The sequence below is a fragment of the Dioscorea cayenensis genome, chromosome 4 (assembly GCF_009730915.1).
Source record: "Dioscorea cayenensis subsp. rotundata cultivar TDr96_F1 chromosome 4, TDr96_F1_v2_PseudoChromosome.rev07_lg8_w22 25.fasta, whole genome shotgun sequence".
NCBI classification, from domain to species: Eukaryota; Viridiplantae; Streptophyta; class Magnoliopsida; order Dioscoreales; family Dioscoreaceae; genus Dioscorea; species Dioscorea cayenensis.
Genome location: NC_052474.1, coordinates 3211517 through 3341321, shown reverse-complemented (window position 1 = coordinate 3341321; position 129805 = coordinate 3211517). Strand labels below are relative to the sequence as shown.

The 129805-nt window shown below is 35.5% G+C and overlaps 20 protein-coding genes across 24 annotated transcripts in view; 12 read left to right on the top strand and 8 right to left on the bottom strand.

Annotated features, from left to right (window-relative positions):
• Positions 1–17663: 17663 nt before the first annotated feature.
• Positions 17664–18403, top strand: LOC120258279 (UDP-glycosyltransferase 73B4-like). The gene is made up of 2 exons (XM_039265637.1): positions 17664–17739; positions 17892–18403. The coding sequence occupies exons 1-2, from the start codon at positions 17664–17666 to the stop codon at positions 18401–18403; spliced, it is 588 nt and encodes a 195-aa protein (XP_039121571.1).
• Positions 18404–19193: 790 nt separating this feature from the next.
• Positions 19194–23491, top strand: LOC120259464 (UMP-CMP kinase-like). Its single transcript, XM_039267072.1, has 9 exons — positions 19194–19380; positions 19552–19608; positions 19802–19856; positions 20473–20590; positions 20678–20834; positions 21585–21665; positions 21737–21844; positions 21981–22045; positions 23258–23491. Exons 1-9 carry the CDS (start codon positions 19312–19314, stop codon positions 23277–23279), a joined length of 732 nt encoding a protein of 243 aa, XP_039123006.1. The 5' UTR covers positions 19194–19311; the 3' UTR covers positions 23280–23491.
• Positions 23492–23990: 499 nt separating this feature from the next.
• LOC120258884 (pentatricopeptide repeat-containing protein At4g25270, chloroplastic) lies at positions 23991–25664 on the top strand. The gene has a single exon (XM_039266347.1). The coding sequence runs from the start codon at positions 24084–24086 to the stop codon at positions 25641–25643; it is 1560 nt and encodes a 519-aa protein (XP_039122281.1). The 5' UTR covers positions 23991–24083; the 3' UTR covers positions 25644–25664.
• LOC120258885 (cytochrome P450 90B1-like) lies at positions 25662–27881 on the bottom strand. Its single transcript, XM_039266348.1, has 8 exons — positions 27637–27881; positions 27227–27551; positions 27006–27158; positions 26694–26927; positions 26524–26616; positions 26367–26445; positions 26183–26289; positions 25662–26083 (listed from the first exon to the last, which is right to left on the bottom strand). Exons 1-8 carry the CDS (start codon positions 27828–27830, stop codon positions 25856–25858), a joined length of 1413 nt encoding a protein of 470 aa, XP_039122282.1. The 5' UTR covers positions 27831–27881; the 3' UTR covers positions 25662–25855.
• A 660-nt stretch (positions 27882–28541) lies between these two features.
• LOC120259488 (cytochrome P450 CYP82D47-like) lies at positions 28542–30541 on the top strand. The gene is made up of 2 exons (XM_039267100.1): positions 28542–29598; positions 29712–30541. Exons 1-2 carry the CDS (start codon positions 28636–28638, stop codon positions 30330–30332), a joined length of 1584 nt encoding a protein of 527 aa, XP_039123034.1. The 5' UTR covers positions 28542–28635; the 3' UTR covers positions 30333–30541.
• A 4830-nt stretch (positions 30542–35371) lies between these two features.
• Positions 35372–37375, top strand: LOC120259442 (cytochrome P450 CYP82D47-like). Its single transcript, XM_039267046.1, has 2 exons — positions 35372–36409; positions 36526–37375. Exons 1-2 carry the CDS (start codon positions 35456–35458, stop codon positions 37150–37152), a joined length of 1581 nt encoding a protein of 526 aa, XP_039122980.1. The 5' UTR covers positions 35372–35455; the 3' UTR covers positions 37153–37375.
• Positions 37376–52964: 15589 nt separating this feature from the next.
• LOC120258025 (geraniol 8-hydroxylase) lies at positions 52965–54858 on the bottom strand. Its single transcript, XM_039265364.1, has 2 exons — positions 53909–54858; positions 52965–53803 (listed from the first exon to the last, which is right to left on the bottom strand). The coding sequence occupies exons 1-2, from the start codon at positions 54830–54832 to the stop codon at positions 53156–53158; spliced, it is 1572 nt and encodes a 523-aa protein (XP_039121298.1). The 5' UTR covers positions 54833–54858; the 3' UTR covers positions 52965–53155.
• A 3474-nt stretch (positions 54859–58332) lies between these two features.
• On the bottom strand, positions 58333–62279 carry LOC120259521 (ycf20-like protein). Of its 3 annotated transcripts, XM_039267137.1 has the most exons (5): positions 62178–62269; positions 61713–61757; positions 61044–61100; positions 60020–60212; positions 58333–59014 (listed from the first exon to the last, which is right to left on the bottom strand). In XM_039267137.1, exons 4-5 carry the CDS (start codon positions 60187–60189, stop codon positions 58546–58548), a joined length of 639 nt encoding a protein of 212 aa, XP_039123071.1. In that variant the 5' UTR covers positions 60190–60212; positions 61044–61100; positions 61713–61757; positions 62178–62269; the 3' UTR covers positions 58333–58545. The 3 variants fall into 3 exon arrangements, with proteins under 3 accessions (XP_039123071.1, XP_039123072.1, XP_039123069.1); XM_039267138.1 differs by lacking the exon at positions 61713–61757 and having other exon boundaries at positions 62178–62279; XM_039267135.1 differs by lacking the exons at positions 61044–61100; positions 61713–61757; positions 62178–62269 and adding an exon at positions 60481–60611.
• A 5097-nt stretch (positions 62280–67376) lies between these two features.
• LOC120258943 (protein GRAVITROPIC IN THE LIGHT 1) lies at positions 67377–71060 on the top strand. Its single transcript, XM_039266426.1, has 2 exons — positions 67377–67601; positions 69366–71060. Exon 2 carries the CDS (start codon positions 69408–69410, stop codon positions 70680–70682), a length of 1275 nt encoding a protein of 424 aa, XP_039122360.1. The 5' UTR covers positions 67377–67601; positions 69366–69407; the 3' UTR covers positions 70683–71060.
• A 779-nt stretch (positions 71061–71839) lies between these two features.
• Positions 71840–73379, top strand: LOC120259443 (UNC93-like protein 1). Its single transcript, XM_039267047.1, has 2 exons — positions 71840–73014; positions 73081–73379. The coding sequence occupies exons 1-2, from the start codon at positions 71861–71863 to the stop codon at positions 73352–73354; spliced, it is 1428 nt and encodes a 475-aa protein (XP_039122981.1). The 5' UTR covers positions 71840–71860; the 3' UTR covers positions 73355–73379.
• A 1096-nt stretch (positions 73380–74475) lies between these two features.
• Positions 74476–77132, top strand: LOC120258036. The gene is made up of 2 exons (XM_039265376.1): positions 74476–74767; positions 76704–77132. The coding sequence occupies exons 1-2, from the start codon at positions 74540–74542 to the stop codon at positions 76953–76955; spliced, it is 480 nt and encodes a 159-aa protein (XP_039121310.1). The 5' UTR covers positions 74476–74539; the 3' UTR covers positions 76956–77132.
• Positions 77133–79732: 2600 nt separating this feature from the next.
• On the top strand, positions 79733–90779 carry LOC120258126. 2 transcript variants are annotated; one of them, XM_039265476.1, is made up of 14 exons: positions 79733–80009; positions 80445–80999; positions 81172–82323; positions 82422–82746; positions 83039–83294; positions 83368–83587; positions 83812–84158; positions 84275–84793; positions 85032–86238; positions 86339–86692; positions 86904–87141; positions 87217–89825; positions 89939–90081; positions 90305–90779. In XM_039265476.1, exons 1-14 carry the CDS (start codon positions 79914–79916, stop codon positions 90552–90554), a joined length of 8271 nt encoding a protein of 2756 aa, XP_039121410.1. In that variant the 5' UTR covers positions 79733–79913; the 3' UTR covers positions 90555–90779. The 2 variants fall into 2 exon arrangements, with proteins under 2 accessions (XP_039121410.1, XP_039121411.1); XM_039265477.1 differs by lacking the exon at positions 79733–80009 and having other exon boundaries at positions 80987–81066.
• A 1939-nt stretch (positions 90780–92718) lies between these two features.
• LOC120258127 lies at positions 92719–100675 on the top strand. Its single transcript, XM_039265478.1, is given in 12 exon segments — positions 92719–92837; positions 93096–93629; positions 93808–93975; positions 93977–94927; positions 95010–95334; positions 95577–95832; positions 95933–96149; positions 96551–96897; positions 97647–98156; positions 98511–99723; positions 99808–100161; positions 100329–100675. Coding segments are annotated over 12 exon segments (5232 nt in total). The 5' UTR covers positions 92719–92753; the 3' UTR covers positions 100602–100675.
• Positions 100676–103064: 2389 nt separating this feature from the next.
• On the top strand, positions 103065–104665 carry LOC120258128. Its single transcript, XM_039265479.1, has 3 exons — positions 103065–103573; positions 103673–103809; positions 104097–104665. Exons 1-3 carry the CDS (start codon positions 103103–103105, stop codon positions 104512–104514), a joined length of 1026 nt encoding a protein of 341 aa, XP_039121413.1. The 5' UTR covers positions 103065–103102; the 3' UTR covers positions 104515–104665.
• A 1003-nt stretch (positions 104666–105668) lies between these two features.
• On the bottom strand, positions 105669–106878 carry LOC120258269 (protein SLOW GREEN 1, chloroplastic). The gene is made up of 2 exons (XM_039265624.1): positions 106741–106878; positions 105669–106687 (listed from the first exon to the last, which is right to left on the bottom strand). The coding sequence occupies exons 1-2, from the start codon at positions 106876–106878 to the stop codon at positions 105932–105934; spliced, it is 894 nt and encodes a 297-aa protein (XP_039121558.1). The 3' UTR covers positions 105669–105931.
• Positions 106879–109359: 2481 nt separating this feature from the next.
• LOC120258529 (zinc finger CCCH domain-containing protein 32-like) lies at positions 109360–114285 on the bottom strand. Of its 2 annotated transcripts, none has more exons than XM_039265973.1 (3): positions 113935–114285; positions 111863–111973; positions 109360–111670 (listed from the first exon to the last, which is right to left on the bottom strand). In XM_039265973.1, the coding sequence occupies exons 1-3, from the start codon at positions 114043–114045 to the stop codon at positions 109613–109615; spliced, it is 2280 nt and encodes a 759-aa protein (XP_039121907.1). In that variant the 5' UTR covers positions 114046–114285; the 3' UTR covers positions 109360–109612. The 2 variants fall into 2 exon arrangements, with proteins under 2 accessions (XP_039121907.1, XP_039121908.1); XM_039265974.1 differs by lacking the exon at positions 113935–114285 and adding an exon at positions 113487–113924.
• A 413-nt stretch (positions 114286–114698) lies between these two features.
• Positions 114699–120713, bottom strand: LOC120258467 (translocon-associated protein subunit alpha-like). The gene is made up of 8 exons (XM_039265888.1): positions 120518–120713; positions 119114–119275; positions 118972–119022; positions 117549–117637; positions 117053–117130; positions 116729–116932; positions 115166–115237; positions 114699–115069 (listed from the first exon to the last, which is right to left on the bottom strand). Exons 1-8 carry the CDS (start codon positions 120582–120584, stop codon positions 115019–115021), a joined length of 774 nt encoding a protein of 257 aa, XP_039121822.1. The 5' UTR covers positions 120585–120713; the 3' UTR covers positions 114699–115018.
• Positions 120714–121266: 553 nt separating this feature from the next.
• On the bottom strand, positions 121267–124102 carry LOC120258468 (E3 ubiquitin ligase BIG BROTHER-related-like). The gene is made up of 8 exons (XM_039265889.1): positions 123917–124102; positions 123638–123829; positions 123339–123552; positions 123210–123253; positions 122461–122502; positions 122261–122376; positions 122072–122180; positions 121267–121567 (listed from the first exon to the last, which is right to left on the bottom strand). Exons 1-8 carry the CDS (start codon positions 124100–124102, stop codon positions 121529–121531), a joined length of 942 nt encoding a protein of 313 aa, XP_039121823.1. The 3' UTR covers positions 121267–121528.
• A 1656-nt stretch (positions 124103–125758) lies between these two features.
• On the top strand, positions 125759–127486 carry LOC120258465 (type III polyketide synthase B). Its single transcript, XM_039265887.1, has 2 exons — positions 125759–125995; positions 126357–127486. The coding sequence occupies exons 1-2, from the start codon at positions 125851–125853 to the stop codon at positions 127346–127348; spliced, it is 1137 nt and encodes a 378-aa protein (XP_039121821.1). The 5' UTR covers positions 125759–125850; the 3' UTR covers positions 127349–127486.
• Positions 127487–127772: 286 nt separating this feature from the next.
• The window catches only part of LOC120259031 (transcription initiation factor IIB), a 4648-nt gene continuing 2615 nt past the window's right edge, over positions 127773–129805 (bottom strand). Inside the window, exons 3-7 of the mRNA XM_039266557.1 lie at positions 129668–129797; positions 129451–129581; positions 129174–129262; positions 128399–128475; positions 127773–128322 (exon numbers count right to left, since the gene is read on the bottom strand). Of these exons, the coding sequence (XP_039122491.1) occupies positions 128189–128322; positions 128399–128475; positions 129174–129262; positions 129451–129581; positions 129668–129797 (561 nt within the window). The 3' untranslated portion in view covers positions 127773–128188. The remainder of the gene's footprint in view (positions 128323–128398; positions 128476–129173; positions 129263–129450; positions 129582–129667; positions 129798–129805) is intronic.

Below are 129805 nucleotides of genomic sequence, written 5' to 3'. Positions count from 1 at the left end.
AGGGAGAGGGAGGCGAAGATCTGGGCTGGGCGCCAACTCAGGAATAGAGGAGGAGAGGAGGGAGAACAACGGCTACGGCGGCAGCTGCTGCAAGTGAGAGGGAGTCGAAGATCTTCTCGGGCGTCGACTCGGGAATGGAGGAGGAGAGGGGGAGAGAACAACGGCGGGACCGGTACTGCAACCCTAGAAAAGATTTGGGTGGGCGGTCTCCAAAACAACGAGGGCGGTGGTTGCTGCAAGGGAGAGGGAGGCGAAGATCTGGCTGGGCGCCAACTCAGGAATGGAGGAGGAGAGGAGGGGAGAACAACGGCTACGGCGGCAGCTGCTGCAAGTGAGAGGGAGTCGAAGATCTTCTCGGGCGTCGACTCGGGAATGGAGGAGGAGAGGGGGAGAGAACAACGGCGGGACCGATACTGCAACCCTAGAAAAGATTTGGGTGGGCGGTCTCCAAATATTTTTTAAAGTATACATCAGCCGTTAGATGGCCATCTAACGGCTGATGGGGGACGTCCCTAGAAATCATTTCTAGGGACGTCCCCAGCAGATGAATTCCCGTATATATTCTCTTTCCTCTTCTTTTTCTTTATATTATTATTATTTTTCATTTACACCCCTACTTTTATTTGGAATAGGATAATGCTCCTCATCTCCTCTTTTTGCTCCTATTTGAAGTAGCGGAATATGATTCATCACTACGATTTTTATTTATCTCCTTTTTTGTTTGATATTAATTCAAAACACAATGCTAATTTCCTAATGGGATTTGGAATAAAAATTTTCTATATAAACACCTTCCCTTTGTTAATTTGCTTGTTTGGTTAAAAAAAATTGTCAAGCTTAATTGTTATTACTAAAACACCTTTAACATTAATACATTGTCGGTCACTTATATCCATGAGTAAACATAATCCCCTAGCTTTTTTTTTTCTTAATTATTTTCTCATTTTCTCTTTTTTGCTTGTTATCATCATTTAGGGTGTCAATGTGTTAATATAATATTTGAATATATATTAACTTATATTAAATTTTTATAAGAAATAGTTATAATTTTATACTTTAGGAATTCTGTTTAATTTCTTTTTTAACAAATATTGCTACATTTATACACCCAAAATATTATAAAAAACCATGGAAGCTTAACTCATTATTATTATTATTATTATTATTATTTTCCAAAAAACTGGATAAACCGATAGCATCAAGAAGAAAGGCGAGGGGGAGTCGAAACAAGATAACAATGAGTACCCATAGAAACTAACAAATATAAAATAAAAGCAACAAAATAACACAACAGAAATGAAGCCCAGAGACGACAGGTGTGAGGATTTGCGCATAAGTTTCATTGGAAGTTAACTCACACATCTATTATGATGGACCTAGGGATGGGCCAAGGAAGCCCATGTCCCCTCCTTTTTTCTCCTTCTTTCGTTTTCTTTTAATAATAATTTTTTTTTTCCAAATTAATGCAAAGTATATTTTTATTAAAAAATTATACTTTGAAGAAAAATATTTGTGAAAATTGATTGTTAGGCTTCTCTATATTTTACGAATTTATTTATTATAGTATTGTTTTGTATAAAAAAAATTTAAAGTTTCAAGAAAAATATTTTCAAAATTTTATTATTTGGCCTTTTGCAAAAATTTAGAATTTGACAACTTGGTTTTTATAAATTACTATATGATATATATATATAAACATATTTATTTTGGAAAATATTTATCAATATATTTCTTTTTTTGAATAAATCTGTGATTTATCCACATTTAATTAAAAATAAATAAATTTTTTTATTTGCTCTCTTAAAAATAGCTTCATCCCTGACATTCATCTATGCTATAATAAAATTACTAGTTAAATTCCTTTACTTTATATCAGGGTTTTTCCAAATTGTGACATCATATACTAATGAAAAAATAAGCAAACCAATTTTAGATGAAGCACTAATAACTAAAGATATCTCAAAACTGTAATATGATTTAAACATGATAGGTAGGTTGCGTGTATAGTCTGGATGTATAGATTATATTATATTATCTTTTCTTTAAAAAAAAAAAGAGATAAAAGCCACATATATAACGGTTGAGAGTTTCCTGTTCTGCAACACCTCTTGATCTATCCGCAAACCATAAAGTCAAACAATTTATTTTGAAGCAACTACAACTAGACCAGACCAAACTAGACATTGTTTAATTATTGTATAAGTTTTTATAATTATGTACTTTTTACTAGTTTATACATATTAAGATACTGCCTTTATATTTAATCCAGCTAGCTCATTCTACTCACGACATAGGGGATCGACAAGATAAATTAAAAAGACTTAATTATACCTAAAAATATTATCGAATTGGATCGACCTTTAACTCGACCAAATACGAAATTTAATCAGACTCTCAAAAATATTATTAAAAATACATAAAATACAAAATTATAAAAACCAGATGCATTAAATATATGTCTTTCTACATCGAAAAGGCCGTCATTCAGTAGCTATTAGATTTTGCAGTGAGTAAGCAATTGCACGTAGTTTTGCGAAACACTTTGCACGTGCAATTACTTTTGACCGCAGAGAAATAACATTACAACGCTTTGTTATCCTCAATCAAAATCAGAATTACTTTTGCACGCAAACTTAATTCCCTCACGCTTTCGCAGTATGAACTGCTTTTCAAATGTAAAATTACGCTTTATTCTCATTTTTGCCCTTGACTGTTATAGTTACTAAATTTGGGTTTTATTCAACTCTAATAATATTATTAACTCAGTCCAAATAATAATTAACCTATTCTTCATAAATTATCAAATGGGTTTTTATGTAGTACACTAAAAAATCAAAGTAGTTTTTATTATCTACATCATATCTATTACTCAAGATTTTCTATTACAACAACATAAATCTTACAAAAGGGAGACATATATATGAAGCTTCAATAAACCAATTTTCAAAAGAATGTATGAAATTGCAGTCAAAACCTCAAAATATTGATGAATTACATCGAATTTCATCAACTTTTTAAATATCAAAAGGCATCCTTTTTCTTACTTCATATAAATTTACTCAAGTTAACAAAAATTAGCAAAAATATGGAATTTATGAACATAAGAAAAAGGTTTGCAACATTATATCTCACAATAAAATCCCCATAAAAATAAAAATATATGTTATGCAAAAACATGATAAAAGAGACAAGAAATAATATTGTTAAACTAAGAAAATTAATATTTTGATTTGAATGTTTCTACTTAATATTTATTTATATATCTCATATTTTAAAAACTTTTGATTCACTACAAATATGTAACGATAATTTTCGTGGAATTAAAAAACAATCGTATGCTAAATATATATGCCTCTAAAGCTCTTATCTTTATCATGCTGGATTATTATTTCAACATAGACTGATTTAATCAAAACAAAATTCTCCAATAAAAATTTTATCCAAACAATGGCTTTTAAAATTTATTTATCTGATCCATTTAAATATGAATTTTGGCCGTTAAATTTAATAAAATTAACAAAATAATCTAACAAACTTTCGAGAAAAATATTACTCATTGGACCTGAATATTTATCGCTAAGAAGCCAAAGATAAAACAAACAAAGAAAGAAGCTTTATTTAATAGTGGTGAGTTTGGTAATTTGATTAAATTTACCAAACTTTCCCACATCCAACAAGATAAACACTTTCTCATAACCTCCTAATCACTTTTGCTAGTCAAGTGAAAATGATTAAGCATGGCATCATATTATTTAACCAAACGTCAGATTCACCCTCTTACTGGGTAAGTGAAATGTTTACATCATACCAAATACCCTTATATAAAACTCTACCTGTCCTCACCTTCCATCAGCGCCATGAACACAGCACCAAAGCACCATCTCCTCCGGGTCTCTTTCTCCCTTTAATGGCCCCTGGCCACATATTGATCCTCTCATCAACATCGCTAAGCTCTTCAAGTGTTCTCGCGCTCACCACCATCATTGTCACTCCCGGCAACGGCACCCTCTCCAGTACTCTTACCTTCCATCAACCTCCCTCCCTGCCCTGTCCTCCACCCCATCCTTCCAGTCACTAATTTTACCTCGAGCGCCAACAATTTGGTTGATTGATGATTGATTAATTAAATTAATTCACGTGAAATTTGTGAGCAATTCTTCATGGAATATACCATTATTTCTTACGCTAGTTGGCCATACAATTGTGCCAATGCAGTACTATTATCCTAAAAATAATTTAAGCAATAATGAACAAGAATGGAATTTATCCCTTCCACATGACCACATGATTTCGTGTACATGATAACAAAACATGTGCTAAAAAACTATATATATACATATATAAAAGAATCATGATATGAATTATTCAGCAAAACTATTTTCTAGTTTAAATAATTAATAACATTAATTAAAATAAATCTTTTAGTGCTGGAGTGATTGCACTTTAATGGTGTCTCATTTTGTATTCTCCCTTCCGTTATTGTTGACGTATTATGTGTTGATCTGTATCAGAATCTTTTTCAAGAGCGAGCTTTGATGAGCATGCTTCACAATCCGGTCAGCAATTTGATGTTCTCAAGAAGATGATGATTCCACCGGTGGAGTCAGTTCCCGTGGGACTCGCTCAGGGATTAGTAGCCTCGTGTGTTTTGTAGTTTCTTGTCCAGCTTATTTTAGCTAGATGTGGATTTTGTGCCCATTTAGTGGCTTCATTTTAGGTTTTATTAGTTGTTATCAATTGCCAGTCCCAAGTTTCTAATGATTACCTTCCTATTTTAACGCACGTATTTATCAACTTTTTATAAAATTTGAATATTTAAGTAGGAAGCACTTAATTATAAATATTACGAGTGTCACGATAAACCATAAAGTGATAGATGCTTATCGCATTTCAAAAAAATAATACACAATAAAATAACTGCTCGTAAGCTCACATTAATTTACAAACCTGTTAATTTGTTTTCAATCACAAAATCAAACATGGATAAGTATTTTACCAGTAGTGAAACAGCAATTTAAAAATGTATAAAATGATCAGTTGGTAATGTACGTCCATTTGCAACAGAGGCCAAAGGAAAGAGGCATTGCATTACATGCAGTTGTGAATCAGTGACTTGCTAGTTTCAGTTTACTACTATGGCAACTCAAGAGCATTTGCTTCACTCTCTCAGCCCTCACTCTGGTTCTTGCTGTGGCTCCTCCGGAGTTCTATGGCCAAAGCGATACTCTACCCTGGGGAAACACTCCAGCCCGGGCAATCCCTGACCGTTGGGAATAGAAATTTCACTATGGGTACGGATTTTAGCATGGTGTTGTCGCAAGAATGGCAACCCTCATCTGGGAACCACCAAGTACCTGGACATAAACCGCCACCTCGATGTCCTGCTTCACTGGCAATTCAGTCACTACAGGCCCAGCGGCACAACCCTGTGGCAGACTGACAAAACGGAGCAGAAGGCAACTACATCCCCTCGTCCCCAAGATGACAAGCAAACCTGTTATTTATGCATCTGACCTGTGGACTGCTCTGGAACCAGCGCGTGTTATCCTCTCGTGGTGTCTTCACCGAAACTGTTAATCCAACCACTACCACCTTGCCGCTTTGCCCTGTTAATAAGCTAAAAAAGAAGTTTGCTGTTTTTACGTATTTCCATGGTCATCAGCAACGAGTGATCGATGCCGATTAACGCTTAATTATTAGATGATATATAAGATAAGCGTAGTTGAGCCAGCATGCATGCTGATGTCTGGCGTACGCATGCGCATGCAGTAATGTTAAATAAGCTTGTGCATTTGCATGCGCTTAGTTATGTAATGATTATCCTTGCTACGTGCTATATATGCAAAGCTGGTGTTTAATGTCAATGTTTTTTTTCCCCATAAAACTCATGTTAGACATTCAAAAGAGACTCAACTACACTTCAAAACCTGAGCTCAAAGCTCTACACAACTTTACATGGCCAACAACGAGGAAGTTAATGTCTGTTTAATTTCTAATGTTTTTCATTCCCTTTTTCTTTTTTAATATAAAAAGACTAAACTACACTTAAAACCTGAGCTCAAAGCCAAGGCCAACCTCACTATACGACGAAACAACGAGAAGCTTAGTCGTCTGTTTAATTTCTACTGTTTTTGTTTATTTTGGATAAAACCGAAAAGTTACATGAAAAACCCAGCTACATTTCGTTAAAACCTGAGCTCAGGAGCCCAGTACAACCTCGCAAGCCAAAGCAGCCTAAAATTAAGAGGAAGTGAAACATTGATTAATTTCTGGCGTTTGCTGTGTAGTTTACCTTAGAGCTGCCACCATTAACACTGACAACTGCAGTTTGCATTTGACAATTAATAAAGTAATTAAATTAATTCACCTGAAATTTGTTAAATGATTACCTTGTGGGAATACAATACGTACTATTGTATCATCCGACGAATGTGATTTTTGTGGATGAAAGTTACAATAATTGTGCTGCACACTATTAGTAAAGTAAAATCTGGTGGCCACAATAATTGGAGAATGAAGAAGAACAAGTACATAAACCTACCATTTTGGCTTTTGTATTTTGATTTCAATATACGATAATAAACACGGTATTTCAAGTGAATCAGATTCAGCACCAAGTGCTATATGAATCAGGGCAAATGAAGGCACAAGTATGATAGAATCATATGAATGCCACGGCTACACACAATAAACAAAACACATAATTGATTTCTGAATAAAGTAGGAAATACAGGGATAGAAGAGGAGCCCACAAATAAGTATAATAAAACATTTATCCATTTGGGGATGCGCCGGCCTGGCACGACCCATAGGCAGAAAACTAAGGAGCTGCTACAGAACCAAAAAAAATTCTTATATAAAAGGACAAGTTTTAAAATAATTAATTAATAAAAAAAATTTAAAATTTAAAATTTAATTAATAAAATACATTTAAAATTTTTTATTAAAAAAAATTAAGATAAATAATTAAAATTAAATAATATATCAAAATAAATATTTTTATCAAATTTATATTTCTTAGGAGTCTAACCAGCGACTTAAAAATAGCTGAGAGTCTACATACTTGAAATTTTACAGAATAAATTTTCTAATTTATTTAATATTAAATTTATTTATATTTTATTTTCCAATAAATACTTTATGTGAGATGTTTGTTTATCTTTCTTACAGTATCATTTCTTAAACTCGTGATATACATATTTAAGATTTGTGAATAAAACCCAACAAAGTAAAAAGATTTTACAAAAGTGCAACAATATAAAAACTACAAAAGCTCTTATTTATAATTCCATAAATATTATATTAATGGAGGAAACAAATGCATGTGAAAAAGCTATTATATAATAGAATTTTCGAGAGCTTGGGCTTATACGCGACTAAGCGTTAAAATAAAATATTTAATATCTCACTCAGTACTATTTTAAAATTTAAAAATAACTAAAGATTGAAATTACATTGATTAAATATTAAATTAAAATATTTTTGTATTATGGAAAAATGGCTATATCACAGCTGGCTGGGAGCTCGTATATACGATTCACGATTTTCTAGCTCCCATTTCAGACACATTTCTTTCATTTTAATTTTGCCCTCATACTTTCATTCCCATCTAGTACCATTTAATTAAATTCCAGTACTTTACTGCTGCTTGAAGCAATGATGGGACAAACACATCATCTATAATTTTACTTTTAACCAGTCGAAATCACCATGTGCCTTATCAAACATTTTTGGAATACCTTTTAAAGCCTACGTACTAAGATCTCGAGGTAGGCCAGCGGGTTTTCCGATCATTGGTCATATACTTACATCCGGGCTGCTGGCATTCTTTGGGCTTCGTCTTCCTAGTCTGCATGAGCTGGTCGGGTGGACTCGTACTGACGGCGCTCGAAGAGGAAGAGCATCAAGTGAGGATCGAGATATCGATGGGGATATCTCAGGCTTTGGAGGCACCAAGAAATCTAATGGACGCAAGGAGGACGTGGAGGTGAGAGATATTGGGTGTTTTGTAAGAGAGGGAAGGAAGAGGCTTGAGATGGAGGATCGATTTAGAGACATGTAGATCGCTCGAGATACGAATTAGCACGTGTGTGTCCTGTGTTTTAATTCCTAATACGATCCGGCTTTATGTACATATGTATGGACGACTTTGAAATTGTAGCGAGGTTTATCATGGGGTCGATTAGTTTGGAGCGTGTTGGCTTTAAAACACAAACCCGGATAATTAAAGTGGAAAATAAAGGTAATTTTAAATAAAAATAACTACTGCTAAAGCGTAAACTAAGACTATTAAGCGGACGTAGCCAAACTTTGCTGACAAAGCCTCGGATTGATAAGCGGAAGCAAGAGATAGCTTAAAGCACTATTGTTAAATGTATGCATCTATTCATAAATAGAAACAAAAACTAACAAACACAAACTAGTAGAAACGCAATTGAGATGCGCATTAACGTATAATGTAAAAAGCTAATGAAACCCACACAAATTAAAAGTAGGATTTAACACGCGCTTTTGACGTAATCGAGCAAATATAAGCAAATCTATAGCCCAAATATAATGCTTAGACGCTATACTGAGGAAGCGATGTTAGCTAAATAAAAACCGGGATTGATAAAGTAGAAAACCGTAAGATAACCCAAACAAAGTTAACTATTGTTAAATGCAAAACGTTAAAATTTATCTTTATATATATTTAATGTACTTTTTCAACTTCTAATAACTCATATTCAAATCTACATTTTATTAAATCATATATTTTAAATAAAGATAATTTTGAAACGCCGAGCAAGAATTAATTAAGAATTAGAGAATTTGAGGTACACTCTAAATTAAGAGTTAATATTAATAGAAATCTGCGATAATTTGAGAAATTATGGTAAATAGTGATCCAAAGTTTATAGAATAAGAATTAATTAAGAACGAGAGGAGTTTGATGTGGGTACTTATGCAAATAAAGCGGATAAATTAGATGAGCGTTTAATACTAAAGCGAAAGCCGAAAGAGAGTGCTGCGTAGACGAGGCTGTGTCCCTATCGACTCCTCTACTTCTTCGCCTCCCTTCATCGAGCCATGAATCCCTCGGTATCTGCAAGCTCGGAGGCGAAAAGCGCATCATCTCTCTCGGCCTCCTCATTCGACTCGGAGCCGGAGAGATTGACTGTCATACTATCCATGAAAATTGCGCTCTCTTTATGCTCCGTTCCTTTAAAGAGTTCTTGTTCTTTGCTCTATTTTGGTTTTAATCGGGACGTGAAGCGATGGTTTCGGCATTTGGCTTTGAAGATCGAATCTTTTTGGATCAGTTTTAATGATTTGTTGTGGGTAATTTTTGGTTGTTTGATTTGTGCATTTAGAATCGGTCGGTATGGTTGCATTATTGCTTATCGTGTGATCGCTTTATATGCTGAAACAAGATTCTGATGGATGAGCACAGGTAAGCTTAAACCCAAAGACTGATAAATGTGAAACAAAAGCGTGAGTTTAAGCCCACTAGTATTACACAAGCATCGCTAGCTCAGCAATAAGATAACTGATTAGCAGGCACGAGATAAAGCTTACATATTGTTAAATGTAAAAGCATATTCTAAACAAAAACGAAAACTATTAAACAAAAAGCTATTAAACTTAATCGAGATACTCATTAACATATGATAAAAGCTATAACACAAATTCTAAATGACTTATTATCTCTTTGCGCTCGAGGAATGATCAACATATATAGGTCCTAAAGGAAGCTTACTCTAGAACTATTTTCTCCATGATACAGTATCCTTAGGGATCAAACGCTAGCAAACAAGGGAAAGAAGTGTGGGATCCTCTCTTGCAAGTAGATGAAAGGTCGAAGAGAGAGGAAAAAGTTCCGCCCAATAAAGATGAAGTTCTTCCTCGGGATTACCTAAAAACACGATTTTATCTTTCCGGGTTTTTTCTTTCTTAAAAAGTCAAAGTAGTTACATAATGGGCATGATGGTCATTTCGCATCATGGTGGTTGTCGAGGGTAATATCAGTCTCATGAAAATTTTAGACCCGACTTTGTTTCTATCCATTAGATACGTGATGAGTTGAAAAATCAGTTGAGGAAAAAGGAGGGGTTTTTTGAGAATACTAAAAGTTAAGAAGGTGTAATTGTTTCATAAAAGAAATTGTCGAGGGTTTTAGCGAATTACCACTAAAAATAAAGGGCCTAAAGTAATTCGCTTCATTGGACTTACCCTTGATGTTGTTCTAATTTATAATTGTAAACATATAGATAATATTTTTAAATTATTCTCATTTACAGGACATATATATAATTTAATAATTTATCCGAATTCATTTAAATAATTTTTTAAGAATTTAATTTTTGTAAATTATTTACATTTAAGATCTTAATAATTATAAAATAAATTGATATTTAAATATTTTTGAAAAATAATAACTTTCATTTAAACTTCTATTTAAATTAATCATAAATTTTAAAAAATATTTATTACTAAATCAAAGCTTTAATATTACACAATCTCTAAATCAACACACATTAATCAATCATACATTTACAATACATAAAGAAAATTTAAAGATGATGCTATGGCCTAAAGGTATAACTTTATTTTGCCCCGACATTTTGACCGATATTTAGCCCTAACTAGGAGCATGACCAATGAACCAATACAAGTAACCAGTCCCAATTAAGAAGGCAATATAGTGACATTACTAACAAAAAAAACCACAAAGAAAAACATGCATATACACATAAGCATTAGACAAACTAAGTTTTAAGAAGAGAACAAGGATATGAATATCCTACGAGTGTAATTATTCACACTTATGAGGATAGCAACACATTTAAATACATTTTTGACATAAAACGACTAGTTTTGGTTGGGCCCAAGAGATATGACAATGATTAAAAGAGTTGAGGTAAACATCTTCTTTTATCAACATTTGGCACACTTAGTCGATCAATGATCACATTAAATACTCAAGAGCATTTCATCAAACATCTCACATGCAATGATTAACTTTCCACACATCACTTCTAACAATACACAAGAATACATCCAATTTACAAAAGTCTTTAATCAAGTATTTTTCCTTAGCCCAAAATGGAAAACAATCACCCAATTAGTACAAGAGATCCATAAACTAATCTTGGCATAGATAACAACCAATCTAACTCCCAAAAGCTTTAAACTTAGCAAAAATATAAAGTTGGCAACAAGTAGAGAGTGCATTATATCAACAAAGTGAGTTTAAGACCAATAAATCCACAATGAGATAGAAATAAGAAACAAAACTCTTGATGTTAAAATAAATCAACAATAACATTCAATCCTCCCAATTAAATAAGATATGGATTCCAACAAGACAAAACCCAAGCTTAGAGCATGATCATCCAAATTCACAACAATTCAAGCAAATGAAGCACATAAAAACTTAAAGAGATAATTAAAGGTTGGTTAGCCCACTCACCTTGCCATCTTTTCTTCTTATCCTCTCTACTTCTACTAATCTTTAACCATCAAAAGCAAGAAGAGGAGAAGTAAATGGCTAGGGTTTCCAATAAGCATGAATGAGAAATGGAAGAGAAAGACTGAAGCTTTTAAAAGGGCAGGAAAAAGTGCTACAGTAACGGACCACGATCAGCTGGGTTTTAACACACGACAGCCTCAATTACTCCACAACAACTTTAGAGACGATGTCAACTCTTCTTTCATCGTTCAAGACATACCCGACGTCATCGATATGAAGAGAGCACGAAGTCCCCACCATCTTTGAGGCCTCTACCATCCTCAAAATGGTCGCGACAGCTGAGGAGAAGAGTTACGGTGTGATAGTCAGCGGCTTAATGAGCTCGAGCCGGCTTCTTCCGAGCTTTATCGGAGGAGGAGGCGGCGTGTTATGTTGGTCCCGTGTCGCTCTGTAATGAAGGGCTCGGAAGAGAGGAGGAGAGAGGACAAGTTGAGCCACGGTCGGAGCTAGCTGCATGGCTTGCATGGCTTGATGACAAGCCGGCTAGCTCGGTTCTCAGTCGTGTTTTGTTGGGGTTTTAAAGCGGGTTTTGAAAAGCAGTTGAAAAACTCGCGGAATTCTTTCGTAGCAATATATATTGTATCACTTATTCGCTATTCACATGCGGCTGCGTATGCGAGCGCAAAACTTGCCCGTGAACCTCATGGAAAAATCTACGCGTGAGCTTTGCAAGCCTGTGAGTCTCTCTGCCCTGCACGCACTGTAGCAAAATCACTGTTCACCAAGAAGCGCTGACAGCAGCTGTAGCAAAAACACTTTATTCACATCACGGAGGCATGCGCCCGCATACCCGATGTAAGCTCACTGGAGATTCCGTGCGCCCGTATGCAGCCCGACGCGATAAGCTGCAAAAATGCATTCAAAGTCTTCCTTGAGGCTTGATGCTCCTCCCAAAGGTTCTCTAGGCGCTCGAAGCTTCAAAACAACTCGTAAAAAGCTATTAAACCCCCATTCATGTTAGAATGAGGATGAACAAACATATATCAACACAAGAAAGCGATTTTTAGCGTGGAAACCCTACAAATCGAGGGAAAAACTCACAGGGACTCCTGGAGCCTCTTAAACATGTTTCCACTATGTTGACTTATGAGATAACAACAAGATCTCTCTAGCTCACTGAGGAGTACATGCAAAGAACATGAATTTCGTAAGAAAAAGAGATTCAACACTCATACATCATCCATACACTAGGGATGGTTCACAAAAGGACCTTAAGGAATGAGAGTTGAGGGATCAAAACCATAGGATTAGAGAGATCCGGCGATGAAGCCTTCCAATCTTGCCTTCTCCAAGAACCCTAGCTCCTCCTTCTCTTCCTTAGATTATTCTTCTTTTTCTTCCTAAAAAAAACCATGAATAGTCACCCCCTCATTCTCATCAAAGATGAGAGCATTTACTCCTTGTGAAATTCCCTTTAAGCCCTCCTCCATAAGTCAACATAGCTTCATAAACATGGTCCAACCCAACAAATGGGGATTTTGGACCCAACAAATCTCCCCTCGGCACCATTTGGGGGTTCTAGCAATCCTCGCTCTTTCCGACATGCTTCAAGCTTCTCCTTGGATAATGCCTTGGTGAACATATCGGCCCCATTCTCACTAGTGTGTATCTTCTCCAAGTATAACTCTTTAGATTCAAGAACATCTCGAATCCAATGATATCTAACATCGATATGCTTGGACTTGAATGGAATGTTGAATTTTGGAAAGATGGATGGGCGCTCACGATCATCGCGATAGACAATACACTTCTCTTGTTGCATACCCAATTCTTTCAAGAAACTTCTTCATCCACAAAGCTTCCTTGCAACCCCTCGATGAATTGCAATATACTCGACTACGTGGTGGATAATGCAACACACTTCGCAGCTTTGATGCCCAAGAAACTGACTCCCCTGCAAAAGTCATCATGAACCACAAGCAGTTTTTTCGGGTCCACATCGCTGCCATATCTGAATCAGCATACCCATATAAAATGGGTTCACTTTTACCAAAACACGGACATACCCGGAAGAACCTCTTAGATACCTCGAGTATCCACTTCCAGCTGCAGACCCAAGTACTCTTTCCGGGATTTGAGAGAAATCTGCTCACAACACCAACAGCATGAGCAATATCTGGTCTCGTACACACCATGGCATACATCAAACTGCCAACAACGGATGCATAAGGGACTCGGCTCATCTCCTCCTTCTCTTTGTCACTTGAAGGACATTGACTTGAGCTAAGTTTAAAATGACCTGCAAGTGGAGAACAAACAGCCTTGGCTTCCTTCATGTTGAACCTCTCAAGAACCTTGTCAATGTATTTTTCTTGAGACAACCACAACTTCCCATTCATCCTATCACGGGAGATTTTCATACCAAGAATCTGTTTAGCTGTACCTAAGTCCTTCATAGCAAAGGACTTGTTAGCTGTCTCTTCAGGTCTTCAATCTTGCTTGCATCACGACTAACAATAAGCATGTCATCAACATAGAGTAGAAGAATAATGAAGTCATCATTTGAGTGTTTCTTCACAAACACACAATGATCAAGTCGAACTTCTAGTGTACCCTTGAGTCATCATAAAGGAGTCAAACTTCTTGTACCACTGCCTTGGCGCTTGTTTGAGTCCATACAAACTCTTCTTCAACTCGCACACTAGATTCTCTTTTCCCTTGACTTTGAACCCTTCGGTTTGCTCCATATATATTTCCTCCTCTAGATCACCATGAAGAAAAGTGGTTTTCACATCAAGTTGTTCCCACCTCTAGGTTTAGACTAGCGAGCTAAACCAAGCACAACTCGATGGATGACATCTTCATAGCTGGAGAAAAATATTTCTTCAAAGTCAATACCTTTCTTTTTGATGAACCCCTTCACAACCGACCTTGCCTTGTACTTTGGTTGTGAGCTATTACTTTCGATCTTCAACTTGTACACCCACTTGTTCTTTAAGGCCTTCTTGCCCTTAGGAAGCTTCACCAAGTCATAGGTGTGGTTCTCACACAAGGAACTCATCTCCTCCTGCATGGCTCCAAACCACTCCCCGCTTCTTCTCATGTTGTATAGCTTCCTCATATGTTTTACGCTCTCCTCCATCATCGAGCATAACATATTCATTTGTACTGTATCTACTAGAGGGATGACGATCTCTAGTAGATCTTCTCACTTGGGTCTCAACTGGTGGCGTTGGAGATGCTTCTTCAATTTCTTCAAGTCGGCTCTACACCTTCGATTGGAGGAACTTCACTTCCTAACGATCTCATTACCATTTTCTTGGACATCTCCCCTTGAGTGAACTCTAGTATAGGTGAAGGGACCCGAATCAACACTAACGGGGAATCTCAGTCGAGGAACTAGAGTTCTCACCCACGCTCATCAAGATCGGTCATTTGATCTTCTAGAAACACAACATCTCGCACTCCCGACAACCTTCACTTAGCTGGATCCCACAATGCGTATCCAAACTCCTCATGACCATAACCCAAGAAAAATACATCGCTTTGCTTTGTTATCAAGCTTGGACCTCTCATCTTTGGGAATATGAACAAAAGCCCTACTGACCAAATACTCTCAAGTGAGTATAGGGAGATCTCTTTCCCGATCCACACTGCATTCGGGCACATCACCATCTAGAGCTGCTGCTGGAGAAAGATTTATCATGTCTACTGCAGTCCTCATAGCTTCCCCCCAAAAGGACTTAGGAAGCTTTGCATGAGAGCATGCATCCGATCCTCTCTTCAATTGTTCTGTTCATTCTCTCAGCCACACCATTTAGGGCGAGGGTGTCTTGGTCGGAGTCTTCTCAAGCCCTGATTCCATGAAGTCTACGATTACTCTTCAAACGGCCCTCTGTATTCACCACCATTATCCGCTCTTCATGTCTTCAACTGTTTTTACGTCTCCCTTTCAACCTTAACATGGAGATCCTTGAAGACATCAAGCACTTGATCTTTAGTCTTCAAAACAGTTGCCCAGACCTTCCTTGAATGATCATCAATGAAGGTCACAAAATAATGTCCACCCCCAAGTGTTTTGTCCTGCATAGAACAAACATCAGTATGCACCAAATCAAGAATATTTGATTTCCTAGATGGGGGGTGAGAATGAAATGCCACTCTATGTGTTTTCCCTGCTAAGCAATCCACACATGTTTTGAGAGATGCCCCTTGCATATTCGGTAGAAGATTCTTCTTGGAGAGAAGTTGTAGCTCTTTCTCACTAACATGCCCAAGTCTTATATGCCATAGCTCAATGCTTGCATCTTTCTGAATTGCATTCAATTCCCCTATGTGTAACTTAGCTTGCATAACATAGAGTGTGTTTGCCTTTATTCCCTCTAGCAACCACTAGTGAACCTTTGGTGAGCTTGCACTTACTTTTCACCAAAACCAAGTCGACAAACCCATCATCATCAAGTCTTCCCGTGGATATCAAATTTAGGCGAATGTCTGGAACATGCCTAACATCCTTGAGTACTAGCTTGAGCCCTTGATTGGTCTCCAAGCAAATATCTCCAATACCCACTATCTTCGATGCACCACTGTTACCCATTTTGACATTTCCAAAATCACCACTAGAGTAGGTAGAAAAGAAGTTACCATGGGGAGTGACATGAAATGAAGCTCTCGAATCAAACACCCGATCACTCTCTTGGCTCACAAGATTAATACAAGCATCATCACAAATGACATCTGATGTCACCATCCGTGGCTACTCTGTATTAGTCTCCTTCTCCTCTTTACTTCCACCACTCGCTCTCTTTTTGAGGAGCCTCGCACTCACTCATGTGGCCCATCTTGTTACAATGAAAACACTTGATGTTTTTACGTTCTTTGATCCGCCTCGAATGTGTCTTTGTTGCCAAAAACCTTGAGGATGTCTCGCTCTTGCTTCTACCACGGCCTTACGGCTTTTCCGAAACAAGAACACCCGAGGAAGTTTCACCTTTTTCTTTTCCTCCTAGCCTCTTTCACTCATTAGGGCTCTCCTTAACCATTTCCATGGTTAGCTTTCCACCAGTCTTTGAAGTGCTCAGAGATACCACTAAAGTTTCCCAACTATCTGGCAAGGAACTTAGGAGTAGCAATGCTTGCAACTCATCTTCAAGAGTCATCTTCATAGATGTCAATTGGTTCACTAAGCCCTGGAAGTCACTAGTATGCTCTGTCATACTTCTTCCATCTCTGTACTTCAAATTTACTAGCCTTCGAATGATTGAGGCCTTGTTCCTGGAGGTGCTCTTCTCATACATGCCTTCTAACTTTTTCCAAAGTGCATCGGCATTTACTTCTTCGGAAATGTGATGAAAGATGTTTACATCTACCCATTGCCGAATTGTTGCAGAAGCTTTTAGATGTAAAATTTCCCATTCATCTTCACTCACCTTCTCCGGTTTTTCTTTGCCCATCACCGGCATGTACAAGTCTTTTTCTTTCATTCATCGCTTTCATCTACATCGCTCACATGCGTCGGTATGCAGGGCGCAAGCTTGCCCGTGAGTCTCTCGCTCGCAGCTGCTGTAGCAAAAATCATGCTCACCAAGAACATGCTCACGTGATCGTAGCAAAAACATTGCTCACATACGGGGGCATGCGCTCGCATACACCCCGTGAAGCTCACTGGAGATTCCAGTGCGGCCCGTGTCACGACCCGCATAAGTCGCAAAATGCATTCAAAGTCTTCCTCGAGGCTTCAATGCTCCTCCCAAAGGTTCTACAAGGCTCAAAGCTTCAAAACAACTCATAAAAAAGCTATTAAACCCCCATTCATGTTAGAATGAGATGAACAAACATATATCAACACAAGAAAGCGATTTTTTTAGCGTGGAAACCCTACAAATCGAGGGGAAAAACCACGGGACTCCTTAGGGCCTCTTAAACATGTTTTCCACTATGTTGACTTATGAGATAACAACAAGATCTCTCAGCTCACTAGAGGAGTACATGCAAAGAACATGAATTTCATAAGAAAAGAGATTCAACACTCATACATCATCCATACACTAGGGATGGTTCACAAAAAGGACTTAAGGAATGAGAGTTGAGGGATCAAACCATAGGATTAGGAGAGATCCGGCGATGAAGCGCTTCCAATCTTGCTTTCTCCAAGAACCCTAGCTCCTCCTTCTCTTCCTTAGATTATTCTTCTTTTTCTTCCTTAAAAACCATGAATAGTCACACCCTCATTCTCATCAAAGATGAGAGCATTTACCCTTATGAAATTCCTTTTAAAGCCCTCCTCCGTAAGTCAACATAGCTTCATTTTAAACATGGTCCAACCCAACAAATGGGCTGGACCCAACATGTTTTGGGAGTCACTTTGAGATTTCGAGTGATCAGGTGAAGGAGTTGGCGTTAGGGCTTGAGGCTTCTGGGTGTTGGTTCGTTTGGGCAGTGAGAGGGGACTCGGTGCAGCCGCCGCCGGCGAGGCTTGAAGAGATGGTTGGCATGAAGGTGTTGGTCATCAGAGGGTGGGCTCCGCAGTTGTTGATATTGGGACACGTGGCGATTGGTGGGTTCTTGACGCACTGCGGATGGAACTCCACGTTGGAGGGGATCTCGGCTGGAGTGCCGATGGTGACGTGGCCGCTGACGTATGAGCAGTTCGTGAATGAGAAGTTCTTGAATAAGGTGGTGAGGCTTGGCGTGCGAGTGAGAGGGGAGTTGTGGGATCCAACCGTGTTGGTTGGAGCGGACGAGGTGGCGGTGGCGGTGACGCTGGTGATGAGCGGCGGAGATGAAGCGGAGGAGAGGAGGCGTAGTGCTTATAAGGAGTATGCGAAGATGGCACGTGCCGCGATGAGGAAGGGTGGATCCTCCTATGCAGATCTCAGCCGTCTGATTGATGAGCTTATCACTTGCAGAGCCATGTCTGGCGGAAACGCTCTGGGAAACGAATCCGACTGACAAAGTACTTTTTTTTTTTTTTTAATGTGACATGCCTCAATCATTGTTGTGTGACTCCACCGCCACATGTTGAGGTCAGTCACTATATTAGTGCCTTATTTTTCACACATTAATTGTTGTTTATTCATCTCGATCCATAAATGATGCATAACTATAATTTTAACAAATAATGCTTATTACCTCAAGGTCTATCGACATTAATCAAATAATTATAACAGCTTCCATGTGAATTTCCATATTTATTTCTTTTATATTTTATATTTTCCTATCGAAGAGTATTATTTGTAAATGATAATTATTTTTTATAAAAAAATTAATTCACAAATTTATTAAAAAACAAATATAAATAAATATTAAATAGAAAATATATCCGCAAAGTGCGAAAGCTGAAACATAAAATAAAAACAAAATACAAAAACAAAATACTAATACAGAGACTATCAATAAATAAAAGAGCATGTCGATACATGTAGTCTAATGACTCTTCTACCCAAGTGTACCCACAGGCTTAGTTTACATGTTAGCAATTGATTTTGGCTCTTTCTAACCACTTTTGATTAGTGCTCCAACTCCGGTTTTTTCCCTGCGAGGACTACATCCGCTAAAAAAAAAAAACTAATTTTCCAGATGACTGCTGAAAATGATAATATAATCCATTTGAAAATTTATATTTAACTTTAATTATAAAAGTTTTCAATCCTATTTTAATTTAGAATGAGGGACTGAGCTGAAAAATGAGGAATGTAGATAAATATAATTTTGATGATCAATAGGGGGTGAGAAAGAAAAAAGCCCTTAAAACAGGAGCGCCAGAAAAAACCTGCAAGGAAGAAGAAGAGAGAGGTGCCAGTGGAGATCGAGAAGTGACGATCTGAGAAGCCGAAGAGAAGAGATCACCGGAGGCGGCGATGTGGCGGTGCTCCAGCTTTCTTTTTTCCCTCGTTCGACCATTAAACCGTCGTATCCATCCCCAATTGGTCAGCGTCTCACTCTCAATGCATCTTATGTGATCGAAACTTGTGTTTTTCCCCCTTCATTTTCATGTACTTCTGATTTTTTTTTTTTTAAATCTTTGGTCTATTTCACTAGTCCAAATGTTTTTTTTATATATTATTTTCTTTAATTTGAGTGTTTGATTTGGAATGCAGGCTTTGAACAGGTTTGAATTTGCGCAACATTTCTTCACCACGGAAATCTTGAGGACGGTAAGCTTTTTTGTTGTTATTATTATGTTTTTTTCAATAAATTTATTTGCTTTTTTTGTACTTGGATGTTGAGGTTTTTGATTGTATTTACGGTTGGGATCAGTGTTCTTGTCTGATAATTCTCGGAATACACTGTTGTTGGAGATTATTGAGCTGAATAAGATTTATGACATATGTTGTGATGTTTTTGTAGGCTAATGAGGGTGTCTTTTCTAAGCGCACGAGTCCCTTCATTGCATTTGTCCTGGGTGAGCGTTTTGCTTTTGTTTGTTATAGGTTATATTATCTTGCCTGTTGTTTGTTGTATTCCATGTGTTGTTGAGATAATTATGTTTCTATATCAAGTTATGGTGTGAAATGAGTAACAAGAATGCTATTTTTTTCATGGATCAGTTATGTTATGCTAGGCACTTTGGTATAATACTTTTTGATAATTTGTTTACTTTGTTACATGACATAGAGATTTTCGCATGACAAAACGGAATGGATCCTGTTTCGTATGTCAAAAACCTTGTCTGGATGAGTGTGATTTGTTCTTATGGCCGGTTCATCACTCTGAGTTTATGCGTTCAAATTTTCTTGTACGAATTTCTTTATATTGTGTAGTTATCTCAGTTTTTCCTGTGATAATTGGTCAAATTCTCCTGAATTTGTTGTAGAGTATTGGACTTGGTAGCTGTGCAAATGTTTGAGGTTTTTCCTTGTTTATTTGTTTGTTTCTTGATTTTATTTTCTGGTATTATTGTGAAAGCAGAAGTATGACCCAGCTCTATCCCAACAAAAAAATGGAATGTGCTTCCATGGAAAGTTTGTGTTTTCAGGATCATATGATCTTCTATCATATGCAGAATATTGTGTGTGCAGGGGGACCTGGAAGTGGGAAAGGAACACAATGCATGATGATTGCGGATACCTTTGGATTTACACATCTAAGTGCTGGTGATTTGTTGAGGAAGGAAATGGTTTCTGATGGTGAAAATGGGTATACGGGCAAAATCTATTTCTCTTTGTTCTATTCCTGTATGTTATCAGACATGAAAAATGTGTTGACAAATTGATTAATATTCAGGGTAATGATCCGCAATTCAATTAAGGAAGGGAAAATAGTTCCATCTGAGATAACAATCAGGTTAATCCAAAAAGCTATCGAATCAAGTGAGAACTATAAATTTTTGATTGATGGATTCCCAAGAAGCGATGAAAACCGTATTGCTTTTGAAAGGATAGTGAGTTTTCCTTGCTACCAATTTGAATGATTCATGAATGAAAGTTAATACTTCATTATACTTATCATAAATGATGTGTTTTTTCTCTCCTTATCATGTAAAGTGCCATTGTCATCTTTGATAGCTTATCCTTGTATAATGACAGAAATTTGCACTAATATGTTTTCTGATAATTCTTAGTTTAGCATGTAAACATAACTTAAGTGTTTCACTTGTGGAGTTATATTCTGTCTGGACAACACTAATGATGTGCCCCAAGATCAATGCCTGTTATATGTTTAGTTCAACAAGAAGTGTAAAAAACCTATATCCTTGTCCATCTTGTTCAGTGAAAAATAATTTATGAGTATGTCCGAAGGTCTTCCATTTAATCTGACAAAGTGACAGTGCCAGGCTAGTTTAGTCATCATTTTGTTGCCTCAACCTCCCTGACCTGCCTTTTGTTCCTCTTTTATTGTCAATTGCTTGCAGTAGTAACACTGATATTTTATTCTTTCTAGTCAATTGCCTCCCCTACCCTCGTCTCCCGAAGACTTCAATTACAGCTGTATATGCAGGCAAATAACAATTTTGTATAAACAAATTTCCTTCATACAACATTATTGAAAGAGAACTTAAAAATCCTATATTTGTTGGTTCTATGTTCTCGGATGCCTTTTCATCTACTCAATGGTTATAATTGGTTGTATTTACTTCGGCAAATAGGTCAAAAAGTTGCTTATCTGAATCTTGAGTGGATATGTAATGCAGGTTGGAGTAGAACCTGATCTTGTACTGTTTTTTGAATGTCCTGAAGAGGAGATGATGAAACGTGTTTTAAGCCGTAATCAGGTGACAAAATTAGGTGGATTAATTGATATTATATTTTTTATTTAATCATCCATAACATACGTTTGATTCAGGGAAGAATTGATGATAACATTGAGACGGTGAAGAAACGCCTTCAAGTGTTTCACACGCTAAACCTTCCTGTTGTTAACTACTACTCTAGGAAGGGTAAAGTTCACAAGGTATCCATCATCTGTTCATTTAATTGGCTTCCATATGGATTTCATTCATCCTACCTGTGATGTACTGCTGTTAGTTAGTTAGTTTTTTTTTTTTAAAATGATATGATGGTGCACTAATTGCTACCATTTCTTGAAGATAAATGCAGTGGGGACTCTGGATGAGATCTTTGAAAAAGTTCGCCCTCTATTTGCTGCTTTCAGGTGGTTGCTTGATCTCTTATATTCGTTGCTACCAGGCTGTGTACCATTATTTTCTTGATTTGATCCAATAGCATCCATTTGCAAGTCTTTGTACATGATATATCAGCAGATAGGAAATCAAATTCATAAGATATTGTGTTTGGTCAGTTTTACCTGTAGTCAGTGTCAATAACAACAGTTTGACCCTAGTTTTTTCTTCCTTCCCTGAAAATTTACTCTCGAGTCTCAATAATGCAACTACTTTTTTGTTTGGCTAATCAATATTTTCAACATGTGTTTTTATTTATGCTTTGTACTTTGTGGTATCATCTTTTTTACTTCAAACGTCTAAAATGTTGTTTCAAGAAACTTGGCTTCCTTAACTTATAGTTCTTTTGTTCATTTTAGTGCAAGATGCATGGCTTGTGTGGTAGTTTTATAATCCATTGTCTATAATTTTACTTAGGTTTTCGAGTTCTTTCTGCTTAGTGACACATTTATTTTCTTGATATATATTTTACTGAGTGCATCAAGAAATAGCCGTATCAGTATGTTTTTAAAAGAATTGGCACATGGGCTATATCTTTTACTTGCTTGATATTAATCTTGATACTAACCTACATCAGTACAAAGACAAAAATGTTTAGCTTGATGAGAAGATTATGATTGAGCTAAGAATATTATTTCAAAAGGTTACCTTGATACCATAAAGCATAAATTCAATCTGTGTAGTGTTCTACACACGTTAACATTTTATTAAACTTCCTTCTGGCAAACAAAATTGATTCTGTGTCACAATAACGTTAAGCATGCATGCTCCATGTTCATGAAGGTTTAAAATTTCATAAATCTTCATTACTTGATAAAGTCAAGCTCCTCTGTATTAAGTTGAAATTGTGCTGCATGTTTGAGACAACCAAGCCATTCGAAAGCAAATATGGATGCCTTCTTGCTCTATGCTTGGGATTACCTATTTACTTGTTTGTTTTGCAAATTTTATTTTATTTTATTTTATTTTATTTTATTTTTTTTATTTTTTTTTTATTTTATGCCAAAGGATTACCTATTTACTTCTATCACTAGTCAGAAGAAGAGAACAGAATATCTGGCTTGTCCTCAGTTTTACCTTTATATGCATTTTCAAACTGCATAAATAAAATCTCATTTATGCTCTTGAGTAAAACATTAGCTCCGATTGTTGTGCATTTTAACTTAGTATTACTTCTTGTACAGCAAGGATGGGCCGAGGAATTGACTCAGAACAAGCAAGGGGAGAGTTTTTATCCCAGTTTTGATGTGCAAGAATTAAGGAAGGAGTTCTTCATGCTTTAATGCCTACATTATTGTCTTTTACCATACCTGCCAATACAAATAAGGAACAGCGAGACCATTCAATGTCCAAAAATTCCACAGTTGAATTCTGTGGTTTAAAAAAATGAATCGTGCACAATATTTCATTTTAGTGAATTATTACTCATTTCATATATTGATGAAAATTAAATAATTCTTTTTTTCTTCCGTCAAATGGTTCTTTTATTTTGGAATGGGTTGGTTTTTAATTATTATTATTTTCTTCCATTGTGATTTAACATTAACTTTATCAATATTTAGTAATTCTATTAAATAAACATTTTAAGAATATTTTCTTATTTTATATTTTCAAAATGTAGAATATCCTTTTATTGGTTCTAATGATTAATGATAAAAATATAGTTTTTTAATGTCTATATATATATATATATATTGCAAATAACGTAATCTATATATTTATTATAATTATAATTTATAAATAAATATTAAATAATTAATATTTCCCAAATATATTCTTAATGTAAGCATGTAACAACTAATAAGGGGTGGCCACTGCCAGTGGATTTTTCAATTAAATGTTAACCATAGAAAATGGTAAATTATTTAATATAAATTTATTTAATTCATATTTAATTTTTTGTTTTTCCTAAAGATAAAGATCACAGATAATATTTTCAGAAGCTCTTATAATGGACCCTCCTGCATATGATGTTATCCAGGAGTGAATGGCTCCATTTGGTGGATCGCCATGGAAGCCCCTCCCATTTCACTGCTCCGCATTACGCTCAAAACGAAGCCCAGCTCGAAGAAATCCAAAGAAAAGCACTCCCTGAAACGCCGGAACCTTCACACCCTCTCGTACCCCAAGTCCTCTCCTTCGCCGCTGTTCATCTCTCCAACCCCACTTCGCCTCACCCGCGAACAGGCCCTCGACCACGTCCTTGCCGAGCTCGAGGCCTCCATCGACAATGGCATCAAGGTCGACCCCTCCATCTTCTCCTCCCTCCTTGAGACATGCGCACGCATGCGGTCCCTCTCCCATGGCGTTCGCCTCCACCGTATCATCCCCCGCTCCCTCCTTCGCCGCAACGCTGGCGTCTCCTCCAAACTCCTCCGTCTTTATGCCTCTTGTGGCTTCGTCGATAGAGCCCATCGCATGTTCGACGAAATGCCCGAGAGAAATAAGTCCTCGTTCGTGTGGAACTCGCTCCTCTCCGGGTACGCGGAGCTAGGCCTCTATGAAGACGCCATGGCTTTGTATTATCAGATGGTTGAGGACGGTGTCCAGCCCGATGATTTCACCTTCCCGCGCGTTCTCAAGTCTTGTGCGGGTATTGGGTCGATACAGCACGGCGAAGACGTGCACCGGCACGCTGTTCGCTCTGGGCTTGGCCGTGACGTTTTCGTGCTTAACGCGCTTGTGGATATGTACGCCAAGTGTGGCGACATTGTGAAAGCACGCAAGGTGTTCGACGTTATTCCCGACCGTGACTCTGTGTCTTGGAACTCCATGTTGACGGGTTATGCGCATCACGGGCTGGCGCGTGAGGCGTGGGACGTTTGTAGAGGTATGCTTGCTGCCGGGCTTGAACCAAACTCGATCGCCATCTCCACAATGCTTGCAAAGTTCTCATTCAACAGAAAGCTTGGATATGAGATTCATGGATGGGTTCTCCGACAAGGGATGGAATGGAACTTGTCCATTGCCAATGCACTGATTGCAATGTATGCTGAACACAAACAATTGCGATGTGCTCGAATAGTGTTCGAGTCAATGCCGGAGAAAGACTTGGTTACTTGGAATACAATGATATCAGTTCACCGGAAAGATTGTCGGGCCATTAACATATTCAAGCAAATGGAAGACTCTGGTGTGCAGCCGGACCGGGTGACATTTGTGTCCTTGCTTTCATCATGTGCAAATCTGGGAATGGTGGATTCTGGCCGGAGGTTGTTTAACAAAATGAAGAAGAAATACAGGATAGCCCCAGGGATGGAGCATTATGGGTGCATGGTGAATATGTTGGGTAGAGCAGGGCTTGTTGATGAAGCTTATGAAATGGCAAAAACAATGCCTTTTGATGGAGGGCCGAGGGTTTGGGGAGCTCTGTTGTATGCTTGCTCAGTGCATGGGAATGTAACTATTGGAGAGGTTGCAGCAGAGAGATTGTTTGAGCTGGAGCCTGATAATGAGCACAACTTTGAGTTGCTCATGAGGATATACAGGAATGCTGGAAGACTGGAAGATGTGGAGACGGTGAGAATGATGATGAGAGAAAGAGGATTGGACACTGAATTCAACTTGTGAATATTGATTTACACTGATCCAATTCTCTTCCTTAAAAATTGGAAAGGTCCTTCATGAAAGCAAATTGAAAGCTGATACAAAAGTAATATGATATGATTCAAGCAAAGTATCCTGTTCAACATTTTTTTGTGCATCAAATCCATTTTGTTGGCATTCAAACGAGTTTATTATTTATTAACTGCTGGTGGAAAGATTAGATGCACAAGAAATGCTTATAACTTTGGTGAAATGGCTCTGATTTTGATGGGCAGACAATTGGGGAACTCAAGACGAGGAGTAGCCATTGGGGGGTCATTTTGAGCAAACTCCCACTCATATTTCATAACCAGCTGGTGAATGAATACCATCAGCTCCAGCTTGGCAAGTTCAGCTCCTATACAGTGTCTCGCACCCCCGCTGAAAGGCATGAAACTTCTTGATTTCTTCACACCATTTGGGGTCTACGTGTAAACATAGCGAGATGAATGTATCAACAGTAAAACCATGATAGTTCATTCAATGACAGATGAAGGAATAAACTAATGCATGAAAAGCCTCACCAGCCATCTCCATGGATTGAATGTTTCGGGGTCCTTAAACTCAGTTGGATCCAAATGCATTGCAGAGATATTGGCGATGACCGTGCAACCACGGGGAATGACATATCCTGGTAATTAATTATCACATTGAACTAACTTATAATTTTTACAGTCTAAAAATCAAAGTAGTTAAGCTTGATACCACCTTTATACTGGATATTTGCAGTGGCGACCTTATGTAGAAATCTGGAAACAGTACCTAGTCTCAGCGTCTCATTCACAACCTTCAGAAATCATATTGTAAAAGGTATGATTTACAAATTTTGTTTTATAGGTGTGCACAATAAGAAACCTGAACTTACACATTGAGTAAATTCCATTCCTCGGTAGTCACTCAATGTTAAACTAGAGTCTCCAGATTGTTGCTTGGATTTAATAACTTGGAGACGTTCCTCCTGAATATTTCCAATCATGTTAGCAGTTTGTTCCACACACACACACACAGACACACAACAAAATTAGTTCATTTTACCCGTAGTTGGTCGCACGCTTGAGGACAAGTTCCAAGGTAGTAAATAGCTGCAGCCAAAGTCCTTCCAATCACTTCGTTGCCTCCAAAGATGAAGTTTTGCACCAGATCTCCCATTTCTTCAGTTGAGTATGTGCCGTCCTTAATAAGATAGTTGAGGAAGTCGTCATCCTCCTGGTCCTTTAGCCTTCTTTGTTCCAATTTCTGTCTGATGACCTCTTGAACATAGGCCCTGGACTGCATTCAATAAACCACAATCACAAATCTTGAAAATCCAATCTCCAAACAAGAAACACGACATAATCAACTAGCTACCTGTAAAGCCTTTCGAAATCTGGTTCCGGGGAAATTAACATAAATCAAACCAATCCCCATGTAGATGTCATTGAGAGCCTCCATCAACTTCTCTGTCTCTGGTGATCCTGGTGTCATGCTTAGTGCTTTCTTCGCTATCATGTAGAACGCATACTGGCATAAGACAATCATTAGAGCCTTGAAAGCAAGCATATAAAAAAATTACGGACATAAACACGTACTTTTCGAGTTTCATCAGTAGCAATGACCATGTCCCTGTTCCTCCATGATTCCATGTGAGCTGATGCTATCTGCTCCATGTCTCTGAGGAACGTACTCTCCAGCCTGCTGCCACTGAGGTAGTTCAGCACCTCAGCTCTGCGGCGCTTATGAGCATCCCCTAGAGATATGGTCAGCGCATTGTTACCTATAAGCCTAGAGAGGGACCGTGGCCAACCTTGCTTGAACATTTTCATCTCATTGTTCACAACAAATCGGTTCAGCTCAGGGTCTACCGAGTGTATCAACCATTTTCCAAAGATGTTTGCCCAGAATACCGTCCCATACCTGCATACAATGCAGTTCTCTTGAGCTAATTTCATACATGTTAGTCAATTAAAAGAGAGGATAGTGATGCAGAGGGAGTTTGAACTTTGCTATGTGATGTTGCAGGTAATCCCCTAAGGTGAAAGCTGGGTGAGCCTTCACAAAGGAGAGTGTTTCTCCGATGAGAGGCCAGCCCATGTTTGCCGATGGGATATTGGAATGCCTTATCTTTAGATATTCTTTAAGTGTCTTGGCTGCAACGATGGCCAGGATGGCTGTGATTAGCAATGAGAAAACCATTGCTCTTCTCTGATTCACCGCTGATGTTCCTCTTGTTATTGCAGGCTTATATATGGAGAGTGGATAGATGCACCTTATCAGTTGTGACTCATAACTTGGAAAGCTTTGGAAAGATGAGGATGTTTGGTACTAATCGTTAGGTAGAAGAAACACCAGTAGATGAAGTGGAATTTTGGAATATAATCAAGTATGTGTAGTAGAATTAAATTTCTTGGGAGGGTTTTTGGTTTGGGTAATTAGACATAGCTCTTGACCGATGTTCTTTATGGATCATTATCAGTAATCACACTCTGAGAATCAGCAGTTACTTCCAATATTGTAATTTCAAATCTATTTCAAACTAATCATGTTTTTAAAAAAAAAAAAAGAAAAAAGAAAATGTGTTTTTGTCAGATCAGCACTAGCAAGTGACTTTATCAGGCTCACCACTTTTCTTATTTTAATCTATTGGATAGAGCAACTAGCAAGAACATTTTCTCGTGCGTGACTGTTTAGCAAGCATGCCTGATGTGACTTTATATTATTTCCTTGCTTTTTAGCTTTAAATTGGCCCACAAGGCGTTGAGTGTGTGCGAAATGAGTTCTCTACTAGATAGTGGGGAAAATTCCATGAAAAATGTCAAATTTTTAACATAAAAAAATATATATATTTCTTTATAGTAAAAAAAAAAATTTAATTAAACAAATATCCTGCAAACTCTTCACCGTTCTTTTATTCATCCGTTAGTTACCCTTCTTCCCAAGTATCCTACCTGTTATATATTCCGAACATGTAAAGCCTGAAAGTCATGTAAGTATCAAGAGAATGAAAATGGATTTCCTGCAAATAGCATCATCAATGATAGGAGGCCTGTTCACCATCCTTTTCCTCTGCAAACTCTCATTACTAATATCAAACAAAATATCAAACAAGAAAAAATCACATCTTCAAGAACCTCCACAACCTTCCGGCGCACTACCCATCATCGGCCACCTCCACCTCCTCAAACGCCGCCGCTCTTTAGTCCTTTACCTCGCCGACCTCGCCGACGAGCTCGGCCCCATCTTCACTCTCCGCGTTGGCTCTCGCCGCATCGTCATCCTCAGCAACAGTGAGACCGCCAAAGATTCCTTCACCACCTGCGACAAGGCCCTTTCTAACCGACCCATCAGCACCATCGGCGACCTCATGGGCTACAACCGCAGCATGATCCTCTTCGCCCCTTACGGCCCTTACTGGCGCGCAGTCCGCCGCATCGCCACCACCGAACTCCTCTCCAACTCCCACCTCAATGCTCTCAGCCGCGTCGTCATCAAAGAAGTCTACATTTGTATCAAGGGTCTCTTCTCTCAATACACATCCAATAACATGCAACCCATCAAGGTTGAGATGATGAGCTGGTTGGGAGATATCAATTACAATGTAGTTCTTGATATGATTGTTAGCAAACTATATTTCCGCTCTGGAAATGGCGGCGTCGTCTCTGAGGACTTTTTCAAGTTCCGTAAGGCGCTCAGAGATTTTGTTCGGCTCGTCGGAGCTTTTATCCCCGGTGACATGTTCCCTTTTCTTAAATGGTTTGATTTTGGTGGATATAAGAAGGTAATGAGATCTGCTTTCAAAGACATAGACTCTGTCTTGAGTGCTTTGCTCGAGGATCACAAGCAAAGAAGGCTTTTTAGAAAAGAAAGTGATGATCTTGACTTCATGGACGTCGTGTTAACAGCTATGGATGATCCCGAGTTCTCCGAGTATGATCAAGATACCGTCACCAAAGCTACTTGCCTGGTAATCAATCAATGTTTTTTTTTAATTATTTTCTTTATTCTATATATATATATATATAAATCTTGTTACTAATTAATTATCAAATGCATGCATGCATGCATGCATGCTTATAGAGTATGATAATGGGTGGGACACATACAACAACGTTATACTTGATATGGACGTTGGCGTTGCTGCTGAACAACAGGCCGGTGATGGACAAGGTGAGATCGGAGATAGATGAAAAGGTTGGGAAGGAAAGGCTTGTAGAACAGTCTGACATCAAGAACCTTGTTTACTGGTCGGCGGTAGTTAAAGAGGCGTTCCGGCTTTGCCCTGCTGGAGAACTAATGGTTTCTCGTGAAGCATCTGAGGATTGCCAGATCTCTGGATATCATATCCCCAAAGGATACTATGTTGCAGTGAATGTATGGAAGGTGCAGAGAGATCCAGTTGTATGGCCTGATCCATTGGAGTTCAAGCCTGAGAGGTTCTTGACGACCCATAAAGGCATTGACGTGAGAGGACAGCACTATGAATTGTTGCCATTGAGAGCAGGGAGGAGGGCATGCCCTGGGGGCTCCTTCAGCATTCAAGTGATGGATCTGGTTATGACTCGCCTGATCCAAGCCTTTGATTTGGAGACTCCTGGGAAGGTGCCGGTTGAGATAAACCAGTCTTTGGGTTTGCTGAATGTCAAGTCCATGGAAGTCATGCTCACACCTCGGCTTTCTCCAACGCTTTATGTATTATGAGGAACACAAAGGCCTGCAGTTTAAAATTAACAATGGATATATCATGTGATTGTCCGTGTTAATTAGAAGGACTATAGTGCAAATTGGGAGATGATAATTTCATGTATGATTTTATGTGTTTATGTGCCTTTGATTAATTAGTATATATCTTGTGAGCTCCGGTTCTCTTTGTGAATATATGTTGGCTCTATGAGCTGGCACAAGATGAACTTGTCTAAAGAGTCTTTCAAAGAGTGTGACAATATTCGTTATATATATATATAATACAGTAGCAGTACTGTATAAATAACTAAACGATGAGGTATGACGTGTCACCAATCTATGCTCAAATGTTTATTCTCGGAATCCAGAGATAGGGGTAAATTTTTTGGATGGTCATCTAATTTTTAATTTAATTTATCTCAAATCAGTCATCGAATTTCAATGAATCAATTTAGTCATCTTTCTTTAATTTAGTTACCCCAGCAAGTCCCTATTTAATTTTCTGATCCCTTTATTTATGTGGCAGTCCATTGCCAGCTCAATATTCTTAGTTGGAGTCTCCATGTCAGCAGTAGGTGGACATGTCAACAACTAATGGCACATCTAACACATCAGCTACATCTTCTTCCCCATTTTTGCTCCTCTTCTCCATTTATCTTTTTTTAGGATTTTGCTTCCTTTCTCTATTAATCGATCCGCCATTGTTGTTTCTCCTCTTCCTATGCGGGAATGAAGTTTGGAGAGGCGTTCGCAGACTACCATCAAATCCTTGCTTTGCTTTTGTGATCAGTGATTCAAATCTTTAGATTTTATTCCCTGTTTTTTTGAGTATTTTCAGTTTGATTGGATAAAATATTGCTAGTTAGTTTGAGGATGATTGGGTAATGAATTGTTTGGAGGCATTGGTGAGCCGATGTTCAGATTCTATAGGAGCAATTCAAGAACAGGCATTGACCAACATAGCATAGGTGATTTGTGTGTTCTCCATGGATGCTAATAAGCTTAACAAATTGAAGTGATGGCTTTTTAGCATTCAGGTTTTGTGGAGTTGCTTAGGAGGAGGTGCGTGGATGAGAAAGCTGCTGTGAGGAAGACAACATTGCTTTTGATAACGAAGTCTACAGCTTTGATGACCAGGCTGTGGTTTTCTTTCAAGTTATGTGGTGAAATGGGGAAGAAGATGAGGCTGATGTGGCCCCATTTAAAGTGATGTGGCATTAGTTGTTGGCGTGTCCACCCATTGCTGACGTGGAGAGGATGAATGGACTTCTCCGACTGCCACATAAGCAAAGGGGATTAGGAAATTGGGCAGTGACATGCCGGTATAATTAAATGAAAGAAAGGTGACCAAATTGATTTAAATTAAAATTCGGTGACCGATTTGAGATAAAACTAAAGTCAGATGAACACAAAAAAAATTTACCTCCAGAAATAGTGATATTTATATCTATATTTATATGAGATTAAGTCTTTTTGGACATTCACAAATATGAAAAAGTGAGAGAGTATGAGTTAGAGAGAGACAGAGTACAAAGTGGCCGTAGAGAGAGAAATCATCAGCACTTTAAATAGTAACTCAATCGTTATACCCAATAACAATAGGTTAATAAGTTGCTCTAAGGTTTAGTTTTATTTTTTAATTATAGATGATAGTAGAAATAGAATAAGACAGTTAAAATTGATTAAATTATTGTTATCACTATGGATTTCAATTTGTAGATTTGAATATCTATGAACATCTTTAGCCGCCGCAGCCGCAGCCGCCCCCCGGTATATATATATTGTGTTACATAGTTACAGTAATATGTTTTATTTTAATTATAGATGCTAGTAGAAATAGAATAAGACGGTTAAAATTGATTAGGCTATTATTATCACCATGGATTTTAATTTGTAGATTTGAATATCTATAAACATCCTTAGGGGCTTTTTACCCTTTTATATATATATATATATATATATATATTGTGTTATATAATTACAGTAATATGTATAATTACAAAAGTTAAATGCAACCCTAGCCACATTTAATGTTGACCATTGAAATTTTTTTTCCCCTTAACAAAAAGGATAATTTTCTGTTCAAATTCCTATTGTTAATGCAGTCTTATCCTATTGTGAGCCACGATAGCTGTCAACCTCCAGTCCCTGATTACCTATTTTTATGTCTCGGTATCTTCTCCAAATCCAAATGTGTTCCTGATCCAAATAATTAAACCTATCTGCTAGTGCTGGTTAGTAATGGTGGTGCTTGGTATTGCTGCCTCATTCTTTTTTATTTCTTTTCGTGCTTGATTTGTCTGGTTTGGGGGATGATTATAGCTATGGGTCATGGCATTGCTTTTGATTTGATTCTATTCCTAATCTGTAAGAATTGAAGTTTCCTTGATTTCAGGTTTGTTCGTTCTGGAGTTGCCAAGAATTCTATATATTTTTGGGGTAGATCTGATTGTTTCGAAGTTTCATGTTGCTTTGATTTAGTTCATAGCTTTTTAATTTCTCAATGATATGGCTGTCTTGTTAGCATATGTCTTTTTTTTCTTCTAGTGTTTCCCATTAGTGTGTCCAACCTCATAATTTCATTCTCTGCATCTCAGTATAGATGTGATCACCATATGATAACTTTGTCCCAACCGATAAATACTCGTGCATCTAGTTTATCTTTATAGGTTTAGTTTTTCTTCTCACATCACATGCTATTAAAGTTTAGATGTAGCTGCCTTCCTTTTATTTTGTTTATTGTGTTTCATGCATCATCCAGTCATTTCATTGAATAATTGTACTTGGTAAGTGGGGCAGGTTTTCCATGCTTTTAACACCATATGCACGTTGATTTATAAGTAATGTGCCATGGTTGTAACTCTAGTAAAACTAGTGTCTTATAGGTGGATATTCATTATAACAGGTGGCACCTTTTCACTGTTACAATAATTTGGCTAATGAATTGTTTTTCTATTAGGGGGATTCCTGATAAGCATTCTGTGGACTTAAATTTGGCATAGAAATTCGATGGTATTATACTAGAAAAATTACTGAGTAATTAGAATCTATTTTATATTTTTTTAGGCTAGGTTTGATTTTGGTTACCAAGTGTGAATTAGAATTTGAAAGCTTTGAGGTAAGGAAATCACATATAAATTTAATATATATATATACACTTATAAATTTTTTGTTTTTTGTATTTTTAAATTAACAATGGATATATCATGTGGTTGTCTGTGATAATTAAAAGACTATAATGCAAATTGGGAGATGATAAGATAATTTCATGTATCATTTTGTGTGTTTATGTGCCTTTGATTAATTAGTATTTATATTGCGCTCTTGTTTTCTTTGTGAATATATGTTGGCTCTATGAGCTGGCAAAAAATGAATTTGTATAAAAATTCTTTTTAACAGAGTAATAATTTTGGTTGAACAACATATCTATGTAGATATATATATAATACGGAATGAGGTGTCACCTACAAGAAGATTAATATTAATCAATTTTTCTCCTAATGAATTGGGCAATAACATTAAAGACGTTGTTTTTACAATTTAATAATTTCTAAAAATTATGAACTTGTGTTCGAAGATTTGTAAAATAAATTTGATCTGCAGTCTATCTCAGTTGGTGATTAATTATTTTAATAAATTTTGAATTTTTATTTTAAAATTTAATAAACTGCCAAACGATTTTAAAATAAATTACCGTTTTTCTCATAATTGACCCGTATTTAGACTATAAACAGTACCCATAAACTATATTGGTTCATGTGTATAATATGAATAATATAAAAATAGTCTGCCAAGAAAAATATTTAGACTTTTAACTTTCACCTCGTGCTTTTATGCCATATTATTTAGCTATTCCAATTGTACAACTATCTCTATCAATCTTAGTCAAAAACATGTGGCAAAAATAGCAAGATTGACCATATGTATATAGACCATAGTGAAGTCTGACTCGGATACCAATAATTGAATGATGTAATGATTATTAAGATGCGAAACGGATTTGCCAGTTCTGTGCGCGTGTTAGGTAAACCCATGGTGGCCTTCTACTTTTTTTTTTTTAATAAACAGTGGCCTTCTATGTCATCTTATATATATATATATATATATATATTGATAGTGGAGATGTTGATACAAGTCACATGGATATGCATGTTACATGAGTGTGACAAATCGTTAAATATGTTTTAATTATACTTAGCTTTTTGCGCTCTTTTGTTTTAAATGCATGCTAGCTTCTTCTTAACCTCGTGATGTGTTGTAACAACAGCCTTATTACGGTCAATAATTACAATGCATAACCAAGGGGTGGTTAAAAGACTTGGAAAAAAAATTACAAAATATTTTTTTATAATTTAAAGAACAGTACAAACTAATTTGCTTTTCGTTATGCAAATTTGTATATAAGACTGGCTCTATAGAAATAACATTATACCGCACTTTTTTTTTTCCTTTCATTTATTTATTTATTTTTTAATAAAGTATATAAAATACAGTTTAATGAGTAAAATGACATATGTTAAAATAATAATAGAGAGTAGTCTCTCAAGCATTAGTTACTCACAGATGATTTGGACCAACATGACAAAGGTATACTTCTCAATTATTGATCAGTAAAGAGCCTTGCAAAGTTAAAGTTTTTTTTTTCTTAATTGTCAGTAATGATTTTCATTTATTTCATTTCTAACCAATAGCAATTTTTAAGTGTTTTTTATTTTTTTTATAAATAGAGATAAATCATAAATTCTGATTTTAAAGATATTTAAACCTAACATTTTAAATTAAGAAAAAATTAAATACTATCACACTATTCAAAAGTAATAGGTCAATATATAATATTCCTAATATGTCTTATATATATTAACCTACATCATCATCTTTAGACCATATAAATTGTTCACTAGGATGTTTGCTCATTATTTAATAATTATTATTATTTATATAAACATTGAGTACAGTTAGAATATAATATTATTGTTTTGCACTATTATGCATAAATAAATACATTGTAGCCACATGATGCAAATCCAATATATATAAAAAAAAAAAGCAAAAAAAAACAAAACAAAAAACAAAAACTAACTAGTAGCACCAGTGAACAAAGAAAGAAAAAAAACAATCAAGAGATCTCGAGAGTGTGGAAGATGGACATGGCGGAAATTATGTCGATCTTGGGCTTGTTCATCGTCGCCGTCCTGAGCTACGCTTGGGCCGGCAAACTCCTCAGAACCAAATTAGCATCCAAAAAAGAGCCGCCGGAGCCATCCGGCGCCCTCCCGATCATCGGCCATCTCCATCAAATGATAAAATCCAAGAAACTCCTCTCCATCGTCCTCTCCGAGCTCGCCGACCAACTCGGCCCTGTATTCGCTTTCCGCCTCGGTTCATGCCGCACCGTCGTCGTCAGTAGCTACGACATCGCCAAAGAATGCTACACCACCAACGACAGAGCCCTGTCCTCCAAACCCGCCACCACCGCCGGCCGCCTCCTCGCTTACAACCAAGGCGTCCTCGGTTTCATCTTCTACGGCCCTTACTGGCGCACCATCCGCCGTATAGTCACCACTGAGCTCCTTTCCACCTCCTGCTTGGAAACCCACAAGCAGGCACAGTCCAAAGAGATCGATCTTTGTATTCATGAAATCTTTTCTGAGTTCATAAATATTGGGAGGAGTACTTTGAAGGTGGAGTTGTTGAAGTGGGTGGGGGACTTGAATTATAATGTTGTGTTTCAGATTGTCGCCGGGAAAAGATACTATGGTTCCGGTGGGAACAGCGAGGAGGCATGCAAGTTCCGGCGAGCCATCTCTGGGCTTATAAGTTCACTTGGTGTGTTTGTGCCTTCTGATATGTTTCCTTTTCTTGATTGGTTTGATTTTGGTGGTCATAAGAAGGTAATGAATAATGCTTTCAAGGAGCTGGATTCCTTATTGACCACCTTGTTGGAGGAGCATAAAGCCAGGAGGAGGTTAATGGAGAACAAGCTGGTTGGTACTGTCACTGAGGACCAGGATTTCATGGATATTATGCTATCTATGTCTAAAAATACTAATTTCTTTGAGTTCGATGCTGACACTGCCATCAAAGCTACATGCTTGGTACGTAGGGTATTTAATTAATTACTTGCATGGTTAAAAATATAAATATGTGTTCATATATATATATATATATATATATATGATTTGAATATGAACGTGTATTTATATATATACAGGGAATGGTTCTCGGTGGTACACATACGACAACATTTTATCTAACATGGGCAATAGCTCTGCTACTAAAGCACCGTGAGATATTGAAGAAAGTGCAAGAGGAGATAGATAAAGAGGTAGGGAAAGAGAGAGTGGTGGATCACTCTGATGTGAAGAACCTCCACTACCTGCAAGCAGTGATCAAAGAAGCATTCCGTCTATGCCCAGGGTCATCCAGCTTAATCAAACGTGCCTCTAAAGAAGACTGCCTAATTGGCGGCTACTACATTCCCACCGGTACACACATCACCGTTAACATATGGAAGATACAAAGAGACCCAGCCATTTGGGACGATCCTCTGGTTTTCAAGCCTGAAAGGTTTCTAACTAAGCATGCAGAAGTTGATGTTAGAGGGATGCATTATGAGCTCCTTCCTTTTAGGTCAGGAAGGTTTGGTTGTCCTGGGAATGCATTTGCACTTCAAATGATGCACTTGTTGCTTGCTCGCTTCTTACAAGGGTTTCATTTGGAGACACCGGAGAATAAACCTGTGGAGATTAATGAAGCTCTTGGGATTATTTCTTATAAAACTTTGGATGTTCTGGTAACTCCTAGGTTACCTCCGACGCTTTATGAGTTTAGTCACTGATCCAGTGAGCGAGCGCAGTGATCATGTGAGCTGGGAGTGCATGAGTTTATTTGTCCAATAATTACAAGGTGCATGCTTTTGCCTGTCTACTTTTTATCATGGATGGTATATATATATATATATGCCTGTTTGAACATGTGTTAGCAATCATTGGAACCTCTTCTGTTCTTAACTTGTGGAACGATCAGAGTTTGCTTGGAACTTTGTTTTTTAGTTTTCTCAATTAGATTGAACTATAACAAGAAGCTTTTAACGATTATATATATATATATGGTAAATTAAAACTTAAAGCAAAAGTGTGGGAGCTGATTGTCAGCCGTCAGGTATTACTGAAGCTTCTCAGAAAATTAAGCGTTCGCTTAATTTCTTTAGCGCTAGAACCTCTAATCTCGCTGGAGAGTCGGACCCTGATCATGTGCAGGAGTAGTTGCTCCTTTTGATAGTTTGGGTAGGCCTGAGGGACCAGACGGTGTCTTCTTCCTTCCCAGCTTTTTTTCTCCTTGTATTTTATTTTCCTGTCATTCTTAGTTATCCTCACTTCTGGAGAGAGCTTTTTTCTTATGTTCTCTGTCTTTCATTTTTTAATAAAGTTGTGATTTATCTACATTTATTTCAAAAAAAAAAAGTGTGGGATATGTTTGGATCAAAGGAATCATTACTGATAGCATGATAATTTTTGTATCTTTTATTGTTAGCGTTTACTTGTATCTAGTAAATAAATAAATAATAATTAAATAGTCATATAAATAGTACCATAACCATTGTCCGCGGAGTTTGATTGGGTGATTTATATTTTTTTCTTACTCCAAAGGAATGTAAATAATCTTTCACCCGTTGTAATGTGATCAGAAAGTTTTAATAACATTTTGCATTGTATAACTATTTATAATAATGTCTTATCGTACTTTTCATTGTAGAACGTTTATAAATAATTAATGGCCCCTATATAAATATAATAGATTATAACTATTGAGGCAAAACTTTTTCTGTTGAGTGTTTGGTTTTTGCTACATGAATGTTTGGAATTGTAACGTGAAAGAATTATAGAATATTTTATTTTATTTTATTTTTTATGTTTAATTATGCACGTCGGTAGCGGGATGTTTTGTTCCGCGAGTGAAATTATGAAATTTTTAATAGTAATTAAGAAGAAAAAAATTTATACATATATAAATATAATTTTTCATATTATTTAGTGCATGGATTATTGGTTTGTGAATCGTTTGATGAAACACATACAATTAACGTATCAAAAGCTGGAAATAGAAATCAGTGGTGCCTTAAAGACGGGTCTTTTTTGCATTAGAAGCTGTGCATAAGAGAGAAGATAATGGTAAGATTTAGGTTAATGGCCTTCACATGTCTATCCTCTCCCATGTACGGAAAATTACAATAAAATGAACTGTTGACATGTAATTCTATTTAACAATGTTCGTTAGAAGAAAACAGATTTTTTTTTTTTTTAATTTTATTGCATCTTTTATAAAGAAAAAAAAACATTGTAATAAAAGTCTTTCTAAGATAAAATTTTGATTTTTTTTTTAAGAACATATACCGTCAAGACATGTACAAATTTAAAGTTATTATCTTAATATACATGTGTCCTTACTTTATGTGAAATTAATTTTTAAACTATTTTTTTTTCAAAAAAAAACATAAACATCTTACGTAAGGATTAACTCATATCAACATATCAATAAATTGTTGACAAAGTTACAAACATTTTTATACAAATTTTTCTTTTAAAAACATATTTTTCGAAGAAAAATTGAGTAGGTAAGTAAATATAAAACTTCTTTCTTTCAATTTTATGTGTTGTAACTATCAATATGTGTATATATATACAACTGCTTCTGCTTTCCAATAGACACTTCTAGCTAACTCATACTTTCGCTTCCCCTCAATTGGTTTGATAAATCGGAATATAATTCACATCATTCCAAGTTCTTCTCTAAACATACACAAGGAAACTATTATTATTATTATTGTTATTATTATTATCATTATTATTTCTAAACATAGATAACTTGCTTTACGGGAGAGGAGACTTCAATCTTCTATACATGTTTGAATGCGAGGTACTATGTCTGAACTCTATATCTTGAGATAATTTATAAATAAATAATATTAATATTATTATGTAAAACAAATTGATTCCTAAAAAAAAGAAATAGAAAAAAATTGATTCTGATAGATATTACTGGAAAGCAACAACAAAAAGTACAATAATAGTGGTCTTTGTTCTAATGTAACTCCCCACATTTCACTAAAAAAGTCACATAGGCTTACTTTGATTGCTGGACTTACTTAACCCAACTTATTAAAATAATAAATAGTAAAAAAGTTGGACTAAAGGGCATGTGTTCTTTTCATAACTCAGTTTTGGTGTGCTTTATTCTTCTATTATCTATGGCTATTTTAATCATTTTTACTTTTAAAAAGTTAAATGCTTTCATCCATAAAATCATAACTAATACTATTTGATTTTTAATTAACCAAACAAAAAAGTATAATAATAGTGGTCTTTGTTTTAATGTACTGCCCTCACTTTTCTCTAAAAAAGTCACTTAGGTTCACTTTGCTTGATTGACTTACCTAACCCAACTTATTAAAATAAAAAATATATACAAAGTTGGACTAAAAGGCATGTGTTTTTTTTCTAACTCAGTTTTGGTGTGCTTTATTGTTCTATTATGTATGGATATTTTAATCATATTTACTTTTAAAACTTTAAATACTTTCATTTATAAAATCATGATTAATACTATCTAATTTTTAATAAAATAAAATTATATCAAAAATACAATAAAGCTAAATTCTTCCAAAATATTTCACGTGGTTCAAATATCCTTTTTAGAATTTTAATTTACAAGACATCTTTGATGGAACATGAAATACAATAACAATGTCTAACATATATATGTATATATATATAACGTCACTTGGAGTCATAAATCTAAATGTCACTCGAGAAATCGGATGGCCCATTTCTCCACTATTTTCCCACCTGATCAAACTCAAAAGTCAAAACCAAACACCCTCTTTCTCTTCCCACTCACTCTTTCTTTCTCCCCCCACTCACTTTTTCCTCTTTTATTTTATAAACGGATGTAGACGTCCACATATAACTTATTATGTATATATATATATACACACAATAGGAAGCTTATATTTCCACTGAGCAATTAAACAAATCATTCTTATCACATCGCCATGCGCGCAATCAATATAATCATGCAAGCACCACCATCAAAGATTCCCTTCTTTTAAAATTCTAGCACTTTCCATCAAGTTGCCTTTTCAAAATATAATTCAATGTCCTTGTTCTTATTATTATAATTTAGAATTATAATGTTCATGATGTTCATGATGACCTTGTGTCACTGCTTTTTTACTAGCTGGACCACAAAGCGTGGTGCTATTTTTTATTTATAAAGGCGTGGAGCACCATCTCACAAGAGCTGGTTGTTAAAAACTTAAAACCACAAATTTGTTATATTTTTTTTTACTAATTTTATCCATTTTTTTAAGAGTAAATTTGCTTTGAATGTGAATTTGTGTTCATTCATTTCATTTAAAAATAAGAATGTACAGACTAACGCTTGCATTTATCTTACACTTGTTATTTAGCTTAAGTTCCACTCAACAGTTAATTAAGAATGCATGCATTCAATATAAAAGAATACATTAATTGCATGTGGATTGATAAAATGTGGTCATTATTTGATGTCATTTGGATCATGCCTGACAAAACAACCACTAGCAGCAATTTGGAAGACAAAGTTAAACTAATATAATAAATGATACTCTTCATGCTTGAATCTTTTCAGTTAATCACCTTTGGAATTTATGTTATAGTTTTTGGATCACCATTAACATTAGCTTTTAAAACTTAAATAATCACCTCCCATTACATTTAATACTCATTTGCTCTATTATTTTTTTTTTTATCAATGTGGGACTATATTTTCTTTAGTGTGTTATAATTTTACAATCCTGCCTCTTCTAATTATATCTTATTGTTTCTTTTTTGTGAATGAATGTTATAAATATAAAATTTCATATATTATATAAAATTGTGGACTCAATGAATGCACATTTTAATAGCTATCTTTGTCATTGGTGACTTTTTTTTGTTACACAGTTCCGCATTAATCAAATCAAGGAACTTTTTTTTTGGGTGCTATTAGGACAACTTCCTTGTTAACCAAATGAGGAAGCTTTTTTTTGTGCTATTAGGGCATCTTCAATGAAGACCCAAATCTCAAATTTGATCTCAAATTTAGGGTTTGACATAAGATTACCCCAAATTTGAGATCACACTATTATGACCCCATATTTAGGATCACACATAAATATTATTTTTTAACAATTTATTATTATTATTATTATTAAAATTATAAAATTAATAATTAATTAATATAATTATAAGTAGTCATTATATATATGCAATATTAATTTATGTGTAATTAATCACTCAATTAATAATAAAATTATTAATTAAATTTATGAAACAAGAATAAGAATAGTTAAAATTTTATTGAAAATAAGTTTAATAAAAACTAATACAATGCAAGAATTAATTATATTAAAATTACTATTCTGTTAAATTAGCAGCACTTCTGTTTAGATTTTCGAAATAGTTTTCAAATAGATTCGAGGTTGAAGGAGGTGGTTGTTAAAAATGTAATAATAATAATAATAATAATAATAATAATAATAATAATAATAATAATAATAAAAGAATGTAAAAAGAATATTTTGTGAATATATTTTTTTGAATAGAATTTGGAGTTTGTGGTGAATAACCGAATCTCAAATACTAAAAAAGTTGGTTATTTCACATAATTTAATAAAAAAAAATAGTTATTTTTTTAAAATTACCCCTAATTTATATTTTCTATCTCTCATATTAAATTTCAAAAAAAAAAATTGAATAGAGTGTTAAAGTAATTTTAGAAAAATAATAATAAATATTTCTCGATTTTAAAAAATGATAAATAAAAAAATATAGAGGTTTATGATGGATTAAAAAAAGCGGAGGGAATAATTTATGGTATAAAAACCAAATCTGAGATCTTAGTGACTTTTGCAATAAGGACTCCATCAATGCCCATTTTAGAAAAATATATTTGGTTCTTGAACAACATGATTTGATTAGTCAATCTTGCAAGTTGGGAGACATATACAAACCAAAAGAAATGTGCATTCATGAAGAACAGCACTATAAACTAAAAGCTCAGTGCTGTTGGTGGGCAAAGAGAAGCAACTATGTCCATTACCCATCTTTTTTCTTTTTCTTTTTCTTTTTTTGGGTGCAGGATCAGAATGGCCTCCAACCGACCATCACATTCTATGCCAAATTAGAAATTTGTTAGAGTGACGTGCAACGCGCACATAATTGCGCATGCACAAGTTATTAATTAATTTATTATTATTATTATTTTAATAATTGTTTAATGAAGTTGTTTGATAATTGTTTAATAGTTGCCTGCAAATGTAGTATTTTAAATAGTTATTTAATGAAGTTTACATCATTAATTTACAATTTTTATTTATTTTTAGCCGCATAAATATACATTATTATAAAATTTGTAATATATATAATAAAATATATTTTTTAAATAATATAATATCTAAATTCAATAGTTAAATGTGAAAAAAAATTAAAATTGATTAAATTTATTAACGGTAAGAATATATAAATTGTGAAATGAGAAAAATATTATTAGAATATTCTGTTTTAAAGTTAAAAATAGAGTTGTTGGTTGAAGAAACATTCACTATAGAAACTGTATTTTTGTAGCCTAATAGAGTATTGCTACCCCCACATATATGCATATGAACTTCCCTTATATTAGATAATATTAGATTAAACAGAACTTGTAACACTACTCCCCCAATCAAACTCGACGTCTTTATTGGGTCAAGCACGAACACCAACGATACGCATAGTGAGGGGCCCACACCTCAAAACACCGGATTGGTTGAGTAAAATTGTCCCACATATATGTACATTGATAACTTAAAAGAAGAGATGAGAAAAACTGCACACTTTATTCATAATCATTGAAGCCTTTATAAAGGCAAAATTCTAAAAAGATAATCTCTACTAATTTGAGTTTTAATCAACACACAACTAACTTAAATTTTTAAATCAAAGATATCCTAACCAAACTAAAATAAACATCATTATCTTAACATCGTCCCTTAAACTTATGATTATCTCATAAGTTTAAAGTTATCTCTCTTGCATGAATGCTTTCATACTAGATACACCGATCAATGCCCTAAGCTTCTGAAAAGTAACTATTTTGAGAGGTTTTGTAAATAAATCAGCAATCTTATCTTTGCTTCTACAGTAGATGAGATCAATAATTTTCTCCTTTGTAAGATCTCGCAAGAAATGATATCTTACGTCAATATGTTTGCTTCTTTCATGAAAAACTGAATTCTTAGATAGCTTGATAGTTGAACTGTTATCGCAATATATTGGAGTCGAACCTTCTTGCTTTAATTGAAGTTATTCAAAAATATTTCTTAACCATATTGCTTGAGAGGCACATGCTGTTGCAGCTACAAATTCAGCCTCAGTTGTGGAAAGAGTAATAATATGTTGCTTCTTTGATGACCATGAGATAGCTCCAAAACCCATCATAAATACATAACCGGATGTGCTTTTCCGATCATCTAAATCTCTCCTTTCTTGTACAATATTCCATAATAATCACTATATGTAAATCCAATTAGTTCTGATATCTCTCCTTTCTTGTACAATATTCCATAATCTATTGTTCCTTGTAAGTATCGCAAAATTCGTTTTGCGGCCATGAAATGCACCTCTTTTGGATTTTCCATGAACCTACTAATGAGACTTTCACCAAACATAATGTTGGGCTTTGTTGCAGTTAAATACATCAAACTTCCAACAATTTGCATGTAAAAAGTGTTGTTAACCATGTTTCCTTCTGAATTTTTAACAAGCTTCAAACCCATCTCAACAGGAGTACAAACCGGATTACAATCTTCCACTCGAAACCTGGTCAAGATATTATGCACATATCTTTTTTGAGAAATAAAAATACCTGAAGAAGATTAGATAACTTCTATACCCAGAAAGTAATGCATGAAACCAAGGTCAGACATATCAAATTCAATCATCATGGAAGTCTTAAACTGTTCAATTATCACTTTGTCGTTGCCAGTGTAGATTAAGTCATCCACATATAAGCAAACTATACGTACCTTTCCTTCAGCTTCAAATTTCATAAAGAGTGTATGTTCATAGTGGCACTTCTAAAATCCTTTCTTTAAAAAGTAAGCTTCTATGCGACTATACCATGCCCGTAGAGCTTGCTTTAATCCATAGAAAGCTTTTTTCAATTTATACACTTTATGCCCATCCCCTGCTTTAATAAAACCCAAAGGTTGATCAACAAATATCTGCTCTTCTAATTCTCCATGTAGAAAGTCCGATTTTACATCTACATGAAATGTTAACCATGAATTTTGAGCTGCCAATGCAACCACAAGCCTGATAGTGTCAAGCCTTGAAACTGGAGCAAAGACCTCTTTATAATCTATACCAAATTCTTGCTTATAACCTTTTGCAACCAATCGTGCCTTATACTTGTCAATCTCACCTTTCTCGTTTAATTTTTTTTTGTATACCCACTTTAAACCAATTGTTTTTTGCCCTTTGGGAAGTTTAGTCAATTCCCATGTTTTATTCTTTTCAATGGATGCAATTTCATTATCCATAGATTTTTTCCACTTTGAATGTTGGATAGCTTCCTCAAAAGATAAAGGATCACAATCTGAAAATAAAGCAAAGTGGGTAGCAAGGTCTTCAGATTGGTTGAAATCTGTTACTTCATAATCTGCCATCCAAGCCGGCTTTTTTCGGACATGAGTAATAGGGGATTTAGTTGATGTCTCTGCTGCTGTTTGTGAAAGTTTAGTAGTAATTGAGGATTCATTAGTTGAAATTTCTTGATGTTGGACCTGCTTTCCTTCTTCTTCAGCTTCATCACTAATTATAATTAAAGTAGGTTGCTGCTCACTCCAATTCCAAGTGCTCTCCTCATAAAAAATAACATCCCTACTCATCACAATTTTCTTTGTTAATGGATCATACAATTTAAAAGTTTTGGATATTTCACTAATCCCAAGAAAAACACACGTTTGCCCCTTATCATCAAGCTTCTTTCTTTTCTATGCAATGCAACCAAAAATTCTGAAGTGATCTACTGCTGGTCTTCTTCCACTCCATGCTTCTTCTGGTGTTTTGTTTTGAACAGCAAAAGTAGGACTTCTATTCAAGATATGAATGCTCCAATTCACTGCTTCTGGCCAAAAATTCTTTAGAATTTTGCCCTTTGTTAACAAGGTTCTCACCATATTGAGGATGGTTCGATTTTTTTTTTTTCTGATACACCATTTTGTTGTGGGGAATAGGAAGTTGTGAGCTCTCTTTAGATGCCATGATAATTACAAAAACTTTCAAAGTCTTTCGAGCAGTACTCCTCCACGATCAGTGCGAATTGTTTTAATAGGCTTCCCGATTTCATTTTGAACATATTCCTTGAAGCTTTTAAATGCACTAAAAGCTTCTGATTTCTCCTGTAAAAACTAAGCCAAGTTTTTAGAGAATAATCATCAGTGAAAGTAATAAAATATCTTCCACCTCCATTAGAAGTAGGATTTATTGGTCCACAAATATCCGAGTGAACAAGTTCTAAAACATCTTTTGCTCTCCAAGACTTTCCTTAAGAGAAAGGAGTACGATGTTGTTTTCCAGCAACACACTCTTCACAAACTTGGGAGGGAATAGTGATTTTAGGAAGCCCTACCATCATATCCTTTTCTTGGAGTGTCTTCAATCCACCATAGCTCAAGTGACCATACCGATAATGCCATAGGCATGAAGGGTCTTTTGTTTTAGCCCTCAAACAAGGTTGAGCACATTCAATCTTTAAAGGAAACAACCTATTTGACTTCATCGGCACAATTGCAATTGCACCTCTAGAAGGATCATATATTTCACAAGTACTCTTTTGAATAGTAATTGTATATCCCTTTTCTTACAACTGACCAACACTCAGTAAGTTACTTTTCAAGTCAGGAACATAAAAAACATTAGAATTTTTTTCTATAAAACCATTCTTGGTTTTTATATTAATATCACTTTTTCCCATCACATTCACCATAGAGCAATCTCCAAAACTAACAGTAAAGTGAAAATCTTCATTTAAGTAAGAAAAGAAGGACTTACTTCCACACATATGGTTGCTACAACCAGTGTCAATAAACCAAATATCTGACTTGTGAGATTCTTGACTATCTTAAATTGCCATTAGCAAAGTCTCCACTTCTTTACTTTTTGCACAATTTGACTTTTCTCCTTTGTCTTTGTCATTAGGAAGCTTGGTATAACATTCAGAACGGTAATGACCAAATCGATGACATCTAAAACACTCAATTTTAGATTTATCAAATTGTTGACCTCGTCCTCTTCCTTTACTTTGTAGATAAGCATCATCAGTATTTCTGTTGCCACTTCTGTAGCCTCTATCTGATCTTCCTCTTCCTCTACTTCCACCTCGACCTCTACCTCGTAATATTGAGAAGTTGTTGGTTGTAGAGGGCTTCAAAGCTTTCTCCTCAGCAGTAAAATTACGGTTGATCTTCTATTCATGAACTAATAGAGAGCTTTGAAGTTCATCAATTGAGAGTGCATCTATGTCCTTTGATTCTTCAATTGAGCAAACTATGTAGTCAAATTTTGCTGTCAAAGATCGCAATATCTTTTCAACATTAGTGACATCATCCATCTTCTCCCCATGAAACCGCATATTATTGGCCAATCCCATGATTCTTGCAAAATAATTGTTAACAGATTCTCCATCCTTCATCTGTAGATTTTCAAAATCTCTTCTCAAGGCTTGAAGTTGTGCACGCTTCACACTTAATGAGCTTTGATATTTTTTCTTTATCGAATCCCATATATCCTTGGAGGTTTCTTTGCAAAGAATCGTCTCCAAAATAGATCGATCAATGACATGAAATAAGTAATTCTTTGCCTTCAAGTCTTTCAACTTTGATGCCTCAAGTTCCTTCCGTTGTGCTTCTGTAGGTACCACTCCAACATCAGGTTTTACTACTCCGAATTCAACAATATTCCAATACTCCTTGGATTTTAAAAAATTTTCCATCAACATGCTCCAATGATCGTAGTGACCATCAAAACGTGGAATAGATGGTTGCACAAAGTTGTCTGCAGACATTGTGAATTTCTTCACTACAAAAAAACCCTCCCTTTTGTTGAAGACCTCGGCACTTGATACCACTGATAACTTAAAAGAAGAGATGAGAAAAACTGCACACTTTATTCATAATCATTGAAGCCTTTATAAAGGCAAAATTCTAAAAAGATAATATCTACTAATTTGAGTTTTAATTAACACACAACTAACTTAAATTTTTAAATCAAAGATATCCTAACCAAACTAAAATAAACATCATTATCTTAACATACATGAACTCATTTTCAATTAGGCAATATGGGACTAAATGAGGCTTGCAACATCATGTTTATTATTTGTTGAAAATTTTGATTAGTATAGTTATATATATATATATATATATCCAATAATGTATTTAGTTTAGTGGGAAATTGTGATCCAATTAAGCTTGAGTTTAGATTTTCAAATGTGATCTTAGTTCTAATTATATTTAGAATATACTCCTCTCATTTGATTATAATTGTGATGTTCTGGGAGATTTCGTTTTCCCAAATTATTTATCCACTTAATGTAAGAACTGATTTTTAAATTTACTATTGTCAATTTCTTTAAATGCATATTTTCCACCACTGTCATTTTAAATGTACAATTTTTGTGAAGGGAAAAAAATAGGTAAAATAGGAAAAATAGACTAAAGATTTATAAAATATTTAATTTTAACTCTCTTTATTATTTTATTCGTGAAACAATTAACATGGACATTATAATAGAAAAAAGAGAAAGAAGTATAATATAAGATAAAGCGAAGGAACAGACAGAAGAGTATATATGCAAATAAAGGAGGAGGAATTGTAATTATAACAAACCAAATTAATGGATAAGATTTATGTATTTATACCTCATAATGGTTTTATGAAGTAAAACTATTCTTAAAGATATGAAGTTTTTAATATAATATTAAATCTACAGTCTTAATATTTTTTTTTTTTTAATAAAATCCCATTCAACCTTTAACCACGTAGTTAAGTAGTATTTGGATGGCGAAATGGGGATACGAATAGGAATGATAACTTTAATGAGAATAATATGAATGAAAATTTTTGAGAGTGGGATAGAAACGAAAAGTTTATTTATTTGGATGAAAAATTTATTAGGAATCTAAAAGTTAGAAGAGAATATGTGTGAAGATTACTATTATATTTTTAATTTAAAAATAATATTTATATATAACATATGGGTTAATTATAAAATTTAAATTAACTATAGACACTATAATTATATATTAAATTATGTAATTATCATTCAATATTATTATAATTACTTATTTAAAATAAGTAATATTTTTTTAATGATTCATTTAATAATAATTTTTGTAGTTAATTAATAGGTAATTAATTAATTTTCTTTATTTATAAACATTTTATATATCATTATTAATTATAATTATTTAAATAAATTATATTTAATTTTGTGGCTTGTATTTGAAATAAATATATATTTAATACCATTATTACCTATTTATAATACATTAATTACTTTAATATTAATATTATATATATATATATATGTATATATATATATATATATATATATGGGGAAAAGTAAATTAGGGGGAGCGATGCTCATGGCCACGGGTTGAAGGGTAATTATATCCAGCAATGTACACCCATTTATCAATTCCATTCCAAATAGAGATGACAATTTGTTTCCTAGCCGATGGATATACCTATTTTCATACCCGGTCAAAGAGAATATTACCCTCTTTGAGTACGGGTAAGGACATTACCCGTTATTTTTTGAGTTGGTACGGATCGGATAAGGCTATGCTCCTATCCTACTGATACCTTAACTGTTGAAGAGGATATGGGTAAAATCCGTACCCGTACCAACACCCTCATATATATATATATAATTTTTTATTATTTGTTATATAATTTTGAATTTATGGACATGTGTTTAAACATGGTATTGTAATGAATTATGAATTTTATTTTTATTATTATTAGTATTTGAATTTAATTCTGTAATTTGAACAATGGGTAAATGAGTACCTTATAAATATGGGTATAAAATAAGAGTTTCGAGTACGGGTAAGAGTTTAACATACCTTGCCTATACTCCTATCCGTTATCATCTCTAATTCCAAAGTAGAATGATTGTTGCCATCCAAATGGGTTGTTAGAGTGCTGGAATAAAAAAATTGTGTGTTTTTTATAGTAAATTTTAATTATACATAAAAAACTATTATGTGTCTTTAATATATATGTATATCCAAAGACGACAAGCTTCATGCAAAAAAAATAATAATAATTATAAAAAAAATAAATATATATAATTATGCATTAATTATGATAATTTAATAATTTTTAAAAAATTTATTACGTTTGACAGAAGAATATATAGTTATGTATTAATTATGATTTAATAACTTTTTAAAAATTTATCATGTTTGACATATGGAGAGATATGAGAACTTTCTAGAAATTTATCATGTTTAACAGAAGGAGAGATATGACACTACGGTCACTCCACTTACACCTGCATACTTTTCCACTCTACTAGACAGCAGTATTTGGTTCTGCTTACATTCTGTAAAAGAAAATTTATTATATTCTCGTTCAAAATTAATAATTTTTGGTGGGCACTTCTTAACAGAGCATGGTGATGCTTGGTTAGGTTTAAGAACAAACCAAATTAAAGAGCAAGTGTTTGAAAAATATGCTGTGTGTTGTTTAAAAGCTGGGAAACTGCCTAATGGTGATCCAAGTATCCTTACAATCATTGAAGAGATCAGGCCGGCGATCTTTAAGTAAGATCTTAGCGTACCAGCGGTCAAACCAAAGAGAGATATTAGAGCCATTTTTTATCAATTTCGAGATACAAAAACGGAAGGGAAGGAGAGTGGAGGTCACACCAGCCCAAAAGAAGGATTTATTTCTGGGTGGGATGTGAAATAAGATTTCGTTTATATCTCTAAGAGAGTAATTAGCATGAATAATTTTGGCCCAACCACTAGTTGGTTTGCAAGATAATTTCCACCGCCACTTTCCTACTAAAACGATGTTAAAAGTTTGAAGATTAATTATACCCCAACCGCCCATGTTCCGTGGTCTAGTGATCCTATTCCAGGAAATTAATCTGATTCCTTTGGGTCCCAGATCAGGGCCTCTCCAAAGGAAGTCTCTCCGGATTTTATCAATTTCCTTAATCACCCAGATTGGGAGCTTGAAAACCGACATCTAGTAGACAGGCATGGTGGAGAGGACAGAGTTAACAAGAGTTAAACGGCCACCAAGAGATAAATAGTTTGTTTTCCAAGAAGTGAGCCTAGAGCGAACCATGCCAATGAGTTTTGCCCAGTCAAGTCATCGGGGTCTACGACCAGAGAGGGGAACCCCTAAATAAGTGATTGGGAGACTGGTACGTGAACAGTTAAAGATTCTGGCAGAGGAGTGATGGGGTTGGAAGCCAGATATGTTATCTCCTCTCATAGAAATTATCTCTGAATGTTCTCACGCTCAGAGCGACATTTACACATGGACCCTTGAAAAATGTGGCACTTTCATAGTTAAATCTTTTTATAAATTTCTCATTGATGGTGGAACCCGCAGTCCACTGTACTCCCTATTCTGGAAGAGTCGTACCCCTAGCAAAATCACTCTCTTCTGCTGGCTTGCTAGAGAAGACAAAATTCTCACTTTATCCAACCTATTCAAGAAGTGTTGCAATTTTCAAAACTCCTTAGACACCTGTGTTCTATGTCACAACGCCTCTGAGAATCTTCAACATCTTTTCATTGACTGCGAATTCTCAAAACGAATCTGGGTATTCGTTGTTCATTCCCTATACTCAATTTCACTCCCACAAACCATTCCTCTTTTGTGGACTTCCTGGATCCCGTCCCTTGCTCCTCAACTTCGACCCCTCTGGGACCTTATTTCCCGTGCTATCTTTTGTCATATTTGGCTCAAAAGAAACTCTCGTATCTTTCAACTGACTACGTTGCCTCAGTTAAGTATTATTTTTAAAACTGCTAATACGCTTCACTCTTGGTTTCCAACAGCTGCAAACAGACACCAGCAAACTCTTAACAAAGCATCTCAGAAAATCAAGCGCTCTCTTGACTTCTTCAGCGCAAGGGCCTCAAATCCTACTGGCGAGACAGACCACTATGCTCCACAGGAATAGTCTACCCATCTGCTCTTCTAACCAGGCTTGAGACACCAGACGGTGCCTTCCGCCTGATTAGATTCTTATCTTATTTTATTTATCAGCTTTTATCTTTATTGTACTTTGTACTTCCTCACTTCTAGTGAGAGTATTTGCATCTTTGTCATGTTTTCTCCTTTCTAAATAAATCAGTGGTTTATCCACTTTTTATTTTTTTATTTTTAAAAAAAGCAAGTGTTTGTCCACTAGTTACACGTTTTGTTATATAAAATTTTTTTAATCCAGACAATAAAGTAAGATGCATAGATCATTTTATTAGGCATGTGCAAACGATAGATAATAATTTATTATGCTGAAAATAATTATGAAATATGTATTAGTATAGTAAAAAAGGGAGATTAATAATTTGCTTCTTAAAGAAAAATATATATATATCACGGTTTCCCAGTATGAAACTTTCCTTCATGTGTTACTAAATTGGATTTCGATACTTCTATTTGTATTGATGTAGCTTAGAAAATGAAACATTTTATTTTATGCAACAAATTCGCCTCATGGTGATAATACACACCTACATGGTATATAAATTGTATATTTATTACTATGGTATCTGGTATAAATTCACCAATCACAAGTCTCAGAGGAAGAAACATTTTTATTTTATGTGATAAAGTAATATCACACACAAAAAATTAAATAATTTTATAATAAAAAACTAATTAATTATTAATTAATTGGCATCATATATATGGCTTGGGTAAGCATATTAAACCAAGAGTAAGTTAAGCATAGCTTGTTTTCAATGGGGTATATATCAACTTGAGCTGTCTTAAAATCAAAAGGAAATTGGAGCTTAAAATATAATTCATAAACATCTCAACACAAGGTAACATAGTCTTATCCGAGGATATATGTCTCTTCTCTATTTCTGTATTGTCGTTATTTTTTTTATTTTTTATTTATTCACATCTATTAGATTTTTCAGTTGTATCTCTAATTAAAAGTGGTTTATTTATTAAAAAAAAAACAACATAAAGCCACATTACAACACTGAACATAAACATGCACTTACAAAAAAACAAGAAAAAAACTAAACACAAGGCATCAACAACAACAACAAAAAGCAACAACACAGTTCTCTCCATTACTACCATTAACGCTAAGAGACAAAAGTGGCTTAATTTTATTCCATTTGACGAATAAGATGTTATTTAATTAAATTTTATTTCATCAAATTCTGAATAAGAATGATTTGGATATATTGTATATATTTACTCAAACTATTTTAGATTAATCTTTTATTATTATTATTAAAATCACGAGTTAATGTTATTTTGAATATATTAATCTATTTTAAAATTTAAAATGAAGCTTATTTCATGATGGAAAAATTCTATATAAATCAAGACATTTAATATTTATTCAAATTGTAATCCTCGTTGAATATAATGTTTTGCTCCCATAGATTATCTAATACAAGGATGACATGCGCACATCCATGCATAATAATATGGTACTGGACAAATTAAGTAACCAATTAAAGAAGTAACAAGAGAAGGTTAATTTGTGATCGATGATGAACTATCAATTCATTGATCCCCGGCAACACCAATCGCTTCTTCAGCCTTGTAAGGCACCGGAATGGCGCTCAGCTGCACAGCTTTACGTAGGGTAGTACCAAGCCTCTCTCTCATATCCATGTCCTCTGCTTTAATGCCATTATTAGGCAAAACCCAGTCAAATTTATATAACATAGTTCCCAACACCAATGGCAACATCCTCTGCACCAAAGGAATCCCAGGGCAAATTCGTCGGCCACTACCAAAAGGAATGAAGTGAAAGTGATTGCCCTTATAATCAATCCCACCATCTTTGATAAACCTCTCTGGTTGGAAGTCATCTGGATCATTCCACAGCTTCTCCTGTCTCCCTATCCCCCATGAGTTCACAAGGATTTGAGTATCCTGTGGAATGTGATACCCCATCACTGTGCATGCCTTAGTGGACTTGTGGGGTATCAAGAATGGCACTGGAGGGTGCATTCTCAATGCTTCTTTTATCACTGCATTCAAGTAGGGAAGCTCTACAACGTGTTTCTCTTCAATCTTTTCTCCTGGATGTATATTTCGCCTGAGTTCTTCTTGTACTTTCTTTAAAGTGCTCGGTTTGTGCATGAGCTCTGCCATTGCCCACTCCATCGTTCCTGCACTCGAGTCCGTTCCAGCTATCAGAGTTTCCTGTCATATAATATAATAAGTATTTAATTATTGAATAAATTAAGCAACTAGTTTATATATATATACATATGAAAATAATATTTGTAACATCAAAACTAAATATACCACAATGTTTATGTTAATTGCAGTAGGAGACAACTTAGTGTCTTCATCCACTTGTTGATGAGCAAATTCCAGCAACATATCCAAGAAATCCTTCTCCTTATCATCTCTAACACCTTCAGCAATCCTCTCCATCACAAAACTGGATACTAATTTAAGCAAACTTCCAATATGGAACTCCATCCTTTTTTTTATACCTTGAGGATCCAACCTCCTCAAAGATGGCACATAATCAGCTGAGTTTGGCTTCCCCATGAGCTCCATAATCTGGCTTGCATGGTACAAGAACGCGCCACCAATCTGGTCCCAGTCCGAGTCCAACAACACGTCTCGTGACAGAGCAATACGTCCAATGTGATCAAACATAGTCAAGAACAACAACTTGCTGACATTCACCGGCTGAGTACCTCCACCGCTGGCAGCAGTGATGCGGCGCATGAGTGTGTCGACACAACCAGCACGCACGCCACGCATGGCTTCAAGTCTGGACGACGTGAAGAACATGGTGTTTTGGAGACGGCGCAGCGAGCGCCAGCGAGGGCCGGGTTGAGCCGTGATCACAGAGCCTTCGTTACCGTTCTTGAGGTTTATGGCTTCGTAGACATAGCGTCCGGCGAGGGCGGCATCATGCTGTTTAAACATCTCTTGGGCGGCAGAGGCCGAAGAGATGACGACGGTAGTGACGGCGCCGAGGTGGATGGTCATGATGGGCCCGTATTTGCGGGCGAGCATGGCGCAGGATTGGTGCGGAAGAGTACCGATGTTGAGGAAGTTGCCGATGAGTGGAAGAGGGCGGGGGCCTGGTGGAAGGGATGCCGGCGTGGTGATTGGCCGCCGCCGGAGCCGGCGGTGGAGAATGAAAGACAAAGCTAAGAGGAGTAGAGCTAGTTGAATTATTGTTACTGTTCTTGTTAGTAGGAATTCCATTTTTTTTTTCTCTCTGTTTTTTTCTTTTTCTTTGGCCTTTTTGTTGTTGTATTGAGTTGTTTGTGTGGATATTTATAGATGCACTATGTATGTAGGGATATTAATGTTTGAATAAAGGTCTTGGATATAATCATATAATATAATAACTAATTGCGCCTTTGTGTTATTTTAATTGTTGTTTTGTAATGTGATGAAATTTAATAATGTAAGTTAATATTGTCAGTGAAATACTATTATTGATTAAGGTTTTTATTTGATGTAAAATTGAGAAATTATGTGCCACCAACTTTTTAATTTTTCAGACTTCTAAATTTGAGTTAAATCATATGTGATTAGTTTTTTTTAAGTGGAATTGTTCAAAAAGTTCAAGCAACTTTACCATTTGGTAAAAAAAACAAGATGAAATGGGACTTATTGTAAAAAGGAGGGACTACAAAGAATAATATTTTGTCAGAAGAACTCATGGAAAGAATAAAAAGTTTCAGAGATTGCAGAGTAATTTTTCCTTTTTTAATATATATATATATATATAATGTTTTAATTTTGAAAATATTTATTTAAATTAATATTTATTAAATTTTTATTAGTTACCAAACTCGACAGCATTGTCACTCTCTCAACCAAATCAAGCCGCGTGTTTCACTGTGGCACATAAATTTTTAAATTTTTTTAATCTTTTAATAAATAAAAATATTAATTTTTTAAGTCAATTTTTAAAGGATGGGTTGTGAATCTTGTTTGTCTAACAAAACATTAGTTTGAATAAGAACTCTCAATATTTGAGTTGTTGAAGAATTAAATCTTCAATTTTGGTTTTGGAATGGCTTAAAATACCAACTCTTCTACTTTAAAAGTGATGGAAACATTAGATTTTGGCTTACCTCTGAAGTTTAAAATTTTTTCTTCTCTTGCACACAAAAAAATATGTAATTTATTTTATTTTTTAAAAAAAGGATTGGAAAGCCAAAATAATTAAGTTTTTTAGTTCAAAATCTAATTAATGAAAAATGTTTAATTAATTGAATGACCAATTATTTGCTTACATCTTATTACAAATACTCCCTTCTTCTCATATTGATTGTCACATTCAAACTTTGGATAAATATTAAAATTATTATTAAAACTCATAAAAACTAAAAAATTATGTATATTTTTTACACATCTAGATAAATTATAATGATATAATTACTATTTTAATTTGTAAAAATACCAAAGAAATATTAATTAAATAATTTTATTAATTTTCATTAACTTTTGACATAATTTACAAATAATAAGAAAAACATGGAGAAAAAACATGATACAAAAGGAAGCATAATTTGCTCAGAAATAGCAAATGTGTGAATATTTGAGATTCGAAGTTGGCCGGTGTTGGCTTGGATTATTTATTTGTATGCACACCAATTAATGTTATGACACAATAAGATATATACACACCAATAATTATTATTAGTGCATACATCTTACTTCCCATCTGTTTTAATTTTTATATTGCCTGCTGACATCATTGAACATGGTCCATCAAATGTCAACAAATCATGTAAAAATAATAAAATATCACAGCTCACTAAATGTTGATCATATGGTTCAGAATTATTGGCGTGTACATGCATGTCTTTGAAATACAATGCCATATTTAGTTTTTGATTTTTCTTTATAAACAGACATGGGTGCATTTTGTTGGAATCAAGGAACTCTAAAAAAAGTTAATTGCATGAAATATTCCGGTGGAGTTGTACGGTAATGACCAAAGAATTTATCAAACTTTGATGATGATGGAGCTCCGTCGGATTAAATCAATTAGTCCACAGTACTTCCATTAATTCCATTAATCATCTCTATTTAAGTTCAAGAGTTTATGGCCCTCATGGATTGATTTTTTTTTTTTAATAAAAATCCCAAAAATACTTATTATATATGTAAGTATTTATTTTTGTGTTTGCATTAGTTTTTTTAAGCAGAATGAAAGCCAATTTATTTTATTTTATTTTATTTTTAATAATGTGAACAAGTCTCCATCACAAAACTTTATTTACCACTCAATCAGTATATGGTGTGAGATGAATCTTCGACCATCCATATAAGAGTTGAATCCTTGATCATTTTTTTTATTAAATAAAGTATTTCTACAATTCTCACAAAAAATTATTTGAATTTAACTTTTTAAACTAAAATGTTTTATTATTTTTTCAATGTAAAAATATTTTTCTATAATAACTAGTTAAAATGAAAACCTGTTGACATTTTAATTCAAAACAACTACCATCTATTATTAGATATATTTGTTAAAACCTAATTTACAATGATAATACTAATCACATCCAAAGGTATATATATATATGACAATGTCGATAAATTAATTTATTTCACTCATATAAAAATTAAATGTTTTACCACTTAGTTATTACAACATTGATCACCCACAGGTATTTTTAAAAAAAATACTGTTTAAATTCATTACCATCAAATTGAACATAAAAAATTACAGAGGCATATCAGAGATGCGATAAGTATCCCAAAAGTTTAGATCAATAAACAATTAGACTATTCGATTAGTCACTCAAGTTAAACTTGGTTTAAGTGTGCAATTATCAGATTCCCTTGCATATATAATTAATCTTGAATCTTGACTCAAGTCTCTGGCATATGATAAAAGGACATAGCTGAAGCAGTTCTTTTTTTATTCAATTATGAATGATGACTATTTGTACTTTTATTTTTATTGGGCATATGTTTATTCTTGAATCTTTGCTCAAGTCTATGGCATTTGATAAAGAACATGGCTGAAGCGGGTCCTTTACTATTCAACAATGAATGATTATTATTTATACATTTATTATTATTTATTATTATAATTATTATTTATAAAATAAATAAACCACATCTCAAACATGCCTGCATCATTGAAAATTGATAAATACACTCACCATGTACATATGAGAATTGACCTGCAAGTCTACTTCCACACTAGAGATTCTTTTTTGTGCCACCTTATGTGGCACGTTATGAATCATGGACAATGAAAATCCCTACAAAATACTTTTTTCAGTGAAACAATATCACTAAACTTAAGGGCTCTTGATATTATTTATTTATTTTTAATAAAAACTAAAAAAAATTATAATTAAGATTTACAATTATCGTTAATAATCTAACAAATAAAACACTTGATTCCTATATATGAAATTGAAAATTTGACTTCCTTCCAATATATGATTGAACTACAATACTAAAAATTATATATGTTTTGAGTGATTTGTTCGCATTGTTAAATAAATAAATAATAAAAAACTCCACTTAAGGGTATTGTAAAAAGAGAAACTTCATGAAAATAGACGTGTAATTTGAAGGTTTTTAGGGGGTGTTTATATATATATATATATATGTAAAAAAAAAAAATCTTAAAACAAAAAGATGCTAACAAATTTTCACCTGGAAGTTGTTTGTCCATTAAAAAAAATTTCACCGTGAACCATCAACTAACAAACAGCATACCCATCTAAAGGTTATACTTGGAATTTCACAAACAAACAGCACATCTGTCCAAACATTATACTGGGAAGTGGGAAGTTCTTGTTGTCTGGTGGGCCAAATGCATGTCTGCCAACAAAAACCAAGAAAGAGAGACAAATACATATGATAAAATTTCACAAAACAACAATCATTCTGATACAATGCATTTTTCATCTAAATAAAATAAAAATGTGTACTATCTACCAGAATTTGGATAATATATCAAATTGGATTTGAAATGGGCTGGAAGATTCAAAGAAAGTATCCACTTCATACTTGAACGCATCTAAGAACAACCCCAGGGAAAGCCCGGCCTTCCAATAGTTGAAAAATGTTATGAGGCTTTTGATTTTGTCCAGTATTTGGAAAGAAGCTCTGTACATGAGAGCACCAATGGCCTCGACCACAACGACGGCAACGCCAGCAGAGAGAATGTCCCAGTCACCTGTTTGCCCTATAACTGTTGCAAATGCAGTTGCACAGTAAAAACCTAGTAAGAAGAAAAGAACCTTCATTAGCAGGCCTTTCCTCAGCTCTTGGAGCTTAGAATTCAATTTAATTTGGAAATTCTGGATTGCTCTGACAAGACGAGTTCCATTGTTTGTGTTGCTTCCTGAAGGGTCTGGCCTGCTTCCATCTACCATGCTTCTAATAACCCATTTCATGCGTCTGCAGCCCCGCACAACGAAGATTAGAAAATGTGGATGAAGGATCATTAGTAAGGGTACCTTGATCATTTTCAAGATAGCTGATATGCATGCATTACGTGGTTCTTGCTTACATATATAATGTAAAAGGTAACTGCATCAAAAGTTTTATTCAAGAAAACTCATGTCACAAAACACTAGTTCATGGGTAATCAATCATACTATTATAAATCCTACCATCATCCTCATCATCTACATCCTTTCTGCTGACAACGGGATTAAATGGAAACAAATTTAAATTAAAAAGAGTTACAACAGACTCACAGAGATGAACATAGTCACCAAGCACAAAAAAAAATTCTGATGTGCTGGTATCTTGTTCAGAACCAAACCAACTTTAAACCTATATATCTGTGTGTGTGTAAGAGTGTGCGTGTGTGTGTGTGTGTACAGATATAGATATCACATTGAATTTGTGGGTTAGTTGACATAAAAAAAATAACAATTCATTGGCTCTATGATTTCATTTGACCTCTCAAACAATTTCCTAACATCTTAAGTATGTTTTGGACTAAATAAAAAATGGAAGATTCACCCTTTTTGATGCAACATTTGATTTTGAATTCAGATTTTAGTTTTTTAGTTTTTAGTAAGAATCTTAACTACTACATGATTGTTAGCCTACGCTGCTTCCTTTAATTTTGAGTTTTTGAATAATTTCTTATCTTTCTATTGCATTATCATCTGTTGAAGAACATGATCTCACATCATCTATACGTGGGCATCATATAAACATGAAACCAACCAAAAAGGTATAATCTATATCCAAACACCTTGGATAATATACACACTCACCATTCTGTACTGTATATAACTAGCTACTAGTGCTGATTGCGTATTCAAAATTTTGAATGTCTCACATTTTTACAAAACTTAGAAGATAACAGAAGAGTGAAATCAAATTTTATGTTCAGAAATAATTTATCAGAGGAGTCTAACAATTGAAACATCAAATATTAGAGCCAACCTTGATATATAGAATTGCTTGGATACTCTCAAACTGCAGCAGTGATGGAAAAAGCTTTGGTCAAAACCAAAAGCTGCCTTTTGCAGGTATGCAACCAAAGGAAATCTTGACTGTGAGTATTTTAGTGATGAATGGAAGATAACCTCATTGCAAAATGGTGATGCCAACATTTGCACTCACAACAGTAATTCAGCTGCCCATGGAAAATCAACCAAGGTAAAATTGGGTACAGATACATATACTGGCAATAATACATGCTCATTGAGGAGACAGAAATACTCAGAAAATAGTGAAATCCAAAGCATAATGTACAGAAAATTAGCGTTTGCACTCAATCTAGGTGAAAATTTAGGTTAAAAGGTCATCATATTTCATCCAGTTAACAAAAGGATAAAATGATGTGTTATTGTTGATCCTTTTATCCTATATTTATTAATCTCCTACTCCTATTAAGCATTTACCTGGCGGTTATTTTGATTGTCTCAACTTGAGATAGATGTCATCTGTCAGAAGAACTCAGGTGACCAAGTGGACAAACACCTATGGCCCACTGCTGGTGACAGCAGAAGGGGAGTTGCGCTGAAAACTGTTGATGACAATACTATCAGGTGAATCAGCAGTTGGAAAAAAGGGGAGCATTTGTTGCCTGAACTGGACCAGCTCAAGTCAACATTAAAAACATGATATAGGACCTTCATTTTCAGACAATCAGGCAGGAATCTATTGGAAGAATAGATTTGCACATGTCTTTCGTGGCATTTTCTTTGGATCGAATTCATATTTTTCAAAATATATATTTCATTCAGCAAAAGCTTTATTTCATAAAATATGGAATACTAATAATAAACAAATCCATTTTTGCATGACTAAAACACAACTCCTGTCTAAATTTCACATGCATGGTTCAATATCTAACAATAAACATATCTTTTCAGGATTTAGAAAGGATGAATAAATATAAGTAGGTGGAAAACAAGAAAATATATAGCAGTTTAAAGATAACATTTGGCTATGTTTGAATTGCCTTTATGTTTGAAGTAATCTAGTAGCACTCTCCATCTTCAAAAAGGCCACCGAAAACCTGTGACAAACAAAAACTAATTAATTACAACTTAGCATGCTATAAAAGCAATGCCAGCAAAAGTAATGAAACAACTATTTTCAATCCATAAGTTACAAGCTACCTTCTCACTCAATTTTCTTAATAATTATTAGAAGTGCCTAGTTACTAAATTACCGCCCAAATGGCTTGATTTGCTCTACCAACTCTAATAATTCCATTTCAAGCTTGTACTATAGTTTGGTTAATCTTGCAATTCACGCTTCGCCTAAAATCCTGATACTGATTCTCTCATGCAGAAGACATTCATAATAACACAAGTAAAATACAAGCTGTATAGCTTTAAGGATGTCTTATTCTTCAAATAAGAAACAAATACCAATATAAACCATTAATAAATTCTTTATTTGACATCCTTTGAGAGTGGATTAAAGGATGATTCTGGGTTGGCAGAAACAAAGTAGACAGAAGTACCTAAGAATGCTCAATGGATGTCAAAACCCGCCAGAAAAAAAGAGGAAAAATCATACTTTGAACAAGACATTGAGAAGGCAAACAAATAAAGGATGCATTTATGCAGGCCAACATGCTCTCTACTTCTGGATGCAACTTCGATTGCCATATAGAACCTACTCAAAAAAGCAGCCAGTGCATGGCCCAATATCCCCATCTCGTGCACTGTCAAGAAGCCATTCATATAGTTAAAGAAAATACTCAAAAATTCGAACCAAACCGATGCAACCCAAGGTATTTCCATAAAACCCTAAACCTAATACTGGATTTGCAAAGACACGAACATTCACATTGCTCCCAATTCCCCACCAAACGCAAAAGGAATTACTTGATGATGAGGCCAATAAAAATTATGCAAATTGAAAAACTGATCTCCATAATCCCAATAATGATTTGGAACACATACATCTACAGAAATTCAGCAATTTCTCATTAAATCCTGAGATCAAATCGAAAGATTCCTAAAACCCTACGAGTGGAGAAGACAAATGGATGATTCATGGACCTCGAAAGCAATCGAATTCAACCCATGCTGAGGAGGTTCCAAACCCAATTGTATGAAAACGAGAAGGATCGGGATCTCACCAGGAACGACCAGCGGACGACCAGCGGGCTCTCGAGCTCCGATGAACTCCAGTCCCTTTCGCGCCTTCTCTCGGGGAAGAAGGGGATAAGGTAAAGCCATGTTTGCGTTAAACCCCTTCAGTGAATTTTAATTGCAATTAGGTCCTTAATGTATCAGCTGACGTGAAATTAACAGTTTTCGTTTTCATTGCCCGTGGCATCGTTTTTGACATTCTGTTTTTTTTTTCATTATTATTATTATTATAATATTATTATTATTATTATTATTATTATTATTTGTTTTCAATTAAAAAAACCTATTTAGATACATAAATTATTGTGTGTTTTATAAAATTAAAAATACAAAAACATGTATAATTAACACAAAATTATCATGAAGTTTTCAAAACTGAAAAAAAAATATATATTCAAAATTCAAATTATTAAATATTAAAATTATAGTTAAAGGATGAATTAAAGACTACTTGATTTATGTACCCGCACTAACGCTGCGTGTTAACTATATCTAAAAAGAAGATTGAAAAGATAGTATAAATTTTTTAAAAAAATTATTAATGTCATTTTTTTTTTGTAAATCGTTTTCAGTATGAGAAGTATGTTCGCAAAATCTGAAAAGTGGAGAAATATATTTCTGTAATATATTATATTGTTTATTGAATAATGAAAATGATTTCATTTCAATACTTTGAAAGGAAAAACAATTTTGAGTATTAAGCCTTCTACTTGATTTTTTTCTTCTTTGTTGTAAAAATTGAAATAAGATACATGTCCAATATATATATATATATATATAAGTTTCTCTTAATTTAATTAGAATAGAAATTAAATTCAATAATTTCCAAATATAAGAACATTAAATACATATGTTAATGTGACCCATTAAGTGGTTGTCATCAAATTTTAGTAAGGAAAATATTTTTGGAAACATATAATATTCACAATAATAATAATGAGATAATAATAATAATAACAATAATAATAAGTAACCATCACCACGTTGTATTAAACAAACAATGGAAAAAAATCAAATGGGTTTTTAAATTATTATAAAATTAAAAAGTATAATAAAATAAACATGAAGGATGTCAGTTATTAAAATTAACAAATAAAAAAAATCATAATTAAAAGATTTACCTAATCTTGAATAGCCTCAGCCATGTGTGTGCCAAAAGGGGAAGGTAACTTTGTTACAATGCATTGAGATGGTTTTATAAGCAATGGATGGCAGTTGAGATTTATTTGATCTAATCTAATTAATGTACATGTACTTGAGAAATCAAAGCAATTTTAATGTAATGTCAGGATAAGATCACACTTGCAACTAAATATACACATGTCAAGGAATTGTGTTGATTCCATCTAATGGTGGGACCATGTAAGATTAATTAACATTAGGATTTGCATTTACTACCAATTGAATACTATAGATAAAAAATTATTGGGCTTGTAAAGATAAATGGTCATTCCTATCTAAAATGCACTGAGCTACCAACGTGTCAATTCTATTCAATTCATGCCATTAAACTTATATATGTATTCAGAAGCCAATCCAAATCTAAACAAAGATTTGGATTTTCAAATATATGATTTCATACGAGGAAAGTACAAATTCTATCAATTCATATCAATTCATACTTATCAGACAAAGATTTAAATTTTCAAAATGTTAATGTGTATATCCTATCCAATTCATATATCACCTTGATACTTATACATCCTATCCAATTCATATATCAACTTGATACTTATATATCAGAAGAAATCATAAGCTAAAACAGATGGGAAGCAAACAAAGCATGTAAACAAATTAAAAACCCCCCAATTATATGATATATATATATATGCAGTAAAATAAGGAAAAAAATTAAAGGGAAAAAACAAACGAAGATAAAATTATTGAGCAATTACCCAGATCTAATATTAAAAGGTAAAATAGGAAAATTCAAGAACCACGATCAAACAAATGGAAACTTGGAAAGCGGCCGCAAAAGAAAGAGAAAACAACAACAAAAAATAAAAATGTATTAAAAATAAAAAATGATGAAAAAAACAAAGAACGAACCGAACCAAAGAGAAGCATCTCGGCCAAGATCCGTCAATGATTAAAATACCTAATTAAAAAAACTTAAAATCGCACTCTAATTTCACACCCAAATCAAAAAAGCAAATCAAAATTTCACCAAATTTTAAACCCTAATTTGTAACATAAAGCTTTTTCCATCTTTGCGTATGAGCAGGGGACGCATGGAACTTTGGAGCCATGAAGAAAATTCAAATACTCTTTTCCCACCCCAACTGGCAATATCCTTGCCCGATCGTGGCACGGAGCAGACTTACCAGGTAACATCAAGGCATCTGCATTTGGTCTTACAGCTCGGGAAACATCTGCAACCTTACAATAGAAAAGAAATAAATTTCCCGTCAAATGGAGAAGAAAAATGAGAATAAAATTGGTGCAATAAGCTAGCAAAGTGAAAGTCAGCTGATTCTGAGATGACGCTCCTCTCAAGCCCCTGGTCAAGCATGAGGTTCTCGATATGCAGAAGCAGTAAACCCTAATGCTAGGGCCCGGCCTCACTGCCCCTCTTTCTGATGAGCTCCTCCTCCGCCTTTTCTTCGAGCTCCCGTAGCTGGCCGAAGCTGTGGTTTGCCGACGTTCCTCTCAAGCACCCAGTCAAGCATGAGGTTCTCGGCATGCAAAAGAAGCAAACCCTAATGCTAGGGCCCGACCTCTCTGATGAGCTCCTCCTCCGCCTTCTCTCCGGCCTCCCGGACTTCGTGTTTTTTGCCGCCTCCCTCATCTGCAAACGATGCCTCCGCCTCCTCGACCGCCCACGCCGCCGCCTCATCCTCCTTGACTGGCCTTCTCTAGGGTTAGAGGGGCAAGATCAACAAAACAAAATTCATTAAGATATGCTCACTCACGGGTTTTCTGAAGGTTTAGATATTATTGTGTACCAGCAAAGACAAAATAACTTTAAACATATACCAAAAAAGAGAGTCTTTAATGATCAAAGAGATAACATAACAACAATCAACCAATACCATATGGCCAAATGTACTCACAGAAATCACTTTGGTAAAGAAGATATTTAGGGGATAAGTTTAAGAGTAAGTATAAATGTGTTTAGAATGTCAAGTTGTTAGCTTTATTACTTTAAAATGTTAGACACTTTTTTTTATTGAATTAATTAATATATTTATTTTGAGAAATTAATCCAATATCAAAACTTTATTAATGAAGAGATTATCTTTTCAATTAAAAGCTTGAATGCCATCTAGAGTGAATCAAAGATTTTAAGAACTCTGAATGGATGAAAAAAATTATGGGGAAAAAATCCCTAAAATTTTAATCTGCATTAGTGATTTAGGAGATGGATCTAACGAAGAGAGGAAGATGAGCTGTGTGATTTACAAAGTGAAGAAGAGAAGGGATATATATATATATATTGAAAAAAGAGAAGGGAGATATAGAGTTTACTTGTGAAAATAATAATAAATAAATAAATAAATAACATGATAATATGATATGTCTCTCTCTCGGGAATCAAATGTTATAACTCATTAAAGATCGCTATTCATCCAAGTGTTTAGTGTTGTAAAAATTTTTAAAAAAACTTGAAAATACCATAATATTGTTTTTCTGTTTTTTGGAAATCTAAGGTTTGTTGCCATGATTTTTTTAAACAAAAATATATTGGCAAACATATATATATATATATATATATATATATATATATATTCCAACATATGAAATTGACAATAATACCAAAGGATGACTTTAATAATATGCAAATTCAAGTTTTAATAATAATATTCTCATCACGACTTCATTTATTCATATTTGAAACGAACTTATAATTTGTTTTTAACCAAAATAGAGGTTTTCTTTAAATTATGTTAATCAAACCTTTATTTGGTCATCACTATTTATATTTTAAAATTTATTTATAATAAAAATTTAAATATATTGTATTTTAAAATAATGAATAATTATATATTTAAATAATAGGCTCAAATGACATGGATACTAATAAAGGAGAAGTCTAGAATTTGGAGGAAGGAGCAGAGGCTCCAACAAAAGAGCAAATGAAGTTGAAGGTGGAGTTGGGGCAGTTCTCAACCATGGTTAAAAGAGGGAGCGTAACGAAGTACAAGTAAAAAGGCAGGTTGTGACGAGTGTCCAACATTGTAGTGCCATATAAACTATAATTGCTATTGAGGATACTGATTAAAAGGGATGGAAAATAATGTGAATGCATGATGCCAATTAACATTGTTTTTACAAAGATGGCAATCATCTATTAATATTTCTATCGTGCATGAGTTAATATTTTAAAAAGATGCAATATTATCTGTAAGTTAATTTTTTCAACAAATATTTAAACTCTCGTTACTTTACATGTCACACAAAAAAATTATGTTAGTGCCTCTAACCACTTGAACTAAATGGCTTTGATAATTAACATACAATTCATTCTTATTTTTTTCATGTAAATATATCATTATTTTGAAAAAAAAAATAATGAGTTTTCTCCTAAATCTAATAATAATAATTATTTCAGTTTAAAAAGCCCAAAATTCTAATTATTTTGTACGAATAAGGTTGTGGTAGAAGATGTATCATCTAATTCCCCAACTACTGTCATTATAAAAATCAAACAACCTTGCTCTCTTTACCCACCCTCCACCTAATTTTACTAATAAATAAATAAATAAATAAATTGATACTCTCTCACCATCCACAAAATGCCCCACAAAAAGTTGGACTGTCAAGTTCCAAAGTTCAATTATTCATTGAGTTAATTCATAAAAATTTAAATTCCACTCAAATGTGCACAAGTACACACTTACTCCAATAATATATTATTATTTAAAAAATATCACGATAAACATTAGAAAACGCATGTTTTTAAATTTTTTTTTTAATGGGATTTTCCTAATTATAATTAGTAACCAGTTAATGTTAAAGCGCATAGATTATTTAAATATCTAATTGACTCATTTAATTTTTTTTTTAACATGAAAAAAAAAGAAAAGAAAGGGCAACGCGGCGACAAAAAGGTTCCTTGCTAGTGGAATCCGAAGTATTGCCAAATGAGGGTGGGCCCCACAGATCAATGAACATATACCGTCCATTCTTCATCCTACGGTCAGGATCGAAAGCCGGGCATCCCAACCCTCCTCTTCGAATAACTTCTCGATGTGCTCCAGCCCTAAAACCCAAGGTCTCTCTTTTGATGGTTCCCAAGCCCTAACCCTAGAAACCCGCTAGCTCTTGGATCCCTCTTTCTCTCTCCCTCTCTTCTTCGAATCGGAGGATTCGCCGTCGGTGACCAGCGATCGCTGGGTTCGAAGAAGGTCATGAATGGAAGGGTTTGATCGAATCTAAAGCCGAGGGATTTTACCCGTCTTCGTTGTTGGGTACGTTCTCATTAGATTTCTGAGCAAAAGCTTAATCGTTTGTCTGCTTATTTCTTGTTGTGAAGTTTCCATCTTTGATGTGTTTTCCAACCGTAGGCTTGTCATTGATGGATCATATTTGCGGATGCTGATGATTATTTTTTTAACCTGAAAAATGTACGAATTTACCTGGTTGAAATTATTAAGGTTTTGTGACTTGGGACCATTTCGATCTTAAAAAGTTTTTATAAAGGTTTTGTTTTACTGGAATGATTCTCTATATTCTCCCTATTTTTGTGTGGCCTTTTTTCATGATATTTGTTGCTAGTTCTTTCAGGTATAGCAATTTTTGTGTCTGAGGGGACCAGAATAAGTTGGATCATGAGTTCCTGATCATTACTGAGAATGATCGGATTGCTTGTTGTAGATCTTCATATTGTTGATCCCTGTAATTCTTATCACTAGTTGCTATTCTGCTATGTACATCTCTATATGAATTTCAAATGGCAATACTTTTCTAATGTTGTTGTAAGTTTGATGGCTTCGATCATTTCTTTTCCTAAGTATGGGTTCCTCACCTTCCCCATTTGAATTTATATATATTTTGTTGGAAAAAATGTACTTTTGGAACCCATATGTAAAAGGGAATTACATCCTGAATCTCCTTTTGCAACTCTTTATTATCATTTACCATTCCCATTTTTCATGCAAGATTTCATTACTGTCCTAAAGTTTTGCAATGCTAATTAGTTCTATTGTATGTTTTCGTGGCTCTGATGAATACCATGCTGTGGTTTTTTCTCTTGATTTTCTATACTGGCTATTAAAATTAGCTTTTATTATTGACTTACACATCATGAACCAAAGTTTTATTTGAATACATTTTAGTTTCTCTTTAATTCTGTCTCGTTTCTTCTTGAGTAACATAAGTTTGTAAATTTATCTTTTCCAAATAATGGTATTAATGTCGAATTAGTAGTTGTTTTGATTGGTGATGAAGGTGATGGAGAGATGTTAAAGATAGTTTAGCCCTCTATATGCTGCATAAGTATGGAGGGAAAAGTTAAGTTAGTGAGCCCCCCTCAATCAACAACAATGGTTGAAGAGTTTCAGATGTGGGTGATGGAGGATTATATGATAATTGATGATGGAAAAGAGAAGATAGTATTGTATAGGGATATGTGGAGTGTAGGAAGACTTGTGATTCAAGCGGAAGGGTCTTCTAAAGGATTTGTCTAGCCTAGCTTACATGCATTGGAATACATGATAGTGCCAATATCTACTTTTTGCTGGTGGTAAAAAGGGTTAGTATGGTGCCACCTTAACATTTTTCAAATATCTTAATTTTTTGCTTAAAAGATGTCAGGTTATGATTGCACAAGCACTTGTTGAACACTTCTTCACTGTACCAACCATCCATAACAACTTAGATCTTCTACACCTCTTCCTTGTGCCTTTGCCACATATAAACTTTCTCACATAAGTCTCTTTCTATAACATTGAGATTCGATAATGTTTGATATCAAGCACCCAAGGAATTTCTAGAAAATTTGGGTTAAGTAATAAATAATCAAGGGCAAAGCAAATATAGATGTATCTTCGATCTATATACATGAAATATAATCTATGGTGCAGCCTCATAGCACATGTGGCTTGTGGTAATGGTTTCTTTAGCAGTTCATATTTTACTTCTGTTATTCTTGTTTTTCTGAATTGTTTCTTATTGTTAGTCTGATGCTGTTTTAGTTTACCTGAGATCAGACCATAACCTGGAGGATTTTACAGGAAATTCGGTTGGTCTTCTGTGAGGAGAAAGCCACAACAGCTATGATCCGCACAGGACCAAAAGAAACACAAAACCATGATAACAACAATCAGAAAGTATATCCTCAACCTGTAGAAGAAAGCATGAGCATGAATCAGAAAAAGGACTCTATTGAAGCACTAATATTGCAAATTTTCAACAATATTTCCTCCTTGAAAACAGCTTACATCCAGCTTCAGGATGCTCATACTCCATATGATCCAGAAAAGATTCAGGCTGCTGATAAACTTGTTATCCAGGAGCTTATGAAGCTCTCTGAACTAAAGCATTCATACAGGGAGAGCAATCCCAAACCAGCATCTTCATCGCCTCAGGACTCCCGTCTAGCTACAGAAATTCAGGAACAACAGAATTTGTTGAAAACCTACGAGGTCATGGTAAAAAAATTTCAGACCCAAATTCAGACTAAAGACTCTGAGATTGTCGAGTTACAGCAACAGATCCAAGAGTCGAGCCAGAGGAAGTTAAAGCTTGAAAAGAAACTCAAGCAGAGGGGTTTGCTGAACAAGGATCAAGAAGACTCTGAAGAGGAAAATAATTTCTTCTCCATTGAACTAACACCAAACCTCTTCTGCTCTGCTGTGGATGCAGCATATAAATCCATACATGATTTCTCTAAACCTTTGATAAACATGATGAAAGCTGCTGGGTGGGACCTTGATGCAGCAGCCAACTCAATTGAACCTGCAGTTATTTATGCAAAGAGGGCTCACAAGAAGTATGCATTTGAATCACACATTTGCCAGAGGATCTTTAGTGGATTCCATGAAGAGAGTTTCTCTGTTGAGGCTGGTGATCTCACTGTGTCCAATGAGGGTTTCTTTCATCAGTTTCTGGCTGTAAGAGCCATGGATCCACTGGATATTCTCAGTCAAAATCCAGATTCAGTTTTTGGGAAATTTTGCCGGAGCAAGTACCTCTTGATTGTGCACTCAAAGATGGAGAACTCATTCTTTGGGAATCTGGATCAGAGAAACTATGTTTTGAGCGGTGGCCATCCAAGGACACCTTTCTACCAGGCATTTCTGAAGCTGGCCAAATCTATCTGGATGTTGCACAGGCTAGCATATTCTTTTGATCCAACAGTAAAGGTTTTCCAGGTGAAGAATGGAGCTGAATTCTCAGAGGTTTACATGGAGAGTGTGGTGAAGAACATAGTTCTTGGTGAGGGAGATCAGAAGCCAAAGGTTGGTCTTATGGTAATGCCAGGTTTTATGATCGGGGCCAATGTCATCCAATCCCAAGTCTACCTTTCTGGTGCGAAGTGTGTTGATTGAAACCTTTTCTGGTCAAATGTTCTCAAAGAAGTGGAGCACTATAAGTGCTGTCAGCGTTTTTCTATTACTTGCAGAGCAATTAGTTTCTTCAGCAGGGGATATATTCGCTATCATGATCTCTGTAAATTATTATGAGTCTGTTTCAATTTGTGTTGTTACTGCTTAATTGCAACTGTAGATATAACATGATCGGAAGTTGTCCTATTTCTGTGCTACATAAAGTTTATACTTTCCAAGAGCTCAAAGAAGCATTGCTTACGAATTCTACGGTTATGGGACTGCGCTTGGATTCCAAAATGTATGACCTGTAACATTTCTAGGTGCTATGTAATATTATGATTGCTCGGACTGTGTTTGATTACTGGCCTTTTAACTTAACTAGGTAATTTTTTCAAGGGTTTGTTGCTGCATGTCTCAGTGCGAGTTTCAAATCAATTTGTCGGGCGGTTAGGATCCTGTCCTTTTGGCCAGTCAAGTTAGTTTGTAATTTGTGCTAGCAAATTTCCATTTAGACAGTGAATAGTTTAAAAAAAAATTATTTTCATATCAAAATTTGATCGCTACCGGGACAACTTCATTCTTTGGTATTGAAAGCAAGAATACAGTGGAATATATTATGGGTGGCAATGTGGGTTTTTGGATGGCTAAGAAAAATAATAATGAACGTCTTTAATAACTGTCAAAGCTTATGGGATAAAATACGACTTGATGATGTGAAGAAAGAGAAGTGGCATAAGTTGGAATACATATATATACTAATTAACTAAGCTCTATATTTCCATGAAACATTGCTTCCATTTGGCAGGCGATGAGGAGACGAACTTATTTTTTCCACATCTAATATCAAAGTCTACAGAAAGACCGAGCAACATGTTTTAAGATCATGAGCCACGAACAAGTCTATCCAAGCATACAAATCCAATACTGACACCCCACCAACTTGCCTTGGAGCAACAGGCACACCCCATTTGCCCTTTGCCTTAATTTTAATTAAAAAAAAAAAAACCTCTAATACAACACATTACAAACATTTAAAAAACTCTTTCCCTCCAAGTTTGCCGTTCCTCCTCTCCCGCCATCCCCCTATTTAAACTAACACTACCAAACATCATCCAAACCAACAGACAAAGAGAAGGAGAAAAGGAGCAATGGGGTGGGGTTCCGGTGGCGGCGGAGCAATGGCGGTGGTGCCGGAACAAGAGAACCAAGACCAAACACCTCCTCCCTCCCCGGGCCTCCGCCTCAACTCCCCTCTTATCCAAGTCTCTCTCATAGGTGTTGTCTGCTTCTGCTGTCCGGGCATGTTCAACGCCCTCTCCGGCATGGGCGGCGGAGGCCAGCTCGATCACACAGCAGCCAACAATGCCAACACTGCGCTCTACACCACTTTTGCCATCTTCGGCGTCCTCGGTGGCGGCTTCTACAACCTCCTTGGTCCCCGCCTCACTCTCCTCTCCGGCTGCTCCACCTTCGTCCTCTACGCCGGCTCCTTCCTCTACTACAACCACCACCAGCATCAGCTCTTCGTCATAATCTCTGGTGCTATCCTTGGCATCGGCGCCGGCTTACTCTGGTCCGGCCAAGGAGCTATCATGACCTCCTATCCCCCTCCTCACCGGAAAGGCACATTCATCTCCATCTTCTGGAGCATCTTCAACTTAGGCGGTGTCATTGGCGGCCTTATCCCCTTCATTCTCAACTACCACAGGACTTCCGCCACATCCGTTAATGACGGCACCTACATTGCTTTCATGGCCTTCATGGCATTAGGCACCGTTCTCTCACTTGTCATTCTGCCACCAAACCAAGTCATTCGAGATGACGGCTACCGTGTCGCCACTGTGAAGTACTCCAGTGCTGCCACTGAGGCGTTGGAGATTCTCCGGCTCTTCACCAACTGGAAAATGCTACTCATCGTGCCTGCAGCCTGGGCCAGCAACTTCTTCTACAGCTACCAGTTCAACAATGTCAATGGCAAGCTCTTCAACCTCAGGACCAGTGGCCTTAACAATGTCTTCTACTGGGGAGCTCAGATGATTGGCTCTCTTGGCCTTGGCTATCTGCTAGACTTCAGCTTTAGCAGCAGGAGACTCCGGGGCTTCGTCGGTATTGCCGTTGTCTCTGTTCTCAGCACCGCCATTTGGGCTGGGGGGCTCGCAAACCAGTTGAGGTATAATGATGGAGAGTTATCAAAAAAACTCGATTTTAAGGACTCTGCTTTCGCCGGCCCCTTCATCTTGTACTTCTCGTATGGCTTGCTTGATGCTATGTTCCAGAGCTTGTGTTATTGGATCATTGGGGCATTGGCTGATGATTCTGAGACTCTCAGCAGGTATAACTCTTCATGTTGATAATATATTCAGATTAATATTTGTTTAAACTTTTGAAGTATTTACAGGTATAGTGGATTCTATAAGGGTGTGCAGAGTGCTGGTGGTGCTGTAGCTTGGCAGATTGATACACATAAGGTGCCATTGGTGACACAATTGGTAGTGAATTGGTCTCTTACTACCATAAGCTATCCTTTGCTGGTGGTGTTGGTGATACTGGCTGTGAAGGATGATAACATAACCACCTTGAATATTGAAAGCAAGACTGAGAAGCCATCTGTCTCATCTCCGGCAGGCATCGGTGTCATAGAGAATGGCAGTGAACTTGCATTGCCTGCTTGAAATATTTCTGATTCAGTCTTTACTGGTGTGTAATTTTGTTTTCCAGCATTAGCAGAAAAAAAAAAAATTCATGTCAGTTAGAGATTATTCAAGTTGTTATTATTTCTGCAGAAAAATAACATGGGATGTTATTAAAGATTTACATATCTATTTCTGAAGTCTGAATGATTACTTGAATACAATATGGTCATGATGAACTGCATTCCTCCACTGGGAAGGAAAGGATTGACCTTTCGGAATTGCAGCCATTTCTGGTGATTATTAATTCAACTCTGAATGCATCAAAGCTTAGCTGGTGAGATATATATATATATATATATATAGTTTTCTGTTGGTTCCATTGGGTTTTGGTGTAGTTAAATCATGCAAGTGTTATAATTGAAATTTTGGTAGCAAAAGAATAGAGGAGAACAGACAAACAGGCTTTGAACAATGCAAAGTTTATTGTTTTAGACCTGACTGATGATTTATTATTTAATTGTTATTATTTTTTAAGATCAATCAGGGATTGTGAAAGAGCTCATAAACATGTTTGTTTACAAGATGGTGAATGATCGTATCAAACAAGTAATTTAATCTTACACATCTAAAAATAAATAAATAAATAAATCACTAGTTTCTTTAGCATATTATTTTTTTTAAATTAACAAAATACGATAAGCATATGTTCTATTAAAGGTCAGATCAATATTTTTTGAACCCAAATAATGCAGGTCCCACAATTTTAAGTTTTTTTTACAGTGATGACAATATCATTGAACCAAAAACTCTTCTGTAGCATAGCTAATTTTAATATTTTAACCTTCTCTAATAGTTAGCGGTGAATTTTTATTAAAGTTGGGTCTCCTAATCATCTTCATCAGTTTTGACAAACACAAAAAAAAATAAAAATAAAAAAATAAAATAAATTAATATTGTGTCAATTTCTATAACCTCTTTGGCTTCTTATAAACCACATTAATTGGTAATTAAAATATATTTGATAAATTTAATTTCGCTTCCCATTCTCGTTGCCTTTTTCTTCTTCTTATTTTGCAGAATAATTTGTTTAGAAAAAAAAGGGTTTAAAAAAATTCTAAAAATTATCGGGTGGAGCGAAAACCTAAAACAGCGCACCCATTATGGCATCTGGTTCAACCGCTTTAGGTTGTCACCGAGGGCGAGAAGAACCCACAGCTTTGCAAAATGATGCTGTTTCGTCGCGGCGGCGGCGGCGGCGGCGGCGCTGATGGCGTTGCGGCGAGCTTGATGAAGATAGCGGCGAGGCACTTCTCGAGAAAGAGAGCAGAGAATGTGAGGAAGATCAATCCCAAGGTTCCACGAGAGGAGGCCAAGGTCATCGCCAATGATCTCTACCAGATCATCAAAGATCATGGTCCTCTCACCGTCTCCAACACCTGGAATCTCGTCAAGGTATACTCTTTTCTCTCTTTCTTCGTTTTGATCCTACTTCTCCTCTGTTAATTTCTTTCTTTTGTTGTGAGTTCAATGAGTTGTCAGTTGATGCCTAAGTAAATGGTTTTGGTTCATCTTGATTAGCTTCAATGTCAGGGGAATTTTTTGGTCATCAAAATTCTCATTTGCTTTCTTTATTTGTAAATAAGAGCAAGAAATTTACCCAGAGATTCTGCAATCTGCCTGGTTATATTTTATCAAGAAGGGAATTTTGCACTGTTGTGATGTTGGGTTTAGGGTTTAGGGTTGTGTTGGGTGTCATGGGATTCAAGATGATGGGATAAACTTCTCTGGATGTTTTGCTGGTTGGGAAGTCTGTGTCATGGGCTGGCCTTGGTAGCAAATTGTAGAAGTCTCATGTTGCATTATTAGAGTTTATTACCAAGGTAAACCCTAGAATTTTGTCTACTTGTGACTTGATTTGGAACATAAAGAAGAAAATTGTTTGAGCTGAAAAGTTTCATGAAGTTTGCTATCCTGAATTAAGGAAAGGTAAGGTATGTAGTGGATTTCAAAATAAGAAAGGTAAACTTTAGAACAAGCAAGAACACAGAAAAATCTAGTGAAGGTTAAGAACTTAAGAATGGGGTTATTAAACAAAAGAGGATATCGAAGATGTAGACTGGTAACCTAAGCAAATTCAGCTAGAAGAATTCAAACATCATGGCTTTGTGTGGCAAATGTTGAATGTTACCATGAATCTATAATCTGTGTAGATAATTCTTAGCTTTTGAAATAATCTACAGTAACTTCTAATCTTTGTCTATTAACCATGTTTTCCTGGTTTCTAGATTGTCCATTTTAAGATTCTACGACACTATGACACTATGACACTGTTATAGTGTACGTTTTAGCGTAGTCAAAGAGTGAGCAGGATGTCATCCAAACATACACATTAAAATGCTGACGCCTTTAACAGAATAAACTGGGTAAAGGATTATGTGTCTACCTTCACTATATCCAATCCCAGCCCAACGTTTGAAGGGGGGTAATACGAGAGCATATTCCTTATTCAGTCTATTTTGCACATGAATGATTCTGGCACTCAAGTAGTTATCTATGTTTACACACTGGAAGATATCCTAGTGCAAGGGAATTGTTCTTTAATCCATATTGAGTTTATTCATCAGATGATAGTTTGATGGCTCTAGAAGGAGATACCATATCGAGTTTAATCCGTGTTGCATGGTTATTGAGTTAAGTGCTGTATTTCACTAAAAAGGAATATAACATAAACGGATGCATGAACTGGAAATTTGATGAATTTTAGCTAACCTCATAATTGTAAGAAGAGTGCATGTTTAGAACTTTGAAGGTGAGTATGTATGGCTGATTTTGTACATGATACTTATGTAAACTTACACATGTTGGAGAGTATATAAAAATTGTGAAAAGGTTGAGCTGTGAACTTTTATCATGTTGCTGTAACTTAAGCTAACAACTTGCTTGTAGAGAGTGGAAACTGTGGTTAGATTTATTTTGGTTGGATGAGTTGGTTACCTCCAGTCGGACATGCTGAGAAGTTATTTTGAAATACGTTTTTGTGTTCTAAAGTCACTACCATATCAGAAGAATTTTCAGCCCTGCTTCATCCAAGCCAGTTGCCTTGTGGTGAATATGATTTAACCATGATGATTCTCTTCTTTAGGGACACTAAAATGAATTCATCTTTCGACTGTTATACCCTGAAACACTTTTACAAATTTTAGATCTTTCCATACTTTTCTACACACTGATAGTCATTCCTGATCAATTTATCAGACAATTGAACATTCAGAATTGTTGTGAAAATTTTCACTTATGTTCTTATTGTTCAGACTTATTCAATTCAAAGATGCAAAATCTACAGTGAACTGTGCGAAAGTCACTGCCCAATAAATTTTCTTTGGAACAGGAAGCTGGTATTAATGGCGTGAATAGCAAAACTCATATGAAGATCATGCTGAAATGGATGAGGGGAAGGGAAATGCTGAAGCTGTTCTGTAATCACCATGGTTCCAGCAAGAAGTTTCTTGTTTCGACACTGCCTGAAGAGCCACAACCAGTCCTTCAAGAGAGTTCTTCGGTCCTGCCCTCGGATACACAAAAGCCTTCACTGCAACAGAAGCTGCATAAAAAGAAGCATATCAAAGAGCAAGCATTGTGAGGATTTATTCATAGCCTGGTGCTATCTGGATGGAAGAATTAAACCTTTTTATTTTTAGTTCATCATTTGCAACCATATCAATCAAATTGCTAGTAGTTGTATGGTGAATGTAAGTTGGCATATGATTGCAGATCATAACTCATATAAATCTTTCCGTCTCTCCTTTGATTTGTTTAATTGTTTCAATATTTATGGTAATTTTTCATTTTTTTAATTTGCACGAAATTAGTATTTTACTGTGATTTTAATCTCTTGTTTTGTGATATTTGTGCATCCTATTCAACAAGGTAAACGATGAACATGAATTTGTATTTATGGGAAAATTTTATAACAAGGTAATATAAATCATTAGAATCCATGATTGAGAATATATATTTATACACAAAAACCAGGTTAAAATCTGTAGAGAAATGAATTAAGGGATCAATAATTAATTTGAACATCTTTTACCGGGTGAGGGAAAAACTCCTTTAAATGAAAAATAATGCAAAATAATAAATTGTGATATATAAATCATATAACAAGCTCGATAATGATTTTTAATATTTATCGCCTGTATATTAAATGGATGACAATTTATTCTTTTGTTAAGTAAGAGGTAGAGACAACAACATTGACTGAGGTGAGTGGTTTGTCCACTTTATAGTTTTTTTTAATATTATTTTTTTTAAAATTTGAAAATATGAATTTATTTAGGAGAGGAATCTAAATCTAAAAGATTTTAATTAATTTTGATTTTAAATTAATAAATGATTAATCAGTCATTAAAAAATTATTTGATTTACTACAAATGAAATTATAGTATCGGTGAAATTACATATAAGTAAAAATAAAAATAAAAATTTATGACTGTAGAATTTTTTTTATTATTATTATAATAGAGGTAAAAGTGACTGCTGTTTCTCCACACACACACACACAGAGTTGAACTGCTCTTCATTCCCTTTTTTTTCTTAAATAAAAAAAAGAGAAAAAACGTCTACATCCGATTGCTCCAGATGATGCTTATTGTACATGCGCGAAAGGGGGAGTTCTCTTTATTCAAGACTTCAGTCTTCCCACTCATATTTTACTGTTATTAATTTTATTTTATTTTTTATAAAAAGTTAGATAAATCATCCTCATATATAGATATTGTTGTATGACAAATAAGTAAAGTAAATAAATAGATAACAGAATAAAAACAATTTTAAAAAAGAAAAACAATCACATTAGCGGATGATAACATTAATTAGATATATGCTTGGTCTCCACTTTCAGAACGGTCATAAAAAAATATATTAATTTTTATAATTTTTGATTTATTGGCATCCGAGAGTTTTTACTTTATGGGTAATAAGAGATTAAATCTTAGTGAATATAAAATAAAAATGTATTATATAATTTAAAAAATATTTGTATATTTTTAATGTGTTTTTTACATTATCATGTGATCATGTGTAGTGATGTAGTTCGTCCACTTTATATTAAATTTTTTTTTTGCTAATCTCCATTTTCTAAATATATAGATGCAAGTTTGTTGGAAATGGCAGTGATTTGTCAATTTTGATAGTGAATCGATGCCATGCTTCCTGGTGGTGGAGAATATTTGTAATTGTTAGTATAAATGATTTTATTTCGTCCAATTTATAATAATTAAGTTATTAAAAAGATACAATTAAATTTTTTTTTTAAATCTCACTGAGAACCAGTGGGGAAATAAAGCTTAAAAGTCATTTGGTCATTTCAAATATATTAAAAAAATTAAATAACACAATTTTTTTTAAAAAAAATCCTCATGTTTTCACGTGAACAAAGATTTTGAGATTATTTTTAAAATTAGAGAGTTTTAAGATCAACTAAAATTATACTATATAATTATAAAAATTTGTTAATTAAGTTCTCTGAAAGTGTAATTTCTTAAATAGTTTATCTACTTTTTCAAATTTACTTTTTGTAGTTCATATACTTTGAAGTGAGAGATTAAAAAAATAAGTTTGAAAAAAATAGAGGAACTATTTAAAGAATTATTACTTCTTTAAATATGATGTTTCTATGCTGTTAAGAGGGTATGTTTGATTGTTAACTCTTATTAGGTGAGGGTACCAATATATTGAGATATTATTTCTACATCTATGCTATGTGTATTTTAAAAAAATTATATATATATATGAGAACCCATCATCTAGGGACGTTTTTAGATTTCAAATATAGGGATATCCATAGTAGCTATCGAATGAAAATCTGACGGCTCTTATCATTATAAACAGTAGAAACTGCATTCTACAGTGATGTACAGTGATCATGAACAGTAAAAAGTGTACAATATTTATATAATCAATCAACCATCGGATGATGATCCAACGGCTTAGATTTAAAACGTCCATAGATTTCAAATCTAGGGACTTACTTAGATTATGTTTTCCCTATATATATATATATATGTGTGTGTGCGCACGCGCGCTTTTTATGACTTTATTATTATCATTATGATTTTTAAGTTATTGAAAAAATAAAATAGAAAAAGATTTAAAATCTTGCTCAGGAAGGAAGCAGTGGGGGAATGGCGCCCAAACGTCACCTCGTTTCTCTGTTGAACGTGCCTGCCAACTTTCCGTCTTTCCGTTTCCCAATACCATCCCATATACATGCAAACATCAGCTACCAAAACATCAAATCTATTATAAATAAATATATATATATATATATATAACATATATCTCACTCTCTTTAACTTTTTGTTATGTGTTTTCTTATTAAGAGTATGATTTTTCAAAAGTTCAATAATGGTACGAGAGTGTTGTGATTCATTCACGAATCACGATCACGAATAACTTAGTCGTTAATTTTCCTCCCTAACTTTTTGAAAGCAAGTGGAAAGTCCTCATTTTTATCTTGTTTTAAAGTTTTGGAGGAATCAAATGGAGTGAAGCTTGTAGCTCAGCACATGGTGTTGGTGGTGTTTTGAGACTTTGAGGGATGATGGAAGTGCCTGAAGACCAGGTTGACTTGATTGACTTGGTGTTCTCTTGGTCTCTGGAAGACATACTCAATCATGATCTCTTACGGGACGAGGTCTGCCTTTATCATAATTGTTTCATGTTCTTATGTTTTGGATGAAATCATTAGAAAAGTTTGTTCTTTGTGTTAATTTATTGGAACTTATTACTGAGTGCTGTGCTGGTGGAGTAGTTTGTTCATACAAAAAGATGACAAATTTCTTCGTTGTGTTTTCAATTGTTTGTTGAATGATATACTTTGTATTGCACTTGCTTTTGCATAAATTATCCACCATGACATTCTTCATTTAGTGATTTACATGATGTATATTTATTTACTTAATAATTATACATCATGTTCTTCTTCATTGAAGCAAACAAAAGAAAGCAAAATTTTTTGCTGCTACTTTGTTATGGAAGAAATTCTAACCTTTGATGAAGTCCCATTGGCAAAAAACTGATTGTTTAGTCTTATGTTGTTGGTTAAATTTTGTTTTGTTTCTTGTTTTAGGTGAAAGAGATCCCAGAGACTTTCGAATCGGTTAAACATTATGCTGAATCATTCATTTTTCCTTTAATGGAAGAGGTTCGATTTGATTTATGCTCAGCATTGGAGAGAATTGATAGAGCACCTCATTCTAACATCCTTTCTTTTAAAGAAACTAGTTCAAATGGGCAAAAGCCGCAGAACATCTATGAAATTTATATTCATGGTTGGAACAATGCTTCAGCCAGTGGCAGCAAAGAAGATTACAAGCTATTGCCAGGAGATATTCTAATTATCTCTAATATCAGACCTGAATTTGTTGATGACCTTAACCGTTTTGGAGTTCACTACATTTTTGTTTCTGTTAAAGGAATTGAAGATGATGTTGAATCTGCAAAACGGTTTAAGGTCCGAGCACCAAAGGCAATTGAGTTTGATGATGGAGCTCTCTATGCTGTTGTCTTGTCGAATATGTTGCCCAACAGCCGAATTTGGAAGTCTCTGAAGTCTCTTGGTTCTGCTTACTCCATGTCAGGCAATTTGGATGTTGTGAAACATGTTTTGTCTGCTGATGCTGTGGTATGGTTTGCAACTGCTTTTCCTCTATTCATGTATAAGTAGCTCTTCTATGACTGAGCAATGTTTGGTAACTACGCATCATTCATGAATGTTATTTCAATTTCATTAAACTAAGAAAGCAAAGTTTCTCCATGAATCAGTTGTCAAACTTGCATTTGTTTTGTCATTGCAGAGTAGAGAAGGTTGCAATCTCTGTATTTCTGAACATGCACCTGAAGCTTTCTGTAATGCGAGCTCTAAGCTAAATGATTCACAATTAGATGCTATCGTTAGCTCTATTAAGGAGATGCAGTGTTCCCACAAGCATTCGGTGAAGCTCATTTGGGGGCCTCCTGGAACTGGGAAAACTAAAACTATCACTGAATTGCTTTGGATACTCCTCAAAATGAAACGCAGGGTAGTTACCTGTTCACCTACAAACACCTCAATTGTGGAAGTAGCTTCACGTTTCTTGAAGTTAGTTAAGAATAGGAGACAAGCAGGCAGATTGGGAGACATTGTTCTGTTTGGTAATAATGACCGACTAAAGATAGACGATGATCTTCGTGAAATATTTGTTGATTATCGTGTGGACCAGCTTGCCAAGTGCTTTGCTCCCCTCTCTGGATGGCACAATTGTATTTCATCTATGATTGAATTTCTTCAGAAATGTGTTATTTTATATGAAACATATATAGAGAATGAAAAGAGAAAGGAGAAGGTAGATGACATGGTCATCATACCATTGGTTGAGTTTATGAGGAAAAGATTTGATATCCTTGCTTCAGACCTTGAGACTTGCATTGAGAATTTATCTATTCATATGCCACCAGCTATAGTATCAACAAGAACTACTGAAACAATGATGGAGCTGCTTGATATGCTCAACTGTTTCAGAATGCTTGTGTTTGAAAGCTCTCTTGCTGAGAATGAAATCAGGGAAGTCTTTACTGAATTGGAAGAAGTAGAGATAACTACTGACTTGTCCAAGAATAATCCTGGCACTGTGTTAATGGAGGGAAATATGCTGTTTCAATTGCGCAATACTAGAGGCCATTGCTTACGTTTGCTTGATTATCTTAAAGTAACTGTCAATGTTCAGAAAATTTGGCAAAGAACACTGATAAGGGATATCTGTTTGGAAAATGCAGCCATTGTTTTCTGCACATCCTCTTCTTCCTTTTTGTTACATTTCCTTAAAACGCCACCTTTGGATTTGTTGGTTATTGATGAAGCCTCCCAACTGAAGGAGTGTGAAGCCACAATTCCATTGCGCCTCCTTGGTGTCAAGCATGCTGTTCTCATTGGTGATGAACGGCAACTGCCTGCAACAGTTAAAAGCGAGGTATGATTTACTAAGAAAAGTTGTTTGAACATAGGTTTTTTTTTTTCAAGAAAAAAGAAAATTTCTGGACCTGTTGATCATATTGTTTGCCATTTTAGGTTGCTGAAAGAGCAGGTTTTGGAAGAAGCTTGTTTGAGAGATTGAGCTCATTGGGCCACCCGAAGCATCTTTTAGAAATTCAATATCGGATGCATCCTTCCATTAGTTCATTCCCTAATCATCAATTTTATTTTGGCAAAATTCTTGATGGTCCAAATGTGAAAACCACGGCTTATGAAAGACGGTTTCTTTCCGAGGAAATGTTCGGTCCTTATTCCTTTATAAATATTTCGGATGGAAAGGAAGAAGAAGATGATTCAGGCAGTAAAAGAAATTTGGTTGAAGTTGGCGTTATTGTGCAAATTGTCCAAATCCTTCTGAAAGGTATAACTTTGGTCTTTGTATAATGTTATTCATTATAATATCTATTAAAGTTATGTGCAAGAATGCAATAAAATGAAAAGCATGAATTTACCAGTGAGTGATTGGAATTAATCTTGTCATGTAGAACCACCAGTTCCTTACAAGTTTTCAGGGTTCATGATTCAGTGAGTCACGAAAATTCAGCACATTACAACAACTCACTCTAGCTTTTGTAACTTGCAATTTAATAATAATTTTTTTTATGTCATTAATTTGCACAAGCATTTTTATTGGTGCATTTGTGATTTTGCAGTTCAGAACTCATCAAAAGATAAGTTTAGCATTGGAATAGTATCTCCTTATGCTTACCAGGTTGCTGAGATCACCAAAGGAATTGGAAGTGTCAATGTGCCAAAGGATAATATTGTTCTAAAGGTGAATTCTGTTGATGGATTTCAAGGGGGAGAGGAAGATGTCATTATACTTTCTACTGTCAGATCAAACACCACTGGAAAAATCGGATTCCTTTCAAATCATCAAAGAGCAAACGTTGCTTTGACAAGAGCAAGGTGAGGAATCTACGCCTTCATTTTCTCAATTCATTATGTTTGGTTTTATGGAATGTGTTACTTTTAATCATAGGCACTGCTTATGGATTGTTGGCAATGCTGCTACTTTAGAAAAAAGTGATTCAGTGTGGACTGCATTAATTCGCAATGCAAAGAAGAGAGGATGTTATTTCGATGCTGTTCAGAACCAGAATTTATCCAGAGCAATCTTGAAGATTCAAAAAGAGCAAGATCAAATCGATGCTCTGCTTGCTGCAGACCCAGGAATGCTGATTCAAAGTGCTAAATGGAAGGTAATTTGGTTAGTCATTTATGTCAGAATGCATGAATGCTTAGTACTTATTCTATCGATAGAGCGATAAATAAGACCTTTTGTACGATCAGTTTATGCAACATGTGTGAGTGTCTTTGGTTTAAAATATACATGCATGCATACGCAAGAGCTACTGCAACAAATTTACTAGCTTCCCTTCCAGTCAGTTCTTGAATATTGAATAGATGTTTGACAACTTATCAGGTACTTTTTAGTGATGAATTTAGAAAAGCATTTTCAAAGTTGAAGACGACCCAGATCAAGATGGAAATGATTCATGTGCTGCTAAGGATTGCAAATGGCTGGCGTCCAAAGAAAGAGCATCTGGATGTAACTGATTCATTTAAGCTTTCAAGAGTATATCAGTTCAAAGATTTGTATCTTGTATGGAGTGTAGATATTGCAAAACGAGAAAAATATATCCAGATTCTGAAAGTCTGGAACCTTTTGCCAAAGTTCGAGATCCCAAAGTTTATCAAACGTCTTGATAATATATTCTCAACATATACTGATGAGTTTATAGAACATTGCAGAGCTAAACAAGTTGAGGGGTATGCTATCAATTGTTATTTCAAATAAAGTTCATAAACTTTGTTAAAGCGTGTTATTGGTTGCTATGAAGGTTTCATTTTGTATTTAATCTCTGATGTGTTTTCATATGCAATAGGAAGCTTGAAGTTCCCAGGAGCTGGAATGTAGTTCAGTATATGACTCGTTATAAGAAACTTTGCAAAGTTGAATCTCTTGAAGGTTCATCTAGTGAAGAACCGGATACTGGAAACTTTTTAGAGAACTCTAAGGTAAATGAAAGTCTTCTTCTGATGAAGTTTTACTCATTATCTGCTGGGGTGGTGGAACACTTGCTGACTAGTGATGATGGGACTGAAATTGAAATTCCATTTGAATTGAATGAAGAAGAAGAAGAAATTATTCGTTTTTGTTATAGCAGCTTTATATTGGGGAGGTCCGGTACAGGAAAAACTACCATTTTAACTATGAAGCTCTTTCAGAAAGAACAGCAGCAGCATGTATCCTCCAATGGACTTTTCTCCATTAATAATAATGCCTCTAGCATAGCTTCAAATGATCTTGAAGAGAACTCTGGGAATTTCTTAAGGCAGATTTTTGTCACAGTCAGCCCAAAACTTTGTTCAGCTGTCAGAAACCAGATATTTCGTCTCAAAAGGTAATTCTTTTACAGTACTGGAAATCTTTCAGATTATACACTAAAACCAGCTTTTACTACTAGAATGCCACCTCTATCATCTTCTTTAAGGAAAAATGTACTGAATATCAATATTTGTTTACAATGCAATAGCTTGTCTAGCTGATGTCATATGTCTGCTGGTTTTATACTGAATTTCTTTTTGTACTTATAGTGATTTCTCGATTGAAGCTCTGCTCTTAATATTGCCCTTGTGCAGATATGCCACTGGTGGGGATTTTTCCAGTCCAATTGACACTACTGATATGCATGATATTGGTGAGAACATAACGGAGTTTTTGGACATTCCTGACAGTTTTCATGATCTCCCACAAAAACATTACCCGTTGATTGTGACATTTCGGAAGTTACTAATGATGCTTGATGGAACTGTTATGAACACGTATTTTGATAGGTTGTTTGCCACCAAAGAATTTCCGTCAGTTGATGGGGGTGTTCATAAATCTCTTGCTGTTGAAGCTGTGATTCAAAGCAAGGAAGTTAATTTTGAACACTTTTTGGGTTCATATTGGCCACACTTCAGCAATCAGTTAACCAAGAAACTTGACCCATCAACTGTTTTTGCAGAAATATTTTCTCACATAAAAGGTGGGTTTGAGGGAGGATGTTCTCTTGATGCTAAACTCGAGAGGGAAGATTACATCATACTTTCTGAGAAGAGAGCATCTACTTTAAATGCAGAACAAAGAGGGAGAATATATGACATATTTCTTGACTATGAGACGAAGAAACAAATGAATGGTGAATTTGATTTGTCAGATTTAGTGATGGATCTTCATCACCGAATTCAAACATATGGATACCATGGTGATAAGATAGATTTTATTTATGTTGATGAAGTTCAGGATCTTACAATGAGACAAATAGCATTATTTAAATGCATCTCTAGTAATTATGCAGAGGGTTTTGTGTTTGCTGGTGATACTGCACAGACAATTGCAAAGGGAATAAACTTCAGATTTGAAGATATTAGATCACTTTTTTACAAGGAGTTCCGGCATGAACCCATAAATGATTATCAGAAAAACACCAAGGGCAGAGTAAATCGCATCTCTGACAAGTTCCAACTGAATCAGAATTTCAGGACTCATGACGGTGTTTTAAAATTGGCACAGAGTGTTATTGACCTGCTTTATAAGTACTTTCCATTGTCCATTGACAAATTGTCTCCAGAAACTAGTTTGGTCTATGGTGAAGCACCAATGGTACTTCATTCGGGCAGTGATGAGAACGCAATAATGACTATTTTTGGAGATGGTGGGAAGATTGGCCATGGCGTAAATGGTTTTGGTGCAGAACAAACAATCCTTGTTCGTGATGAAGGTGCTAAGCAGCAAATTCTCAAGCATGTTGGGAAACAAGCTCTTGTTCTGACAATTGTAGAATGCAAAGGTCTAGAATTTCAGGTACTAGTTGTCATTGTCATTTTCAATTTGAATGGTTTTCATAACTTCATATATTCTTCAAGTCTTGGATGGATGGTTACATGTTATACTGCTTATGCAGGATGTGTTGTTGTATAATTTCTTTGGAACTTCGCCGCTTAAAAACCAATGGAGAGTTATTTATGGATATATGAAAGAACATTGCAGAACAAAGTCCACTGAGCTGATATCATTTCCCTCATTTGATGATGCTAAGCATAATATCTTATGTTCAGAGTTGAAGCAACTGTATGTTGCTATCACTCGAACTAGGCAGAGACTTTGGATTTGTGAGAGCACTGAAGAGTATTGTCAGCCAGTTTTTGATTATTGGAAGAGTTTGTGCCTTGTCCAAGAAAGACGCTTGGACTGCTCTTTTGCAGAAGCCATGCGCAGTACTAGCAGCCCTGAAGAATGGAAGGCACGTGGCATTAAGGTCTGTTTTCATCTAGTCTATCTCATTGTTTTCATCATCTCCCAAAACCACCCATTTTGAGATAAGAACACAGTCCAAAACCACATTGAAATATAATTTTTTTCTCCAACGGCATATCTTGTACAAGGTTATACTTTCATTGGTAATTGATTATTTTTAAGGTCGCTGATTAGTATTTATTTAGAATCTTGATTTCTTGTTCTTGCAACAGCTGTTTAACGAAAAGAACTTTGAAATGGCTACAATGTGTTTTGAACGAGCTGGAGACGAGTACAGAGAAAAATGGGCGAAAGCAGCTGGTCTTTGCGCTACTGCAGATCGTGTTATTTCTGTAAATTTTGAAATGGGTCAGATGGCACTGAAAAGTGCTTCTGAAATCTATGAAGCCATTGGTAAAGCTGAGTTGTCTGCTTCCTGCTTCATAAAATTAAATGACTTCAAAACAGCAGGTCTTGTATTTTTACTTAATCTACTCTCAAATGAAATCAAACAGTGAACTGAGTTCCTTTAAAAATTCTGAGCAGGTACGATATACTTGGAAAAATGTGGGACATCAAAGCTTGAATCTGCAGGCGACTGCTTTGTGAAGGCTGAATGTTGGTTGCTTGCTGCGGAGACATATGCAAAAGCCAATTGTTTGTCCAAATGCCTATCCTCTTGTACCTCTGGAGGACATTTTGATTTTGGCCTGACCATTTTAGAGGAATGGTGGTCAAGTTCGCGCTTTGATGATCGAAGTCATCAAGAAATAGATAAAATTAGAATTGCATATCTGGAGCACTGTGCGCGACATTATTATGAGGCTGGCAATATAAATCGTATGATGACTTTTGTCAGGGCTTTCCATTCGATGGATCAGATTAGGCCCTTTCTCAACTCTTTGAATCTTCTTGATGAGTTGTTTACCTTGGAGGTCGAATCAAAGAACTATTTGGAGGCTGCTGGCATTGCAAGAGATAAGGGTGACTTTATACTTGAGGCTGAAATGCTGGAAAAAGTTGGTGATTTGGAGAAGTCCTGCAAGATGATAATCTCTTTTGCAATTGTGAAATCTCTATGGTCATCAGGAATGAAGGGTTGGCCTTTTAAGGATTTTTCTGAAAGGGATGAGCTTTTGATAAAAGCCAAGTCATTAGCAAAGAAAGTCTCGTGCTCCTTCTATGATCTTACCTGTTTAGAAGTTGAAATACTCTCAAAAAGAGCAGCCAGTCTACAAGAATTGTCAGAATTTTTACAAGCCTCTAGTAAATTACAAAATGTTCGGTTGGAGATTTTTAGCATTCGAATGATTCTTGATTTGCATCTTCAGTTGGACACATCTAAATTTCTTCCGGAATCAAAAATGATCTTTAGCGAGGAACATATTGACAACATGATGTCTCAAAATAACATGTGTGCTCATACATTGCTGCATTACTGGAATTTGTGGAAGGAGAAGATGTCCAATGTGCTTTCTTATGTCCTTTCACTTGATAAACCTGAAGAAAATGAGCTGTCGGTCTATGAAGATTACTGTTTGACTTACTTGGGAGTTTGGAAGGAGAAAGTTGATAAATATGTGATGATGGATTCTAAGACAAGTTGGATTACAAACAAAAAAGTCCCTGTTTTAAGGAACAAATACTTGGCTTGGATGAGCGCAAAGCGGTTCCGGGCTTCTGCTGAAGATATCCTGAGTGAGGAACTTCTCTTTGTGGGTTTGGAAGTATTAGATAAACTGAAGGCACTGCATGTATTTTCTTTGAAGAAACAGCTTCCCATGTTCAACCGATGGATGGTTTGCTTATCTTTGTATGAAACTGCTAAACATCTCAAACAAGTGGAATTTCTTCTTGAGCAACGGCGAATAGAAAAAACAGGACAATCTATTTCATTTTGTAAAGAAGCCTTGTTTGGTGATATTTTCCCCTATGAATGTCGAAATGATGTGTCAGAGTGTGTCATTGATCTACATGAGAATGCAACTACTAGGGAGATTATTGAGCTAATGGTTGATGATAATCTCAAGCCTCAGAATGGCAGATTAACGCATGGGCAAATCGGAAGGGTTGCAATGTTGATCTTAGTAATCGGAAGAGTACCTGATGAACTTTTTAAAAAGATTGATGACAATTTATCTTCCATGCAACCATGGAAAGAATTCTTCTTAGTGGCACAGAAATATTTCAGTGATTCTTGCTCTGGAAAGATCAATTTTGTTTTTGAATTTCAGAACGCTCTAAGGAGCACATTTGAGGTAGAATGGAAGAAGGAACCTGACTACATATCCCCCAAGTGTTTTATTTACCTCTTGGAAAACCTTCTACTTATGTGTTCATGTTGCAACGGAAGCAATAGTACATTTTTCACTACAAAGTCATTACTTTGTGAATTTATTTCATGGCAAAGCTTTGGAGGGCTTCTTGCTGCATGTTCAACTGTTCAAGATGCCTTGTTTAATAACTACGGGACACTGGGATTCATTGCAGATGTGACTAAAGGATTATTAGAGCAGAAGACAACCTTGAAACAGTGGATGACCATGTCTTCTATTCCTTTAATGCATATCAAATCACTTGTTCTGAGATTGGTCAACATACTCATTCTAGTGTATCTAAATGCTGGATGGGATATGAGTCAGCTTGCTAATGTGCTTCGGAAGTGTAATATCATTTCAGAACTACCTGGTGCATTTCAGCAGAAGCTTCAGAGTACAGGATCTGCTCATAGGCATGACAGATATTATTTTCGGCAAGCTTTTCTTGATGCAATGGAGATGGCAGGAAACCCGCTTGTGGTTATGTGCTCTGAAAATAGTTGTCAAGAATTCTCTCGTTGGAAAGCTATTATCATTGAATCAGAGAAAATCAGCAGCAGGGAGGATGTTCTTGCTGCATTGTTTCCTATCGTCGAGGAAACTAGTCCTATTCAAGATGGAGAAAGGCCTTCAGATGAATTATGTCTTGTTTCTAATGACATTGGAGAAGATGGAAACTCGAGTTTGACATGTCCCTTGGATGAAGCTCAAATTGCAAAAGATGAACATGCAATCGAGGATTCTTGGGAAAAATACAATAGCTTTTGGGATATGCTAGAACTGCACAAATGTGGTACCATTGGTGGTAGCCATGGCAGTAATGCCGGTGAACTTAAGGTATGAATAAATTAACTCTCAGCCCTGTTTTTCCTGTTTGGTTCTTATCTATTACATATTCCATAGGTATATTAGAACTACGTCTCACTTTGTTTTGTCTATCCTCTTCCAAGTTTGATGAGGTTTTTCGAGTTCTGGAATATGTAAAAGGATCAATGAGTTTGCACTTGTCCGAAGGGCTTTCAGATGCTTATGACATTCTTGAGGTTATGGTTCACAACTTAAAGCTGCTAAATAAGGCTTTGAATCATCCCAGGTCTGTTCCTAATACTCATTTATCATACTTGGCATAGAACATTGAATCTGCTATTTATTCTGAAATTCCAATGCTATTCATGCACATATTCATTTTGCTGTAAATGAAGTTCTCATGAATCACATACTATTTCTGAGCACTGCTGTCATGATCATGCATGCAGGTGCTAACAAAGCTTTTGAATATATATATATATATATATATATATATATGGTTATTTCAGTGAAAAGGATATGGATGCTAAGAACATGACTGAGGAACTCGAAGACATCTACGCCAAGTTGCAGGACACTAAGCTGAAGTTACAACCACTTATGAAAACATTCTTCTCGGTTAGTAAGATCAACCACTCTGCTGAACAGGCTGCAGTAGTAGCAGTACAAGAAGTCAAAGCAGTTGTTACTGAAAACCAGAAAGGCAAGGGAAAACAAAGCAAGAAGCCAAGGAAGAAGAAAAGGGCCAACAAAAATTAGTGTGATTTTGATGTCAAAACCTTCAAAGCTATCTTTCATGATCATATCTATGATGATGAAGGTTAAATAGGGTCAGTGTTGTGATTATATTGTTCAAATGAAATACATAGCGATGATGTAGTTTTGTCATTTTGCACCTGATTAAAGTGTAAGGCAATGGACGGATGATTATGTAAATGCTTATCATGAATGAATATCATAGTTTTGCAGGGTGTTTTTTGGAAATGCTCATTATATAATTTTTTTCATAAATTCTAAGCTACCCATGGACGATGGTTTCAAAAGATGAACATTGGGAAAGTGTACTTATAAGATTGCCTTAAGGATATATGTTATTTATGTTTATACGAATAAATATTGTTAAAAAAAAAAAATCCAAATTACACCTATATAAATTTCTCCTTTTATGCATTATATACTAGCTGATGTATAAAAGAAGAGTAATGCTATATAGAGTGAAGAAACCACACGAAACCAGCCACATGACTAATGTGGCTGGTGACGAGGATTTTTTTTTTATTTGACTAAATTTTTTTTTTGATAAAGTCAAGTGAGTTTGTCTCTCTCTCTCTCTCGTGTGGCTTCTCTCCCCCACTCCCGGTCCCCACTGCTGACCTTTGTTTCCCTCTGCCACTTTCCTCCGTCGGTTCCCTCCCCGCTCCCATCCCTCGTCCTAGCTGTCGCTTCTCTCCCATGCTTCCAGTCCTCGTTCCGCCCGCCGCTTTCCACTGCTCTCGACCCCGCCCGCCGCTTCCTCCTCCGCCTCCCGCCCCCGCCCCTGTTGCCGCCCCGCCTCCCGCCCCGTTGCTGCTGCCTTCCTCCCCGCCTCCGCCACTGCCTGCTCAGCCGCGCGGCTTCCCTCCCACATGAGAGAGAGAAAGACAAATTAGGGCCGACTTGTGCCCTAGTTTCTCTTCAAAGCCAAATGAGAGAGGGGCAGCGGCCGGGAGAGGGGGAGGGAAGCAAAGGTAGCGAGCGGCGGCCGGTCGCGGGGAAGGGAAGCGGCGGCCGACACAAACAAAATCTACGTCACCAGCCACATTAGTCGTGTGGCTGGTTTCATGTGGTTTCTTCGCTGTATATAGCATTATGCGTGAAAGTCAAAAGGGTGGGGAAAACAGAATCATTGGATGATGATCTAATGAATTCCAGAAGGTGTCTGTAGAGTTGAAATTTGTGAATGCTCCCTAAACATCTCCTCTGCTATATATATATATATATATATATATATATAGATGTATAATCTACTCCGAGCGCATTTCAAGGAACAATTTTATTTTATTTTATAATATTTAACTTTTTATTTATATTACTTATAATATTAATAATTGAAAAACATTAATTATATCTAATTATTTATGCAATAAATGCCCATAAGATTTTTAAAATCCAAGATATAAAATAGTTTCTATGGTAGGAGTTGTTTAATTATATTATTTTATAGATAATATTGTCTCAAAACTCCTGACAAAATTTTAAAAATTTCTATCCGAAGCCGGGGAAAATGCCTATTATGTATATATATATATATATATATATATATAGAATTTTGAGGCCTTTAACCCTTCTAATTAATTGAGCTTTGTGAAGAGATTAAAAAAATAGTCTCTATAATTATTATTTTGTCACATATAATTATTTTGCTTTTGTGTAAAAAATTTAAATTAGTCTCTATAATTTGACAACTTTCCAAGGGGCAACATGTAAAAAACAGGGTTGGCGTCTCTAACGCAACTAGAGAGCGACGCTTCGTGCATGCGCTGTGGTGCTTCACGCCGAGAGCGTAGTGTGAACCGAGGCGCATTTCGTCGAGCATCTCGGGAACGTAATCCGCCAAACGCCTCCGACCTTTCGTTGAGCATGTCTCCCGATTCCCAGTGCGCATTATGAATAGCTCGCATTTACCCTATCCTCTTCTCATTCCAGCTCTTGATTTCAGGTAAACTTTTAGCTTCTCTTCTTGTTTTGCTTCCAATTTGATTGTTTCTAGGTTTCAGGTTTTAGCCAATGTTGGAGAGAAATTCAGGGTTGTGTTGAGAGATCGTACTTCATGTGCTAACTATAGAATACTCAAAATTTTCTCTGCTCATGATGTTAGGAGAAATGGAAGAAGGCTCAAGTTCTGGTCGCGTTGTTTTTGGTGGTGGTGGTGGTGGTGGTGGTGGCACCGGATGTGATGGTGGTGGTGGGACTAGGAAGATGATTTGGTCTGAAGACTTGGTTGATTTAATCTTCTCTTGGTCACTACATGATATTCTTAACCAAAACCTCTATTTAGATAAGGTAAGCAACCATGGGCATCCATGGAGGTTAGACACATATTAAGCAACTCTGTGGATAGTGCTTGTAGTTTCATTTCAAATTACAATTTTCTTATCAAAGTTTCGTTTTTGTTCATTAATTTGTGATTTTTCTGTAGCATTTGATAGTAATAGATTGGAGGTTTATATATTTTGCTGCTACTTTGTTAAGGAAGTATAAAGCTTTATTCAATTCCCATTAAGAAGGATGGATCATGTTGGCTTTGTTCCTTCTTTTTAGGTGGAAAAGATCCCTATGGCTTTCAAATCAGTTGAACATTATGCAAAGTCATTTGCTTTTCCTCTGTTTGAAGAGGTTAGGGCTGATTTATTGTCAGCGATAGAGACAATCCATAGTACGCCTTATTCTGAGATTGTTTCTTTGAAAGAGATAAAAAAATCAGAAGAGAACCTTTATGACGTTCAAGTCAATGGGTGGGAGAATGCTTCCGTTAGTGGCAAGAACAATGATTACAAGCCAATGCCTGGAGACTTGTCCATTATCACCAATATCTTGCCTGAAACTGTTAATGATTTCTTCCGGTATGGAATTAACTGCACATTTGCTTGTGTTAAGGGAAGTAATCTGTCTACCTCAAGTTTATGTGTAAAAGCATCAAAATCCGTTGAGTTCGGTACTGAAATGAATCGAGTTTTCATTTTTTTTCTTGTGAACATCTTGACCTACAGCCGAATTTGGAAGTCTCTTGGCAGGGGTTCAGACATGCCTGACAATCTAGAAATTATCAAGACAGTTTTGTCCGCTGATTCTTTGGTATGGTACACTACTGCTGTCTTCTATTAATAAATAAATGTAAAGAGTTTGTAACTCAAATGTCAATTCGAAAGCTATCATTTTTTTTTTGTGTTTCTTTTTAACATTGCCCAACAGGGGAAATGCTGGTGAAGTTTTTTTACTTTTCGATAGTCAATTTTGCATCTCATTCTTTCAGGCTGGAGAAAGTTGCAATGTCTGTGTTTCTCCAAAGTTGCCTGATTCTTGCTGCAATCTGAGTTCCGAGTTAAATGAATCACAAACTGCTGCAGTGATTGGCTCTATTAAGGAAATGCAATGCTGTCACAAGTGTTCAGTGAGGCTTATCTGGGGGCCTCCTGGGACTGGGAAAAACTAAGACAATCACTGAATTGCTTTTAAAACTCTTGGAAATGGAAAGCAGAGTAGTTGCCTGTGGACCTACAAACGTCTCTGTTGTGCAGCTAGCATCTCAGTTCGTGAAGTTACTAAAGACTAGGAGACAATCAGGCGGAGTCAAGCAGGCTTCGTCACTTTCTAGATTGGGAGATATTGTTCTGTTTGGCAACAAAGATAGGCTGAAGGCAGATGATGATCTTTGTGAGATACTTCTTGACTATCGTGTTGAACAACTGGTCAAGTGCTTGGCTCCTGGTTTGCACCAACGATTTTCATCTTTGATAGATTTTCTTGAGAGCTGCATTAGCCACTATGAGATATATATAGAGAAGGAAAAGACAGAAGACTTGGCTGAATTTGTGAGGATAAGATTTGGTATCCTTGCTTCTGAACTTCGGACTTGCGTAGAAAGTCTTTGCATTCATATGCCAACAACATCTATAAATGTGGAAAGTTGTGAAAAAATGGCCGAACTGCTTTCTGTGCTCAATTGTTTTGAAAAGGTTATATCTGAGACCTCTCTTAGTGTCAATGAAGTGAGGGAAGTCTTCTCCATGAAGGAAGAAGTCGGGATATCTCATCCTTTATCCAGGAAGAAGTTGGCATTTCAACTATACAATATCCGTGGACAATGCTTAGGTTTGCTAAAATATCTTAACAAAAATGTGCTTACGCCTGAATTTCTGGATAAAAAGTTGATAGAAGAATTTTGCTTGCAAAATGCAAGCCTTGTATTCTGCACTTCCTCTAGTGCTTCCAAGTTGCATCTCATCAGAATGCAGCCTTTGGATTTGTTGGTTATTGATGAAGCAGCCCAGCTAAAAGAGTGTGAAGCAACAATTCCCTTGCGGCTGTGTGGTGTCAAGCATGCAGTTCTCATTGGTGATGAGCATCAATTGCCTGCCTTGGTTAAAAGCAAGGTAGGGTTCGATAAACAAAAGATATCTCAATAAATTCTATTCTTTGGCAGGACCTGATTATTGTGTGTTGTGTTATTCGCAGATTTCTTCTAGGGCATCTTTTGGAAGAAGTTTGTTTGAAAGGCTTAGCTTATTAGGCCACAGAAAACATCTTTTAGACATTCAATATCGGATGCACCCATCTATAAGTTCATTCCCTAATCGCCAGTTTTACTGTGGCAAGATTCAGGATGGTCTTAATGTGCAGTCAGAAGCTTATGGAAAATGTTTCCTTCCTGAGGAAATGTTTGGTCCGATTTCATTTATAAATGTTTCTGATGGAAAAGAGGAAGCGGATGATTCTGGAGGTTGGAGAAATATGGTTGAAGTTGGTGTTGTTCTGAAAATTGTAAGGAACCTTCTGAAAGGTATAACTTGTTGGAAGAAACCCCCTACGCAGGGAAATGAAAAACTATACATACAGTTTAGTGGTTATTCGCATTGTTAGCTATGCTGATTATTTTGCATGTATCTATGGTCATTATTCAACATGATAGTGATAGCCAAATTCATTGCAAGGGAACTTGAGATTTAACTTTGCTTTGCTTTCCTTCAGCTTATAAGGAATTGTGTTTAACATATTTTTCCTGGTGGTTTTGTGATGCTGCAGTTACAAGCTCATTGAATGATAAGTTTAGCATTGGAGTAGTATCTCCTTATTCTTCTCAGGTAGCTGAAATTGGAAAAGGTATGAGAAGTATCAATGAGATGAGTAAAAATGTTCTCTTAAAGGTGAATTCTATAGATGGGTTTCAAGGGGGAGAGGAAGATGTTATTATAATTTCTACTGTTAGATCAAACAGTAAAGGATCAATTGGATTCCTTTCAAATCATCAGAGGGTGAATGTCGCTCTGACAAGGGCTAGGTATGAAATCTATGCCTTCTTTCTCTTTAAATTTAATAAGCTTTGGTATTTGACTTCTTTTTCTAGGTTTTTTTACTAATGTGTTCTACCTTACAAATAGGCACTGCCTTTGGTTTGTTGGAAATGGTGCTACTTTAGCAAACAGTGGTTCTGTATGGGCAGCGTTGATTTGCAACATGAAGGAGAGAGGATATTATTTTGATGCTGTCCAAAATCAGAGTTTAGCCACAACTATTATAAAAGTCCATATCGAACTAAATAAAATTGAAGATTTGCTCACTTCATACCCTGGGAAACTTCAAAGTGCTAGGTGGAAGGTTAGTTGGGAGCACAACCATATTTCAGTGATATTCTCTGTTTCTTCACAGGTCTTCTTGTTAGAAATAAAAAAATGATCAATCATTTCCAATTTGGTTAGGAATTTTTATACTTATTATTATTATTATTATTATTATTATTATTATTATTATTATTATTATTATTATTGTCTCTTTTTCCTTTGTTGTCTCTTTTTTGTTTTAGTCACTTATATCCTAGAAATTTTGGGATATTTTACAATCCTTTTTAAGCATTATATCTTAATGCTTTTGAACATAGACATGCTCTGAAGACAAATTAAATAATATTCTTTGATGGATGCTGTTTTCTTATGGCAAACCATTTCCTTAGCCTTCGCATTGATGTTTGTACTAGTTTAATTGTTTTTCTTAATGATCAGGTGCTTTTTAGTGATGAATTCAGAAAATCATTTGAGAAGTTGAAGACAGTTCAGAATAAGACTCTGATGTTTTACATGCTACTCAGAATTGCTGATGGTTGGCGAGCAAGAAAGGGAAACATAGATATAACCGATTCATTTGGGCTTTCAAGAGTTTATCGTTTCAAAGGTTTGTATCTTGTATGGAGTGTGGATATTTGCAAACAAGAGAACTATACTCAGATACTAAAGATCTGGAACCTTTTGCCACTGTATGAGATCTCAAATTATATCAAGCGTCTTGAAAATATTTTTTCGGCACATTCTGATGAGTACATAGAACACTGCAGAGCTAAGCAGGTTCAAGGGTATGTCAGCAACTTTTATTTCATATGTATATGTTAAAAGTTCACCAAACGAACTAATTTACATTTATATATATATATATATATATATATATATATTAAGGTTTAGTGCTTGTGGTCTATCTTTTTTTATTCATGCTTTATTAGACATAATAGACATTATGATCATCAGTGTTAAGCTTATTTCTCTGGAGGAAATTTACATATACGTATTTTCTTTCTAGATACTGTATGGTATGTTGGAATATGTGGGATCATATGTTCTTTGATTAATCCTAACTCTAAGCTCGCAATTTTTATTTTTCATGCCTGGTTTCTTTTCTGTGTTTAATTTTAATTTTTGGTTTGGCTTCCAATGTCAATTTTCTCTTTTTTTAATTCTTTTTATTTTTTATTTTTGAACTTTATATGTTCTTAATTTTTTATCTTTATGAACTGATTTTTTATTTATTTAATATTTTTATTAGTGATTTTCATGAATTTTTAGAATTTTCAGTTTACTTTAGATTAACTTCTAACAAAATCCAGAACTTTTTGTCTGCCCATTTTTCTTAAATACAACTATAATGTTACCATCTTTCGAAAGATGGTCACGAATTCGTTCTAAGATTAAATTGACGTATCAATAATCAATCGCTGTACCTGCTACCCAGGTAGCTTGTTTTTATGCCAAAAATTATGTTATTTGTTTCTGTGAACATTTGTATCTTTTCGGTTTTAATTTCCAATGTTTTGATTTTTGTTTGCAAAAGAAAAATTGAGGTCCCCTTGTGCTGGAATATACCTCACTATATCACTCGGTATAAGAAACTCTCCAAAATTGAAGTTTCTCAAAGTACTGCAAGAGAATCAAACACTTCAGGGAAAGAATCAGACACCCGATGTGGACGAGAGAATTCAATAATAAATGAAAGTCTTCTTCTGATGAAGTTTTACTCATTATCTTCTGGGGTAGTGGAACACTTGATCACTGGTGATGATGGAGCTGAAATGGAAATCCCATTTGAATTGAGTGATGAAGAAGTAGAAATTGTTCGTTTTCCTTATAGCAGCTTTATATTGGGAAGATCAGGCACTGGAAAAACCACCATCTTAACTATGAAGCTTTTTCAGAGAGAACAGCAACAACATGTATCTTCTAATGGGCTTCTCTCCAGGAAGAGTGATCTTGACATGAATTCAAAGAAATTAAGACAGATTTTCATCACTGTCAGTCCTAAACTTTGTTCTGCTGTCAGAAACCAGATTTTTCGCCTTAAGAGGTAGTTCCGTTTTTCTTGTAAACCTTTACATTTTATAACTTGCACATGATGTTATGATTTTCATATCCTTCACAAATTGTGAAAAGTCTCGTTTCTGTTTGCCAGCAATACTCTTCCAAGTTTAATCTGTACCTAAGAGTGCAGATGTTACCAAAATTGTCATGATTTGTTTAAGAATATCTTTGTGGTTCTTCTGGGCTTTTTTCATGAATGTCATTCTAGTATTTGTTTGCATAATTTATTATAGCGAGCAGATGTTAATATTGTCCTATCAGAAGTGTTTATCTTTTGATTCCACAGAATTATTTTTCCCTTTATGATACTTTGAAGCCCCTTGGTTTTATTCTTGTACAGATATGCCTCTGGTGGGAATTGTTCCGGTTCGGGTGGTGGTGCTATTTCTATGCATGATATCGGTGAAAATGTTACAGAAATCTATGAAATTCCCAACAGTTTTCTTGATCTCCCACAAAGGCATTACCCCTTGATAATAACATTTCGGAAGTTTCTCATGATGCTAGATGGAACGATGATGTACTCATATTTTGATAGGTTGTTTAGTGCAAAGGAATTTCATTCAGTTGATCACTCTGTTCATATTTCTGTAGCCATGGAAGCGTTGATTCAAAGTAAGGAAGTGAATTTTGAGCGCTTTGTCAGTTCATATTGGCCTCATTTCAATAATCAGTTAACCAAGAAACTTGATCCCAGTACTGTTTTTACTGAAATATCCTCTCACATTAAAGGTGGTTTTGAGGGAACCTCTTCCCAAGATGTTGCGCTCAGTAGGGAAGGTTATATCTTAATTTCCAAGAAGAGAATATCTACTTTGGATGTGAAAAACAGAAACAGAATATATGACATATTTCTACAATACGAGAAGAAGAAAAAAGTGAATGGTGAATTTGATTTGCCAGATTTAGTTATGGATCTTCATTACCGGATACAGTCACATGGTTACACTGGTGATAAGATTGATTTTGTTTATATTGATGAAGTTCAGGATCTTACCCTAAGAGAAATTGCATTGCTTAAATGTATATGTAGTAACTATGAAGAAGGTTTTGTGTTTGCTGGTGATACTGCTCAGACAATTGCAAAGGGTGTAGACTTCAGATTTGAGAACATTAGATCACTTTTTTACAAAGAATTTCTTTCTGAATCTACTCTCAAGTGTCAGAAAAATGTCAAAGGTAATCTTAATCACAGCTCAAACAAATTCCTATTGAATCAGAATTTCAGGACTCATGTTGGTGTACTCGACTTGGCACAAAGTGTTATTGACCTACTTTATGAGTACTTTCCATTATCAGTGGATAAATTGCCTCCTGAAATAAGTTTGGTACACGGTGAAGCCCCAGTAATACTTCAGTCAGAGGATGGCGATAATGCGATTATGACTATATTTGGTGATGGTGAAAAGCTTGATCAAAGCAAAAACAGTTTTGGCGCAGAACAAGCTATTCTTGTTCGTGATGAGAGTTCCAAACAAGAAATTCTTAGGCAAGTTGGGAAACAAGCTATTCTGGTTCTCACAATTGTGGAATGCAAGGGTCTTGAATTTGAGGTATTTCGGGTTTCTATTTAAATGATTTCATTCTTACGTTCTCTGTCTTGCAATAATATTTACATGCAATGTTTGCCAATGCAGGACGTACTATTATATAATTTTTTCTCAACTTCTCCATTTGAGAAGCATTGGAGAGTGATCTATGGATACATGGAAAAACATTGTGTATCGGATCCCAGTAAGCCAATATCATTTCCCTCTTTTTATGAGGGTAAGCATCATATCCTTTGTTCGGAACTGAAGCAATTATATGTTGCCATTACTCGGACTAGGCAGAGGCTTTGGATTTGTGAGACAGGTGCAAAGTTCTGTCATCCAATTTTTGATTATTGGAAGAGCTTGTTCCTAGTCCAAGAAAGATGCTTGGACCACTCTTTTGCTCAAGATATGTGTCGCACTAGCAGCCTTGAGGAATGGAGTTCCCGTGGTATCAAGGTTTGTTTTCATCTAAGCTCTTCTTTTCTATCAAGCCTACACAAAGGTTTTGATTCTTTAACCAATTTATTGTATATTGTATACTGTTTAATAGATGATTAATAATTGTTGCCCTTATTTGGCTTATAATTAACTCATAATTTTCTGATTTCATGTCCTTCTAATAGCTATTCAATGAAGGACTCTTCGATCTTGCAGTGAAGTGCTTTAGACGATCTGGAGATAACTTGCGAGAAAAATGGGCACAGGCAGCTGGGCTTTGCGCCACTGCTGATCGTATTATCTCTGTTGATTATAATGTGGGTCAGACTGCGCTGAGGAATGCTGCTGATATCTATGAATCGATTGGCAAACCAGAATTGGCCGCTTCCTGCTTCCTAAAATTAGGAGACTTTGAAGCAGCAGGTCTTGCATTTCTACTTAATCCACTCTCAAACTAACGCAAGTAGTGCATAAGTTCTTCCTTGTTTGCATTATGTTGCCTATGCCATGCCTCATTTAGTTTGTAGGTTGTTTTTTTAATTCTGAAATATAAACAGGTATGATCTATTTGAACAAATGTGAGGCTTCAAAGCTTGAAGCTGCAGGTGATTGTTTTGTTAAGGCTAAGCGTTTGTTTCTTGCTGCTGAGGCATATGCAAAAGGGAATTGTTTTTCCAAATGCTTATCCTGTTGTACCACTGGAGGACATTTTGACCTTGGCTTGAAATATTTAGAGCAATGGAGGACTGGCTCACAGTCTAAACATCCAATGCTTCGGAAAATGGAAGACATAAAAATTACATATCTCAAGAACTGTGCTCAACATTGTCATAGTGCAGGTGATCACAATCACATGATGGCTTTGGTCAGGGCTATACACTGCATGGATCAGATTAGGAGTTTTCTCAAGTCTTTGAATCTTCTTGATGAATTGTTTTCCTTAGAGGTTGAATCAAAAAACTACCTGGAGGCTGCTGCAATTGCTAGAGATAAGGGTCAAATTCTACTTGAGGCCGAGATGCATGAAAAAGCTGGAGATTTTGAGAAGTCCTGCAATATGATAATCTCTTATGTGATTGGTAAATCTCTATGGTCCTCAGGAATGGAGGGCTGGCCTTTTAAAGATTTCTTGGGTAAAGGTGAGCTTTTGATGAAAGCCAAATCAATGGCAAAACAAGGTTCCCTCTCTTTCTATGAGCACGTCTGTTTAGAGGTGGAAATTCTCTCATCAAGGTCTCCCAGTACTTCCGACTTGTTACATTATTTAAGTGCCTCTAGCAAGTTTCAGGATGTGCGTCTGGAGATCTTTAGTTCACGGATGATTCTTGATATGCATTTTCAGCTTGACATGTCTAAATTCTTCCAGGAATCTAAACTGGTCTTGGATGTGAAGCATATTGATGAAATGGTGTCGCAGGATAGCTTATGTGTTCATACGTTGCTGTATTACTGGAACTTGTGGAAAGCGAAGATCTCTGGTGCAATATCTTACATCCATTCAATTGATAAATACGACAAAAATGGACTTTCAATGTATAAAGAGTTTGTTTTAGCTTACTTTGGAATTTGGCAGGATAAAAGTGATAAATATGTGCTTATGGATCCCAAGTTAAGCTGGGTAACCTTGAACAAAGTTCCTGTTTTAAGGAACAAAAACTTTTTCTGGATGGACACCAATTTGTTTCAGTCTTCTGCTGAAGCTATCCTTTCTGAGGAACTTCTATTGGTCGGATTGCATGTATTGGACAAACTTAAATCACTGCTAACCTTTTCTGCATGGAAAGGCTATCCTCCCATGCACAGAGGTATGATTAGCATTTGCTTATATGAGACAGTTGAACACTTGAAAGGAACAAAATTTCTGAATAAGGAAGAGCATTTACGGAAGGCTGAGGATTTGATCTCAATGAGTAAAAGAACCTTATTCAATGATGTTTTACCTTATGAGTGGCAGGAAAATATAGTAGAAGGCATCATTGATCTACGAGAGCACACTACTGCAATTGAGATTTTTAAGCTAGTTATCGAAGATGAACTCAAGCCAAAGAATGGCAGGTTAACACACAGGCAAATCATGAAGGTTGCTGTCTTGCTCCTTGTGATTGGGCAGTCATCCGACTTGTTTTATGGGAGGATTGACAGCTATTTATCCCATATGCAACCGTGGAAAAGTTTCTTCAATGCAATGGAGAAATACTTTATTGACTCTGCCTCAGGAAAGTTCAATTTAGTTTCTGCATTTCAGGAAACTCTGAATGGTACATTTGAGGCACACTGGCGGAACAAACATGACCACTTATCACCTATTTGTTTCATTTTTCTGTTAGAGGGCCTTCTACAAATGGCTTTATGTCTCGACGGAATCAATGGAACCTATGTCACTTCAAAATCTATACTATGTGAATTTATTTTATGTCCAGGTTTTAGTGGCTTTCTAGCTGCACATTCAACTTATGATGATTCCCAGTTCAATAGCACAAAAACATTGAGTATCATATCTAGCATTGCAGAACGGCTATTGAACTGGAAGCAGGAATTGAACTACTGGTTCAAAAAGTCTGCAATTCCATTGCGACACTTCAACTCTATTGTGTTGAGATTAGTGAACATACTGATTATAGTGTATCTGAATACAAGACAGGATATCAGTCGACTTGTTTCTTTGATCCAGCAGGGTAATATCATTTCAGAGTTGCCTCCAGCATTCAGAGAGATGCTTTCAAGTGCAGGATCTGCTTGTATACATGATTCACAAGATTCACTTCTATTGTTAACAGATGCAATGAAAATAATGGGAAACCCAGCTGTGGTGATCTGTCCCATGAGTAATTGTTCGGATGTCGCCAATTGGAATGCTATTACAATCGAATCAGAGAAAATCAGCAGCAAGGATTATGTTCTTCATAAACTATTCCCTACAATCCATAAGAGCGATCAAAGTAGTCATGTTCAGGAAGCAATGAGTTTTTCAAATGAATCCTCAAATCCTAATGACATAAAACAAGATGGGAATTCTAGCAACTGTGTACTTAGTTTGACATCGGCATTGAATGAATCTATGGGTTCTAATGACATACAACAAGATAGGCATTCTAGCAGCTGTGTACCTTGTTTGAATGCACTTCTTGGTTCTAATCACATCCAACATGATGGCAAATGTAGCAGTTGTGTACCTAGTTTCACATCATCATTTGATGAACCTCTTGGTTCTAATGACGTCCAACAAGACGGGAATTCTAGCAGCTATGTACCTAGTTTGACACCAGCATGGAATGAACCTCAAGGAGCAGATGGAGTACATAGAATTGACAGGAGAGATTCTTGTAAAAAATACAATTGCTTTTGGAGCAGGCTAGAACTATTTCTGTCAGATATACGAAAATATGGCAGCATAGCTGAAAGGCATGCCCATATTGCTGGTGAACTTATGGTATGAATGAGCTAACTGTGGGTTCTATGCCCTGTTTTACATGCCCTTTATTTTGTGAATTCTTTTGACTTGTTTGAATTAACTCTTTTTATCTTCAAGCTTGAGGACGTTTTGTGTGTACTCAAAGATGCTGAAGGATTGATGAAGCTAGCAGGCCTATCAGACGCTTATGCTGAGGTTCATGGGACTATGGTGCATAGTCTACAACTGCTACATGAGGCTCTGGTTCATCCCGGGTCAGTGCCTAATACCCATTTTAAATTATGTTACACTGTATAACTGTAATTGATACTTGAGCCATTGGATAAGCTTTCTTTTCCCATGTTTTTATTTAGCTATGTTAGCATTAGACAATAATTGTCTCATTTATTTAAAAGCAAAGTACTGATCACATTCTTTATCTAACTCCTATTTCCACAACTGACCAGTAAATTGAAATTTAAATTGCTCAACTTTATTTGCTTCCCTTTTATCCTAGTTCATAACCATATTGAGAGAGGTATTCTATCTATTATTGTTCCAGTGCAAAGGAAGTTGATGAGATGCATAATTCCAAGGAAGTTGAAGACCTCTGCACTAAGTTGCAGGACATGAAGCTGATGCTACAGCCGCTAATGGATGAACTCTCCCTATTAGATAGCGGGAATGAAACTGAGATGTCACAATCAGAGCAAAGTATTATAAGGGCTGAGCATGTTGATTACGCAAGTCAACAATTTACTGAAGAAGGTGCAGTTGATCTTGCAAACCAAAGAAGTAATATAAAGCAGAACAAGAAGTCTAGGAAAAAGGGCAGATGTGTGTCATCAGCAGCCGAAGGAACTGAATGTCAAACCAGCAGTTTTCGCCAGGCATCTGTTGCTTCTAGCAGTAAAAAACGCAAAGGAAAGCAATCCAAGAAGTCCAATAAAAAAGGGAAAAGCAAGAAAAATCGGCACTGATTTTTATGTAACATGTTTCAAAATGCACAAGGTGCAATCTGAAGGTATTCTGCTTCATCTAGAGACCTGACACCCACTATATTTTTGTTCAGTATATTTTCCTTGATGAAAACAGTGAATCATATACTAATGTTTGCCAACTGTTTCAAAGAAGGGAAACGCCATCATGCATAAATCATTATTGAATATATATATATATATATATATATATGAGACTTCTTTGTTTTACAGGGTTTCTTGCTTTGTAAATATCACAACTTATTTTGACTTTATCAAAAGAACTTCTGCATCCACAAGGAGCGTTAAACAACTAATAAAGATGTAGCTAGATGAGACATGATCTTCACCAATAAAAGGTCAGTCTAATTATTTTGCCTCAAACCATTGATCATTTGTTATTCATGTTTTTTCTCCACATAACCAAACTCTGAAATAATTATAGTTATGTTTGTTCTTTTTCTCTTTTGCCTCAATCCAAAGACCGAATGATCCAGCTAGTGGGGATAGGGAAAGGTGATCATATCTTTTTATCAGAGTACACAACAACCTATTACAAACCAATAACCGAACAGACAAACATGATTTGCAGGGTGCTGAAGCAGCTGAATGTAAATTGGATTTCTAACCGCTAAAAATGCTGTCCTGCTACCTCTAATTTCTTCAAATAAGTTGGACTATCTCATTATAAGTACCTTAATTCTTATCAGATTCAATAGAAATTTGAATCAGAAATACAGGAACTGAGGAACTGATAGTATGTTGAAATAATTCCAGTTCCAAAAGCTAGAGTTTGGTAGAGTTCAGATTTGCCCTGGGAGTTAAAGATGGAGTTTTGCACACAAAAATTATCAAGTTGAGTTAACTTTTTTGCGGTTATGTGAAGCAACTCAGAAGTCAGAACAAATTCTCTGGCAGAAAACATAAAAAGAGACTAACTTCTCTCATCACTTACTCTCCTAATCTTGCGGTTCTGATATAAACCATACAGTTTAAAGTTCCAAAAATAAACGAACACATCATGATAAAGCTGACTGTAAATTGAGTTACCAACCAGTAAAAATGCCATCTTGCTACCTATAGTAGCTTCTTCAAACGAAGTGTGTAGGTTTCCCAACTAGAGATTGATATAACAACAGGAATTTGAATCAGAAACATAACTGAGGAATTGATTCTATATTCAAATGATTCCAAGCCAGAAAATTGGACTTTGATAGAGTTTAGACTTATCCCGAGAATTCAAGGTTAAGTTTTTCCCAAGTTCTTATTCAGTCCGGTAAAAACTTTTTTGCAATTATGTGAAGCAACTCAGACTTTGGAAAAAAAAATAAAATCTCCAGAAAAGCATAACAAGATACTAACCTCTCTTATTGCTTATTCCCGATGTCACAGTGCAGTATAAGCCGTCATTAATGGAGTTTCAAAGTTCCGATTGCTCAGTCCCAAACAACTTCACCCTTGACAATGGTGTTTGTAGGTATCCATTGACCTCAAACTTCTTCGGAGATAATTCATGGTACTTAGCAAACTTCTCCCTGGCCTCCTTATTGCGATTTAACATGCTGTATATCACTCCTTGGCAGAAGTATGGCCGGTAGTCCTTTGGATCCTCCTTGGTGAGCTCCTCGTAGCTCGCCAGAGCTGCGTCCACGTTCTTCTGCAAGAACTGGATTTGCGCCATGATCAACCTCACGTCGCGCGCCGCCTTCTCTTTCTGCTCCGATCTTGCAAGGTCTAGAGCGCGCTCCAGCCGCTCGATCACTGCCTCCCCCTCGCCACATCGGTCCATGAGCACGGCGTTCTCGAAAAGAGCCTCGAATGAGAGAGGGTCCACGGCGAGGATCTCCTCGAAGAGCTTGCGGGACTCCGCGGGCTCTCCCATCTCGTTGAGAAGCCGCGCGGCAAGGAACTTCCACTCGGTCTCGTCAGGCTGGGCGGAGATGAGGTGATTGAGGATGGTCAACGCCTCGGTGTCCTCGCCGTCGTCAAGCTTCTGGTATAGAAGCGCGCGCAGGGACCCGATGGCGCCTGCGTTCGACTTCAAAAGGAACTCAGAGTTACCGAGCCATGAATTGGGATCAGATTGTTCCTCCGGTGGTGACGGGCTGCTCGGCTGGGAGGAGGGTTTTGACGGTACCGATGAGAGCGGCAACCGTGGCCAGAGAGGAGGATAGCACTGGAAGCAGTGGATTGAGGTTTGAAGTTAGGATGTTAGGGTTGGATGCTGACCTTAACGCACAGGATTCTAGAGGGTTTGGAGAAGACGAAGCGGGGTTTAGGGTTAAGGGAAGGATGACAGGAAGCGAAGAGGCTCCGATCTCCATGGATGGGGGCGGAGGTGGCGCAGGCGGCGGAGAGGGAGCTCATGGCCGAGGGTTGAATTAGGGTTCAGGTTTTGGCACGGCGTGCTTTTTCTTGGGGGGATGATGAAGAAGAGGGTAGTATGGGTTGAGAGTAAATTTACCAAAATGAACATGAGAATTACGGGATGGGTACGGTTGTGATTTGGTTAATTAGGGAGCTTTTATGGGGTAGTTTTGGTATTTTATCGGTATTATTGGAGATGGGCCCCTTCTGGTGAGCATTGGTCCGTCTAACGGTCATTTAGTTTTCGGTCTCCTTTTTGTCATTTTCCGCGTGGGTTTGGTGCGGCACGCGCTTTGCACGTGTTTTGGTGGGAGATGGTACCAATTTTTTTTTATATAATTTTAAATTATTGAATAGTTTTTTTTTCTATTAAATTATATCAATAGTTGTAAACTTTTTTTTAAAAAAAAAAAAAATAGTTCTGTCAGTCACGGATAATCTAATGATATGATATAATAGTATACAGAGCAGATAAAAATTCTTCCCTGTAATACTGTTTTTGTATTGTGTACTTGAATTTTTATGAAAAAAAATAATAATTTTATTTAAAATTGAAAAACTGAAGATTTTTCTAAAAAATCAGTAAATTACTGTAATTGGTGCGTATTTGATTGCCGTTTCTCTAAAAAAATTTTAAATGTATTGATAAGGGTATCCATTGTAATTAAGTTATAAAATTTTAAAACTAAATATTCACAGAAGACATATAAAGTGATAAGGTGTATATAAATTAAGAAGATATTAGTGATAATGAGATTTAAAAAAAATATTGAATTTTTATTTTCAAATCCTTATTTGTGTTATATTTATATATTTAATATAAATAAGAGGAAGCCCAAGTATCACATCTTTGACTTTGGTGTATGCTTGTGAATTGATACAACTAAATTATTATTGTCTTGAGATTGTGAGGTATCAAATCTAAGTGAGACCTACTTGCTACCTAATTTTAGAAGAGGACATTTACACCGTGAATTAATTCCAAAAAAAAAAAATCAAATTAAATATTTTGATCTATTATTCAAAAATAATTATTGCATATGATTATTCTTCCATAGTTCATCATAAATTTATACTGTGAATCTGTGATTGATGAAATCTACCAAAATTTAATGCAGATCAACATTAATATTTTTAAAATGCAATTAAATTGAAGAATTAATATTCACATTATCATCATGATATATAGTAGTCAATTAATGACAATATTCAAAATCAAAACAAATCAAACAATGATATATATATATATAAACTGCAAGTGCATGTCAATAATTATCAGGATAATTAAAACCTGATCCTTTTTATTCCAAATTCCAATTTACTAATCTATTCATAAGATTCAAACTAAAAGAATATATATGTATACATTATAAACACAAATAACTCCATGAGAAACTAAAAAATTAACAAAACCTAATTTAAAGAAGAAAGATTCAAACCTAACACATTGACTTCAATATCTAAAGAAAAAAGAAAAAAAGAAAAAACAAGAAACAAGAAGAAGAAGATGATGATGATATAATGATGAAAGAAAGGTCAAAGGTCAAGTGTGGGAACGGCGACGAACCCTACATTGCTCGGAGATCCTGCGTTGAAGGTAGTAAGGGTGGTGAGGGTGGTCGGAAGACAAGAAACCCCAACGGCGATGGTTCTTGGTGATCCTAAGAAGACGAAGAAGGATGCTCTCCGTTAAGTCCACGTCAGGGTCTGTTGCAACGAAGCAAGCAACCTTGTTAATATGGTCCTTCTCCTCTTGTGTCATCCTTAGCTCTCTACTCCAACCTCCTTCTTGATGATGATGAGTACCTTCTTCACCACCACTATGAACCATCTCTCTTTCTCTTTCTCTCTTTGCCACCTTTTTCTCAATTCTTTAAATGGATGGATGGATGGATGGAGTACTAAAAGAAGAGTCTTAGTTTGAAAGGCAAGGGAAAAGGAAGGGAAGGCAAAAGGTTGAGATCCAACAAAGGGGAGAGAGAGAGAGGGTGTGTATGTGGTTAAGGGAGCATGCAAGGGCCACGTAAATTTGGATATTATATATATATATATATATATATATATATAGAAAAGGAAAATATATAATGTGAAGGGTTTTTATTTCTAGCCTTTCCTTGTGTAACTGAAACTGAAAGAATCGTTAAAACTTTCTAGGAGAGCAGTGAGGACTAGTTTTGTTCTGCCTTTTATTTTTTTTATTTGTTTTTTGTTTTTTTTTAAGAAACAGAATTTGTAAGGAATATATATGATTTAATTAATATGACTTGAAAAGATTTAAGCATATAAATATAAGGATAAATATTAGTAAATTAATACCAGATGTGTTTGGAATTTCTATCTATTAACATTTTATGGGGAATTTTTAGTGGTTATATTCATGCAAGAGAGAGCTCGATCACAATATTAGCTGATAATAAAAAACATAAGTATATATATATATAGAAATAGAGATTAATTAAACTTTGCACAAGAGAAGACAAATAAGGACAAACCTCAAGAGAGGGCACTTCATAAACTTATGCATTTGGGGCATAAAAAAGATCCAACAATCAGTCATACAAAATTGATACAATATTCAAACTTCCTAGTTCCCATCATTCCTTGCAAGTTCTTTGCTTCACACAATCAGCCTAGAAAATAGACAAAGGCTTTTGCATTGTTTCTTCTGGGAATCATGCAATGGCAGATACTGCAAATTATGAGCCACAGCAGAAAAAAAATCATAATAATACATTTAAGAGAACATTAGACCAACTTTCCGCGCAAAGTCATCTTCATCATCCATGTCCTCCACATCATCTGCATCCTGATAAGTGTCATCCTCGTCATCTTCAGTTTTGAAGCCCGCAGCCTTGATTGACTCCCCGTGATCGGAGTTCTCCTGTGATTGTTCTTCAATGTTTTCCCCCATCACACCAAGACTTTCAGGCATTTCTTTAGCTGAATATTGGCCATCAATTAACTCCCCACTGTCTGCGCAAATCTGACCTACCTCATCTTCTTCCTCTTCTTCGTAATCACTGTCCACCATTTTACCACCATGTTCTCCAGAATTGTGCACAGGATCAGATTGCATATTAGGTATCACCATTGTCACAGAATTACCATTCAAAACTTCTTGATCACTCTGATTGTGTTCATCTCTGCTGCTGGAGCTTGCCCCATTTTCAGATGCAGTTTCTCTTTTCCTCTTTAGAATGGTACTCAGAGGCTTTGGACCTTCGAATGAGAGAGAAGCTTCTGGTTCTTGATGGCCGGCAAGCTTCTCTAAATTCCTGTCTTTATGCTCACGAGAGGCAGAAGCATTGGTCCTCTTGAGTGGTTGCCGTCCTTGGGCACCTTCAGAAACCTTTGCACCTTTCAGTTCAGCCAGACTTTTAGGACCAGCAAAGTCTAATGGATCTGCAGCTTCTATCCTCACTGATTTGTCACCAAAGCTCCTGCCATCTAAAGCCGAGATCTCATCTAGCTTTCGTTTTGTTCCGTCATGGTGCCTCCCTTGATGACTTAATGGCCTGACCGGAGACAATCTGCTTTGGAGTTGTCTTCTTTCTCTTTCCCTCTCAGGCCTCACATCAATAGATCTGTCTGGTGATGATCTCATTGGATTTGTTATTCTCCCTCGCAAACGATTGCTAATAGAGCTTTGAAGATGATAATCTGGAAGATCCCCTTGTAAGTTATGTTGGCGATATCCTTCCTCAGCATAATGATCATTTCTCTGATGGGGTTCACCACGATAGTCGGCACAAACAGCTGTTCTTGAACTGTTAAGTTTTCTTTGCTTTAGTAACCGGTGCCTCAAATCAGAACTATCCATCTCTTCAGCTCCATCCTTCCTCTGCAACACTCTTCTATCATTAGTATATGTTTGATCCACAATCCTCTCAGAAGAATTTTGTTGGTCCCGACCACAGGTATCAGATTGCCGTTCATGTTGAGTATACTCCCGCATCCTCTTCAGCTGATCTCCATCAAATTCCATTGCAGGCTTATGATCTCGATGCTGGTAACTGAAACCATCTACATGATCCAGTTTCCTTCTGCCTTGAACCAATTTCCTCACATGATCATCATTATTGTCAAAATGACCAGAATCTTCAGCATTATTTTCTCCAAGGAAATTAAAAGCAGGAGAAGACTTCTCCAAGAACTGAGTACTTTCTCCACTCTTCTTTAGCTGCTCAGTTGCAGGGTGAGAATGAAAATTTCTGGGCCTGCTTCTATCAACACTGCTTCCTACAAGAACCTTGGTTGGCTGGGCTGTAGGATGCACATTATCTGATGGATGAATGGTAAATTTACTAACTCGCGATCTAGGATGCACATTCTCTGGTTGACGATTGGGAAACTTGGTCACCTGTGGTCTAGGAATAATATCTGCTGATGGGTGGTGCGGAAAGTTTCTGGCCATGGCTTGACCATTAGCAGTAGCTTCTGGCTTTAACACCAGATTTGCTGATGAAGATGACAATTCAACTGGTCTATCAACATTTATTTTGGAGGTGTTACTCTGAGATGTACACTCCTTGACAGCCCACGAATCCTTGATTTTTTGTGAAGAATCAGTAGAAGTTGTAGAAGCTTTTGTTGACAGTTGTGAAGGTGGATTGCCAGTTGGTTGTGCCCAATGCATAAAAGGGCACCTATCCGCTTTTAGGCAGTGCCCCTTTTGAAAATAATAACAAGGAACACTCTGCTTATTTGAATTATAAGCAGAAGTTTGCAATGCTAGCGCTTGGACAGGAGCTGCAACTTGCGGCACTGGGGAAGGAGGCCCATCTAGCAGGGGCTGAAGAAAAAATAGCCATGTCAAATTGCGCCAACAAGTGTTTACACACAATTTTTTACTTCTAATGAGCACTAATCAATAAATTATGCCAAAGTGGCAATTTATGGAGTTGCAAAAGCACGAACATCTTTAGTGCAATCTGAAGCAATCAACACAGGCATTAATGTTCTTTACTAGAAACATAGAACTCACCGGATGTCGAAAGGGACATTTCAGATTTAAGCAGTTTCCGCTCAACCAATACCTGCAACCCCTAGGGTTAAGCCTGGCAACATCACTGTGCCGAAATTCACATTCCATCCCCTAAGATGATAAAAGATATTATATTTACATCAGAATATAAAATACAATAATACCTCAACATAATGGACAACATTTTATAAATAGACAAAATTTGTGCAGAATAAACCATAACATGCACACAGCAGAATGCTTCAGATAAGATATAATGGAAACATATCCATTCTGAACTGAAGTTCTGAAGGGCTAAAGAAGTGTTACAATGTGAAGAAACCATGTAGTGACCTTTAGAATCTGATAAATAGTCTAAATAATACAGCACCAAGGTTCATCTAGTCAGAACCACAACTGCACTTGGGTGGAGAGTCAAAATAACTTGGCAGGTAAAGTTGACATTATCAAGTTTAGAATCAGAGCATGGACATTGATCATAACTAGCTATGATATATGTTGGAAAGCAGATACATTGTAATGAATCACAAGAAGACAGATTGGCAGAAAACAAACAGTGAATGTATGAGATACTAACAATTATTAGTTCCAAAAGGATTAGCTTGGGAGTAATGACGTCAAGAAAAAATTTCTACCTGATTTGTAGTTTTTCTTGCACAGGGAGTCATTCTACAACAAGAAAATAATGAACACTGAAAGAGTAGGGGTTTCTCCATACAAAAGGACGCGTATTTAAGTATTTAAAATCAATGTTTTGGGATTGAAGTTTAAGCAATGGCTCAAACTATAAGGATGTCGATGCCGTCAAATAAAAGAGACATTTTTCTCCATAAAGCTCCAGAGGTTTCAAAGAAACAAAGAACTATGCAAGCAATCTAAGACAAAGAGACATCCTGACAAAACTAATATCTAAGATGCTATAAAAAGTAGATTCACTGTATTTATTACAACAGATAAGAACATGAAAGCCGACAATAATACACTTCAATCATCGAAACATAGTATAAGCCAACAGTCAATGCACAAGATTTCATAGAGCAGAGTATAGACAAAGACCATAAGAGCAGCTCATAATTTTAGCATTAGGGCCGCCTAAATTTAGAACTGTTATAAAGCTAAAATCTTTTGTCAAAGCTGCACTATGATTAAGCTACTGTATTATTTTTTTTTAAAAAAAAGCAAGAAAAGAAATGTCTCGAGTGAAAACAAAGGACAATCAATTCAAAGGAAATTCCATCAATTTACCCATCAAATCAAGTGAACTGTGTCCATCCTGGTGTCTTTAAGTGGTTAAATAATGTTGGTCTAGCAATCATGTCTGTTAGAAAACTACTAAAAAAAGACGAGAAATAATGATGTTGAATATTCCAATATTACCTACTAAAATTGCAGTCCTCCACATCTTTGATAAATCTAACAAACTACCTGGTTTTTACCACTTAAAATCTTACTTTTAATCTTTTTGCTCTATCACAATCATAATTTAAACATTTGGAACAAGCAAGCATACTTAAGCCTCTCTAATATTACAAACGAAATATCAAAACATCAACAAATCAAAACTGGCAAACTTCCAATCAGTTCTTTTGGCAAAAAATAGAATTTGCGTTCCCAGAATCCATACCAGATAAAGGCAAGAACATTGATCACTAAGAGAATAACAGCTTCTTGATTTTTTGACATCTACCTCAAAAACTCCACACAACATTTTTCAACTCCCATACAATCATCTCGGCATCCCAATATACTCAGAAACAAGCTCCTCATCACTTATCAGCTCATTCAAACTTCAAAGGACTTAAGACACAAATCAAGACCAATCCAATAACCCTGTAACAAATTGCTTAACAAGAACTGCCACCAAAACCCTAGCTCCCCAAAGAAGCAAACAATCCAGCACACAAACGACACCGAACAAGAAGCAAAGCCTCAACAGCAAAGTCCAAGCTCACAAACCGCATCAGATCCAACAAAATCCAAACAAAACCTCAAGATGGTTGTCCCACATCAAAGCCTCCTCCAGACAAAACTGAAACACTAAAGAGGAGCAGGAAAACAAAGAAAAAGATTACCTTTTTGCAGGTGAGCGGGGATGCGAGGAAGTACACGCAATCGGTGTTCCGCTTCAACACCTCCTCCTCCTCCGCCGCCAACGGCCTTCCAGCGCCGCCGTCCGACTCCATCCCCTGTCCGGATCCGAACCTCCTCCGATCAATGGAAGAGAAGCCCTTTTATAATTCACTCTGAATTCTCGCAAATAATATTAATAATAAGAAAAAAATTATATATATATATATTTCTGGTGAAGTTTAGAGAAGAAAGAACAGCCGAGGCCCTCCTCACACACTCTGATGTTCTTATTTTTTATTTATTTATTTATTTATTTTTATCTTATTTAGGGCTTGGCTGCTGTGGCTCTGAAGAAGAGGGATGGTTATTACCATAAATAGAGTTTGGCTTTCTACAAAATTACTACTATGCCACCAGTGCCATCACTGTTCAGGGCGTTTTTCGTCATTCTGATAATTTGGGTTGGAATAGAAGTAGATTGCCTGTCATGCCTCGAGATCTACAACTAAGTAGTACACTGAATCACTGATGACTAACGACTCCACTTAACGTGATTTGGATATTGAATGCCGCCCGATCAATCACTGTTCATCACGTCAGCTACCCATTCTTGACGGTTCAATCAACGGCTACAATTTTGGCCTTTGTGAAAGAAGCTCCTGCAACTTACCAGGCTCTGTTCTGACCTCTTTCTGAATAATTTTATTTAATAAGCTGTGTATAATTTAAAAAATTCATTTATAAATAAATAAAAAATAAAAGGAAATTTATGAATTCTTTTTTTAATCGAACATGAACAACTAAGGGTTTAATATTTTCCAAAACAGTGATAGCAACAAATTATTCCATGTAGTCAGTCCTCCACATCATACATTAGTAAAGCAATGGTCCTGAAACTAGCAAGAGTTTATAAATAACAAGGAAAGCTACTTGCATGACTACAGCTAAATCAAGATCTCCCACATCTCACATGACATCTAGATTGATAACTAAATTGTCAAGCATTGCCTTCGTCTCGCCGTTACAAACCGATCAAAACAGAGTTTCCTTGTCAAGCCTCCGTATCGTAGATGGTCGTGATCTAACCTACTTTTTCTTCTTGGACTTGCTTGAAAGGGATTGAGAATATGCAGTTCCCTGTAGAACATAAGGGTAAAAGAAGTTGGATTGAATCTTCTGGTTGTAAATGACTTCTTTTATCTTTGGTCAGAGGAAGTAGGAAATAGTTGGTACCTGAAGCCATTCGTCCATGTTAGCATCAGTTATCCCAGTCCCGACTTCCACCTTTGGTGCTTTCTTGGTTTTCTAAGAAAATTTAACATAAAAGAATGATCAGATTTTGTGAAAGAACGATAATGCAAGAAGGTAAAGGAAAATCCAGACTCAATGCAGAAACAGATAATAGATCATCAAGCACATTTGCAGTGATGCATTAATGGCTGCATATAATCATTGAAAGGTAGAACCAGTCTTTGCCAAGACATCCATAAAACATGACACAGACATGACTATCAATATTTCTAAGATGACACCAAAACATTCACATGATAATGCAATTTCAACAATACAAACATTTAAAAATAAGATAAGGCAAGGTAATTATGTATTGTGCGTAATGCTCAAGAGGCATCAAGCATCAAGATAAAACCTAGCTATAACAAATTTCTAGTTAGTTTGTCCTTGTATACCAAGACACAAATTTCATATGCAACTCCAATGATGAACCCAAACTACTATTTGCTTGACTAAACCAAATAAAAATATTTACAACAGACTCACCATACTAAAACGTATAATAATCATAAACAACAGATTATGATTTGGTTGATTCTACAAAATGTATCCCTTCATGAAAACAATTGGAAAAATTAAAACACCTAGAGGAATTCTTTAGTGAATATGCGATACTTAGAGATTTTATGTTAGCAAAGGAGATTCAAAGGAAAGCAATGATATGTGAAAAGCGGAATCCAGCTTCATAAAAGATAAGATTCTGATAACAAGGACATTTGAACAAGGTCCATTCAACACAATGTTGTGTGTCATTCCTCCACAAACAAAACTTATCAGATGCTCAAAAAATCCATTGTATGTAGTGGAGAAAATATCAGGAGTCCCTTTTTTCCTAAAATCAAAAGAGAAGCTAACATGTTACATGTACTACTAACAATAAACCTGAACTATTTATTTGCATTTTACTCTCTGGGAAATCTTTTGCCATTATTTAAAGATATAACTAACATAAATGCAGAAATACAGTAAAATTATCCCGGCTGGAAAATCCTTGGGCTACAAACCTTCCCTATCTTGCGCACACAACAAGACCACCATACATGAAATGCTGCTTCATGCATGATAATTTGGAATGATATTCCTTACAACTCTAATTTTTAATTGTCATGGATAACTAATCATTGCTTGCAGAAAAGAATATCTACTGATGGTATAAAGAAAGAATAACTGCACCGCAAATGCACATCCTTAAAAAGGGAATGCAACATGAAGAAGAGACTTTCTAATAGATGAAATCACATAACAAAAGAAACCCATGTCATAATCAACCTGAAAAGGTCCAAACAATGTATAAAAATTATTAAGTAAATGTATATATTATTAAATACAGGACAAAGCGAAAAATATTCAGAAAGGTTACAAAAACAAATGATGTATATTCTAACAGATAATGGTCAAGTGATGGTCATCAAGTGGCATGGAATAAGTAGATGTGAATTTATCATTTCTAAAATCCAATTTGCTTTTTAAATTCATAGAAAGGAAAAAAGATATTAGAGTTACCTTCGAAAAAAGTTGAACCTGACTATATGCCCAAAATCCGAATAAACCTATCAGGGCAAGTCCAAGGGTGACGAGGAAAACAGATTCAACACTAAGGAAACTTCCAGACTCGACAACTTCAATGGTACCATTGTAAAAGGTACTCTGGTATGGCTGTTGGTCAATCTCATACAATATGGTACCAACCAAATCAAATGATCCAGGCTGCAATGGAAGAAAAAAGAATTAGATACATAAACCCCACACAATTATACGCAATGAGAATGAGACTAATTGCTCATACAACTATTCATCCACTACAAATCTCATTATTAGATGGCATACCTGCAAGTATTTGCTTACAGCAAATATGTAGGGGAATGTAGCTTGAGCTGAAACTGGAACTGAAGCATTGTAGAAGCTCTTCAATAAGAAAAACTAATATCAGTAAAATGCTTTTACAAAAGATAAAGAAAGCTGAAAAAACACCATTCAAGATAAGATAAAACCCTAATGAAATAGCATATCTTCCCACATTATAAACTGTCATGCCAAATTGAACTTCAACAGATGCACCAACAACCAAATGAGGCAAAAACATAGGAGATACAAATATCTTGCCTGTAACTCTTTAATTTCTCATATTTTTGTTCTTTATTCTTTTTTCCCTTTTTGAGCAACCTTTGACTTTTTAAAATTCAATTTTGTTGTTACATATAATCACACTTTTATTGCTTCAAGATGATTCATCTCTGAAAAAAGGATAAAAACAGATGACAACCAACATTTCCTAGAAACCAATCATTACCAACTCAATTTGTAGAAATATATGCAAACTCACCTGGGAAGTGAGATTTTGGACAAGCATGCGATGATCAAAAGGATAATGGACACTGGCCTTAATTGCAATAATATTTATATTTGCTTCACCTGCATTTTTGCCAAGTTATTAGTTACAGGGGAAAAAAAATCCATGCATGAAATCTTGAATAAGAAAACATATAAAATTTTTGAAAATAAATGTACATTCCACATGCATGTTAAGAGAAAAAACCAAGAATTAAATATCAAAATACACAAAGTCCATTTTTTGCTGATTAGCCATATGATTCCAATATTGTACATGCAATAGCACAGCTAATTGGGGAAAGATGATAAAGGCTTACTAACTGTATCCAAAACCATATCTTGTGCTTAGATTGGACTAACCAACAACTTGATTTTCTATTGCAAATGGAGAAGCTACAAACTGTAAACATCTTAAATTAAGAGTGTAAGAGAGAAGAACAAGTTAAAACCACAGTTAGGAGATTTCCCAGAACTATGCAAAAGCAATTTACATTAAAATTTGGCGCAATCAATTTTTGGGGACAAAAAAGCATATGAAAGAAAGGAAGAAAAAAATGAGAGACAGAAAAGAAAGGGTGTGCAAGAGATCACAAAAGATAATAATAAAAGGGATTCAGGGAAAGCAACAGGTTAATTTTTCCCATAAAACAATCAGGTGCACATCTCCTGCATCTTTCACGTGTTCCACCTGAGTTTTCCTAAACTAACACCTAGTTATTCCAATTGATATTCTTAAATCTGTATTATACTTCAACTGATCAATTCATCAAAAGTTAAATACTTTCCCTACATTATCTTTATTGAAGTATTAAGCCAATCACACTAACCAGCAAGTCCTTTGAGATTTTGAAACAGAGAATATAGTTCATAAGATCATCGTAAGGAGAAGAAAAAACAAAAATATGAGTTTCGAGATATAACTACTAATTAACTTTAATCTGATGTATAACTCATAAGTTGGAAGTATGAAAGCCTACTGATGTTAGAGAGTTCAGATAAAAATCAATCAAAAACCAGACAGGATATAGAACAACTGATGAACTAATATTGTTCCAAAAAGCACAATTGAATCAGTGTATCTGATTAATTTTCTTTCGGCAATGTCAAACATGGAACCATACAGTCCAGGTATTAACAAGCAACCAAAGACATCATTGTTTTTTGTCATTATCAATGAGAGGATATCAGCCACTTGGAACTAAGTGTTTTTGCATAAGGTGAGAATATGTCAATGAATCACGTAGGATCCAATCCAGTTCCTGAAATTCTTAACATTAATAATGAAAAGCCCAGTTACAATTGAAAAATTGAAAAGCTAAATACTCTATCTACATGAATCACATCACAAATAATCAATTCTTATAACAAATAATATTCAAGATCATTGCAGATCAAATATCTAATGGAAGCCTGACCTTCATTATGCATTCCAACCAATAATTCAGTTTCTTCTCCTGCAGCAACCACTGCAAGAACAAGGAGTAACTGAATAAAAATCCCATATAACATAATCAATGAATAGAAATAGTTTGATTCCGTCATTCAGGCCATGCTTACATCGTGCAGTATTTTTTGGAAACACACATATAGTGCCCACTCCAGGTGCAGCACTGAAAGAACCATCACCGAAGTCTTGGAAATCATCACCAACTATGCCAAGATCACCTCCTTCAACATCAGCAACATCAGCGACAGCAGAATCATCCTGACACCTAACGACTACGGTTTAAAACATTACATTAGAACTTCTCTTTGACATTTTGTTAGATAACATATCTAAATGATACATTCAATAGATGATGAGAGTATTTGACCATCAGAATCGTCAATCAAGCAAAGGAAGCAACAGAAAAGACTAACAGATAATTGTGATGAAAATAATTGGCTCAAAATGTGTAAGATCTATCATGACAACACAAGAAGAGCAAAAGAAACAAGTAAGTTTTGTTATCGAAGACATGTTAGAGAAAGATTTAGCTTTCCACTTTCTAGTGGTTAGAAGTCACAAAACAATAAAACAAATTCACACATAACTTTCATTTTTGCTATTTCTTTTAGCATACTGCAGATTGAAGATACAAACAGCATGTCAGCACAGCATCAAACACTTTCTTTCTAACAAGAGGACCTACAGGGTCAGCCTGACACATGAAAGATAGAAGAGTGTTAGATGATCTGATAAGTTGTTTGTAGGGGGAGTTATTATGAACCAAGAGCAGGAAACCACATTTTAACTATAAAAAAATCCAGTATCTCCTTTATTCTTGAAACTAAACTAATACCTAAAAGACAATGCCCAGATGCTAGCTATCATCAGAGTTCTATGAGAAAGGGGAAATCATTTTTTCACATCAATTCCAATAAAAATCAGAAAATGATATAACTAACACATAGAACTAGAATCAATTATACCATGTTTGACACCCAGCTACCACATTATCTGGCTAACAGAAAGTATTTCCTTCCCCCAAGTTACTGTTGTTCCAGGTCACCAAGATCCAACTTCACAATAATCATAAAATTCACAAAGGGGCTTCCTGCTCATCCGAATTCTTGAATTACCACATCATATAGATCTTAGAATTTTTAACTCCAAAAAAGGATGAATAACTCATCAAAGAACCTGGGCAAGGGTTGGTAACCTCAGACTACCCAAAGACACTACCAAAATCATCCATCTATTTCATCCACACAACAAAATATCACCCAAAAAAACCCACATCTGATCCGCTCACAGCACATGCAACAATGACGAGATAGATCCAAGACGGCGATCCGAAGTCACAGATTAAAAAAAATAATAATAATAAACAGAACAACATCGGGAGATTAACAACAAATCCCATAAAAAAAAACACCAAATAAGCAAATCAATCTTCCACGACACAGATCGCACATCATGCCTGCAAATCGGAATGCGAAATTAAGGGTAAAAAAATCGGAAAATCTGATAAAAGGAACCTTTAACCGAAGGAGAAGCGATGACAAGGAACACAAAGATCATAGAAGCGAAAACCCTAATTTCCATGGCGAGGGATAGAAGGGCGGCAGGTGCTTGTGGTCCGGCAGGAGGAGAAATGAGACGTGGTCTGGATCAATTATAGATTTTCAGAGACGAACGCCTCAGAGGCGTATGCTATTGCTATGCAGCACGTTTTCTCATCTTTATTTTCTTTATTTAATATTAAATATTATAAATTTTTTCTCGTCCGTTCAAACCCATCTAGACATGGAACAGGTTTCAAACACTGATCACATTCGCAGGAAGATAATATTGGCTGGAGATTTTTTTAGTTTTTTTTTTTTAGAGAAATGAAATATTATCATTCGCCATATTTGTTGTTTTTTTGTTTTTGAAATAAACTGTTTTTTTGTTTTTTTCATAATTTTTTTAATAAAATGAATAAATACTGCTAAATCAATTCTCAGTTTTTTAAAAGACAAAAAATAAAATGAAATAAAATGCCAAGTCCTTTTTTAAAGAGGGATATTTAATGTTTTTTTATTTTTATAATTTTCAGTAGGTGTTTTTTTTTTTAATCCAGTTGTGTCATGTGTGACAATCAAATTTATCAACGTTGTAGGTGGCAATGCCCTTAAAATTAAAACATGATAAAAAACCATATTTGCAGAAGTAACAAAAACTGCTGCGTCTAAAAAATAAGCAAATAATGCGCACCAAACCTCATGGTTTACAGAGAGATCACAAGAGAATAGGTTATACTCAAACAATAAGTTACTGGTAACAGTAACATGAATGAGGAATTTATAAATACAAAGCAACTGTCACCTAAAATGAACTTTTACAGTTATAACACAGTTGAGCTTATGCCATGTATTTATCTTTATCCTATGGACAAAATAAAAAAATTTTAAAAAAAACACTATTACTGATTTATATACTATAGAGACAAAAAAGGACACAATTCTCCCTGAACCAAGCATCTCAGAAGTTAAACTTGCTGCCCATTTCTATGGCAAATTGACTTCTGCATTGCAAATAGGGCACACCTGCACCACGAGAATTATAAGATCTTAGATTCAGGTAAAGAGTACAACATCTACTAAATTAATTTTTCAGTCAACTATAAATATTGCAAGAACCACATAAATGGGGTTTGTTTATCTCAATTTAGAGGACAACCGAATAGGCCATGCAGCATTAAATTGCATATAAAATGCATACATACCCATGATGGAGTAATAATGTGTTTGAACTATAAATGCAGTATAACTCTTGGCTCTTACCAAGTGATGTTCCTACCATACTAATCTTATATGCCACGCTGCCAAGACAAATGATCTATATGTATATATACAAACAATAAGGATAATGGATTATAGGAACTATAATGGTAAGAGGCAAATCTTCTCACTGATTAATTAGTCTGTTGGAAAATATCTTTCCAAAATTGGGATATGAAAGACCACATTTCTCAGGTAAAAACAACAAATCACTAGAAATTCCAGTTATGAAGGGGAAAAAAGATGAATCACTGATGACAAAAAAGATACCTTGTTTGTCAGCAGCCACTTACGAATACAATCACGGTGATATAAATGCTCACATGATAATGAAACCAAGGAATCGCCATCCTCAAAATTCAACAGGCAAATAACACATCTGAAATAAAATTTAGCAGGGAGTCAACATAACAATCCAAACAAAAAGGATTGCTTAAAATCAAAGGAATGTGCACTCACTGGTCAGTTGAGCCATTTTCTGCAGACTTGTAACTGATTGAAGGCAAAGATAAAATTTTGTTCTTAGAAAGACCTTTGTTCACACTTCCAACCATCTCACACAATTCACTGAGCTCCTGAAATTATATAACAAGTTTCTATAAACTTAATGCAGCAAAGGTTAGAAAAATCAAAAAGACATTTAAATAGAACTAGTTTACCTCATATGATGGGTTATTAAAATCAGGATATTGCCGATTGCCCTGAAATATTACAATAAACAAAGATAAGTGCAAGCCCCTAATGTTGAGTTACTTATGATGAGCACATAAAATAGTAAGAAGTCAAGTCATCAGCCTTTCACTTCACATCATTTTGCAAGTTCATAAATTTTCATCAGGCAATTGAACATAAATCACATCCAAGCACATTTCCTCCTGGTTTCTAGATATGTCCTCTTGTCATCATTAAATGAATAAAACTGCTTAAGATAAGAAAACAAGACTGACCCACATTCTGTTGTAAAATATGGCTCAAAAAGCTCCTTGCATGACAAAGCTATCCATAAAGTATAATATATTAAGATTTTAGTCTCAGGGAATATTGCCAGAATAAAAAAAGGGAAAACTTGCAACTAAAAACACAGAGGAGATGAACACAGTCATAAATACTTACACAATCATCCAATGAGACACCACTAATTTCAACCATAGAACTCAGAGTTCAAATATATAGTCTTGTGAGAGAAAGTGCCATTAAATTTAAACAAGCTATGCAATGGAAATTAACTCAGACAAAGGCAAAAAACAGCAAAAGGAAAGCTAAATATGAGCAGAGAAAAAAAACATATAGCAACAGAAGAGCATACTAATGGGCTGAAAAAAATAAAGAATATCCTAAAGCAAACTATAATTTCCATATTCTTGATATGATGATATCCTAGTGATAGAAACTAACTGAAGTGAACTACCTGAAAATTTAAGTTGGGTTGAATCATTTGACTCATTGTTCTCCCTGAAAATAAACCAAAGATATATCAGCAATCAATCAAAGAAAATTATCAATTAATAGCAGGAGTTTAAAAATAACTTCTCCTCACATTCATCCAATCTGGAGGAACTCATAAGCTGCAAGGCCGCCTGCATCACTTCGGCTTCAAAAAGATCCAAAGCATGCCCCAAACCCCCACCAAGCTGTTCCGGATGGGCATCAAGCTCTTCTGTGGAAACCCCACCCTCCTCCTGACCACCTTCACCAGAAGGCTGCTCATCCTCAAACTCACCATCATTCCTCAGCATCATCAACACCCTCTCCTGCACCACCCGGAATTCAAAATCAAGAAATCCAGCAAAAAGAAGAACCAATCTAACAACAAGTATAAAATCGAAGAAATCACACCCGTTGTTGAAGCATGCAGGCGAGGGCATAGTCTTCGTCGATTTGGCTGAGTCTGGAGGAAGAGGTATCTGAGGACTCCGGCAGCGGCGGCGAGGATTCAGCACCGCCGGTAATCGAAGAAGAAGAAGAAAGGCCATCGTTTTCATCACCTGGCCCAGGTTCAGTGCTTATCTCGGCGCTCCTCGAGTTCTCCTGCACCACCCGAAGTTCAAAATCAAGAAATCCAGCAAAAAATGAAGAATCAATCTAAGAACAAGTGTAGAATCGAAGAAATCGCACCAGTTCATGAAGCATGCAAGCGAATTCGAAGTCGGCGTCGATTTGGCTGAGTGTGGAGGATGGGTTGGCTGAGGACGGCGATGGTGGCGGCCCCGTCAAGGATTCATCACCGGCGGTAGTCGAAGAAGAAGTAGAGTTAGGGTTTTCATCTCCTGGCCTGAGGTCCGTGTTCCTCGAGTTCTCCATCGAGAGAGACGAGCATCGAGAGCTTCGAGGGAAGTAACCAGGGTTTATATACTGACTTTTCGGATCTTCGAGTTGGACCCGATTTGGATTTCTTTATCGTTTGGTGTCTTATCGGATCCTAATCGAAGAAGAAGTGTTAACCCGTTTCTATTCAAACCTATGGCTTGATCAGAATTTATTAAAATAAATATAATGAAATAACTTTATATTCAAACAAAGTTATTGTGTTGATTTATAATTTTTATTTATTTAGGATTTCTAGTTATATAACTAGACTAGCATTTCTAGTATGCCATCCATTTGAAATATATATATATATATATATATATATGAGGGTGTGTCATGATTCATAGATTTTAAATCTACCAACATTCTTTAAATGTTTGACTTAAATCCAACAGATTTGATTTTGAAATTTATAAAAATCAAATAATCAACTAATCAACCCATTTACATTTATCTCTCTCTATGATTGTACTGTTTTTAACTACAGATGGATGTTCTACGAATGTTGGCAGTTGATATATATACAAGAGGAAATTTGAAAAAAAGATAAAAAAGGTATAAATTTTATGAGTTATATTATATTTTAAAAACTTTAAATATATTATTCCATGTTATAAGTTCCATGGGGGGCAACTAAAGATATGATAGATATATTATAAATCTCTAATTAAAGAAACTTAATAATTTATTTTTTAAAAAAAATAGATAAACTATAATTAAAAAGGGAGAGAGACTTACTAAATTTTAATATCCAAAAACAAGTACACATAACTATTAATTTGAATGTCATAAATTTAAAGCCTTTAAATATATTATAATTACCTCGAGTTATACGTTCCGTGGGACAACTAATTAAAGATATAACTATCATAAGTCTCCAACCGGTATAATTAATATTAATCATTTTTTAATCTCTAAAACCAGATACAAATCATTATTAATTCGAATATATCACCATATTGTGGCAAAGATCAATAGTAATATATAGAAAAGGCAAATGCAATATAAGGCAGTCAACCATTAAATAGTGGTATGACAAAAGAATATAAAAGGAAGGACAAAAGTTCAAATTTTTCATCGGTAGTATTATTTTTATATTATTTATATACTGTTTATGGACTGAGTGTGGAGAGATTTTTTAGAAAGTTTATAAATCATTATAATTGGTGTATTTTTGTATATGACCGTATATGTTTGTCTCTTTGACAATCTCTTAAATGAGGCATTTGTTTTTTATTAGTAAAAAAAAAAATCACAAGAGCAGCTTGTGTACTTTGTTAAAAATAAATAATTAATAATTAAAATTATATAATTATGTTAATTTGACCCACGTCTATTGCCAAAAATGGATATTTTTATTATTTGTTTTTAACCGATGCCTTATAGTAAAAATTAGCAAGAATCTCAAAATTAAAGTGTTCTCGCTCCCATCTTGAACACTGTTCCTAATTCTCAACAACCCCATGCATGCATGAACAATTTGCTCTTCAACTAAAAACCAAACTCTCAACTGAATGCAATATGAAGCACAAAGACTTGATCATTTACATGCTAACCATCTTTTCATGCATGCCTTTTGTTAAGCTCTAAACCCAACTATATATATATATATATAAGTGATCAAGCATATATTCATCTCCATTGACAACCACATCTTCAATTCATCTGGTTCTTTTCAGAGGGTCATCAAGTAATATAGAAAATGGGGAGCATTAATGAAGAAGGAAAGGCCATGAAGAAGTATGAAAGCCATGGAAAAGCTCATATTTCTGGCTCTTGGCAAAGCTTTTCCAAGTCAACTAGTGATTCAAGAATCTCTTGTGGATGGCTACTTCAAGAACACCAACTGCAATGATCCTGAACTCAAGCAGAAGCTCACTCGCCTCTGTAAATTTTTATTTTTATCATATATATATATATATATTCCTTTTTATTTTTTTACGTCTAAGATACAAAATTATTAATTACTACGAAATATATAAGGGTAGAAATAGAAGTAATTATAACATGAATTCTTGCAAATTAAGAAGAAGCTTTAATTTTCCAACAATAGGTCATATTTAATGATCAAAATATAATATTTTCCTAACCAAAATAATAATCCAAATAATCCATAAATAAACATCTTATAATATGTATAACAAGCAATATCATATACATTTTCAAAACCATATGTATATAATAAATGAATAATAATTTAAAAAAACTCATCATGATCATCATCATTTTGCATGTGATTTTCATGCAGGCAAAACAACAACAGTGAAAAAAACAAGATACGTAGTAATGAACGAAGAGATCCTGAAGCAATACCCAGAGCTCGCCGGCGACGGCGTTCCGACGATCAAACAGCGCCTCGAGATAAGCAACAAAGCGGTGACCCAAATGGCCATCGACGCCTCCAACGCCTGCATCCTCAAATGGGGCCGCCCCACCTCCGCCATCACCCACTTAGTCTACGTCTCCTCCAGCGAAGCTCGCTTCCCCGGCGGCGACCTCCACCTCGCCCAAGCCCTTTCACTCAGCCCCGACGTCCGCCGCACATCCCTCTACTTCATGGGTTGCTCCGGCGGCGTCGCCGGCCTCCGTGCTGCCAAAGATATAGCTGAAAACAACCCCGGAAGCCGGGTCTTACTCGCCACTTCAGAAACAACGGTGGTTGGTTACCGGCCACCGAGTCATGACCGGCCTTATGACCTCGTCGGCGTGGCATTATTTGGGGACGGCGCCGGCGCTGTTATAGTAGGCTCAGACCCGGTTGTTGGTTTGGAAACACCATTGTTTGAGTTGCTTGGAACGAGGCAATGCTTCTTGCCAGGAACGGAGAAGATGATTGATGGGAGGTTGACTGAGAATGGGATAAACTTCAAATTAGGAAGAGAGTTGCCTCAAATCATAGAGGATAATTTGGAGGAATTTTGTGAGAAGTTGGTGAGAGGAATTGATCATGAGGATAAGGTGAAGTATGAGGAGATGTTTTGGGCTGTGCATCCAGGAGGGCCGGCGATATTGGATAAGGTGGAGAAGAGATTGGGGTTGTCGCCGGAGAAGTTGGCGGCGAGCCGGAGAGCGTTGAGAGATTATGGGAATGCTAGTAGTAACACAATTGTGTATGTTTTGGAGTATATGGTGGAAGAGAGTAAGAAGAAGAAGAAGAAGGAAGGGGAGTTGGGTTTTATGTTGGCTTTTGGACCAGGAGTTACTTTTGAAGGAATACTTGCAAGGAATTTGGTGGGATGATGATGTGATGATTTGGAAATGGTCTGAATGAGAGTGGTTAGTAGTTAGTAGATATGTAAGGAGTCAAGTGGAGTGTACTGAGGAGAATAAATTAAATTGGAATTTTTATAAAATTATGTTTGTTTGAGTGATTTAAAAGTTTGTTAAGTTTAATTATGCTCGTGTTGGGGGAAGAATCGGTTATTAAATATCAAGCATTAAGTATTTTATTTTATTTTTTAAAATCTAATGGATAGTGATTTTTTTTCCCCTTTTTTTAAATGTTTTTATATTTATCATTTTAAAATCAAAACTAAGACTAATCCTGAACATTTTTTAACTTTCCTTTATTTGTAAGTGTAAATAAAAAGGCTTAATCCACTTCCTTTAATAGCTCTGTAAACAACTAGCATTTTCACAGACAAAGAGAGGCTGCATGCTGGAATTAACATATAGAAATTCAGTAAAATCAAATGAATCTCAGATTATCAATACAACTAGGGATTATAAAAAATAAAAGCTTACAACAGCAGGCTACACGAAATTTCAGAGAGCTTTACATGAAACATAGTAAGGTTCAAGAATTTGAAGTTACATCAGAGGTAGACCACAAATAAGTTCGTCGAAGTCCTACAAATGGCGGGGGATTTTGTTTCCCCACATAAATTCTCAATAGAAGTTAAAAAAGCAAATCTTTTCGATGTTGCTGATGGAAGAACAGAAATGCCAAAACCATGAGAAGAATCCGACCATTGAATCATATGCTGCAAGCAAATGGGCACCAAAGTTTGGTTTTTATTTTTTTGGTGGTCGCTTCAATGTAAGCATCGCTGTGAGATTTCATTGGGCTCTTTGGGTGAATCATGGACTGCATAGGTTCTTTAAATCTTCCTCCTTGGCAAAGAAAGATGGAATGAGCCTCGAGGCGTAGGGGTACAAATCTTTGTAAGAATTCTTGATCGTGCCTTCGGCCACTCCAGTAGCCACAGATATGTCTGCAAAAACCCAATTCTAAAATACAAGTTGTGGAAGCTGCAAATCAGATTCCAAAGATTATGTTAAACCCGAAACCTCTAAGAGGCTTCTTCTCCTCAGATAGCTGAGTTATCATATAGATGACAGCAGCAGCAATAGAGATCGGGCTCCTCCTGTGAAAATGAAAGCAAGAATTTCTTGCACACTGATGAAAAAATTTGTACTGAAGCATTTCGACGAATACAAATTTACTTGAGCATTTCAGGGTTGAGATATAGAACAGGAGAACATGATTTTATACACAGCAAGGAATATTTGGCAACTGATTTGGTACTAATATTGCTTCCTTACTGATCATGCACACAACAAAGGGGAGTTTAAAAGTTGGTGTGCAAACTGGTGGCAGAAGCTTCAAGCATCAAACAATAGTGCTTCAATAAGAAGTACAGAATTTAAATACTCGAGACTTCATTTAGCCCAATTTTCCATTTCATATGGATTTTGTAACATACTACTATTTGCCACGCAAGCAAAATTACACAAGAGAGAACATAAGCATGTTGCACCTGGCCTTAGTAAAAGTGTTTCCTAGACATACTACTATTTGCAATATCATGTGAGTAAAATCACCAAGGAGAGAACGTAAATGGGTAATGTGAACTATCTCCCAAGTCCAACATATACGTGGGATGACTATAATATCCCCAGTGATGGTGGATGATAAAGCTTTGCATCAGTCAAATGGAAGAATTAGAGTAAGTCTATAAAACGTTACTAACATTAAAAAAAGGAATTGCTCAGTCGATATTATAGATGAACAGACTATAATGTGATTGTCTAGCACAGCTGCTAAAGCAATCCAACTGAGTACCTTATATCAAGCTCTTCTGATTTCTGAACAGCTTCTTGAGCAGCCTTGATTGCTTGATTGTTCATGCCAAGATGAGAGCAGAAACGCCTCTGCATGTTGATGATGAGAAAAAAATAAAAAGCAAGAACCAAATTATAACTACTTATTTGAATATATTCAATAAAAGAGACACAATATTGTATAGATTAACTAATGACACCAAGCCAAGAAAAGGCTGAAAAGTAACATCTAAACCAAAAGAAAAAAGAGGGGATGGTTATTGTTAGCGTGTGCTAACCAGGAAATCTCCCGCATGAATAGTACCCATCTCCATTGATTGGCCCATCTCAATTTCTAGCTGCTTTACAATAAATTCTTTAGCACGGCCAATTTCCTTCTTCGTAGCTCCATTCGCAACAGAACAAATTTCTGATTTAAGATAAGAAAAGAAATTTGAGTACAGCAATAAAAATTACAGCGAAAAAACGCATGAATATGACATAAGCATTGCATACCTTTTACTGTGCGAGGTTTGTCCTCTTGTCGACAAGCAATATAGAGGCATGCAGCTAAGATTGCATCTTGATTTCTTCCTTTAATGGACTTCAGATCCTCCACTTTTTTGTAAATCTCATTAGCACGATCCTAAAAAG

Excerpts from the sequence above, each read along its gene's own strand:
- LOC120258128 (XM_039265479.1), top strand. The coding sequence starts at position 103,103 with ATGAGTTTTTCAAATGAATCCTCAAATCCTAATGACATAAAACAAGAT. Across the intron at positions 103,574-103,672 it reads ATATTGCTGGTGAACTTATG|CTTGAGGACGTTTTGTGTGT; the intron begins GTATGAATGAGC and ends TTTATCTTCAAG. Across the intron at positions 103,810-104,096 it reads GAGGCTCTGGTTCATCCCGG|TGCAAAGGAAGTTGATGAGA; the intron begins GTCAGTGCCTAA and ends TTATTGTTCCAG.
- LOC120258269 (XM_039265624.1), bottom strand. The coding sequence starts at position 106,878 with ATGAGCTCCCTCTCCGCCGCCTGCGCCACCTCCGCCCCCATCCATGGA. Across the intron at positions 106,688-106,740 it reads CTAGAATCCTGTGCGTTAAG|TGCTATCCTCCTCTCTGGCC; the intron begins GTCAGCATCCAA and ends CACTGCTTCCAG.
- LOC120258279 (XM_039265637.1), top strand. The coding sequence starts at position 17,664 with ATGAATAGTCACACCCTCATTCTCATCAAAGATGAGAGCATTTACCCT. Across the intron at positions 17,740-17,891 it reads TCCTTTTAAAGCCCTCCTCC|TGAGAGGGGACTCGGTGCAG; the intron begins GTAAGTCAACAT and ends TCGTTTGGGCAG.
- LOC120258943 (XM_039266426.1), top strand. The coding sequence starts at position 69,408 with ATGATCCGCACAGGACCAAAAGAAACACAAAACCATGATAACAACAAT.
- LOC120258884 (XM_039266347.1), top strand. The coding sequence starts at position 24,084 with ATGGAAGCCCCTCCCATTTCACTGCTCCGCATTACGCTCAAAACGAAG.
- LOC120258126 (XM_039265476.1), top strand. The coding sequence starts at position 79,914 with ATGATGGAAGTGCCTGAAGACCAGGTTGACTTGATTGACTTGGTGTTC. Across the intron at positions 80,010-80,444 it reads ATGATCTCTTACGGGACGAG|GTGAAAGAGATCCCAGAGAC; the intron begins GTCTGCCTTTAT and ends TTCTTGTTTTAG. Across the intron at positions 84,159-84,274 it reads AGAGCTAAACAAGTTGAGGG|GAAGCTTGAAGTTCCCAGGA; the intron begins GTATGCTATCAA and ends CATATGCAATAG.
- LOC120259442 (XM_039267046.1), top strand. The coding sequence starts at position 35,456 with ATGGACATGGCGGAAATTATGTCGATCTTGGGCTTGTTCATCGTCGCC. Across the intron at positions 36,410-36,525 it reads CCATCAAAGCTACATGCTTG|GGAATGGTTCTCGGTGGTAC; the intron begins GTACGTAGGGTA and ends ATATATATACAG.
- LOC120259443 (XM_039267047.1), top strand. The coding sequence starts at position 71,861 with ATGGCGGTGGTGCCGGAACAAGAGAACCAAGACCAAACACCTCCTCCC. Across the intron at positions 73,015-73,080 it reads GATTCTGAGACTCTCAGCAG|GTATAGTGGATTCTATAAGG; the intron begins GTATAACTCTTC and ends AAGTATTTACAG.
- LOC120259521 (XM_039267138.1), bottom strand. The coding sequence starts at position 60,189 with ATGTTGGCATCACCATTTTGCAATGAGGTTATCTTCCATTCATCACTA. Across the intron at positions 59,015-60,019 it reads AAGCAATTCTATATATCAAG|ACGCATGAAATGGGTTATTA; the intron begins GTTGGCTCTAAT and ends GCGGGGCTGCAG.
- LOC120259464 (XM_039267072.1), top strand. The coding sequence starts at position 19,312 with ATGTGGCGGTGCTCCAGCTTTCTTTTTTCCCTCGTTCGACCATTAAAC. Across the intron at positions 19,609-19,801 it reads CCACGGAAATCTTGAGGACG|GCTAATGAGGGTGTCTTTTC; the intron begins GTAAGCTTTTTT and ends ATGTTTTTGTAG. Across the intron at positions 21,666-21,736 it reads GTGTTTTAAGCCGTAATCAG|GGAAGAATTGATGATAACAT; the intron begins GTGACAAAATTA and ends CGTTTGATTCAG.
- LOC120259488 (XM_039267100.1), top strand. The coding sequence starts at position 28,636 with ATGAAAATGGATTTCCTGCAAATAGCATCATCAATGATAGGAGGCCTG. Across the intron at positions 29,599-29,711 it reads TCACCAAAGCTACTTGCCTG|AGTATGATAATGGGTGGGAC; the intron begins GTAATCAATCAA and ends GCATGCTTATAG.
- LOC120258036 (XM_039265376.1), top strand. The coding sequence starts at position 74,540 with ATGATGCTGTTTCGTCGCGGCGGCGGCGGCGGCGGCGGCGCTGATGGC. Across the intron at positions 74,768-76,703 it reads ACACCTGGAATCTCGTCAAG|GAAGCTGGTATTAATGGCGT; the intron begins GTATACTCTTTT and ends TCTTTGGAACAG.
- LOC120258467 (XM_039265888.1), bottom strand. The coding sequence starts at position 120,584 with ATGGAAATTAGGGTTTTCGCTTCTATGATCTTTGTGTTCCTTGTCATC. Across the intron at positions 119,276-120,517 it reads CGCTTCTCCTTCGGTTAAAG|TCGTTAGGTGTCAGGATGAT; the intron begins GTTCCTTTTATC and ends TTTAAACCGTAG. Across the intron at positions 115,238-116,728 it reads AGGTTCAACTTTTTTCGAAG|AAAACCAAGAAAGCACCAAA; the intron begins GTAACTCTAATA and ends AAATTTTCTTAG.
- LOC120258025 (XM_039265364.1), bottom strand. The coding sequence starts at position 54,832 with ATGGAATTCCTACTAACAAGAACAGTAACAATAATTCAACTAGCTCTA. Across the intron at positions 53,804-53,908 it reads CAATTAACATAAACATTGTG|GAAACTCTGATAGCTGGAAC; the intron begins GTATATTTAGTT and ends ATTATATGACAG.
- LOC120258885 (XM_039266348.1), bottom strand. The coding sequence starts at position 27,830 with ATGGTTTTCTCATTGCTAATCACAGCCATCCTGGCCATCGTTGCAGCC. Across the intron at positions 27,159-27,226 it reads CTACTGATGAAACTCGAAAA|TATGCGTTCTACATGATAGC; the intron begins GTACGTGTTTAT and ends GTCTTATGCCAG. Across the intron at positions 26,617-26,693 it reads AAGCGTGCGACCAACTACGG|GAGGAACGTCTCCAAGTTAT; the intron begins GTAAAATGAACT and ends GGAAATATTCAG.
- LOC120258468 (XM_039265889.1), bottom strand. The coding sequence starts at position 124,102 with ATGGAGAACTCGAGGAACACGGACCTCAGGCCAGGAGATGAAAACCCT. Across the intron at positions 123,830-123,916 it reads CTTGCATGCTTCATGAACTG|GAGAACTCGAGGAGCGCCGA; the intron begins GTGCGATTTCTT and ends CGGGTGGTGCAG. Across the intron at positions 121,568-122,071 it reads AGTGGCTGCTGACAAACAAG|GTGTGCCCTATTTGCAATGC; the intron begins GTATCTTTTTTG and ends CTCGTGGTGCAG.
- LOC120258465 (XM_039265887.1), top strand. The coding sequence starts at position 125,851 with ATGAAAGCCATGGAAAAGCTCATATTTCTGGCTCTTGGCAAAGCTTTT. Across the intron at positions 125,996-126,356 it reads GCAGAAGCTCACTCGCCTCT|GCAAAACAACAACAGTGAAA; the intron begins GTAAATTTTTAT and ends ATTTTCATGCAG.
- LOC120258529 (XM_039265973.1), bottom strand. The coding sequence starts at position 114,045 with ATGGAGTCGGACGGCGGCGCTGGAAGGCCGTTGGCGGCGGAGGAGGAG. Across the intron at positions 111,974-113,934 it reads CCCCGCTCACCTGCAAAAAG|GGGATGGAATGTGAATTTCG; the intron begins GTAATCTTTTTC and ends TTATCATCTTAG. Across the intron at positions 111,671-111,862 it reads AATGTCCCTTTCGACATCCG|CCCCTGCTAGATGGGCCTCC; the intron begins GTGAGTTCTATG and ends TTTTTTCTTCAG.